Below are 144,179 nucleotides of genomic sequence, written 5' to 3'. Positions count from 1 at the left end.
AACAACAACAAATTAAGTGGGATAAAGAAATTGAATTAATTTTGTTGTTTACATAACACACACAACAAAATTGAAATATATAGTCAAAGACAGTGACTATTTCTACATCATTATTAATATTATTATTGTTTTCATTATCATCATCATCATCATTATTATTATTGCTTTGATGTCACCGTCTTGTGCTCCATTCTATAGGCTCAATATTTTGGCAAAAATAAATTTTAAATACATTTGCCTAATCAAAAATGCATGTTGAAACAGTGGTTATTTATATATGAATAATATTGTTATTGTTATTGTTGTTGTGACGTCACCGTCTTGTGTACCATTTTATAGGCTATAAAAATAAACAATATTTTAACAAAAATACATTTGTCTAACCAAAGATACATATTTAAACAGTGACTATTTACACAGTATTATTATTATTATTATTATTATTATTATTATTATTATTATTATTATTATTATTATTATTATTATTATTATTTTGTTGTTGTGACGTCATCGTCTTGCGTAGCATTTTATAAGCTATAAAAATAAAGAATAATTAAACTAAAATAACTATAATGTTACTGCCATTCATTTACAAACCTTGCTTTAAAGCTCCCATCCACTACGTGCTCTGCTGAGGGTTTTGTGTTGCGTTTCTATGAAAAGTTCCTTCTTCGGTGTTCTTGTGTCTCTCTCTCTGATAGGATCTCTGTTCCTCACACCGTGACCTCTGCGTGACTTTAACATCCAAATAATTCCACCATGTGAGCGGCCCTATCAGTTTCTGCGCCTGCCGCTCATTGCTCTGTGAAACTTAGATAAAACTGCGGCTTTTTACAATTTACAACATTTCATCGTTCAGTCAAAGACATCTCAATTACCCGAGGTATTGGTGTGAAATTGAATTATCGCCCTTTTATTTCTCTCACGCCATTAAACAGGCAGCACACTAAAATCATTTGCAAATCACTGGTCTGGGTAATATGATATCTAAATGGATTGATTAACTAATGGCAAATCAGGGGATTTATTTGGTCAAGTCCATCACTGGGGGTTTTTCAAACGCCGAGTGCTCTTGTTGATTAGGAACTAAATAGAGTCCTAAATGAAATGCTTAATAAGCGCATAACAAGCAATAGTTTCGGCAACAAATCATTTCTATAATCAGGACTTTAAAAGATGCTCGATGATGGAGTAAATGATGTGGAGCATCTAAACGCTGTCAGCCGTATTTCTCTGCTCTGCAAACAAATTGCAGGAATAATAAAAACATGTTCAGGCTTACTTTAGGATGGAAATACTGCTTCAAACACCACCATGGTCAAACTATTACACATTGTGTCTATTATTGTTATTATTATTATTATTATTATTATTATTATTATTATTATTATTATTATTATTATTAATAATAATAATAATAATTTATTTTATTATTATCATCATAGAATAGTTATATAATAGCAACAGTTTTATTTATTTACTATTCCTACCTATGATTTTAAAATTTTGTTTTATCATTTTTGCTGCATGCACAATTTTTTTTGCTGTTTTTTGCCCCCTATTCTTTTAATAAATTGCCTCACTCTCCAAAAAATATTCCTTTACTCATATTTGCTTGCACTTAATGTAATTACAAATTAATGCATAATAGTTAGCTTTTTAAATTATTTTTGAACAGATATGATCTCACCAGCAATATTTTCTATCTCAAATAAATCAATTTTCCCTCTTTAAAACTAGAATCATTTTACATTTTCATCACGATAAGCAAGAATAACAGTTGTAGGTTTTGGAAATTAATTCTGTGGGAACTGACATTAGATACAAATGGGTTTTTGAAATGCAATCACAAGGATTTATACAGTGGTGTGTGGTTCAACCATTTCAAAATATCACTGCAAAATCTCTGCCTTTGCCCTTCCAGTGACACCATGTACATAAACCATCCCTCACAAAAACCGTAAGCCCATCATTTCAGACCGTTCCCCTCCTGCTTTATAGATCTGGCCAAAGAAAAGCAAACCAAAACACAAAAGAGGGGCAGAATCGGGGAAGCTCGTCTGGGAAGTTGCAGTGTGGATGTCGAGCCGCTGCGTGTCCTGTCCTTCAGATCACAGCACAGCAGACTTGGCTCCATCCTAATCTCACAAGTCTCAACAGTCTGCAACTCAAGTTTATCCAGAGGGGGTTGAGCCTCTCGCACTGCCCCCCCGATCGCCGTCCCATCTAACCCACCCCTTGTCTTCCGCCTGCCTCCACCCCGAGGAACACACTGTCAGTGACCCTTTGCTGACTCGGCCGGCCTAATCCTTTAAATGTGGGCAAAGCCTAAAATGATGAGGAGTTGGGCTTTTCTGATACAGGTGATGTCCTTTGCTGCTCCACGTTTCCCTGTGGCCAGCAGGATCAGCCTAAAGACACAAGAGATCCTGTGGTTGTAATGGGCAGCAAACTCCACCTTGAGCAGCTGGAATGCAGGAGGATTTGAGTCAAATTCAGCTATGCGGGACTCTACTGAAGGGTACATCCCTCTTATATGCTGAAAGATTTGACAAATCAGTTTTTAAAGATGGACTTGCGGACACTGAGCAGCTAGTAGAGTCACTGGCAAGAAAACACTCCAAGAAAGAACTAGATAGATAGATAGATAGATAGCCAGGTTACAAAGTGAAGAAACAGACCGTCTGTGGAAAACTTTTCTTGATCACCATTACAATCTACTTTCTGTATTTGCTATTTGAGATGTAGCCAAGTAGAGATAGCATGGTGAATATTGTGTGTAGTGGTGGTTTGTGTGCGACTTGTTAAAGCCAGTAAGACCACAATAACGGTGCCCAGTAAATGTCAGAATGACTGAGTTCATCAATAATACACAATAAACCTCTGAAAAAAAAAAAAACTAATGCATGCACGCTGAATGAGAAAGGAAACTCCTCAAGTTAAAACACTGTTGCATTATTGCAAATATTATGGCACGGTTTATGGGACATACTATTGCAAAGCAAAAAACTTGCAGCACTCACAAAAAGTGTTAATTTTGCATATAGAGATGCAGGGAAAAAAAGGAGTCTTCACCTTTTGCCACTGACTATTCAATGATGTCAAAGCCTGTTAGTTTTCCATTTGAGAGTGCTGTCAGATACCCACAATGCACACACACACCCTCCAAAGATGCCCCTGCAGCCACAGTTCCTCTGACAGTGAGCTCACTCAGGCAGCAGCACTTGCACCCACCTCCCCCCCCCCAGCCCCACCTCCCCCCTATGGGAGACATATTTAATTTAATTAAGCCCTGTCAACGCTATTGATTTTGGCACTTTCAATTACGGCCCATCCGTTTATGGGCTCCATGGGCTGTGGATCTACTGATCTGTGATGAGGGGGCCCATATCAGTGCGGGACCACATGGACGAGGAGCCTCTTTGTCTTCCTTATGGCCCTGCGCTGTCTGCAGGAGACACTGACACATGGCTGCTGCCTCTGTCCCGCTCCCCTCCTGCTACCCATAATTAATCCCTCATTAGACAGGTCTTTATTGTTTAATTTGTGCCGTTCGTAATCAAATTGGGCAGATTAATTGCTACAGAATTTAGAAACCGGGGTGAAAAATAACCACTTTTAATTGCCTTCAGGTTTTATGACGCCCCGGGCCTCTTTAGTGAGCCATCACTGGACACGGGTGAAATATGTCACATCCTAAAGAATTTTCTCTACATCAGTTTTTGAGTGATGAACCATTACTGGGGTGATCTTTTTAGAAAGCGCAGCTACTTAGCTGAAGCTCATTAAAATGTTTCTCTGAGATATATTTTCCCTTGCAGGCCTAATTGCAAAAGTCAACCTTACAAATTCTTGTGTTTATTTATGGTCTTGGCCTTTTGCTTGTGTTCTGTTTGTGTGCTTCATGGTCAGCAATGTGTGTGAGAGATTAAGGAAAGTGCTTCAAGGAGGCGTTTAAGTGTGCACGAGAGAGACAAAGTGTATGTGTTAGAAAATCCTTTTAATAGAACTGTGTGATATCAGTAAAAATGAGATCTTTCTGTTGAGTGTGCAGGAGGCCTGTAGGTTTATTTTATAAAACTGAAGTGCAGAAAAGTGATTTGGATGAATAGCGTTAGGTGTGACAATAAAACTGTAACAACCTATTTGCTTGACACATTTTTACAGCATACATTTAAGTGGTGACTAAAACACCAGTAGCTTCTAACACTTAATAAAGAAATGCTTCTGTACGCTTTGCGCAGGCACCTTGTAAATGCCCTTCTAAGCCATATTTAAGTGAAAGCAGAAATGAATATTACAGTCACTTTGTGTGGGTTAAGGTTCACAGAGCTGGATGGAGAATTAAACCTAGGGCTTTGTTTTATGTGCCAAAAGCAGAAAATGTGTAAACGATCCTGAAAATGATTTCTGACACAAAATACAACAATAAAACTAATTGTGGGCATATTTTTAAAGTACATTTTCCTTCATTAATAATGACCTTTTTACATTAAAATCTAAATATTACTGTTGACAATGAAGTTATCCCAGTGTGATGAGTATAAAAAAATGGGGCTGTCACAATATCAGATTTTTTGCGGTTGAGATAATATCGCAAGGTCTCCTGAAAATTTTGGTAGAAAAAGTCCTACTGCCATCATTTAAATTAATCTTTAACTTAATTTAAGGTGTATTTTGTTTTCTTTGTTGTTAATTTAGTAAATTAATTAGACTCAAAATAGTAACAGATTAATGGTTGGATTATTTGTGATATTGTCAATATCTATTTTTTTTAATGTCAGTTATCTATAACACATCATGTTATTTATAAGCTCTTTTTTATTGCTCTTTTGGACAGATGAGGGCTGCACATTTAATTTTCTTGTATATATACTACTGTTCAAAAGTTTGGGCTCACCCAGAAAATTTCATGTTGTCCAGGAAAACTCACACTTTTATTCATGTGCTAACATAATTGCACAAGGGTTTTCTAATCATCAATGAGCCTTTCAACACCATTAGCTAACACAATGTATGCATTAAAACACAGGAGTGATGGTTGCTGGAAATGTTCCTCTGTACCCCTATGGAGATATTCCATTAAAAATCATCCGTTTCCAGCTAGAATAGTCATTTACCACATTCACAATGTCTAGACTGTATTTCTGATTAATTTAATTTTATCCTCATTGAAAAAAAATGCTTTTCTATAAAAAATGAGGACATTGCTAAGTGACCCCAAACCTTTGAACGGTAGTGTACACACAATGATAGCAAAAATATATTCTATTCTATGACATACCGACTAGAAAACACACAAAAACTCTTTAACGCAGCATTTGTCACACAAGATTAATGACTTATTGTATTCCTCCAAATGCAATTTTTGTAAGTGCATTCATACAAAAATACCTGCAAACCCTCCCGTAGACTGCGGGATTCACGTATATGTGTGCACATGTGTGAACACTGCAAACCTGGCTGGGTGTGTATGTGTATGCACAGCGTCATGTTTCAATGACATCATTTAATGAGAGCATTGATGTCAAAAGTAGGGTAATTGCGTCGGCTGTCGTGTCACCATACACCTTGGCAATTACGGTGTCACTCAACGATTATGGTTCATTATCTCTCTGAGAGGCCGGCAGTCCAAACAATGGACTCGCACAAACCCTAAACACTAATTGCTAGCAGACACAAGTAGACGTGGAGCCAGCTGAAGTGGTATATATTTAGCTTCTGTGGAGTGTATGGGAATTATGAGGGTGAGTTACACAAATATGATTATTAGATTTCACTTGATGGACACATGAGCATAGCGAGAAGTACAAGTGTGCCATTTAGCGATGGATGTAGCTGTTAACTACAGTGCAGAGGGACAGGACTGGAGGGTTTAGTGGAAAAACCTAAGAGCCACTTGAACGGTGGAATTAAGGGTAATTCAGGAAAAGGATATCGACCCTTTTTAACTCAAAAAGTTGGAAAAGTTGAGGAAAACTTGGCTCTACTTTGACTCATTAAATCCAGACAACGGAACACGAGTGATCTGCGCTCAATGGAATCTCTGTTGGACGTGATATTATTTATTAAACTTTGTTCCACATTTGTAGATAAAGATTTTTCCCATGGTTACGTTGGTACTGTCCACCATTTTGTGCCCTCGCTGACCCCGTTGCCCTCTGTGCACCAGTTGAGACCTTATAAGGCAGCGTGGATTCCTCTGGCTTGTATGCTTCATATTATCTTCACATCCCCCTTATTCAATATCGCTGATGATTATCTTTGTTGAAGTTGAGGCCCATGACCAGGAGCCTCCGTCCTTTTATGCACAACTGGATCTCGGTTCATGTTTTTCATGTCATAGTGTAAGAGTTGTGTAATTGGTTTTGTTTCCAACAGATGGTTGTCCGCTGTTGCTGTGAACTATTGCAAACTCTGCAGTGACTGTTTGGAGACGAGCAGATTTAGTTACATTCATTGTGCTTTCTTCAACAGGTACAGATGTTTTACAGGAAGTTTGAGCTGCACCACCCAGGCGATGACAATCAAACTCAGTCGGTTGTTGAATAACTTTTATATAACCACACTTCGTTTAGTCTCACGTCATGCTATTGAGCTCACTTGGCCTGAAATTCTTGTTAGCAGGTGAAAACAGTTTAGTAAATACAACTGCAATGACGCAGAAAATTTCAGGCTTGTTTTCATTTTTGCATGACTTGCTAATCAAATCGTATTTCAACAGTATTTTTTCTCGATGAGTCACGGTGAAATGTCTCCACTTAGCTCCTTGTTAAAATTATAATTCCTCAAATTTCACTCCCTATAAATTGTAGATACTCTACTGTATCATCAAGTGAGTTTTGTTACTAAATAAGACACTAATTAGGCAGCTATTTGTCAGAAGGACAATAAATTAGTACCTGATGCATCTTTATACACAGCAATACACAAACTTAAGTAGCGTCAAAGCAGAAGTTAGTCTGTAGTTTGCCTTTTTTATGTGATTCATTCAAATTTTAATCTGATCTTCCATTAAAACATGCAGAAGAATGACCGTTACCTTCTTTTGCTTTGCCTGTTTGTCAGCAATAGCTGTTAGTTCTGTCCTCGGTGAGAAACACAAAAGTGACCCCTTGTTTTACCAGTTGAACACTTTAAATATGTTGTAGTGAGATTATCCTCAGCTGTAGCATGGGTGCAGTTTATTTCCCCCTTCCAGTCGACAATACTTTTTTTTTTTTTTTTGAGAAACATGATTGCAATCAGTCTCAAACCTATGTCTTTTATTATTGCCACTATAATTACAAAGATCCCCAGGCCTTAACAGAATACAAATTTAACACAAACCTCAATGTTTCTTTAACCCTAACTTTCCACCGAGTGTAAACAAGTAGTTTTTGTGTCTAAATCTAACTATATTTTAACAATAGCTCAGCCAGGGTTATTTCTCAGTGATTTCAAATGAAGCATCAAATCAGAAAACACTGCATGTCCATTGAATGGCACCTCCACTCACTATGAATCATGAATGTAACTACACTACATGACAATCTTTCACCCTCTCTACACAAAATTACATTCCTTTACAACTGAAATGCATTCTCATTTACATTACGTAGTAGTAAAGGCCTCCAGATTCAAAGAGCCACATAGCAACAAGGAGAAGGAGGGAGGATGGAGGCATAAGTCAGCAACAGCACTTTCACCCAGGAGACCAGAGTTTATGTCCTGTGTGAGACCATTATTCTTACACATAGGTTTGGGTTTGACATGTTGCTTTCTTTTGGTTCTCACTCAAGGTTTTGGTACTAAAACTATGTGATTAGATTTAGGACAATATCACGCTTTGATTAATACCTTCGTAATTAACTGCATGTTAGAAGTCTTGTTAAGTTTAGGCACCAAAGCTACATGGCTACGTTTAGGAATTTAGGTTCAAATACGACTTTTCACTACATGTTTGAAGCTTCTCTACCAATTTTCTGGGTCACCAGGGTTACGATTCCCGTCCCATCTAATATCTGACTGGTTGGCTGAAAAGAAGCCCCATGAAAGAAATAAAATAAATGACAACAATATGCGGACAAGAAATGTATTTGTGCTACATGACAAACATAATCAACAAAAATACACTTTCCCATCAAAACATAATAGAGAATGCAGTTTAGTTGTTTAGGCATATAATTTTGCGGAGACAGGGCTGGCAAACCTAATCAAAAATGAGGTTTTATTTCCTGTAAAATCTCAGGAGTTGTAACACGGAGAGACACAGTTGAGTGAATGTCTACATGGAGACTCATTAGGAGCTGGGGTTGCATAGCTAATTATGGTTGTGTCGGGCCGTGATGGTGAGGCGCTCCTTGCTGTGTGGTGGAGCCACAGAGGCTGCACAAACATCTCCTCAGAGGCCCCGGCTCCTTGTTTAATGAAACATCGCAGGGGCCCAGCGAATGCACACAGAGAGGCACAGCACAATCTGATGGACAGTGTCACCGGGGCCATGCCAATTATGTTTTCAGCAAAAAGCCCACTCCCCCCTTCATCTGTACCTCCCGCTCCCCGCTCAGACATAGAATAACAGGGCAGAGATATGATTACTAATCTGACCCCCCAAACGCCAAACACTAAAAATGTCAGGATTTGTTTGTTCAGTCATCAAGAAGTGTTTCAAACTGAAATGGGGGTCTGGAGGGATGATGGTATAATGAGAGTTTGCAGCTTCAGATGTTTGTTTTTGTTCTGATTGGGTTGCGTGAGGCTTGATGTGTCTCTGAGTGCTCACTGGACTCATTATGGTTGTAGCAATCTACTTTTAATAGCTGCAATTTGTTGGGTCTACCAGAACTGGTGCCCTGGACTCCACAGGATCACAAAGACGTGCTTAGCTCCGGCCAAAGTAATGTGATACAGTAAACATGATCTCTGACTGTGGGGCTTGGTGGTGTACTGTATGTCAAGTCTTCTGTCTGAGCCTCTGAGGATCAATTGCTGTTCTCAGCTACAACTTCTTCCTCTCTCCTATTCAGATCGTCTCTGTTAAGGTGCCTCTGCTGCTCTTTTCACATTTATGAGGATGTGATTAAATGTTCTTCTTATTTCATTCATTCAAATTTGCTGGCAAAGGTATTTCACCCGCCTGACAAAGAAGAATGGATGTTTCATTTGTCACTTTCTGTACTTGTGTCGGCGCTAGACATCACATATGTAACTGAACAGAGAACAAGAGGCAGGGGAATAGAAGAGAAATTGGGCACAGGGAGCATTACTTGAAGGTGATTTAGCATCTGGTTTGGATGTGAATGTGATCAGAAGAATAGGTACCAGTGGGTATTGTCTGTGAGAAAAAGATCCGTCTCTTTGTCAGCCGGGGCTCCACTCTTTCTGAAATCATTGGCCCTACATTTATACGCTATTTGCACTTGCACTAAAAATGACTGGAAAGCTTACTCTGTTATTTTATTCTTTTGTTGTATTGATACAGTCCAGATTGTAGGTATTTTACCACCTAAACATTTATTTTCTGGCTTCCTACCTCAGCACATTCAAACTGAAATGCAACAATGGATGCTATAATAAAGTGCTAAATCTGGGGTTAAATTTAAATAGGTTTACATGAATATTCAAAGTCTTATGTGTAAGATATAGCCCGTTTAACATACGGTGTCCAAATTAAAAAAGTAATTGAACACTTGGCTGCTAAATGCTTCTTAGGCCGCTGTGTTTTTTAAATGTTCGCTCATGCACAAAAGAGCTCACAGAGATGAGAATTGTCATTCAGATTGAGTTGAGGTCAATTAAAGAGGTGTCCATGTAGATGAACAAGGAAATAATGAGGCCCAAAAGGATGAACACAGACGTACGCAAGAGTCTTCTGTATGCACAGATTCAGATTCAGCCACATACATTTAAACTCATCGGACTAAATCACATCATCAGCTTGAACGCACTCCTAAAAAAATGTACACACAAAATCTCCCGATCTCAATCAAACTGAGCTGTAGTCAACTTTCAGAAGACTAGACTGAAGGCAGACACACAACAACATCCCAGAACTGAGGGTGGCTGCAGGGAAGGCCTGGCTGTGCATCACCCTTTGAGATGCAAAATCTTGTAGTCACTGACCACTAAGGATTTTCACCAAATCTTAAAGAAGACAACTGTGTTTGACATTGTGGGTATTTTGTTCAGTTACTTTTGGACCCTAAACTTTGGACTTATGTACTGAAACGGCATTTATCTGCCACATTGTGATATCTATTCTGACTTAAACTTTCTCAAATTAAATCCAGTGATTCAATGTTGTAGTCATTGCTTTATTTAAATAAAATGTGTAACTGTCGAGAGATTTGTGGTCTGAACTACACAACTATTAAACAATAAAAAAAATATAAACAAATGGGCAACTTACTAAAATACTATGCTACTCTCTGCAGGAAAATGTACCATATAAAAGCGGACGTGAACTTATACCTTCCTTTTCCTGTCTTTATTCTCATGTAAAGCAGCAGGGGAGCCACTTAGCCAACAATGGCAGATAAACCTAAACACATCCAAAGGCAAAAAAAAAGGCCAGTCAATGAACAGCAGCGGGGCTCGGAGTGAAAGACGTGGTCATGTCTTTATTTTTGTTTAACAGGATTAGCAAGCCCATGAAAGGCCCACAAAGTGACACAATTAGGGGCAGTGTCAGTTTCGCTTTACAGTTTCAAGGGTTCCCACTTCTCCCTTCCGGGCGAGGAAGCTCGGCGGAGCTCTGCCCCAGAGCCAAGATCACCTCAGCGAAGCCTGAAGGCGTGGCTCAGTGTGACATGAGGGCCTCTTCCACTCCTTCACCCCCTGCAGCGCTCAGCTCATTGGACGCCCAAAACACAATTAAATTCATCTAAAGCGGGACCGCTGGCTGCTCGGCTGATCTCTAATATGCGTAAGAAGGGAAAATAAATCTAATTGCGTGTTATTGGTCTCAAGTTAATCCCCCATGCCATGACACTAAAGTGAGTTTTGGCGGGTTCACGCTCCGTGGTCCTGCAGCAGCTCACTGTGGGAGGAGTTTTGGTGGTAACAAAGCCAAAGGGCTGCACTTGACTCCTGACAGGGGCTGAAAACCACTAAGAAGCTTCTTAAGTGGCCGTAAGTCTTATCAAGTGCACACTCTTGTATGTAAAGAGCACCACAAGTGAGTCCACACACAAGTGAAATGATGACGTCAGGACTGCAGCAGCAAGTGATATAAGGTTTCAGTTTCTTGTGCGTTTGCATTAGTGGTGAAAGGATTATGAAACCTTGGCAAGTTTCCACTGACTGCAGACCTGGGAGGTAAGACGCAGTGATGTGAATTAATTGTTTCATTACACAGTTTTGAGACATATTAGATGGGATTAATATGCAATTACCCCGTCTGCCAGAGACACCTGATCTGATTTCTAAGAGCTATGCTAAACGAACCAAAGCAATATAAAACATTTAACTCGCTGTTTGGTTTCTGAAATGGCTTCCAGTCCTGTAGCAATCCTGTGAGCGGATTGCATTTTTCTCCAGTCTCACCATAATTGGAGCCTCACTTTTGCCCTTTTGTACATATTATTAAGTTGTTAAAACTATCAAGCCAGTGGTTGAGCATTTAACCGGATAGCCACACGCATTGTTAATCCTTTCTCTGTTATTCCAACTAGACAAGATTTGGCCTCTCTCAAGGTTTTTCTTTGTCTAAAATACCTTTCATCTGTGCATATGGTCACAAATGTGTTGGTGCAAAAAGGCCAAATAGCTCATGGTGTAAATAGGACCCAGACGATGGAGCTCCAACATGGATGGAAACAGTTTTCTATCTTATTTACTTTGGAACGAACAGGGAAACCACCTATTTACTTCCAAGCCCTTCTTCTTTAGAAGATACAAGTCTGCCTTTAATTTAGTAAGCACTTCAACAACTTAACACAATGAGTACTAATGGTTCTCCCTTGGATTGTGGCCCTGCGGCGTAGGAGATTTGCAGCATTGTAATGGCCTCCTTTTCTGCGCACAAAACACCAAAGAGACAAGTCAACTAACCTCAGATGACACTGGATTCGGCTCAAAGCGTGAGGGTTTTTTACTCGTTACACCCGCTGTTTATGCACCACTGGTGGCCACTAAAACGTCCAACCAGGCCTAAAAGCAAATTCCCAGCTGTAGGACGCCAAGACTGAGTGGCGGTTTGTGGTCTCCTCCAACATGGATCTTGCCTTCAGCGTGGTGTGCAAAGACATGAAACTATCTAATTAGAGTCTTAAATGAAACCTCCAAGGGTTCTGTGATGGGTAAAGAGGGAACAATTGAACAAAGCAGCAAACTAAGGTTAATAAATGTGATTTATTTATTATTATGGCCCACAGGTTGCCATAATGAGATAATATTCATATTTTTAAGGCCAAGAGAACAGAATATTTTATTTTAAACAAACATTATGCTGACATCTGTTTTTCTCTCCATGCATCAATTTCACCTCTCAAAACTGTCTTTGCATCTACTGAACTAGCGTTATGAAGTCAAATTCAGTCAAGCCTCTCTTTGGCACAATTTATAATGGTATCAAATCAGGCAGAAGCAGGTACCAGCTAGTTTATAGTGCAATTATTAGCAATTAAAGATGGTAAATCATCCGATGAAGCTCCAACGCCCATCACAGACATGATAAAACTGGAGTAACAAGTCCCTGTCATGTAGAATGGGAGTAGGCAGTAGCACAATCCATTGTGTTTTCTTAGAGGAAAGAATCGCCTTTCTAGTAATGTTAAGAGTCTTCGATCACTTGTCCACTTATCTGCACTGTCCTGCACACGGAGCCTCTGTTTAGTGTTTAGATAGCATCTTTTGTTAGCCGTGTAGCTTCTTCCTTTGTGTGGTCAAGCATGGAGTGGAGGAGTCTTACAGACAGAGAGAGAAAGGGAGAGAGCAGTGAATGCTGCAAACATCAGTGAAATCCAATGAGCACATCCCTTTTAACGCTGCTAAAACCAAGATTCAGTGCTGTATCTGTCTGCTTCAAAAGTTGTAAAACAGGAATTCAGTGGGTGGGTAGAAGTTTGGAGCTTTGTTATTCCTCCGAAAAGAGCAAACAATGTAGAGTTCCTTTTGAATTTCATTCTAATATATATTTATTTAATCCAGAAAGCAGCATGTAGGCACCCCTATAGCTCAACAGGTTGAGCTGGCGACCCATGTACAGGTACTACAGTCCCCAACACAGCGGTCATGGGTTTGAGTCCGACCCATGGCCATTTACTGCATGCCTTTGCCCCACGTTTTCTGTCTTTCTCTCCACTGTGCGCTTTAATAAAAGGCAAAATGGTCCAAAAATAATAACAATGATCTCCTATCATTTATTCATTTGAATTCACTGATAAGAGTATACTCCTGATGTTGACACAAGCTATGATTATCTGTATTTTAACTGATGATACGCAGGCTTTAATGCACATACATACTTCAAGACCAAAAACCTGCAAGCTAAGGAGTAATAAGTGTTATCATTGGATTAGCTGCTTCATAAGTCTGCTTTCCGCTCCCATAGGTCTGGAAGAAAAGTCCTTTCACACGCAATTGAACCCAAAGTTCATATCCTTATACATCACACCAATTATCTCAATATCCGGTTATACAGAGGCTTTAAACTTGAGGAGTACGGGTAACTCTGGACCCAAACTTACTAAAGAGGTATTAGATGAATGTTGAGGGCTTATTTATGTTCCCCGTACGTTAATTACTGCGGGCAGATTCAAATAAAGGTGCAACAGATTAAGTAAATTTAATAATCAAACGTTTTTCTACTACTATTGCAGTGTCATTATGTAATGTTTAGTTGTGTCAGGATGTAAATGTTTTACATTTTTTGTGAGCTTTCTATTTCAGGTTTTGGAAAATAAAATAATTTACAGGCACCACAACATATTTTTTATTGGCATCTGCTGCCATCATTCGTACGTTAAACACATTCCAACAGTAGCTCAGCAGTGATGATGTGGAAACAAAACAGAATCGGGTCAGAAGAGAAAAGACAGCAGTGCAATTCCATATGCAGCCCCAAACTAACTAAATTAGAATTACAACTTTCACTCTTTCACTTTTACACTGTTTGAATTTCCCTGCTTTGCCTTTCTATCTGAGACCGATTTTCTCCTCAGTCTCCATTTTTTCCTCTCTGGCTCGCAGCCTCTTTCCCTCACTGTGTTCTTTCAAAAGAATAAGGGGAAACAAGAATATTATCATGAGCAGTCAGGCGAGTAACAGCCGCCACGTTTTTCTGAACAATAATGGATACAGTGCTTTGTCCTAACCCTTGAAATGGCCTGTAGGAAAAAGGAGGGAAAAAAGCCAGCAACGAGTTTAACATAAGTGCCATACATATATGTGAATAAATCAGTTTATATTTTAGTTATTCTGCAGTTAAACACCACTGCAGAGGCCTAGAGGAGTAACAGAGCGAAGCTGGGTGAGAGAGAGCAGGAACCTCTTTTGGTATCTAAATGATTACAATGAGTCCCTTTCAAGCCATAGCGGCCATCGCTGTGACTTGATATGATTTTTATCAGATGCTGAAATGCTACATTACCAAGTGGGCAGTAAATTATGTCTAAACCAATTACAGTGGGACTCTGTGCGGCCCAACAGAGGGAGGGCAGGATGGGAGGGAGATAGAGGGGAGGGGAGGGTGGCGGCAGGAATGAGAGGAGGATATGATAGGGTGGGTTTTTGGGGGGTGAGGGGCATGGCTGGAGTTTGTCTTGATTAGTGGAGTCTGGGGGCGCATGAGAGTCTGGCGATAAGGCCTCGTCCAGGGAGAGAGACAGAGTGCGAGTGTGTGTGTGAGAGAGACTGAATTAGAGTAGAAATGCACATAAACAAAGGTAAGTATGAGTGTGTAGCTGTCTCATATGTGTGCGTGTGTGTGTGTGTGCGTGTACTGACGTAGATTCATGTGTGCATTTAGGGAAGGTGTGAGTCTGTGAGAGGTCAGAGAAATCAAAGAGCTGAGGCCTGGGAAAGCGTGTTTCAAAGCTGCCCCCAATAAATGAGAAAGCAATAAATTAGCCCCAGTTGCTTAATGCTTGTCGAAGGAAACCGCTGATCTGGTTTCATGTATCTGACCAGTGAATCGGTGCATGTGCCCTTTTAGTATTGTCAAGAAAATGTGAAATATATCACAAAGAATGGCTACATTATCACAAATTATGATTTAAAAAAAAAAGAATCAATAAACTGTTACTTAATCATGGAATCCTAGTTTGTTTCTTTACATCAACCATGATAATGCCAATTAAACTCAAATCCTCTCACTTTCACATGTGAAAATGTTTAATGTTGTGGACAAATGTGTGAAATTGTACCCATAAACTTGTCCTCCACAAAATCCATCCAAACAGGTTTTAATTGTCTTTTCATGAATAAAAAAGCATGTCAGTTTATATTTCCTTACACAAAAACTGAATTCAGATGTCAGTTTGTCTGAGTATTATTATACTACTAAAGTGCACGTGTGCTTGTGCATGTGCATGTGTGTCTTATCCTGTCCATCTACTCTAATTTGTTTATCCCCATCTTTTTCATAAACACCATTAGAGGGCAAATAGGTGTTCATAAAGTGGAATGGCTCTCCCTCCAATTTACTCCGACAATTAAGATAACGCGAAGAGACTCAGCTGAGCATCTTTATTGGCTTCTCTTTTGAAGACGAATGGACTCGCCTTTCCCTGTCGCTTCTGTGCAGCTGATTCTGCAGACCTGTGCAATGCGGCTCCATGATTTATTTATTCACTGTAGTGAGTCGTCATACTGAACTATCAAAATCTCCTTCATGGGAAAGATAAACGGCAACAAAAACAGCAAGATCAATGGCAACATTTTTATGGAAGTGTAGAAGTACTAATGAGCAATAAATAATCATCAGAAAGCTGAAAATTGACCCCAGCAGCATCCACACTAAAGTGCACATTCCCCCTTCATGCTTTTATCCCTGTTTATAAATTTTGTGTTTGTGCACTTCATTTATTCCAATAAAAGGCTATTGGCCTGTCATGTTTAATCCCATGTTTTGTACATGATAAAATCCAGTTTCCAGTTGACCCCATCACTGGAACAGAATACTAAATATGAACAGAAAAATGAACCACTTTGCTGTATAAAACCACCTGAGCCATAATCGAGAAACAAAATCTTTCATCCCACGGCCAACATTTGCCTTTTTTCTATTTGTGCGTCCATTTTATTGTTAAATCGGGGCTTTATAACTGAAATAAAAATCCCCTTTCTCTGTAATGTTTATTCTGCCTTTTCCCATATCCGCTCCCGCTCTGTCTGTAGCCTCCCACCCCTATTCACCATATTCCCGGATGTGAGCGGCTTGGAGCCAGCGATAGACTGCAGATGAAAGGGGAGAAAGAAGGGGGAAGATGGTAATGAGGCAGAGGGAAGAGACAAGAGGTCCCTGCGGGGACTCCGACGCCTCGCGGGACTTGTTTTGCTGTCAGACCACGCTGGCCCCCACGTCCACAGCTCCCCATGGAGAAGATGTGTCAGAGGATGTTCTGGGTCAGCCATGGGAAGAGACCATGTCTGAGCAGATAACAGCTTTCTGCCAAATTACCACTGATGTGTTTGATGTTGGGAAGAGTAAATAAAAAGAAAAGTGACGTGGACTAAGGAGTAGAAGCTGCTGAGATGAGAATGTGAGATCCTTCTAATGTGTATATAAGTAAGCGAACAAACATGAGTCTTTCCAGTGACAGCACAAAGAGATATAAAGTCCATTACTTTAATGAACAATATCCACAATAATTCAATGCATCCTCCAAAGTCATCAGGCCTTTTTCAACGGTGTTAGCTCGACAGCTTCCGCAAGTGTCAGGCAGCACCACTCTACGTCATCCTGTGAGCAGTTCTGCTTTTGCTCAACAATTTACCACTTTAAAAGGCCCAATGGCCAATCTGCAGACAATCGTCCCCTGTAACACTATCTGGGCCCTGTTGATAAAATGCAGATGTGGCTCCTCTCAATGTGAATTTGTGACCCATTAAGTAGAGCCCCTCCTCTTTCCTCACCACTCCATCCCTCCTCTTGGCAGAGACTCCAGGCTGCCTTTTCACAAGCATTCCCCAAAAGCAGGTATGTGGATAGTATCAGGCTAACGAGTCACAATGGTGAATTTGTTCAACAAGGAACACCGCATTACTTAAATCCAAGTGTGGCTCTCAATCTCTTTGAGATCTGCGGACTAGATTGGCGCGGTCTCCCCAGCGTCTCGTTTAGGGACGAACAAAAGGTGAATTCAAGCGCTCCCTTTGAGGTTCACGAGACCCGACTCTGGTCTATTGATGTCAAGTCTCCCTTCAGTCTCCCAAAATGTCTCCATTGGTCAGCCATCATCGGTGCGTTCAGACAACAACATTTGCAGCAGTCTGGTTGTACCTAAGCTATGAGAACAATAAAAAAAAAAACTCCTGAACAAAGGAATCATATTGACAGGATGACACAGATACACATGTACAAACCAGAGTTACCTTCAACTGACTGCATACACACTAACTTTCCCACCATTACCTGAGTTTGTCACTTTGATCTTAGTCATAACCACAGCTGTGCACTCAGCAGCGTGCGTGCTATGTTTGCTTTGGACAATAGAGTATTTTAATTGTAGGGTAGTTTGAAGCCAACAATACAACAAGTTCTGCAAGGTTATAAAATTGAGCTTTGTAGTGCTTTTCTGTAGAAAGATGCATCATATTATTACTATGAGGTGGCTGATGATGTAGGAAGACAACAAACACAACTGGATAAATAGAATTTTATTAGAATTTAAACCTATAAATACACTTAATAATATTTTGGTGCCTGTTGTGATGGTACCCATGTCAACTTTGACAGGTCACCTGCACTGAATTTAATTTAAATCTTATCAATGTGGAATACTAACAACATAAATGGACTGAAATTCTCCACACTCTTTGCAAGTCAGCTTCTTTCTGATGGTGTTTCAATAGCTGCCATAAACAGCTCTGAGATCTTCTAATCACATTAGTCTCTCAATGTTCGGCTCAGTGTTAAAGCCAAAAGTGTTAAAAGCAGCTATTAGGCAATAAGATAAGGCTGGTTTGAGCAAATCATCCATGAGTTTAAAGATTTATCAGTTATTTCCTCCTTTATTGCAATGTTCTGCAGACAAACAATCGTATCAGTAACATAAGTCCTTTCATGTTACAAACTCATCTGTCTGGAATGTGCCCTTGCATGTTTGATTAGTCATTGTGTTGGACTGATAGTTTCAGTTTCACTGTTTATCTATGCTTAGTGTGTAATTGCATGAAAACAAAATTAGTTCTTTTAAAGTGAAATAAGTAGCAAATAGTCACATGCAGTAAATACACACTGGGTACTAATAAGAGAACAGCCACCATGTTATAGATGGTCAAGTTTCTCTTTATGTCCCTACAGTTGTAAATTTTATTTCATGACTTCCATGTCATTCTAGTAAATTTTGCTTTGACCACTTCAACCACTTCTGATCTGAAAGCAGCCAAATAACAGTGTCCCAAACTGTTTATACTGACCTCATTGTTCAATTTGTAAAGATCCCCCCTCATCTGTGGCTTGGCCCAGTACTGCCTCTGGCTATGCTTTTACATACTCTGTGATCTAGCTCATTGCACCACTTCACTGTGAATGGAGAGAGTTAAAGTCAAAGCCTATGGTAACAGAGGACAGCATTATGGATGAGCAGCTTTGTGAAAAAGGCCCATTGGAAAAAAAGGCCTGTGACAGTTTAATTGGTCAAATTAGTCACGATATTCAAATCGTCTCTGTTGACCAGCCAGTGACTGAAGTGTGTACTACTCCAGGCCGGGCCAACAACAAAGCTCTGTCCAGATTGCAAATGAGACATATTAGGCTTTCCCCTTTCCTGCCAGCAAACCCTAATCCAGTGGCACAGCACTTTTTTGCCAGTGCAGCTCGTTGAAAAAGTTTCATTGCTACTTTCTGGCTACATGGAAACATTGAAAAGTCCTTTATAATATCTGTCAGCTCCTCCAGCCTCCAACATAAACAGGTGTTCCACCCAAGCCAGTGTATTTACTTATGTCAAGACTGTGCTTACATACACAGACACTCAACACACTTTTAACATTCTCTTTACTGCTACAGTCGAGCGCTGTTTGGCATCAGTGTCTGCGGCGGGCTACACTGTTTCTAGAAGACAAATTAAAGCCATCTAATTTGCCTGCTGAAAGACTTGCTCTGTATCGCAGGTGTCAGGGCCCAAAGCAGGCGTTAACTCCCTCCAGACACACACACACACACATAAAGTGCATGCTCACACTAACATGTATGCACGACGGCTACAAAAAATATCTCAAGCTATCACTTAAGTCCCTGCAGCATGGTTAACGTGGTTGTAAAACACGCTGGCCTGCATGCAGCTCCAGCTTGTAATAACTGGTGATGACAGTAATATGAGTTTGTGCGTGTGTGTAGATGATGTGTGTGATTGTGAAAAATGTATATAAACGTGTTGGCGCAAAGAGAACGATTACTTGGGATTAGCTGAAGGAACAGTTAAACATTTTGGGAAACACATTAAGGCTTTTTGTCCTCATTTCAAAAGTGAGATAAGAAGATCAGTATCAGCCTCATGTACGTTAGAAGCAGAGGAAAGCAGCCAGCTTGGCTATGTGCAGAGCTGATAATGTTTCAACTAACACATTCTATTCAGTTACAAGTATTTGCAGAAATCTTCTATTTTTGCATATTTGTCACACTTAGATGTTTCAGATCAAACTTAATTTAATGTAAGACAAAGATAAGCCGAGAAAAAAAACTAAATGCAGTTTTCAGATGAAGGAAAAATGCTGTCCAGGCCATCTCACCCAATGGGAAAAAGTAATTGCCCCTTCCATTACCAATCTACCAAATGACTAAATTCATTTGGCAATCGGGTTTGATTTCACCAGCCATGCTCACATATGATTACTGCCAGGCTTGTTGAACCTAAGCATCACTTAAATAGAACCTGTCTGGTATTGTGAAGTAGCGAAGAGTCTCAAAAAGCAGCACATGATACCACGTGCTAAAGAGATTCAAGAACAGATGCAAAACAACGTGATTGACATTTATCAGTCTAAAAAGGGTTACAAAGCCATTGCTAAGGCTCAAGGACTCCAGCAAACCACAGTGAGAGTCATTATCCTCAAATGGAGGAAACATGGAAGAGTGGTGAACTTTGTCCAGCCGACCAACATTTCTCAAGGACACGTGGACATCTCATGCAGCAGGTCACAAAAGAACCCAGATGAACATCAAAAGATCTGCAGACCTGACTGGCCTCAAGGTCCATCTACATGATTCCACAATAAGGAAGACACTGGGACAAAATGGCATCATGGGAGAGTTGCAAACCAGAACATAAAGCTTCGTCGGGCATTTGCACAAAAAATACCTGGATGAGCCCCAAGACTTTTGGAATAACATCCTGTGGACTGATGAGTCAAAGAAGGAACTTTTTGGAAGACATGGGTCCGTTATATCTGGTGTAAAACCAATAGTGCATTCCACAAGAAGAAGATTATACCAACAGTGAAACATGGTGGTGATGGTGTGATGACTGGGGCCTGCTTTGCTTCCACTGGACCTGGACAATTTGTCATAATTGATGGCGCCACGAATTCTGTTTTCTATCAGAAAATCTGGAAAATATCCACCATCAGTTCATGATCTAAAGCTCAAGTACAAATGGGTTCTACAGCATGACAATGACCCAAAGCAAACAAGCAAATCCCCCTCCGAGTGGCTCAAAAAGTCTGGATTGTAATCCACTTGAGATGCTGAGGCAAGACCTTGAAAGGGCAGTTTATGCTCGAAAATGTGGCCAAATTATACCAATTGTGCAGAATAGACTGGTCACAAGCTATCCCAACCTTTTAACTGAAGTTGTTGCTGCATACGGTGGACCAACCAGTTATTAGGTTCAGGGGGGCAGTTACTTTTTCACAGGGGTGACAAAGTTTTTCAATAATTCTTCAATAAGCCATAATTTAAAAATGGCATTTTGTGTTTTATGAGTTAACTCTGTATAATAGTCAATACATAGAAATATTATTTTGATGAGATGGAACATAAAAGTCTGAGAAATATAAGATTTGCTTTTCAAATACTTTTGCACAGCACTATATGTTAAATGACAAAGGCTGACAAGATTTTTTTGTTGTCTACAATATCTGTACCCACTACACTCAGAAAAAAAAATCCCTTTAAAAACTGTGAAAATTTGGCAGCAAGGATGCCACAAAAAATACCATAAGTATATGGAATATTGTCATATACAAAAAGCTGTAACACTGTCTCTGTGACATTGTGTAAGAATAATGGCATATATCTGTATCAGACATTTTCAGTGCATTTAAATAAGTACCGGTAAAACTGTTTTATGGTCACACATATTGTGAAAGAACAGATGACTGTAAAGATACAGATTTCTTGATGTACAGTTTGGAATTTTTTTTGCAGTCAACTTGCAAATTAATGTATTTTCTTGTGATTTCACCAGATATTATCTGTAATTTAATAAAACAGGAAAAATAACAGTAAAAAAACTTGCCATTTTTCAATCCTTAATATGCATATTGTTTTTTTCATTCAAATAACAACTGTCTGTAGAACCATGATATTTTTTGCTGATGTCAATACAGTAAAAATGATAGAATTTTATCGTCAAACAGTGCTAAAGTATAGTTTAAAAACACAGATTTTTAATGTGGATTTTATTTACAATTTTGGCCTATTTTTCATAGTTGACATGTCAATTATTACTTTCTGTGATTTTTCTTGTTATTGTCTGTAATTTATCAAAAGAGGGAAATTCTGTTGCCGCAAACGGTTTAAAAAAAAAAAAAAAAAAAAAGCTTAATTCTTTACGGTGTATGTTAAAGGTTACCGGTTAGGTTAAAATATTCTTCCACAAAACACTCAAAAATGTGTTGTTTATTATTCCTTAACTTGGAGTTTTGACCTTTCTTGTAAAGAATTATATATGTGCAGAATTTGACACAAGAAGTTTGTTTTCATCTTCATTTGCTGAAGGAGGACAGTTGGTCTGAGCTGAAGTCTTGAAAAGTTGCACATATAATTGTGATTTGTTGCAGGCCGATCACGGTCCAGTATGGACATGGTTACACATGTTAAAGAATAGACTTTTTGTGTTCAGTAGTTAACCTTTTGCACATTCATAAATTCTGGACTTTTAACAGTTCATGTAACTTATAAATTTTAAGAACTAAAGGGTCGATGCAGACGGCTGCCCTCCACTAGCCTCCCGATAAATGAGCTTTATCCTCTCCACTGTCACTGAGTGTTGCTCAAAGGAAGTCGTTTGGTTTCTTTACAGTATTGTAAGTTCTTGACCATAACATCCCCAAAGTCTGAGATGACTTTGTTATTTTCACTTCTTTTAGTCATGCAAATTTATAATATTAAAGTTGTATCTCAATTGAAAAGTCAATTTCTGTTCTAAATGTGCAATATACAGTTAGGGTTTTTATGGGTATGGAAAAGCTCCAGCTTATAGAAAACAAACTAATAGGGGGCAATTAAAATGCTTTGTGAGGGGTAGACCTCCTCTCACATTTACTCTCTAGCTCGCCGTCCTGTACTGGCAATAAACATTACCACTGACTGTAAATTTTCCTCAAATTTGAATGTAATTTCTAAGACGATGCACCTGTATCACCTGCTGTAGCCAGAGATGTTGCATAAAATAACCTATAGTCTGTCTGGAAATTGCTACAGTACACACAGCTGTAAGTTTTAATAATTTTTTAAACAAATAAGAAACTGTTAAGATGAAGGTGTTAAGTTGTTTCACCAAACAAATACAAACACAACTAACTTCTTCCCCCCTGCTTCCTGTCCTAATGCTAAGCTAAGCTAACTGCATTTTGGCCTCTGCAGCATCATTAAAACTTACCCAAGACTCTCAGAGAGTGAAGAGCACATTTTCCAATATGTCAAACTTTTCTAAAGATGTTTTTTGTTGTGTTTTTAAAGAAACCAAAAAAACCCAAAGTGGATCCAGCAATAGAGGGAAGCGTGGAGGTTGAGACAGAGAAGAAGGGACGGAAAAGCGATATTGCATATCGAAATGCCGAAAGTAATCATACTCATGAGGCACAAAGGCGTGCACTCCCCAGTGTTCGTATGTGTGATAATGTAGCTTGGCCTTCAGCCACTTCCAACAGTTAAAGAAAGCACTCGAGAAGAGAACAGAGGCTGTCCCTTCCACTTTACCTCCCCCCACCTCCCTCTCCGAGTCTCTCTATATAAATGCTTGGCAGTTTTACGCATGGCTGGGAGCAATTTCCCACAATGTGTAAATTAGTCAATCTCCCAAGTCAGTAAAGTGGCCTTTGATGGGGAGGACATTAATGAAGTGTACCATTAGGCCTCACATTTGTATTCTTAGGGGCTCTCCAAGCTTTTGATGTTGCGGGGCCCCATGGCTGATTATCCACATGCCAGCGCTGCATGCCTCTGTTACTTAGACAGAAAGGAGGGAGGGAAAGAGGGAGAGAGCAATGATGCTGGACATTTAAAAGTTCTCTCTCTCTCCTCTCGCTGGCCTGCTGGACTGTCCACGCTGTCCTGCTGGCTGTTTGAATTTGGCAGGAGAAAGAAAGAAAACCAGGGGAAGGAGAGGAGAGAGGCTGAGCGGTCCAAGAAGTGCAGTCGAGGAGCTGGACTTCTCCCTGACACTTCAAAGCGCTGTCTGGACTAAATTGCTGTGGACCGCTTCATTCAGAGTGGAAGGGCTTTCCCTTCGCAGATGACAGTTGCATGGTGACAAAGTTCAATTGGCACTGGTAGGACTGGAGAGGGAGGGGGGACAGATCAAAGCAGGACCATTGTAATGGTTTTGTTCCGTGGAAAATCGCTTTTTGTCCCTGGCCTTTTCAAGCCAACTCCTGGCTCCAGTCAGAGTAAATGGGATTTTTAACTCCCTTGTGTGGGTGGAAGGGTGAGGGGAGGTGGAGGAGCAGAGGGAGGGGAGATTCTTAGCCTCGGGGTAAGGAACTCACCCCCACCCCTACTACAGCTCCCCCTCCTCCTCAACCCTCCTCTGACAATGCAAGGCCAACTATGTTGATGTTATTGGGCCTTTCATCTGAACTCTGCATCATAATCTTCACAGGGAGAGTTTAGCAGAGCAATTGCGCAATTACATTTATTGTAATTACCAGAACGTGATGTGGCAATGACTTATGTCCTTAAACTGCTCTCCGTTGTGCTCTCATCTGCACTTGTGCACTCAGACTAATTCTTTTTTATACATAATTTTCCAGCCTCTTTGATTCACTCTAATTCTCAGCTTCACCCAACACTTTATTTCAGACGCTGAGGACATTGATTGCAGCCAGCATAATCAACATCTATGTCCCATCTTCTGTCTTCTTTCTCTCATCTGTAAAGTTTTGAAGCAGGCGAGATGAAGTTTAGGCTCAATGCTGAACAAGAAATGGTTTGTGTCCACATTATATCCATGTGAAAACTGATCTCTGCAAAGGCCCAAAGTGTGAGAAATATTTCTTACACTGACGTTACTGTTCTTGTTGACATATATTTCTCGTAGTATTCATTAATCCCTCTTTTCTCATCTAATTTGGTCGACTTTTTCCTGTGTTTTAAGTGTTGCATGCTGAGGGACAAAAATCATCAATATTGCTTGTGTTGTTTCATTTGATCAAACATTATAAAGTATTAAAAAAAACATCTGTGAAGATGAAATGCAAAAAGAAAGAAAAAAATGAAACTGCCTGTTTTTGCTATCTACCTCAACAAATCAAAACTTTCCACCCTTCAGGAAAATAAAAAATTACAGTATCCTCCCCCGTTTTGGCCCCTGTGATAACTTCACAAAACACTTCACAGTTTTTTAACCAAATGTACATATTCCATTAGTCACAATAAGTTTCTGACTGACTCTAAACTGACCATCAAAAGCATGTGTGTATGCCTCTACTCACACAAGGTATGAGGATATTTTAGTAGCCAAGTGCGTCAGACAGAGCCTGAGTTCGGTCTGTGTGATTGACTGTATGAGCTGCTGGCCAAATGTCTCCATTTTTTCCCTTGAGCTCGGGGAGAAAAGTGTTATTTCTTCAAAAGCCCCATTTGAGAAACCCCGCAAGCCTGTAATTGCTAGGGAAAAGGCCGGACAACCTGCCAAACCAAACACTTGAGAGGGAATTTGAAATATTGTAAACAGTAGAGTAACCCACTCACTGTCGAGACCGAGACTGGGGGGGAGAGAGGGGAGATGTGGGGGTGTTGGAGGGCTGTGGATGAAACATAAAGTGTGTGAAAAAGAAATACTTTCAGATTTATAAGCAGGAGTGATGACAACAGCTCGCCTTCTCTTTTTGAACCTCTCCGTTTAGTCAAAAGGAGCCGGGTAAAGACTTCTTTATTCTTACCTGTGGACACTTCGACTTCAACAGCTTTTTTCTGCTACGTTGAAGTTGTCAGTTCAGCAACACCTCCCACTCAACAGCCTTGAACAGTGAGTGTAGTTTATGATCACCAGTAACCTCTTTTATGTGTCGACACAATATTTTTCTTGTGCTGTCAAATAAAAGCGGGGGATTATTATTCTAGCGCGACCCCATTTTCCCGTCTTAATGACCCGAACTATGCTATCCTGGAGTAGGAACCATTAAAACCCAGTTTGGGTTCAGTGCAACTCTGCAGTTTTGTGGGCTGAAGCACCCACCCACACCCCCACCTCCACTACCTCCACCCCGCCCTGCTCTCCTCACTCGCCGTTTTTTTTTTTCACCTTCCCCCTTTTAAAAACCAAAATCCCCCGACACCAATTAGAAGGCAAAAACGGAAATCTTCGACCAAACATGACATTTACAGGCTGGAGCTCAAGATTTTTAATAGTTCCCCCACCCACCCGACCCCCACCCTCCAACACGTAGAATGCAGGAGCTCATGTGGATGCAAACATGCTCACACTGGATTTGTTGTTATTCTTGAGCTATCAAATGTTTTGTTTTTTTTGTAATTGTTTGATGTTCAGACCAGCAAGGAAAAGTGACACGGCTCCTTTCAATCATTTCATTTCATTTCATGTCAGACCGCCACCCTCAGCGCTGATCGGTGCCAGTCTCCACAAAATTACATCTACATGTGTTTGTATGCCTGCACTTTAACCAGACTTGACCACAGCATTAATTAAGATGGAAACACATCATTAACTCAGACCCCCCCCTGCCATCCCTCCCTGATCTAGGACTACAGAGGGTACACAAAAACACTTGGGTAATTACTGATAATTAAATCAATTACAGGCAGTCTCTGCCTTGCCAGCTCTGGATGGCGGCAGCTGTGTCAGGGCGCTACAAATATTTGAACAACACAATCCAAATATTCTCTGTGAGCCGTTTTCGCTTCGGAGCAAATCATCCGCCAACCTCGCTCTGACAGCAGCAGTCAGCGTGGCCATGTGGGCAGTGCCAGCAGGCGGCAAGGTCCCGATGAGCCTGAGCATTAACGACGAGGTGATTAGTCAGCTTTTCCTTCCTGCGGAAGAGGCTCTGCAATTTCATCCCAATCATAGTTTGCTTTGAAAGGTTTTTGGATGACTGTTTAAAAAAGGGGAGAAATTTGCAGGGGCAATTAAATTGTTTTTACTCTTTTTTTTTTTCTCCAGATTGCCATCTGGTCCTCTTGCAGTCATGGTTGACAGAAAAGAGATAAAATGGACCATTTACTGCCTCCTTAGGGGGTGGGCTCAGGCGGAGAGAGGGAGACACTGCAGGCCTGGGGAGCAGAATGCTTCGCAATATCTAACCTTTCACTCCGTTTCAGTTTTTCTCCTGCATTTTTGTGGCCAAACTGTCTCAGTAATAGCAGGCACCACCTTTCTTTGGTGTTGCCTTTAATTGCTATTTACAATAAAGTTGATTCATATGAGTGTAAAGATGCCGTGATTTATGTTTCAACATGAGTTGCAACAAGTCATGCAATGTCAGATCATTTTCTGTGGACTGTTCCAATATAAGCAGCCTTTTAACCGTCCTACCGGGTTTTTTGTGGCATTATTAACTGTGTGTGATGTGGAGCAGTAGGGTATGGAGGGGGGAGTTTATCAGATGCAGATTTGGTGGGGTAGTCGGCCACAGTGGGGAGTGGCCACCAATGTCTCTGCGTGGTTTTGATAAAGATAGAGATTTATGCTCTTCCACCATTTATGGGTCTGGGTCATTGTGGCGATGCCTACTTAGACCTGCCGCCACCTCTGTCTCGACATGCTGGGAGGGAGGCGGATATCATTAACCGCTCCTTACCCTTTTACCCCACCTCTTCCACTGTATCACCCCCCTGTCATGCCAACCGGGGAACAAACACTGATAGACTGGTGCCTCGATGAATTGCCACATGCATACAGTGACCTGACTGATAACGCATTTACCGTGAAGAGGTATAGATGTGACAGCTGCACAGAGGATTTCCCCACGGTGCCTCTGTTGTACCACTGTCTTTTAATCAGATCAAACACAGACATTAATATCAGGCCTGATTCACATTCATAGGTGATGATGTGAGGAGATTGTTGAAAGGGAAAATGAAACCTCAGCTCATACACATTCATTTTTTCTCCTGTGGATGAATGGAAGTAAAAAGGAACATAATTTCCAAAGTTACTGGTCATATCAATAAAAGCCTATTAGAACTTCATTACACTGATCAGGATTAAGATACTTCTGGCCGTCAATATAAACACGCTTTAATGTGAACATATACAATATGTTAGCAGTAAAAATATCAACATGAAGCAATTCTTAACACTGGATCCTCCCTTAGCGGAAGCTCCCTCAGCCACAGACTGACATGTGTTGCAGATAGTCCACAGAGGCTTCATTCGGAAGAGCGAGGGCGCAGAGGGCAGGAGGGGGAAGCAGTGCGCCGCTGCGCTTGTCCCCCCTGGCTTATTGAATTACCTAAATGAGCAGAGGAGACCAGGCTGGGGCTCTTAGTCGTTTGAAGTTTACAAATCATCCTGACTGCTCTGGGGCTTGGGGGGACGTCGCGAGGGAGGGAGCGGGTGGGGGGTGTCTTTTGATGCCTTAAATAAAAACATCAGGGAAACAAACAAACAAGGGAGAAACGGGGGATAAAGATGAACATGGTGAAGAGGTGGTAAGGGAACGCCATGCTACCCATAGCACCCTGGGAGTGGTGATGGCTGAGAAACCACTTCCTGTAAATGATGGGAAAATTGCATAAGTCCACTGTTGTTGTCTGGTTACATTCTTGTGTGTGAGTATGTGTGTGTTTTTTTGTTTTTTACATCCCGGTGGAGACTTCAAAGTAACTGCACACCAATGGAGGGAGACCTCCTGTCACTGCGGGGACTAAATTGAGATCCCCACAGGTCCAGACTGGTTTCTGAGGGTTAGGACGTGGTTTCAGAGCTAGAATTAGTTTAGGGTTGGCGTTAGACGTTCACTTGTGATGGTTAAGGTCAGAGTAAGGGGCCAAGGAATGGATATATCAATGGCGTGTCCTCACTTGGATGACACGTCTGTGTATGTGCATGTGCTTTTCTAATGTACAGTAAGGCTACATGCTGCAGTCAGTTAGCTTAGCACAGCACAAGGGCTACACACCAGACATATATCACACCAGATGTATTGTAGCTGTAAGACTGCCAGTAGCTACACATTTCACATGCCTTTCTCCTCCCCTTCTGTTATCTATCGTTACTGTTTTCAACATCCCCTTCACTAATGGAAACGCAAGCTACCACACTGAAAATTTACACTTTCGCAGAAGATTTGGATTGAGCTGTAACTCAGCCCTGGTAGTTTTTTGTGTGTTTGTTTTAAATTAGCAATTTCAATGACAGTACTTGCCTAATAGCATACATACGCGACAATCTGTCAAAAAAATCCCCTGAAACTATTTTTAAAAGAATGCTTCAGCTACATTGTTCACTTAGCACTGCCCAGTACAATTATGATAAGTTCAAACAAATACAAACCAATCAGAGTTTTTTTCTAGTCTTAGAGCAGAATGATAATGAGGTGCAGTCAGACCATTCTTTACTGCCGTACTGAATTCTGTACTGCAGAACTGTCTAGCCATGCGAGACTACTCCACACTGACACTTTTTTCATTTTAAAACTGCGTTCAGATGAGTGCGTCAGCTCCATTTCAGAAATAATCCACTTGCATAATAGCATGCATATGAAGGCACATCAACACTAACATTCTACACTGAACATCCTGGTAGAAGCATAAAGCACAGTGTAGGTTGCATAGTTGTAATACTACAGAGGAAGAACGGCAATGATGAGAAGTAAGACTAGCAATGTCCTCCGCTGCACAACAACAGCTACCAAAGACAAACAGGCCAAAAGGGCTTTCAGTTTCAAATGGGACACATTGTCAGATTAAACCATTTATTTCTGAATGACATGCATTTGTGCTTGGGTTTACAAACTTGCACACCTGCACTACTGAAGGGAGCAGATGAGCAGAGTCACCATGTAATGAAATGGAATTATTTGAAATTAGCTTATGTTTAGCGACAAGCGTGTTGCATTTTCTTTGATTCCATGCAAGCATGCATTATCTTCTCATCCAAATGAACAGCAGTATGCTGAATGCACACAGATGAACAAAAACAAAGTGTTTTGTAGTTTAGGTAACAGATCTCAGCATTGACATGGGATGTGGAGGCAAGCAAACCAAAGCCTGGATGGGGCTTTACCAGAGTCCATGCTAAACAGAGGCTCATCTCCTCCCTTTTAACGCAGATGTTAAGGGTTAATCATTCCAGGTACCAAATCATGGAAGAGAACGGACAGAAAGGATATGCACAATGATGATCAGGGCACCTTTATAATTGTTACGACTGCGGTCTTATGAGATTGTTTTTTTCCTGCGCTCTGTGTGTCTGTATTTAGCTAATCCAATATGTAAATACGGCTGCGCCGCACCACTGTTCGGATTGGACGTAACGTTGATGGTCGGCGCCGGATTGGCTCGGTCTACCACGAGGACGGACATAAAAAGCGGAAAGATGACGTCGCTTCCGGGGGTCAGAGAGCGAGGGAACCAGATGGGCGAGTCATCCTGCGCGGAGTCCCAACCAGCACACAGCAGCACAGTCCATCCACTCCTTAGCTCTTTGTTTAACAACCCAAGTTTATTTGTAAGAGAAGGGATCGAGCTGCTATCTTTTGTTTCTTTCGTTCTCTTGTTTTCGGGAAGTTTAGCGTAGTTTTGTTTGTTTTGACTTCAGCTCATCCATACTTTTAGTTTGTTTAATACAACCTTTGTTTATATTGGCTTTTGGAAAATAAATTATTGATTTCGTTGGAAAAATCTGTGGTGTGTGCTGCTTGAGGCCCTAACAGGATGACATTTTCATGTTACATTCAGTGACCCCTAGGCTGGGTGTAACAATAATAATATTATTCAGCATTGAAAGCCTATGAGTAAGATGTTGTAAGAGTAAGAGTAGATGAGAAACAGGTTTATCGTTAGCTTCTGGGTGAATTTCTTTAGCCCACCGAGGAGGAGGCAGATGCAGAACCCTGCAATATTATCCATTACCAAGTAAGCTAGAAAATGAATGGTTTAAATGTCTTAAATAAAACTGGACATCAGAAATTAAGTTTAAAGACTGAAAAACTGAAGGATGTGAACAAGTAGAAAACTGGATTTTGTTTGAATTCAGTTGGTTTAGTCAATTGCTGGCAAGGCAGGCTGCAGGAAGGAAAATAGATTCTAACGGAGTGGTAGGCTGGAAGCTAGTGGGCATGGATGAGATCTCCTTTGGCCACACGTTTTCACAACATTAGCTATTAAAGAAGTCAGCTGAGGGAGATGCATGGGATAAGAACCTTGAGGCAACTAATGATTCTAGTCATTATAAAAGATTCAGTCATTTCAGCACCTGTACAATGGCGACCCATTACAAATCGGATATTGAGTCATCATGTCAAGATACAATAACGAGCAACTTATTCACAATTTAGAAAGGCTGAGAAGTCTGGACACAGTTAAGGTGGCCTAACAAAGACTATATACTCATACATATATTATAGTGGGGCAGTCACTCATATCTGCTGGAATCTAGAGATATCAAGTTAAGTCGCCGATAATAATAGCGCACATTTGAAACGACAGCTGTTGCACCAAAGTGATCCCAGGTAAAAGTAATATGACTGGCAATACAACTGACTTAACACATGTAAGTATTGGGATTAAGTCTCTACAAAGCTATTATGATGTGATTTTACCTGAGTAATAGTGATGATTTAAACATAGTAAACATGTAGTAAACATGGAAATTAACCCCATGAAAACATTTTTTTTTTGTTTGTCTCTCTTACTACAAGCGAAAGGTTTCTCTTTTCACTGAACTCAAAGCTGATGACACTGGGAGGGTGCGGAAGCATTATTTTAAAGCATCTGTGGAGTTGGCTTTCCCTAACGGAACATCTGCACCTGCTATTTTAATGAGTACAAAGATCAGTGGTGGTGTAGGTGAAAGAAAGAGGGCATCGGGGAGTGAGCTATTAAGCCAATCATCCCACACACCTTAAACACATACAGTCATTGCAATTTTCTATGACGGCTTTGAATCATGATCTTGACAGTAACTGAAACGACAACACAGCAAACGAAACTTTCCCCCCCCCCCCAGCCTGATTCAGATAAAATAAACAATAATTAATTAGGTTGATATAATTACCTGTTAGTATCTCCTTCAGAGGTGAGGGCACAAAGCTGCGGCTGTAGGAAAAGGGGCCACACCGGCAGGAAGGCGCTGGAGCTGCAGGAGTTCGGTGGCTCGGCTCTGACGTCACAGTGGTGGGCGGAGACAGCGGACTTGAACCCGGAAGTTGTACGGCAGGTAGCGGGAGTTGAGAAAACTTGGATTTCAGGGCTTGAAATTAAGAGACTGACGGATTTTAAAATCGGCCAGACCAGGATGGAAGAGATTTTTTTTTCCGACAAAACTGGGATTCTGCCGACACTTGAGATGCAGGAGTCGGCTTCTGTGAGTACTGTCCCGCAACGATGCAGCTCAGCTTTGAAGACAGATCAGGCGGCTGGGACATGATCAGAGTAGGAAGGTGAGGACAAATCGCTCAAATACTGAGTTTCACAGAGAGAGATCTGAAGAGGAGATGAACAGCAGCGGATTTGTAGAGGCTGGTGTAGCAGCGGTGCGATGTAGGTGGAGCAGCCTGAGTGAATGAACGCTGCCGCGGTTATAAAGCGCGCTAAGTGGGTGGGCTGGACTTAAGTGGATTGGACAGGAGGGGGCCTTTTGAGTAGCCGTTTTTGTGCCTGCCTGAACGATCGCGAAACTCAATAATGCCTGTCGAATTAACAACTAGTCACGACCGATGTGTTTCTTTGCTTCTGGAAAAGACAGGAAATGATAAAGTGACAACTGAGGTCTAATCTGAAAATAAGATGTGGCTATGTAATGCTAGATGACGTATAATTAGTACAGAATTCTTTCAACAGTGCTCATTTGGTTTATCTTCCATAATCTTGACCAAACCCTACATGCTTGAAATTCATTAATTATCAGCCTCTCCTACCTACAGTATAAAAACAAATTAGAAAAACCAGCTACAAAGATTCTTTCATGAAAAACAGCATTCTCAAATCAACTTGGAACATAAATGGTAAGTCACAGTAGTATAAAAACACAAACACATTTAACACAGTGTAGGGTTAAGGTAAATAGGGGAAGTGAATTGACTAGTGTGACAGCGAGCTGCGCTCATCAGAGTATCCACAGGTACGATTGTTCACAGTTATGCAGAGGATGTATGGGAGTTCTCAGTTTCACAGTAAGAGTGCAGAGGAGTAGGTGAGAGTAGTCAGTCAGCCAGCTGGAATGGACAGAGGATGTATGTGAGGGGTATTATTATTACTAGGAATGACTGTTTCCCTTCAAAATTTTAACTACTGCAGTCCATAGAGGCGCACCGGGTTCTGTATAACTGTGTGTCTGTATAACTGTATCCGAAAGTCTCTGTTTCTGCAGAAGCTGGGCTGACAAATGAAGTCAACACAGAAGTAGCAAATACTGCAGTTCTTTAAATGGCAACTTGAGGCTGGTTCTGAAAGCAAGCCAATCCCCATAGACCCCCCCATGTTAAGATGCCCAACTTGACAGGTGAAGCAAACATCTATATAGCCTGGTACAGCATCAACACAAGGCATGACCTAGAGATATTTTCAGCTCCATTCAGGCTCCACCTGTCGCTCATTATTTGGAGTTAGGTGCAGTCTGACACTACCAAGTTGGCAACAGCCACCACACTTATCTTAAAAACCGTACTTCATGAAACCTATGGGTGACGTCACAGAGGATTTGTGCATCTTGATACACAGTTAAAAGATTTCTGCCCGTCCGGTCTAAAATGCACAAAAACGGGGTCCAAAATTTTGTGTCAGGGGTCCTAAAATGCCAGAGCAGTGTGGATGCTGGGTGTAAATGAAAAGGTATTGCCAAAGATTGGAAACAAGGGAAGACAATTAACCTTTCTCTGTCCAGAGTTAGCAAACACCACCTATCAGCACCATTGAAATGAACTAATTAGACAATGTCTAATTTGTTCAGTCCATTTAGAAAAGTAACACATGATAATTTTGCAAGGTGCACAGATTATTTCCTGGTGGGGTGCAGTGACTTTTAAGGGTCTCTTCTGGTTGCTTGGTAGCTTCGTTGATATTACTGAGACCACTGGCAGATTTTGTTACCTATGAAAGAACCACTTTTAAGCAACACAATATGGCACTGTTTAAAATATAAACAAGAAGCATTTCTGAATATAGAGTCCTTCCTAAGCAGAAGCTTCCTGCACTCCAGACTGATATTAGTTGCAAATGGGTAGCTGTTTCCCCCTGTTTGCAGTATTTATTCTGAGCCAAGGTGACAGAAACTTCACATTCCCACTACAGAACAGAGTGGTATCAATTTTCTCATCTAACTCTCAACAGGAATGCAAATAAGGATTTTTCTCAAAGTGTTGTTAACACTTCAATGCAAATAGGAAGCAGGCGTCGATAGATGTTTTTTGTCTCAGCACATTTGCAACTTCACCATAGTAACTGATGAAGAATTGCTTTGTTCTCAGCATCTTAAGCCTTCTCTAGAGACCTTTGCTCTGGGATCTATTTTCAAACACTGTTTATTTGTTCTCCACAGATGGGGAAAAATTCTGTGTTCGATTGCATTCCTGTAAGCATTCAGAAAAATCAGTTTCAAGACAGAATGCCATAAGCCGACATAAAACATTTTTTTTTGTTTAAATTCTGGTATCAGTTCAGAATTAAATTGAGAAAATATCTATAAAATCATTTGTCTCTCCTGTCACAGTCTCACTGTTTTATAAAAATGTAATTTCTAAGGGGATTTGCCCCTAACAATGCAGACCACTGATTCTTTTGTAGAGACCAGTCAGTAATTGATTGTGTCTGGATATGATGGGGAAAAGATAGCATGTTGTTTGTACAATCAGGGGCCTTTTCCAAGCTATTAAGTGGAACTAATTAATTATGGCATGGAAATGCGTTAAAATGTCTCTCTCCCACTGAAGACAACATCCAATGGAAAAGCAAGAAATGTAATTAGTTACATAATGGTAAAATAAGGTTGACTTGATTCAAACCATATTGTTCACATTGAATGTCCCCATTTCTCATTTCCATTCCTCAAAACACCCGTAATACAGTATTTTGTTTTCAAAAGATATTTACCGTTCTCTCTGGCCATCCCATTTGCAGTTGATTGTTCAGATTCAAGAGGCCGGCTCATTTATGTGAAACACATGCATGTACACTCACGACTAAAAAAATGACAATGGGGAAAGAGTGATTTCAGCATACAGATTACCAGGAACTCCATCAACAACCGTCTGGGGAGGGCAGGAATCCGTTTCAACTTTGTGACCCACTGGCTCCACGTCTCTCTAACCACGCGACTCTGCTCTAATTGGACGACACAATGTCTGGGAGTTCTGAAGCTGGACAGAGCTCACGGCAAATTACCGCTCACTTCCTGCTCAATCTGAGCGGGCACTCGAGCCGTTAAGGGAGCTGTTGGACTTTGAAAAGTGTTTGCTTTGCTTGGCATCTCCGGTAACCATGATCCCAGTGTTATGAGGAATAATTTACCATTTTGAAAAGTTCATTTTTGTCCATGCCTTATTTAGCTTACAGCAGCAACATCCCAGCGGTGCATGGAACACATCCAGTGATGCAAATGGGTGAACTGAAATGGCACTTGAGATTTGGTAGGGAAAATGATTTTGCATAACTTGACAGAAAAGAAAAGCTCCTGTCTTCTCTCAAAATATATACATTGACCTCACAGGAATGTGCAATGCAGTAAAAAATTTTAGGCTGTACAGTTTTTGCAGTGCATTTTGCTGATTTATTTGCTTGATAAAAATAAACTTTGTTGTGTAGGAAAAAGAAATGCAACATCTGTATTTTATGTCACTGAAGCTTATTTGCTGCCTTCAGTTGGGCTTTATTTAGGATAAATCAAATAAATCAAATTTATCAAATAAATGCAATTTAATTAATAAAACTGTGCAGATGTATATTTGCATTATTCATTGTCAATATGTGTTGTGATGGCTGTGTATGAATCAAGTGTAGGTGCAGAATACTGTGCAAGTGTTTCAAAGTGATTCGAACTGAACCATTTTCCAGATATCTGACCCAGTTTGGAAAATATTCTTTGTTGTGTAATGATGTATAAGTGCATAAGTTGAAGGTACAGGTAATGACCATGTCAAAAATGCACAGTATGTCTTTATCTCTTAGTATTTTTGCTCTGTGTCCTTGTCACCATGTCGGCTCCAGCAGGCACCATGTCTCCGAGCTGCTGCCTGGTGAAAGCAGCGTCCAGTGGAAGAGGATTGGTAGTGACATCTGGCAGTTTGATAAAGTGGATTTGGTTTCTTAGGGGCAATTCCAAGCTGCTCTCCCCGGGCACCAGGCCTACTCTGGTTAGTATATGACTTACATGTGTAGGCTGCTGTGAGGGAGGAGCGGTGTGTGCGTTTGTGTGTGTGTATGTGGGAGAGAGTGTCAGTATGTACAGTATACATCTAAGCAGGTATATGTGTGTTTGTGTGTTTGTGGTCGAGTGTATTGAGCGGAGGGGAAGCGGTTAGTTCAAATGGAAACCAGCAGTCCATCCACCATGTACATTAATGCAAGCCTTTCATCACCAGCTCCCCTAAAGCATGGCCTCTCCCCTTCTAATTTACTTTAAACACACACATTAGTCTCATCAATAAACACTAATGGCTCTTCATGAGAAAGAGGACTATTTCCCATTTTTCTAATGAAGGCTCTATTTCCTTGCAGAGCCTCCGAGTCCCATCTAATCCGTCGCTGAGAAGGCTGATCCGTCCTTCCATAACATCGTCTGCCACCACAGCAAAGGGAAGACAACAAACAAAAAGCAGGCATGTCCAAATACAGAGACCATTGCTGCTAACATGTAGCCACTTTCCCCTTCACGACACATGGTACCTATAGACAGCACAGTTTCATTTAAAATTCCTCTCAAGGCCAGCTAATCTTGTTAATTTAGGATGCAAATAATTTGGCTTTTTTTCTTAGAAATAGGCGTTTTAAAGAAGTCATTTCAAATTCTCCCCAACAATCACATTGTACTAATGTTCTGGTATTAATTTGACAGTTAAACAAAAAGCCCAAATGGCCTTCATGTCATTCATAGATCATTTAATTCACATCTGCTGACATGAAACTGCCCTGTAGACTTTTGAGACTGCATTAGTCTAAATGGATAAGAGGGCTTTTGAGACAGAGCCATAAGAGATAGGCGGGTAACTTGGAAGATGAAAGTACTTCTGAAAATGATATTTCCCTGCAGCATTCAACAAAACAATATTAACAGAGAAAGGAGGGCATAGGGTAGAGAAAATAGTGGCAGCAAAATAACAGTTTATAGTGCAACTGATGATTACAAATCATTCGTAGGAGAGTCATTTTTGCCGTAATTTGTTGTCTGTGTCGCTTCAAAACAGAAAGATAATTGCTGCGTCTGTCCTGAGCGACTGATTTAAGAACATGTTGTGGGTTTTGAGGTGTGCCTTCAGATTGCACCACATGAAAGCCGAGGTGAGGGTCAATAGCGTGGGCTCACTGTGGCTATGAAAACATCATGGGTGTTTTCTCGCCACGGCTCACACGAACACGCTGGGCTCAAGGACAGACGGCGCATTCTGCAGTGCCACCATCAAAAGGAGAATTTGCCCGAAAATGTAAATAGGATTTTTCATCACCAGGCAATTTCACGTGCAGCTTAAAACAGAAATACTAGCCGTGAGATGACTGTGTGTCTTTTCATAGAGTGCACATGCTGAAGAGGCAGATTTTAAAATATCCCATCAGTGCAGAGCTGCTTCAACGTTGCATCTTTTTCTGAATGGTTGTTTCTATATCTGCGAATCAAATGATTACTGGAGTTCAAAAGAAAAATTTTCAACATGATTGTACAAATATAGATTAAAAGCTTTATTGCCCCATAAGGCAACTTATCTTGGGCTCGAAGCCACTACATCACATAACATCCTTGACAGCAACATAATTATGCATGTTCAGACAAGCATTTAAAAAAAAAAAAAAAAGCGTAATTTCACAGGGACAGTGGTTGCAATTAATTAAAAAACAGATGTAATCGACCAGTGGTTTTTCAGGTAATATAAAATTTGGAAAAAGACAGTAGCTTGAAATGTTAAACTAATACTCTAAAATAAGAGGTACTAAAAATAAACTAGACAAAAATCTATATTTTAAAAAAAGGATTCTAAAAACTGTATGAAACCCAGTGAGTTTATATACTTCTCTTACTTGTTGCGATTTAATGCCTTGATAGCAGAAAGGACAAATGTTCTTGTATTGGTTCAGTTTCCACTTTGGCATCCTGAACATCAGCCTGATGGCAACACTTCAAATTCAGGATTCAGGATGTGTATTGTATTATTCAGGATCTTTTATGTCTCCCTAAGCACAGATTTTCATATAGTGACTGACGATATGTTCCTTTTTTTTGCCACAAAACACGGGTTTACTCAACTGACTCCTTTGCAAACAGGGCATATTCTGTTGTAGCCCAGAACAGCAGTCTTCAGCATGAGCGTGGCATGTGAGCGAGCAGTTTAGACACCAAGGCACTGATATGAAGGAGACTGATTCACAGGTACATTGTGAATCTTCACAGCAATAATAAGTTGGTGAGCATCACACCAGTGTTCAAGCAATTTGATTTTGGAGTCGGAAAATGATGTATTGTGATGTGCACAATGTAAATATGTAAAAATATGTAAACACCCTCCATTACAAGTAAAAGTCCCCAATTTAATGTTTAACTTCAGTAAAAACTGGAAATATTGAGGCTAGAGAAAAGAGTAAAATGATGCATTTTCTGGAGTATTATATACATAATGGTTTTGGAACATTAATTAAGCATTAATATACATTTTTATACAGCTTTTTAATATTGTTGAAGTGCCACTAATTTAAAAATGACAGTTTATTTTTTCAGAGCATTACATTCGCAATTATTCAGTACCGTTCATTAGCTTTGTCGTGTTTTGGATGTACAATCTTAATCTTTAAAGGAGCCAGTAACTATAGCTGTCAGATACATGTACTGGAGGAATAACTAATATTTTTCTCCACTACTTTGACATGTGATAACTTACAAAGTGGTATTAACTGTTGTGCAAGTAAAGAACAAGTACATCAAAATCCTACTTAAGTAAAATACTTGGCCATGTGTGGAAAATAGATGTTCACCATGTGGCAGAAACATGAACCTCACATCAGATAGTATTGGTGAAAAAACATAAAAAGTAGAACTTATTGACCTCAAACTAGAACGATATGATCACATCACCAACTGCAGGATTTTTTAGAATCACAATAACCTATGAGAAACAGCAATGACATTATTAATATCACGTTTCTATTTTCTGTATCCAATCTTGAATATGGGTTCATAAGCCTTCTTAATTGTTTTCTTGCCTAATGACAATAATATGTTACATTTTCAACCCTTTTTGGAAAGTTTTAAGTAAAACAAAAAAACACATAATAGACTGATATGATATAATAGCTATTGTGGAATGTGCAGAGTTTACGTACTAGACAGGCTTTTGATCAATAAAACCTAAAAATTGCCGTCTTTATGAATAACTTTATGTAATGTCTTCTGTCCTCCAAATCTTAAATCATAGTTTTATAACATACTCATCCAGTGCTGTTTGAGGGACTTAGGTAAAGGATCTCCACTCAGGCCTTACCTCACCCGTGGCATTGGAGGGGGAATTACGGGGCTTAGTTCTCTCAACTTGACCCCGCTCCTAATTACTTGTCGGATAAGTCTTTTGGCTCCTAGTGGAGTGTTGTCCTAACCTCCACTTGTCTGCTGTGTGTCCAAACATAGAGAAAGGAAAACACGTTCCAGTGGAACAGGGGGCTTAGCCTCCATGCCACATTCTCACAGAGTTAAACGCCCCACCACAGGCTCCCAGGGACTCACACAGGTTAGACTGCCGACTTCTCCTTACCTCTGCTCTTCCTTTTTGTAGATGAATGACAGGCGCACTGTGACCTGTAATTAAGATTTCAGTTTGTAGTGGGTGAAAAGCTCTTTGAATTTTTCTAAACTCATAAATGTAGGAATTCATGTTTCCAGGGTTTCTCTTCAGTTTTTCTCTCCCAAAGATAAAAAAAAAAAAAAATCAACAGTATGTTGAGCAGAGGAGGTGACTGGAGGCAACCTGTAACAAATTTGTCTTCATCAGATCATATTGTCTCAGACACTTCAAAACTTTTTTTTGGCAACTTCCCCTATAATTATGGTCTCTTCAAAGACAATGATCTGTGCAATAAGTTAGTGTTTAACAGACGCTAATGATGGATAATGACGCTGTTATACAGAAACAGAAGACTCATCATAATCGAGTCTTTTAAGAATTTATGACTTTACACCCAGCAGGAATGTGTTGCATTTTTGCTCTTTTAATGACTCATATATTACAGCAATGGTGTGTTCTTGTTGCGGTGAGTCACACACCACTTGAATTAACACACAAACATGCAGCAAATGTAATTATATAAACCAGAGAAAAGTAATCATTTTTACCAAAAGAGAAAATTAACAAGTTAATGTTCAAACCCTCTTAGTTTGGTTATGATCATATCTCCTCCCCTCATCCCTCCCCCCTGTCCTAACCCTGGGAAAGGGCCCTCTGAGATTACCTAAATTTAAATCATAACTCATAACGGGGATTATCATGCTCAGAGATTAGCTTCAAAATGAGAGCTGTGCAAACTTTTTAAGGTACGTCTAAATACTGAGCGATAAGGAGCCTCGGTGGAAAAGGACAATCCTCCAGGGACCAAATAAGTTAAAGGGGAGGAAGTTTATTCCATTATTGTCTAATAGCTTCCATAACCATCACCCTTTACCCCCAATAAAGTCTCATTGGCCTGAGGATTGAGTCTGGATTACATGGTAGCTCTGCTAATAATGTCAAACACATGAAGAGACCTGACCCCGAAACTCACCCATCACAGTAGCGAGCAGTAGGTTACCTTTTAACCAGAGTGTTAAGTGCATCACACTGTGGTAACGGGGAGGAAACAAAGAATACAAATGCAGCTTTTTTACAGGTTTTTTAAAAAGTCCGTAGTGTGTTAGGTGCAGTACGTGAAGCCTGTATTTACGGCATGTAAATACAGTGTTCAGTGTAATTGCCATGTGCTGCTTCGAAAGGAGACAAGATAAAAAGAAAGGGGAACACAACCAGAAGAGACTTTGCTTTTTCTTAAGTGTGTGCGTGTGCGTGCGTGTGTGCGTGTGTGTGTGTGTGTGTGTGTGTGTGTGTGTGTGTGTGCATACCTCAGTTTGTAGGCTGCAGCACTGTACTGCTCCCCCCCGGGCCGGCATTGAGAGGCTGGTGCCAGAGAGTCTCACCTAGTCAGGTTAGCCTGGGAACGTACTCATACGACAGGCATTTCTTCTACGCTTTCCCTCGCTCTCACACACACACACACACATACACACACACACGCTCACACTTTCACATGCATGCATACAATGCTGCCCACATCATAAGCTAATGAGCCATTATATTGTCATTAGTGTTTTATTTGCACCACCCTGTCTCTCAAGAATCTGCCATGCTGTTCACATGCTGATGACTCAGACACTGAACAGTTGTTGCACATTTCACCATTTCCATACTTGTGTGCACGTGCTGATGCCTTTTGTGCAGGTTCAACATTCTGCATGTGTATTGTCCTGCTGCGGTGTGACTGAGTGCCTCTGTCTTTCCTGTCTGATTTTGACATGCAATCCATTTCCACTTGTCAAAAACAGACAAACTCTGAATCCATCTTGACGTCCGCAGTGAATCCGCCTTGTGATGATGATTCCCCGCAGGGCCTCGGAGACCGTGCGTGATTTAAATAGACCTGAAATTTGTTTGGGGAATGTCTGCTATATAAAGCATGTGTTTATGTACATAGTAAGTCATTATCTTTGCATCTTGATTAGATTTTCCAACTTCTCTCATGTTTGTACACCTATATAAGAGAGTATGATGAGAGGACCACCCAAAGTCAGAGTCGTCACACATGTAAAATAAGAAAATGGATGCTCATTATGTGGCAGACAGTTTGACGCTCTTTCTTTGCATTGGTCTTCATTTGCAGTTGTTTTCTAGAAATGTCTGCACAGAGAGAAAGTGAATGACTTTGAATATACGAAGAAATTAGCAACTTGAGGCATCATATTTCTCTCATTAGTCGCTTAAAGTAATTTACTTTCACACATACAAGAGCTTGAACATCTGTCAGCATCATCTCCTGCCTGCTACTGTTGCATTAATTTTTCATGTTGCCGCCTGTGTTTATTTCCAAATGATCCCACACTTATAAGGTGTGATTTTGGAAGTTAATACTCTTGTCAAAACAAACAAATGAAACCGCAGCGTTGAGCAGAGTGATTGCTGTTGCCTCTAGAGGGAAGAGCGCCGGGCGCCGGGCTGGCCTTGAGCAGACGGGCTCTCCCCAGTGTTCACTCTGAGGAATGCAGCTCTCTCTGTACTCTGCTGGCAACTGCACAGAGTGGAACCTTGATTTCCCCCCACACGCCAAAACACACATCCGCATGCTGCCACACATTCATCAGCGTTAATCACTTAGACTGCTTTAATCAGAGTGCAAACTTTACATGCATGTCTAGCTATTAGCCGTTAAACTGCAAGATAATATGATGAGAGCAGCCCCACCAACGCGCAGTGGTTTATAGGCAACATTAAGCCAGAACTTGGAGGAAAAGTTGCTCGGAAGTTTGATGCACGAAGCAAAAACTACAGCATGTATGAAAACAGCTTTTCTCTTTCTGCAGGGAGCTTGTTTCCACATTCACACGCAGCTGATTTTAGCAGGATATATTTATTTTCTACAAATTAGGTCCCAAAATAGATAATATTTAGATCTTTGTGTGTTGTTTTTCATGTCCAATAAAAACCAGATGGGATTTTGTTTTTCGGCATAACTCATTTCAACTGACAAAACATTAGTCAAGGAAAAAAAATGAATGGTTTTTCAAATTAAAAAATGACATTTGTGTTTGTAATTACTGTCACGGGAGTTGAGATAAATCCAGCAGTGATTATGTTTTTTGTGTGGTTATACATGTGGATAACAATTCTGAGTTGTCAGGGAGGGACTAAGCATTGAGCAACAAGGTAATAGCGCTCCTTTCGTGCCAGTGAGCCACTTTCTCTGCTCGTGAGGCATTTTTTACTAAACCTTTGTCCGTCCCTCTGCCGCAGAGGCTGATTTTCCCCTTTAGTTAGAATCCACAGAAGATATTTCTCAGTGCTGCTTTTGTGACAATAGTAAAGCAATAATTATGAGACCGGCATCGTATTTTCATCATTGAAGTGCAGCTGTGACGGATGTGGATCCTGAGTGTTTCAGGATTCGAGTTTAGCCTTTAATTACATTTGAGTGATTGCCTTCCTTACACAAAGTACAATGATGCTGGTGTAATTAAAAAGCAATTCTAATTTCTAACAGCAAAAAAAACTGCACTTGTGATTCTGTGCCTTCTTTTAAAGGTGCATTGGGTAGAGTCGGCTTGTAGAAAGAAAATCCCAGGAAGCATTTATGATTACAGTATATATTTAGCTCCATTCAAAACTGGCCTGGCTCTCATAGCCTGCACCCCTGTGAGTCAGAGTTTCAGCATTACCTGAAGAAAACTTGGCACGGCTACTGAGTGAGTGATGGAAAATTAAAAAGCCCAGTTAGTGCCTATGGGTGAGAAACAATTATGGGTTTGTGTTCATTACAATGGTGTACAAAGGGAATGAAAATTCCTTAGCTAAGTGTTTTACCATTAAAATGCCAAGAGTGAAATTAATGTAATTAAGCCCACAAATACCTCAGGGTTTTGTAACAAAGCTGTTTTACAGCCTTTAGCAGCAGGCTAGTACTTTGCTTAACGCTAAGTAGTCAGTACACAAGCTTTGACTGGGAATAACCCTTGAATCCCTCATGCACAATGCAACATGTCATTATAACTTGTTGCATATTTGTTTTCCAGTTCTGAGATATTGCTAATTTAGATACTGTAATGAATTTAAGTCTCCATAAACAGAAGACTTGTGCTTACACAGCTCTTCCATTACATAGCAAATTTGGGTCCCGCTGTAAGACTCAAAGTTTCCTGCAACATCCCTCACCATGTCTTTGTGTCTTTGAGCAGAATATTGGTGGAAATATCGTCATACTAATTGACTAAATGTAATGTAGAATGCTCAGGGACAGGAGGTCATCACAATATTCTGGGTGTTGAACATCATAAAAGCAGTAATGGAGTTAAATCAGTGAAACCTTTCATTCTAGAATATGAACTGTACTTGCAAATCAGGTAGACCAAGATTTAAGTACATGACACAAACAGGTAGTTGAGACCAATGCTGAATACTTAAATGCCTACAGAATGTATGTCAGCAGCAAAATGTTTCTCAATAAATAGTTTAATTCATTTTTTGAAAAAGCGTCAAAGGGTGCTCTGTTTTGAAAAAACAAAACAAAAAAACTGGTGAAAATAAACTAAATATATTCAGTTTTTTCAGGCCTGTTGAATTGCTATTTACAAGAGGAAGACGCAGCTGAATCTGAGATGTCATTTACACGGAAGACATCACTTTTTAAAAGCATAGTTTTAAAACAATAATAATGTATATATAAAAACAATAATAGTTTGCACCCTGAAATGTTACCTACCAAGCAAGAAACGTTTGAGAAGGGTTTGGTGAGAAATTCAAGTTGTACACAAAAAGTCGTGTAAATTAAAAATAAATTAATAAAAAAAATCTGAAATGACCTAAAGCCACTCTTGCCTGAGTCAGTAACTTTAACAAATTGTACGGGGAACTTTTTGGACTCACTCTTCTGCGCTCCATCAGCACCTGCCGTTGAAACTGGTGCTGCTGATTCTGGTACAAAAGGAAGACAGAAGTTTATTCCAAGATCTCATGTGTACAGAAGGCTTTATACTAAAACTATACAGCATCCAACTTGTTCATTAGGTGATATATAATGAGCACATTTTGTAAAATCAGAATCGCATACCTTAGATGGACTATTTAACTAGTTAGCTCATTAGAATAGCTCATCCAGCTGGAATAGCCACAGGGTTGCAAACATATCACGATCGCTGCGTCTTATTGGTCACATTTTGCATAGCACATAATAACATAGTGACTTACACTACAGTGCTGCTTGCTAAAATGGTTTTAGTGTCTCTTCCATTTTTCCTCTTGGGCATCATGCAGCTTGAATCAGCTAATTCACATTTAACTTTTTAAAAAAACATTTTAAAAAGTTGAGAATGTTGAAGGCTGCTTAAAAAACTAATTTTCATCTAAACCCTTTATGTTTCCACCACTTTTCAGCACAAGCTGAGGCTCTGACCTGAATAAACCACAGCATGATGAGCCTTTATTATCTACAAATTACAATTAATTATGTGAAGAATAAAATGAATTAGATAAAAAAAAAATGACAAAGAACACAAACACAAAAAGGCATGAATATAATTGCATCAACAACATGAAGGAAATTAAATGAAAAGAATATCAGTAATACCATCATTTTCTGTAATATGAATCAATGAATCTCAATCTGAACAATCAAAAAATGGCAAAAACTAAAATAACCAACTCTAACCTGGTTTAAGTAATAGAAAGAATACAAACCCAGACATAAAAGACAACTAGTTAAAATGTGTTATAAATATATATTATAGTGGCCGCGACGTAGAACCAGAGAAATCATCTTTATTCCATCTTTTTTTTCTTCTTTATCAAAACCTGTTGCCTGCATAACACACAACTCACCTGCAAACAGTTTGAACATTTACTTAAAATGATTTATTGACATCAAACAGCTGCCTCTGAGGCCTCAGAAAGATTCACAAAGTGTTTTTTTTTTCATGCATAGGCAGCATTCCTCCACAGGAACTGTCAAATGCTGTATACATTCAGATCATGTTGAACACAAAATGCACTAATTCTTGCATTACTGTCTTTTAATAAGCTGAAAAACACTCAATAATGATTGACTTCAGGAGTCTAAGATAGCAGATGACAAGTAAAAATTCACTTCATCAAAGGGCTTCACCTTCCAAAATGCTAACTTTTTTTATGTTCTGAGGAGCAGTTGTGGTACAAACAGCATATGCTTGCGCTAATGGCAAACACACAGTTTGTTTTGTCTGGCGTATATCAGGAGGTTACAGTGAAAATAAGGTGCTACCGTAGCATCCATATCAGCCTCCGGATATTTACACCCAGTTTAAACTTTTCTGTTTACGCCTCAGCATTCGTGTGAAAACAGCAACTCAACTGAATTCATGACGCTGTGAATGAGCATCTTAAGTGTGAGTTTGGGTGTGTGTGTGTGTGTGAACTTTTGCTTGGTGTGGGTGTGTGCTTGTGAACATTTTGTATTTCTCTGACATGGAGTATTAATAAGCAGATGTCATCGCCGAGGAAAACCGCTTGTGAGTTTAAGAGGAACAACAGAAATCTCTAAAGCTGCGATGGTTACACGCAGCATGTTTTATTTCATGTGGAATTTGTTATTCTATCAAACCCACACTGAAGCAGACCCTTTATAACTGAGATCTACATTTCCGCCAATTGAAAACATCTTCATTGAGATACATAAACAGATTTTAAAAGTCCCATTTTGCTGTACATTTGGGCCCTGCCTGAGATCTGATTTTCCCCCCTTTGATGTTGCATTCATATTCTTCCCTTTCCCCGGCAAACATGTGTCCCTCGTTACATCACGTCATGCCAACGAACAATCAGTTTGTCAAAACACATCTTGGGGCTCAGAGAGAAAGAAGGGATGAGAAAAAGCCAGTGAGGGGGAGAATGGCTGAAAACAGAAGGGACTGTCAGAAGTATTATTTAAGCAGTAACAGATAGCAGCTCTTAGCATCCAGCGGCCAGCAGCCCCAGGGCCTTTTGCCCTCTAGCACCTTCTCCTTGATGTTCGCACCGGGCCGCCCTGGGACCGGATCGGGCCGGCTCATTGACTGACAGCTTCAATAAGGCTAATTACAGTGGGCTGCAGGGCCCAGTTATGCTGTCTGGCGACTCCACCCACTGTGGAGCCAGAGTGACTGTGTTAACTATGGTGTTATACTAAGGTAGGCATCAGTCAGCCATCGCTGGACCTCACAGCAGTAAACAAACACACACACACACACACACACACACTCATTCAGACGCAGAGGAATACACACAGGCTCACAGCAGCATGAACACACTTTTATTAAAGCATAACTGAGACAAAGTGTGATCGCCATTCATGAACAAGGTGTTTCTTTTAAAGATATGTCCATTTGTGAACGTTTGAAGTAACTCATGATATGAATAATAACAGTCTGGGTTATGATAGCAGCAGGAACAACTAAGAACACTTTTACACTTTACTTGAGTATTTCAGCGTCACACTACTTTACACTTCCACTCAAATGCAAATGAGAGAAAAAAGTACTTTAACACCACCTACTAGTTACACATGTTACACACAAACCATATGATGTATGATTTCACTGTTATACATTAAATTACCCACAAATGAATATAAATTAAACTATTCAACTAGAAGGTACTAGAAATTATTAAAATGAAAATAATCCTAATTATTGCCTCAAGCAATTACAAAAGTGCCAAGAAAAATGTAAATTTTATTATTTATTATAGAATTTTTTTTAACATTATCCCTACTTTTATTTTTGATGTTTTAACTACATTTTGCCAATAATATACTGAACAAAAACACAGCATGTGATATTTTATTAAATTCTATTCATTCTTTTTCACTGAGGGAAATAAATATTTGCAGTTCCAGCTTGTGGCATCTCTACAACAGAACAACCAAATAAGCGCAATAGTGGAAATAACAGAAACCAGAAATCACAAGTCAGTCAAGAGTCATACATTTTTGATGGATAATGTTAAGGAGGTTCCTGATTTGCTGCTTGTTGAACGTCTTCCCAGTCTTTCCTGAATGACATGGAGAAGTTGGCGGGCATTTTTGGTAACAGGATCATGTTGTTGGACACGTTCATCCAGAGCTGTCTGAGGTTATCTCTTAGACAACAAATGATGAGGTTGCAGACATTGAAGGTTCTAGCTACAACTCTACTGACATACCAGCATCCTACAACCACCAGCATGTTGTCATCTTTCACTCGTCATCTGTGCCATTGTGTCATTTGAATAAAGCTGCATTTTAAGGAGGTATTTTACAGTCATTGGTCAAAGGAGTGTCTGTGTGCTGGTCACACCGTTCAGTCGTACGAAGCCACATCTTTAAAACTGCACCTTATTTGTTCTTGAAGTTAGAAAAGAACACCATTGGCATGCTGTTTCTCATATTTTTGTTCAGCGTACTTAAGTGTGAGGTTCTGTGCAGGACTTTTACTTGTGATGGAGTGTGTTTATATTGCAGTGTTGCTACTTTTACTTAAGTAAATGATCTGTATACTTTTTCCACAAATGGATAACAGAGTTTCCCCAGGAAATTGTCAAGCAAAGTGGGCCAGGTTGTGAAATATTTCATTCTGTGATCAGTTTAGTTAGTAGATGGTGACTTTAGCTGTGTGAAATGGCTCCAGTTGTCTTTGTAAATTTTTATTTTCTTTCTTAGGACAGGTGGCCTTTGTTTCATGCTTGATGGCTCGCCTCTGCAATTAAACACGGTGGGAATTCTGGATAGAATTTGTCAGCATTGCCTGATCTTGTCTTGAAGGAGAGTCAAGCAGTTTAAATGTTTGGCACAGCAGTCATTTTGAAGGATCAGTGTGTACACATGTGTTAGACATGCCAAGCTAAACACCGAGGAACACCAAGATGTTTATATATTGTGTCTGAATGTCTCAGGTTTGGCATGTGGGCATGCTCACCTCAGTTCCTACAGGGTTTCTGCTGCAGTGTTATTTGACTTCCTTGAATGTTGGCAAATTCACTGATATGAAAAGTTATGTCTTAAATGTAAGATTTTGCCATTTTTGGAAGAAGAAAAGCTCCTTTGGCTGTCCTTGTTATAGCCAGCAGCCAAACTGCTTTGCTTCCCATTAATTACAAATCAGGTACAGTCTTGCCTGTTTATGGAAAAACTGGAAATTATGCTTAATTAGAATTCAGTGTAATGAGTGTCATTATGGGATATTGTAATTCATTATGGTCTGTTGTAATTATTGTTTGCTTATCACAATGACTGTACCTTCATTTATCATTATATAGAGTTTAACTAAAAACCTGATGTTTTTCTGGTGCCGCTGTTGGACCACCTGACTCCTTAAAGATCTTTTGCAAGATTTTAAAAAAACGACATTCAGAATGACAACCTGCCGTTCACGAAAGGCATTTGTACATTAGCATAAAGCTAATCTGAGATGCCATAGAAGTTGGTCAGTCAACCTGGCAGCCCATCCTGCATATTGGTGGTGTTTTGTATAGGTTGGTGTGGGAGGCTCATTCCACAGTGGAGCCAGGACTGTTTAGAGACCTGTTGTGTCTGGGGTCTCATAGGTCACTTTAATATCAGCCCCAGGCCTTGGATCAGCCCCCATGTCGTTGCAGCAATTACAGGAGGATCCCTCTCATCCTTTTTCCTCCTGCCTTCTACCAGTCTTCCCCATCATGTTGCTCCTGTCTGCCACTGTGTTGTGTCTACCAAAACTGTGGCCTCTCACATTCCTCTGCTCTCACTTAGTCCTTTATTCCTTCATCCATCCATCCATTATCTATACACCGCTTAATCCTTACTAGGGTCGTGGGGGGGCTGGAGTCTATCCCTGCTGACTCGGGTGAAGGCAGGGGACACCCTGGACAGGTCGCCAGTCTGTCACAGGGCTACATATAGAGACAAAGAATCACTCTCACATGCACACCTACGGGCAATTTAGAGTAATCAATTAACCTCAGCATATTTTTTGGACTGTGGGAGGAAGCCGGAGTACCCGGAGAAAACCCACGCATGCACAGGGAGAACATGCAAACTCCATGCAGAAAGATCCCGGGAAAGCCGGGACGCGAACCAGGGATCTTCTTGCTGCAAGGCGAAAGTGCTAACCACTACAGCAATGTGCAGCCCACTTTATTCCTCCACTATATTTTATTTAACATTAGCTGATGGTGAACACAAAGTGTGGCCACTCTGCACCAAATCCCTGTTTACCGCAGCTTCAGGGAGCTATGGTAACCCATCATCCTGCTTTTTCAACAACCTCTGTCCCCAACTCAGTGTTTACTCTATCATTGATCTGGCAGTAAAGCGAGTTCCTGTCTGTGTATTTGCATTTAAGCGTACACAAGCCATCCCCGTGAGGGTGCGTGTATACAATAATGCTTTTAGGGGATTGGTTCCTGTGTTGGGCCTTTTAACTTCAGTCAGCGCCGCATCCTGATATCCTGGTGTGACTGGTTTGAGGGGGTAATTCACTCCACCAGAAACACAGGCTTTTAGAGGTTCCACATGTGCCTTGGCACCAGACAGAAGAGAGGCTGGTAGGTTTCATTAATTGAGGCAACATTCCTGTAGCGTTGTCAGGCGGTTTTATTAGCTTTGCCCGCAGGCTGTCATTATGCCTCATTTAGAGCCTGAGCCCTTCCCATGGCTGTCAGGTCATAACTGTTTCAGAATATTGTTAACCACGAACAACTTAACCATCAAATCAATAAAGCCGGTTTAATGTTATGAGCTAATTGATCCAATCAGCTGAACTTGAAACAAACGACTAAATATGTTACACTGACATCCATTTTAAAAATATATGTTTCTCATTCCGGATTAATTGTTAATTTCAAGTCGTCTCACAGTCTGAAGGTAAAGTAAATTGCAAATGAGGATACAGAACCAAACTGTGTGTTTCTTATATGCTCTTTCAGAGATGGAGTGAGAAAAATATTTGCAGGTTTCCTGTCAAACGTCCTAGAAAAAAATGTAAAATGCTTCTCTAATCCCAGCGGCTCACCAGGTGAATTCATTGGAGCAAACTCCCTAATAACAGTAAATCCACAATAATTGACATGTCAAAATTACTTGCAACAACTGACTTTTCATCCTTGACAGAGACCTTTAACTGCACTGAGATGATTCAGCAAGTTGAAAATGAAAAGCAGATTGATTGTTCCAGCAGGCATTGACCCAACCTCTGGTTTGATCTCTTCAGGTCATATGACGCGGTCTCTGGTTTGATCCGAGCCTGTTGACAAGGTCAGCTGTAACTCGCTGAGAGGTTGTCATGACTGACTGCAAAAGTGCTCCTGACTCATCTGTGCAATCATTTGTCAGCATGTCATATTACTCGAATGTGAGGTTTGGTTGAGGCATGGCCAGAGATCATCATGAGCTCAATCCGAGAATGTCTTTTGTTGGCAAACAAAGGAACACTTTTATAATCCACCTCTTATTTCCTGTCAATTGATTTTTGGATGGACTGGTACAAGTAATGTTTCTTTAGCATTTAAATGTGTTGCTTGATAAAAAGATGGAAAAATAAATGACCATAATGTTGTGTTCAGTTTACAAATATTCAATCTGATCTTTTACATTTTTATTTTCTATTTTCTTGCCTTTTAACCAGCCCCATCTGACCGGCTAAGGGTGCTTATTGCAGTCGTCTGGACATGATTTGTTTGCACCCATAAAAGTGCACAGGAATTGCTTGTTTTTAATGACCATGTTATCCACCATGGAAGCATGAAATTTAATGTCTTTTTTCCATTCAAACCTCCAAAATCACCACAGGATGAGATAATGAAACTGAATTACACTTTATTAGAAATATATATTGTTGTTTCAGTTTTATGAGCAAATGTTTGACTTCGATCAAATGGCCTGATATGAGCACGGCATGCGAGCGCACGCAAGATATGTTGGTTTGTTTATTGGTGCAAGATTTTTAGCCACTTTTCAGAAGAAACTCATGAAATCCTGACATCATTATGACTTGGTCAGAGAACGACCACAGCAAACAGCATGCACACATCATGCTGTAAGTGGCTGCTAATTCGCATTTTTACCAGCCCAGGCTCCCTGCTCGCCTGGCGGTTGGCCGTCTCTCTGCATAGAGCTGAGACGTGAGGAGTGAACGAAGAGCTCTGCTGCCATCCGACTGCAGATCAAATGCACGTCAGGCGGCGTGGGGGCCACAAACAGTCAAAACAGAACCTGATCTCAGGGGCAATTACCAGTGTTTGCTTAATCTTTGGAACGTGCTGTCGAAAACCAGGGTCAATGACGCCGCTTGACTCTCCCTTTTTAGCAGCGGTGGGAGTAGGGATTATTACTCATTAGGAGTTCACAGTTTGGTGTTTGGAGATCTGGGGGAGGAGGGGGAGTGTGTGGGGGAGGCTAAAGGTTTGTCCTCTTCAAGAAGCAGAGAACTCACTGAGTGAACTGTGAAGAACAGCAAAGGAAAGGGGGTTAAAAACAGGACCATATATTCATAATATGCAAGTAAATATTAAAACTATTAATTTACATGCACAGTTTGCTTTCTAAGTTTCCTTAAGCTTGAGCTGGGCCTGTTTTGGTTTTCTGCCACCTACACTCTTATACTGTTTTTCATCGTTGACCCGCTGGCAGTACTTTCCCAACGATTCTGTTACCTGTTTGTTACCTCAGCATCAATTAAAGCTATTTGAAACCTCAACCACCCACAGGCTCCCTCCACCGTACAATTAAGGTGGCGTGAGACCTGGATTTTCTTCACACTAATTCCATACCGCATTTAAATGACAGTGTCGAGGGCCCTTGAGGGTTATGCGAAAGGCTTTATTAGACACATGATGATTCATAATTACCTGAAAAAGTAATTGCAACTAATTCCACCCAGCCCTCAGGGTATTGCATTATATTCAGCTGAGAGCTCATGAGTTCAGTCTCTGATTACCCATAAAAAGTGGTGAATACCCAAAGTTTGGAATGAGGCATCTTTAAATTCATGCTTCAAATGTGAAATAATGAGTCATGTTGCTGTGACCTCTGGTGAACAGATTTACAGCATCATGAACAGATGTCTCTTCAGGACATCCTGCGCTTTTTTTCTCCATCAGTCCATTCATCAGGTTATTAAATCTCCCGAAATAACCCCTTGTTCCGGGAAAGCAATGTTAGCTCACAGTGATAAAATAACCAAAGATCCGTCTGTTTACTGTGATGAATGGGGTTTTTTTTGCAATAAATTTTACCTTCCCCTTGTTACAAAACCTGCAACTTCATTTTCAATAATCTTGCTTAATTTGGCATATTTTAAGGATGTTACTGCATTTCTAAACTTTAGCAATTGACTTATCAGTGCAGATTTCTAACCAGAATGATGACCAAAATTACAAAAATAAGAAAAATAGTCAATAAAAGACATCATCTCCTGTTAGTCCAGTAGCTTCTGAATGTTACGTCTGGAGGTTTACTATGCATGTTCAAAACTAAATGAGTAACAACAACACTTGGAAGTTGAAACATTTCTTAGGTAAGTAACATCTAAATTGTCACAAAAGTCTACTAGACAAATTAGCAGCCTTCATGAAAGCTTAAAAAAGGCAAGTGTAGGACCAAATTAAATAATATTACCTCACTTGGTGACCCACAATTCATTTCAGTTCATCCAAATCAAGTTGACAATTAAGATTAATGCCAGTAGTGTAAGCTAGATGTACTTAAGTCATCGGATTCCTCTCAAATGAGCATTGCTGCAATGTAATTTTAAGGAAAGTCAACTTTAAGTTTCCAATTTTTCTAACTTATCTTTATCCGAATGTAAAATGTAAAACATGGTTTTGTCATTAGACTTACCGTTGTTTTCTTTTCTTTACTTCTTTCCCTCTTGAAAAAAACAGCCGTTAAGCTGCAGCAGAAAAATCTGAAGAAACATCAGACACACAACGTTAAACGAGTAGTAATCCTGCTTTTCACATTTTCTTGGAAATTTGAGTTGAGAGGCAAAAGTTGGCAAGGTTGATTGAATTTACAAAAGGAAACCAACTAAAAGCAGAAAGAGGAATGAGCGTTTCCTCCATGTCTTTAATATCCACCAATGCTCAACAACATATCAAAAAATATGAAGCTGTAGTGTCTAAATCTGCTAAAAAATATATATACACCTTTCATTCTGTAGTTTTTGGACTTGCCTTGTTTATCAAACTAAAGTTTAAATGGTGTTAGAAAAATTCGTCCGCAGGCAATAATATTCAATTTACCACAATATGTGTTTTTTTAATTACTATCCTCAACCGATCTATAAAGAGTGAGCCACTGTTGTGTATGTTTATGTCCCACAGCTGGAATCTCGGTCATTTGAATTATTACAACTGTAAATGTAATTTTGAATAAGGTCTTCTTGTTTTGGAACAGAGCATGTAAGTTCGGTTTGGCTTTGGTTTTCTATAAATTGAAGTTATTTATACTTCAGGAAAGCTTCAGTCTGTTTTGACAATCCTTTCTATCTTGTGTATGAAAGGTCTCACACACACACAGACACACACACACACACACACACACACACACACAGAGACACACACAAACATCTTGTGGTCATGTAGTGACTAACCCGGGGGATGAGAAGAGCTTTCATGCTGACAGGATGTCACTGCTCAGTGGGAGACGGCTAACTAGAGGGAGCATCAAAGAACGGCTAAACCAGCTCCCTTCCACCACAGTCACCACATTCCTCCAAGGTGCATATATGGAAGGAAGTATGCGCTTTGTAGATTTGATGGCAAAAAACTTTTAAAAATTTAAAAAGTTACACCTAATATGAGTGTCTTTGACTATGAAGGTAGTAGAAGACATGTTTATATTCTGCGATTACTCAGTTTTTTGTACAGTTATTATCAGTCTCTGAGACATTTTGTAAAACATATATGTCTGTTTGCCTGTGCTCTGTGCACATATAGCTACAGCTGTCTTCACTTTGTACTTTACTGTTGGCTCTTTTCATTACTTTGGCAGCAGCAATGCAGTAACCACCATCCTTAAAAAAAGAAAGAAAAAACTCATACATACATACATACATACATACATATATATATATATATATATATATACACATATATATATATATATATATATATATATATATATATATTTACCAGTGAACACACACACTAAGGGGCCCTGTGCGTGTCTACTTCCACCAGCGTGCAGCATTAAAAGTTGTTGCGGAGAGCAAAGGGAATGTAATGAGACATTTATTTGGTGACAGCTTCACTCACTGCGCCTCTGTTTCACACTCACATAAAGAGATGCCATAAATGACAAAATGGAAGCCATAAACATGGACAGTACTTTCATTTTAGAGGCAATAACTCTCGGAAATGGGCCTTCTGCAGGGCGGATATGGTTAAAGATTGGCTGAATTTGTGATTCGTGTTTGTTTGCACAAGTCGGCGTTCATACATACAAGCAATGGGTCATTTTTACAACTTTCCCACCCCTTTGTCACGCAGTCAGAAAACCAGATTAACTGTAGGTGAGTAAACACCGACTTTATTTCATCCCAAGTGGGTTTTTCCCTTTCTTCACTCCATAGCCTCACTATAGTGTTACCTCTATTCTCATTCATCTCAGGCTTGCCCTCCCCTTATTGCCCCACAGGCCTTGTGACTCTCTACACCCCACTCCTCTCCAGACTCAACCCCAACTCTCCCCTGCCAAGCCTGTCACACACCCAAACAGGACCTGCTTTGACTGCCACTTAATTACACACTATTTTACTCCACAGTTTACCAGTCAAAAGGAGGGGGCCATTCAGGGGTGTGTAGAGGGGGTGGTGGTGATGGTAACCGGGGCCCCAGTATCCTCTCCATCAATGTCGGCAGCCCCCACAAAGGCCCTCATGACAGGGGATGAGTAGTTATAATGCAGTGGCCGTGCCTGCCGCACAAAGTCACCCCATTCCTAATTGCCCTCAGAGATGGCAGATAATGGAGAGGCTTTGAAGTGAAAATGGGCCATAATGAGTGAGAGAGAGGGAGAGAAAGCAGGGAGAGAGGTAAAGGGACAGAAAGGGTGAATATGTGAGAGGGCTGGATGTCAGGTTTTTCATGAAAGGGAGAAAAGAGGAGAGAAAATAGGTGAAATGTTTAAGAGAGGATGTGAAATGGGGAGTTACTGTCCTCTTCTTTCTCTCCTACTGTGCTCACAGGAGCAAAGAGGAGACGGGAGTCTGAGACGAACCCTCAGCAGGGATCTGCTTCATCCATCTTCCTGCCTCGCCTCCCGCCCCTCACCCCTCTGTCTCCACAACACAACCTCCAGGCACCTGTCTCCCCCTGATGGTGTGTTTCGCAGCTCCACTCTCAGTCCTTACACCACACTCCCCTCCTTTCATCCTTAAAAAAAAAAAAATTCACTCCTGTCTGTCTACCCATCCCTACTTTTTGTTCCCATCCCTCCCTCTTTCTCTGTATTTCTTGATGGACAAATTGACAAAAGCACCGCCGCTCGGTCTGGCGTCAGGGTCTTCCCATACCAGCAACATGCTTGGGATTCTTTGCACTGTCTCGCATACTTTCACATGACGCCAAGGAAACTGGAATGATTTACATACAAAACATTTCTCCTTTTACTGCATGCCCCTTTTGTCATGCTGGTTGGTACTGTCTCTGGATTACCTTTCTTTGTTATTGTGGTAACATTCTCTACTTTACCTCTGGCTTTAAAGTCTGTGCTCTTGTACTTTTGAATACACAGACAGGCTGGGAGTAAATCAGCCTTATTAAATTATTAAATTATAATTCTAATTTAATAATTGCACAAGAATAAATAAAATAGTTGTAACTAATAATAAATATCTGAACTAAAAATACATAGGCGAAAACACCAAAAACAAAAGTCACGAGTCAATCTAAAATATGCGTATTTACATAAAAGATTCCTGAGAAAATCATTTTTGTTATTAGGTATGCACATAGATTTGCACAATTTGTGAATGTGTGGCCCAATATTGAGTAGCCTTTCATGTACGAACATTACATTCAAGTCACGGAGCTCAGCATTTTTCCCAAATATATGTATATACTGTTTTTTTTAAATGTAATTTTATTATTATTATGCTCTTCTGAAAGTATTTCCCAGAATTCTTATCTAACTGTCTGGATAAAAGAAAAATACATCTTTTGTTGTGCAGTTTGCACAATCAGATCATAAATTTAAAAAAATATATATCAATTGTTTTACCCAGCACCAAGGAAATATGTTTTTTTCAGCTACCTGTATTAATATGTACAGCTGTAACTCAATAAACCTGCTAAAAAGTCTTTTCTTGCCACTTTCCACACCTATAAAATCAGTTGTTTTCATCCCTTTGTTCCTCAAGTTTAGACTCTAGTGCTACTTGTTACAGAAGAAAACCAACATCCACCACTGGGACTGACCAACTTCATCTATACCTGTATTGATTTAAGCATACACTTTTGCAATTAAAAGGTTGCATCCCTTTCTTTAAACTCATATCATTGGCACCAGACAGATCCAGCAGCCTGTGACACAAACTGTCTTTGGTACACAATAAAACAGAAACCACTCGACTGATGAAACGGCCAGTTAACTGTAATCTGCCTTTATCAGGCCCCATCAGCCATTGTGATACTCCCTTTAGCCTTTGTCTCCCTCTCAAACACGTTATGTTTCTGGTATGGCATGCCATTTCAAAGGGGCGCTCTCTTCTTGACAAAGACCAGAGCCAGCAGGGCCTTCTGAATGACAATACTTTGAAGAATCAGTCGGTATTTACTGCTGGAGAGGTGGAGTGCATTAAGCCAAGAGGCTGCTTGTTGTTGTGTTTGCCTTTACTAATTGGCTGGAAGGCAGCACGCTGTTGATACAATTCAGAGGAAAAACAGTGATCAGAGGAGGGAAAAATGAGAGAACGAGTGGAAACTGCAGATTAAAAAAATCCACGGTTGGTTGACTTTCTGAGGGCTGATGAGCACATTAAGATTATGATGACATGTGGCTGAACCTTGTTTATCCAAAGCTAAATTATACTGTGTGTATTCCCACATGCTGAATCGGGTCATGACCCGCTTTATCGATGACTCTGTGTACAGTTATGATATGCACATAACATATTGAGCACCACAGTGGAGAATGATTAAAAGCGAGCTTATTTTAGGATCCTCCTCAAGCCGTCGGGGTCCTTGTCTTTCATGGAAACCTCAGTCACTAAAGTATGAAGGAGGGGAACCGAGGACCAGAGAGACCTGGTTCTGTCTAACCAGGGGTACTTGTCTACTTAGTAATCAAGACAAGATGTGGGGAGACTTGGCCTAAACTCTCAACCACAATTTTTTCCTCCACAGTGGAAGAAGACGGAGAGGAATAACAGAGGTGGAAATGGTGAGAAAACGTTTTTGCTGGACGAGCAGAAAAGTAGCCTGCCCTAAGATGTGTTGTGAAGAGCGGAGGCAAGCCGCTGGTATAAAGAGAGACGGACTGTGAATCTGTGTGTGTGTGTGTGTGTGCGTGAGCGTGCACGGTTGTGTGTGTGTGTCGTAAGTGTACCCACAGCATGCACCAGTTCATTTTTTTTGCTGACAAGAGCTGCCCCGAAAACAGAGACGGTACTCATCAACTTTTAGGTCAGAGGGAGCCCAAATTGAGTGTGTGACATGCAGCCGAGGAAGGAACTGGAGGGGGGTGGACTCCAAATCAATGCAAAAGCCAAAAAGCTGGGTTCTCAAATGGTCATGGTTGAAACCAGTATTCATAGTGAATTTCCGGCCGCAGTGCCATGCCTAAGTCCCCTTGATTATTTTCTGGTTCAGAGGTTGCCGCATTTCAAAGGCTCGTCTCTGCCCACGTCTGTGCTTCAGTCTTGTTAAGGGGCCTATATTTCAGCGGAGAAACGCACCAAAAACCTTAAGCAAAATTAAAAGTGACCATCAATCACACAGAGTTCCCAGTCTTCCATTTCGGGTGTGGTGGTGCAGACCTGGTTGTTGAAGCAGTCTAACGCTGCGACACTGAGTGGGCTCAGATTTGACTGTGTTTTTGTAGTAGAGGGTAAATTTACAGTGAGACAGGAAAATTCTGACCTCCTAAACTTGCTTGCTCCAGCAGTGAGTAGGTCTTTGTACTCCGCGAAGATGCTTCAGTTGAAATGCACAATTGCCAACTGTTGAATGAACAAGTCAGAGCTTTTGCACTGAAGAAGATGCTTTTGGGGGGTAAATCCAAAAGTATTAAGAATCAGAATATTGACATTAAGTAACAGGCCCACATGAGTCTTCTCTAAAATTTTATAAATAAGGAAAAAGTTTAAAATAATTTTGAGGTGTTCTGGAGAGTTTTATCTATCCAGTTTCTGCACATTGCCATTGTTAGCATATACCAAAAAGAGTCAATGTTGGATTTAAAAAATGTTGGATTTTCTTAGGTTAGATTTACATATAAAGCTAATTTTTGTCATCACAAAGAGTCTGCTTAGAGCTAGCTTTCCAAAGATTTCTTAAAATTATTCTGATGTTGTCATCAGGGCTGCATAGTGGCTCAGTGGTTAGCACTGTCACCTTGCAGCTAGAAGATTCCCGGTTTGTGTCCCGGTCTGGGCCTGGGATCTTTCTGCATGGAGTCTGGATATTCTCCCTGTTTTCCTCCAGGTTCTCTGGCTTCCTCCCACCGTCCACAAACATGCTGAGGTTAATTGGTGATTCTAAATTGTCCTTTAGGAGTGAATGTGAGGGTGCTTGTTTGTTGCTATATGTAGCCCTGTGATAGACTGGCAACCTGTCCAGAGTGTCCCCTGCCTTCACACTAATTAAGCTGGGATAGACTCCAGCCCACTTACAGGGAAGTGGTGTAAAGATAATGGGTGGATGGATGTTATCATCAGGGGTCTCTCAGCCATTTCTGTGTTACAAACTTAAGGTGTTGGGGAAAAAAGCAGGCTTTTAGCAGGCAAGGAGGATCTAATGAAAGACAGTATTGCACTGCATTATGGGAAATGTAGGAGCCAGTGTTTTTGGACTCAAATCCAAATTCAACTTCATGTAATCTTTTATCCCGCTGTTTCATGTATTTTTTTAAAAATCTTTCTCTTGTGAGTCCATCAAGAAACATTTAACGATTTACATTCACACCTACTGCTGTCTTTGCACTAAATAGTGATATTATTCCACAGTGCTATTTGAAATGTTCAGGATACACATCGGAGACCTTTACCTTTGCAGCAGGTCTGGCCGGTGGAGCGCAGTGTCTGTGCAGAGTGACCTTATATCCTAATATAATCTTGAGAAAAAAATAATTGGCCCTGGGCTCAACTCCTGCAGGACATAAAAGGAAAGAATGAACGCATTCAGATGAGGGACCAAGTATCTGTTTCACATAGTCCCTGTCGTTCCTCAGGACGCTCCCCTCCGCCTCCACCTCCTCCCTCTTATGAGACATGAAAGAGCGAACCTCATAATAAAATGGAATAAACCATCCTCCAAGGTTGAATTATTGTAATTACATGTAATTGAGTGTTTGGCGGCAAAACCATTTCCTCTTCAGATCCTAAATGTACTTTTTGAAAATCACAATCACTTTGTTCTTGGCCCCAGCCACCGACTGACCTTCTCCAATTGCAGTCTTTCGTGAACGGCTGTGACATGAGACATGAGTGGGACCGGAGGGGGAAACGTGGGAGGCTGGCGAGGTGGGTGCTGCGTGCTACGTTGTCACAAGATGAGTTACTCTCCATCAGTTCCATATGGTTTCAGTCATCTGCTGGGCTCCCTTCTCTCCATCCCTTTTAGTCTTTGCCTATTTATAAATACATGAAGTCTTTCACGATGCCCTGGCCTCGGCCAGAGCCCGGGGTTAAGAATGGGAGAAACCACCAAAACACAAATTAGTTCATGTTTCATTCCAGTGTCTCTGAGGAGGCTGGTTTGTTCTGGGGCAGAAGTACGTGCCTTTACAGTAGACACGCTCGACGATGCATAATAGCTTCCATTGTTTTGGGCTTTCACTGGTCAGCCAACAGTCTCTCAGCATAAGAGCACAAGTTTAATTGACCTCAACTGGCCAACTGTCGTGCTGAAGGACTTTGTCTTTTGCTGTGGGTCAATAAAGCTTATACAAAATGACATGCTCTCATACTGCTGGAGGAGAAAATTGCAGCATATACTGTATATTACCTATACTGCCACAGTCTCACTGTAAAATAGATTTTGTCAGTGAACCCTTTGACCTGTGCTAACACTCATAATTCCCTGTGTCACTTCAAACTCACAGTTTACAGCTGTCCAGCGAGGGCTAGGCAATAGGGCACAGAGTATCCAGCTCTGTAAATGCTTCCATTGAGCTTTTTCGTCCTGCAGGACCATTGTGCCAGTGTGAATGTACTCGTCTGTGTCGGCTGTGTCAGGTCATAATTGGGCGACCGTGCAGAAGTAGCAAGAAAACCATTCGGTGAACTTGAGCTCAGAGGGCAAAGCAATACAGCTGTCCATTACAGCGGTGACAGAGTGACGTGATTAATTCTGACCAGTACAACCAGCTGACTTCATATTTTTTTTGTAAGACTCACAAATAACAGGATGCAACTTCTTCACCCGGCAGATGCATTCATTCCTTGGCAACAGGAAAATAAATACAATGCACTGGTTGTATGAAAGTAAAGTAGAGAAGCTTTATACAAGAAAATACGTGTTTTGTGTTTTTTTTGTTGCTTAAATGACATGTGACCAAGCCCCTAGAAAAACTTGAAGCCATAATGTTGCAGTTAAACATTACAACAAAAGCTCTGAAGGTCAGCGGAGGATGCGGAAGACTGAAAACCTATTTAGAATATCAGTTTTAATGCGCTGCTTGCAGTGACAGTGACTGTTGACATCAGCCAAGACTTGACATTTAAATCAGAATAAGTAGCATTACTCAGGGTTCACTGAAAAGGTGATCATTTGAATCAATAAGAAGTAAAGAGATAATTATATAGATGTGACTTTTGGTAGATGAAGTAAAGGCTTCATTTTGAGCTTTAAAGTAAAACATTACGTGAGTTATAATGAAGAAAATGTAATTCTAGTATTCACAGTCGATTTGTCAGTGGGTATCAGGCACTCCTCCTTGATTACATGGACTCCAACTGAAAAGTAAGTTGTGATTGGGAATGTCAGCTTGCCATTTTCTTATGATTGGCTGATGAAAGGTATAATTTGGGACTGCCAAGACAGCAACTTCAAAAGCTTCCAGTGCCATATTAGGCTGGAATGTGAAAGCTGTCCAGGCAAAAAATGATCCAATTTTCTACTGGCTTTAATTACAAAGAGGATCCCCTTTCATTGGTGGGGCAATTGCTGTCCATTTCTGAAGACCGTTGTGGAAAATCATCAAGTCAAGCATATCCAGAATGCTTGAATCTAGACTGCTATTGTGCGGCCGTGGCGTCATTATGTCATATTTGAATTTCACATATCCACAATTTTTACAAAATTACTTCTAAACTGATGGAAACCAAAAACCAAATGACTTTGTGACAAGAGTAAACAAAACAAGACACAGTGATAGCACTGATGGCCACAGTTCTGCCGATCCGTGTTGAAAAAGTAGTTTCTTGAATAACTTTTTTTCTTTGTTCTTGTGGTGACAGGTAAGACAAAATAAAATAAGTGGGTAAAGGGTAATTTACCTTGTAACCATGGCTCTTATAAAGTTTCCTTTTCTTGGTTGTCACCACGCCAACAAAATAAAAGCAGAAATTGTGGTTAATCCCTGGAGCACAGAATTGTGCCTGAAGCTTCTTGGTAATGGGCAATGGCCTTTTTATTCTAAATAAAGTTAAGCGTTTGTAACAGCGACTGCATTATGGAAAATCCAATTTGTGATTGCAACATCTGTACTTAACCTATGGGTAGCTCTTTGTTGGTCAAAGCAGCTAAGCGGCACGTCTTTTCCATGATTAGTTTTCCAGGAAACGTACATGACCTTGCATGCAAAAACTGTATTCATTATTATTATTACGTTAAAAAAGAATTTACATCTAAATATTCTCAGACATGCAAATCCATGTACAGCGAACAGAACCCAGACACATTGTATATTTGTATTTTCTCACAGTCTAACACACACAGGCACATACAAGCAAGCAGTAATATGTTCATCTGCCTAATCACTGTTTGTTTGAAAACAAATAGACATAATATATCATAAGTTGTTTATTTAATTGACGTGACATCATGAGGCAAAGAAAGAAACAGATGATTATCACCTTAATCAAAGAATCTGTCCTGGCAAAAATGATCTTCTGACCTCTTAAAAGGCTTCTTCCTTTTGTGTTGTTGACACGTAACATAAAAATCCAAACTAAATGAGCTGATTCAACACCTTGGCCAATGTTTCCCTCTCTGCCTCCACCTGTCAGATCCTGTCAGACCGTATGTCAGAGGAGAAGGACACAAAGAAAGGAGACTATCCTCACACATTTTGGGAAGTGTCCAGAGGCTTATTTGTAAGCCTGCAGGGTGTGGCAGGTAAGCTTCCACCTCAAAGGCAGCAGTTCCCTCCCAAGTAATTGCTCTTCATCAGATCAAGCTGCATGACATTCCTGCAAACTGTTTCAAGTGACTACAGCCAAAAGACAGAGTCAGCTGCCATCAAAGGGGACTATCTCCTAACTGGATCAGTGGTGGCTGATGGGATATCGTTGTGTCATTAGCTCAGGTTTCAGACTACACCCTGCTAAAAAACAATGCAAACACACAAAAACAGCACATTGGGAGACTCAACTGAGAAGAAATCCAACAGGGAAAAAAAATCCTCATGATGCGGCGATATGCATTAAAAAAAGCTGCTGCACAAAACAGTGTTATTCGCCCCAATAAATGAACCTCTTATCAGAGCTATGACCATTCTAGCAAGTCAGAGGAAGGATGCATCCTCAGGCAAAGCAGAGATAAGAGCCTTTGATATAATTAAGCCAACGTCAAACAGCCAGTAGATGAGTCTTGTGAAGATAAAGCAGCCAGGACCGACAGCTCTGATAATAGTCCAAACAAAGAGAAAGTGGAGATTAAGGGGTTCCTTTTCAGGGAGTTAAGTGGACTGCCCAGAGGACACTCCAAAACATGGCTCATCTGTCAGGGTCGAGGGGAATGGATACCATCACTGACGCTTCATCCAGGCATAGATAGGATCCAGGAATGTATAGTCTCTTGTACCATAGGTGAGTTTCTTGTCTATCATCAGTTGTCTACTTTATCAGAATGTTTACGTTTTACATTATTTATTTACCATCTAGCTGATATTCTGATTTAGATGAGTATTACAAATACAATAAAAGGAACGTCAGAAAATATCAACAATCTTACTCAGCAGTTGTCAGAGGTTTGGTCGAAAATTAAAAATCAACTAAAAATTGAAGTTGTGATTTCATTGAAAAAGACATGTATTTGTTAGTAACTGAAGAAATTTAATGGTTCAAATAGTCAAAGTGATGAATAAACATTAGTAACTGGCTAAAACGAATGGATTATTTTGGATAGTTTAAATAAAAGTAATGCAAAAACAATTCTAAAAAAGAATAAATAGAAATAGTTGGCTGACACTAATGGATGAAGAAGTGTAGTACTCTCTAATTTCCTATCTATAGTAATATTCAATTTAAAGTGTTTGAATTCATAATACAATAACAAAATGTTGCAGATGAAGGGACACATGGACGCACTTGAAAGCTACATTGATGTTTGGAAACCACTGACTTTTCAGCATATGAACAAACACACTGTAGCTCTATGACACACACTGAGATAAAGTCAGTTGTTGAAGCATCCCTCCATCACACAGCTTTCTATTCTTACTCTGTATTTGCTTGCAGAAAGCTCAATTGGTGAGTTTTACCCTGTGATAAGCTTAAAGTTAGGAACCTTTAATGCCTTGTTAGATTGCTTGTAACACATTTGGTATTATAAAGTCAGTCAGGCTCTAGTTTGTGTCCATAACCTTGGTTCTTAAAAAGCTCCTCTCTTTTCACAGTCAGAGCTAAAATAGTGCATGAAAAAAGATGAGCTGTTAATGCTGAGAGAGCAGAAAAGGAGAGACTGTCACAGCACTCAGCTGTAACACAGTCTGGCACAACACTAACAAAGGAAATGAGCAAACCACACAGCAAATAACAGACTTTTATTCAACACTCTGGGCCCCACTGCTTATATCTGGGTGCCAGCCCCAGTCACTTACAAATAAACAGATTTATGAGAAATATTATGCACAAATTACTACATTTGTCTAGACAGGACATTATTGTAGCTTTACTTACATTGGCATGATCAAGTTTGATTTTTACGAATATGTTTATTGGTACATGTCAAACATTTACAGTTTCCAAATTTGCTCTTAAGAATGAATGGGATGAATCAGCAAATAAACTACATTTCTCGCAGTTTTCAAATATACACATAAAGTGTAGTTTTCTGCAAGAAAAACACAAATTATACTTCCCACAAAGAATGAGTTGACTTCAAAAATTTGAGAACTATGTAGCTGAAATTCTACAGTTATATGGGAACCTGAAAAGATATTTAAAAGTTGCATGAACTTCTGTGGATGTGTCCCTTATTATTGTACTACTATAGTACAACAATTAACTTGTAGGATGTTTAACTATTGTTAAACCACATTGTATACCAGTAATAGTAGTGAAGTGTGACACAAACTGCCTTGAAAATCTAATTACTATTTAGAGTTGTGGACTGCACCATTTGATTTACACAAGACTGAAATTCCATCCTGGATATGTGGATAAAGGGAACTTCACTTTCTTTTTTCAGCAGTTCTTTAATGAATTACAGCACTTTTTTCATGTTTTGTTCAGAGACTGAAACGGCAATAAAAAAGTGTGACGTGACAAATTCATTAACTCAAGATGTATCTCACTCTGCAACATTCACATTGCATTCCACTTAGTCTTACGTTTAGACTGTCGTCTGTTTAGAGTCTAAACAGACGACACAGCACACCACACTGGATTACTTTTTCAACAACTCAAATAACAAATGATAGGCCTGTAGGAAACAGAGTGCTACAAAAAAATTAAGAACGCTTTTGTAATGACTGTAATCAAGTACAACAACAAACAAAAATTCTAGCATAAACTATGTAATTTAACAAGTTTTGGTTAGCTCTGATACACAGTCATCAGCTACCCGACTGTACAGCGGTAATAAAACTGACTGTGGTTTCAGCTATATAGATGCCTGGAACAGACAAAATTGCTGTTTGACCATAACCATTAATGCACACCGGGAATAAAATACTTTCTCACAGAAAAATGACAACTTAAGCTAGACACAAAAAGCATTTTCTCACACACACACAATACTACAAGCCAGAGGTTGTCTTGCAGCATCATGGTCCAGCACAGAAATGGCACAGTCTCTGAATACAAGGCCCTGAAAAAGCATTGGAAACCATCCAACATGTCTCATAGACCATAAATCCTCAGCCCAACATTAGGCATGTTGGTTGCTATCATGGCCAGCAGCGTTCTCCAAAATAAATTCTAATTTGTACATTTGCAGATGCACTAAAAGATGAATGTTACTAGCTGACCAGGTCACAAGATATTTTTTACTGGAAGGATGAGGACAGAAGTGGCACTGCCTTCTCATTAGTGTGACGGAACAAATCTGATGTTTGTTTCTCGGAATATGGAAAGAAGAGTTTATTATGGAAAAGTTTTCAACCACACAATGCTTTTCATTGTTCCATCACACTGTGCTGTACAGAAAACATTACACATTTGAACTGTAAAACAGACGAATCCCACTACTTAAAGTCTCGCTGGTCACATTGTGCGCTTTGGATACAAGCGTCTGCTAAATAAAATTGTAGAATTTCACATTCAGGCACAAATCACACACAGGTGCCTTGCTTTTTCAGTCTTTTTGAGGTGACTCTTCCATTTGCTCTTTCATCAGCTTTATTTTAAGCGTGTAATATTCCTGTTGCAGCTTCAGGACTTCCTCTTGTCTTCTCAGCACAGACATTTCCAAATCCATTCGCTCCTGCAGATTTGTGCAGTGTGCTGATGGTGGACAGGTAGAGCAGGAAGTACCCAGATGTTCTCCAGAGTCTGTCAAGACAACCGCATGAGGAGTGCCAAGCTGCACAGTGAATGATTTTGCAGTGTTGGAAAAAGTAGTTTTTTGTGCTGCTGGACAGATGGATGGATCTGAATATGTAGGGAGCTCATGTTCAGCCAATGGGCACTTGTTTGTGAATCTTTCGTTTACTGTGTCAGCATTTCCGTCTTTATCAGAGCTGGAAAAAAAATTTTGTTCATAAGTAATTGTGTAAAATAATGGCAACACATCTTCTTCCAAACAAGATTACTGTTTCTTTAAATAATCTACTGTTATTTTTATAGTGCAGCTATTCAAGGCAACAAATTAAAAAATGTACTACCTGTTGTGTTCATTTTCCATCAGCTCTGAGACTGAAGAGTCGTCTTTGTCCTGTTGCAGCATGTCTGAGAGGTTCATCACGGAAATAACTATTTGGGTCACGGCACTGAACTGTTCAATGGATAGGACTGCATCTGTGAATGAAAAATTATTTCACACATTAATAATAAATAGAGTAAATGTAATAGAAAACAGAAAGGATGTCAAAAAGCTAATTTATTCCTCTCAGTTAATTCTTTTTTTGGGTAGGGGCTGATGGTAGAGTTTGTGAGAATAGCTTTGTCTTAAACCCCCCACGACCCTGTTTGTCCAACAGAGCCTCCAGCTAAGGGACAAACTCCCAGCGGCCTGTTCAGGAAGTTGACAGACAGACTTGACGTTGGGTGCACACGGTATCCTGTCTGATGACACCCGGTAATAATCAGCCAAAGGATCTTAAACTCAGCACAGTGCAGCAGCTTTTTCAATTTAATGTGCATCAAGATGAGATCATTTCTTTATATTTGTGTGTAGTTTTTTTTCAGTGTTTTTTATTTTTGTTTTATCATTAAAATTATTATCTGCATATTTTCATCAGGTTGAAGTGGTTGCTTTCATATTTATTTTTCCTTTTTTCTGTTGTTTTTTATTAAAAGCAGGCCATCCAACATTGGCATTTTTTTTGATATCGACTAAAAAAAAACTATTTTATTGTGATGAATGTTTCATCTGTATCGATACTAATTGTAAAGATTTTTCTTGCCAACAACCTGCAGATTTGCCTCACCTTTACCCACTTGTCTTTTCTGTCGTTTGATTTCCTCCCTTGCCTTTGCCAGCAGATTTTCCCATTTCTTGTTACAGTCAGAAACTGTGCGCTGAACCTGTGGAAAAGCAGCATTGATGGCTTGAGCCATCTCTTCCCAGGCACGTCTCTTGGCTTTGATTGAAACTCCGGTGCTGTACTTCCCTCTGACAATGTCTTTCCTCTCCTGCATTAAGTGAGCAAGAAGAAGAGACTCCTGGTCTGTCCAGTTGGGTCTTCGCTTCTTGCTGGGTGTTCCTTCAACCACATGTAGAGACATTTCTCTGAAAGAGGAAGAGACACAGCCAAATGGTTTGTATGTACAACTACTCTCCAAACACATGCCTAAAACTGAGCAGAAAATGTGTCATGACTAAATTCAACAATACTACTCAGTATGATGATCAAAACCACAGGTAAAAGCTTCCACTTAAGATTTAAGTTATTATATTTAAGAGATTTTCTCGAATGTTAAGATTTTCGCTACATGAGTTGAATCAAAGTTAATAGTGATTGAATATCAGATCGTACGCTTGCAGCATGTAAATATTAAGATGTACAATATCTGCTACGTCAGATAAATACTAATAAAACCTTTAAGGTGAAACGTAAGGCTTTCTTCTCCGTCTCAGGGAAAATCCTCAGCGTCGCAGGACAGTGACGTCAGCACGTGGTGACGTGTCGGTTTGTTTACAGCGGGTGCTCGCGCTGCAGCGGCTCAGACATGGCTGTGGATATAACTTTACTTTTCAAAGCTAGTGTCAAGACCGTCAAAACCAGGAACAAGGCCATAGGAATCGGCTTTGACTCCACCAAAGATGAAATTTTCAAGAGAAGCAGACCAAAGGGAGGCTTCTCGCCGAAAGCGAAAGAAGTGGTGAGTGTTACTGAAGCTAGCTTTAGCTAACTCTGCTAGCACTGTCACAAACCTGCTGTACACTAAACGGCAGCTGAATAAAGGAGTGATGCTGATGAAGCTGCAACTTTTCTTGCATTTTACAAGCAGCATTTGTGCCTACAAAAGTGTACAGCATAATGGACATGTCTGGCTACCTGAAAGTGCTTACTATTGCTGCTCACATTCAGTAAGGCCTCTTTTAACAGTGCGAATACCACATGAAACTTACATTGAATTTCCGAGAGGGAATAGACATAAAATGTTCCTGTCACGATAGGTAATTAAAAAAAAAAAAAAAAAAAAACATGAACGGTTTTGAGGGTTTTTTGCAAATCGGTTGATAAACGGTGAAGTTATTTTAGGATAATCCAGTAAATAGATAATCATACTATAAATTGATGACCCTGCAAAGATCTTATCCATGTTTAAGACACAATTTCACAACCTTATAGGGAAGTAATATTATCTTCATGTTCTGACTTTATATAAGGGCTGGGAGATACAGCAGAAAAATGTAGTACAATTATACATTTTACAAATTTCAATTAGTATTGACAACTATGTATAGTTTTTATTGGCCTATTTTGTTAAATCGTGAGACAAATGTTTAATTTGAATTCAACCATCCCAATTTAAATTTAGCAGTTTAGCCTATTTATGGCACACAGGAAAGGGCTTTTATTGGTAACACATTATTAAATAACACACAAGTAAATAAATGCACGCACATAAAAAAAATGACCAGAAACTAAGGAATCATCTCACCTTGATATACAATAAATGAAGAAAGCAAATTAAACCTGGAGGTACATGGAGGGAGACCAGGGTGAAGCCGCCACACTGTGTTAAGATTTAGGCTTCTGATGGCTGGTGAAGACTGTGTATCACCAGATGGGGAACCTGCATTGACCTACATGCAGATCTCAACGTCAAGCCTCTGGGAGTGCATCTCTCAGATGGAAGTAGTGGAGGACACTGTGTCATTGTGGTTTTAGACTGGAAAGCCCATCTGGCTAAATCAGAGAGAAGGTCTGTAGGTGTGGACCAGGGTGAGGAAAAACCCAGGTGGCCTCAAACCGATAGAACGACACAGGATGAAGGGCCTCCATTATATGAGAGGCTGTTTATGATCCAGGGAAGAAGCGTGCTTGGGATTTGTTCATGGAACTGAACTATACTCAGCTGTCAGTCAAATACTCATTAGCCAATGGGTACATACCCCAGAGAACAACCATGAGAAGTTGGTGTCAAAACTGCAAACAAGAAGTCGGCCAGTGCAAACAAGTTAGTTGGCAGCAACCGCAAACTCGACAGTGAGGGCAAAAGTCTGATCAGTGAGACAGAAGCAGAGAGAGCAGTAAACAAAAGGACATATTATCAATAAAGTAAAAGAACAATAGTTAACATGATTTCACAAACAGTCGGTTTTCAAGCCACTTCTATTCTTTGTCAGATTCCTATTTTTATGTGATATTCAAAAAGTTTAGTTTAATTGTACTGCCAAAAATCAGATTCCATATCTCTGGACCTACTTGGCTCTGTGGAATTAATGTTGGTACATACATAGTAGACACTAAATTTTAGATTTTCTTGAAGAAAGTGCTCGATTTGAGACAAGGCAATCTCCTTCTCTGCTCTGCTCACCTGCTTGAACATTATATTTCAGAAACGTATTTTCACAAAAGTAGAAATCAATAAATATGGACTAAAGACTTCAAAGAACAATACTGAAATGTAAGTCAATCTACTTCGGAAAATAAATCACTTCCAAAATGCAATCTACATAGCGAGGTAAAGATTAGGGAAAAAACAAAGTGCTCATAAAAATGCCTCTGTTGTGCCCTGAACTAAGGTCAGACAGCAGGAATGTTGATCAGTGTGTGCTTTTCAGAATAAATGGCAGCTCTGCTTGAGATCTAGGTAGAGAAAATTGAAATAGTTTGAAAGAAAAATTCCACTGGGCCAACTGGCCAGACTTAGCAGTTTTGAACCCAAAATACTTTTATGCCAACTGTCGACTTACTGCTCCCCCAGCGCTGACAGGCCTGGGTTCTGGGCTTTGAATTGACCCGGAAAATTGCCCAGTGTGATCAGGACTTGAGGCAGCAGTAAGCTGAAAAATGACTTTGCCAAACCTAAAAGAGCATTTTCCTCCGTCTAACACTGAGAAAGACATGGTAAGCTTTCTTGTAATGAGAGAAACTAGTTAAAACAGAAGTTCAGCCTTTTTAAAATTTTCAGCTGTAGCTTGGAGTTTTGCTGGCCATGAGGAAATTTTGATTTCATTTGCTCTAATATTGTTGTAATCCTGATTTAATTGTAGGATTGAACTGTAATTTCACATAAGCCTGAATATATTGGAGAAAAAACTTGTTCTGAACCTCTTGTTTCTGTCACGGGACACTGACTTTACAAACTTGGCGCAGAAGGTAACATTGGCATTTAATTAGTTCAGGAAACTTCACAAAAAACATCTTAAATTTTTTTCTACCACTGAAGCACAGAGCCATCATCTATGGTTGGCAGCGAGAGATGGATCATTGACAAGTGAAGGGCTTCACTCCATGTCATGAGTATTGCTTATACAGCCAGAAGTCCTTGGCCTGACATGAATATCATGAACACAAACCTCTTCAAAGGCACCTTGAAGAACCACTTTATGTTTCCCTAGGGGAGTCAGGGCTTTAAGTTGTACCTGATGTCTCCAACCATCAGTCTGAGGCAAATATGAGCCCAGTTGCAGCAGCTCTGCACAACCAGGTTTTTGTTATGTTCTGTTACATTGATATTAGAAATGGTGGTTTAATAAAAGCGCTGCTGCTGATTCAAAAGAAACCTGAACCTATCCTGTGGTGCCTGCCCTCTGCTCTCCTTTCCCCCTACTGCTGTCTCGGTGCTGCAGATATCATCTTGGACCATCTCGGTAAAGCAGTTTTTGTAGAAATTGAAATTGCGAGTTTGGAATGTCATGACTGCTTACAGTTATGTCGCGGTTTTCGCCCACATCTCCCCCAACTCAGCTATCCATTCTTCTCTCTATACTGCCCGACATAGGCAGCATTTTTTGCGCAAGTCGCCTCTTCCCATGTATGATTCCATAAACATACTGCAATAACATTTTCTTTCGGCTCTCGAACAATTTCTGGGGAAAGTCGATCCTCCCAAGAGCCAGTGATTAAAGGTGGAAGATCAAAACAGAGAAAATATTAAATTAGGTCCCCAGTAACAATGTTGACGGCCGGCACCTAATGCACAACAGATGTGGGTGCCCTTCAAGACATGCATAACTCTCCCACTAACTCTCCCTCCCAAGTTCCCATTGAAGCTTCACAAAAATAGAAAGAAAACATCAAAGTTGACAAATACGCAGTGGTCCTGTGAGACTTTTTTCCGCTCAAAAATCAGCGCAGTGAGAAAGGAAATGTAGCGTCTTTCAAGGCGATGCAGTAAATATTTGATTGACTAATAAGAGGGTCAGTGTTTGCAGAATGGGGTTTGGTCAGAGGAATCTTTTACCTCATAGGGGTTGGTTCTGGGTGCTGTGATCTCCATTTCACCGCTCACCTCGTCACTCTCCGCAGCATGCTGCCCTTCTCGAGTTTAAATGGTGGAGGTCACTCTAAAATTGTTAAATTGGGTGTAGAAAATAGTGCTTGGCTCCCCACTGTGCCTTTAGTATTGGCATGCCAAAATTGGCTCCTTCTCACAGTGTTTTCTTTGAAACACTGAAAAGTGTGGCCATCAGCCAGCTCTTAAAAGTATGGTGTGTTGTTAGAGGAGCTCTTCCCTGTGAAAACTCCACATTGAAATTGTAAGCTGATGCATTTTCAAAACATTTAGTTTAAATTTCAACAGCTTGGTTTACTTAATATTTTTTAAGATGATCGAGTTTCCAACTCCAAAGCGATTTTTTAACATTTCAAATATCAAAATTATGTTTGAGATATTCTGAACTCAACCAGTCTAAACACAGTCAGACTGTGAACATGAAATTAGAATATTTTCACATTGAATTACATCACATGTTAGTAAAGGTGCAAATTTCAAAGTGGGAGATCAAACTTTGGAATAGCTTATAGCGATATTTTTATTATTCTATAGGTATTCTTTTTAAGATGAAAAATGAAGATGGTACAGTGAAGCCTTTTCTGGCTTGTCTAGGCACTGTTATACTCTAATATGTCAGTAAAAATTATTTTTGAATAAGTACAAGTTAAAACATTTTTGCTAGAGAGACACACAGGATAAGTACTGCAGTTATAATATTCCTCTTTAACTTTTTCTGATATAGATTTGTACAAATTCATTAAATGTTCCCAAATAATGACTATTATATATAGTCAAATAAGTTAATATTGAATATTATTGTAGCCTCATTTTATTGTGAACTGTGTCAGTGTGTAATCTGTAGTTTTTTTGTTTAGTTTCTGCTGTATGGTCACAAAATATGTGGGCATGCAGGTAAAACATGCTCACGTACAGCTGTCAAAGCCAAGTCTGTACTAAGTGATTTGCCGGGATCACCCTGAGATGAACGGTCCCACTAAATGGCCTCTTTACCAGTTGGCCTAATCTCAGCACTGTTTTCTCATGAAAGCCGGGCAAATTGAATTTTAAGACATCTGCTGTCAGGCCTGAGCATAATTTTGATTTCGTTTCACTGCATACAACAATATGTTTTTGAATGATTCGTGAAACAAATGAGGAAAAGCGGTGAAATGCAGATTAACAGATGTGTGTCAAACTCTGAGTCGTGAGATAGACACCAGATACGCTGCAGACTAAATAGTTTTAGCCGAACAAAAGTAGCGTCAAACTCAATCGATGAAGGCTCAATTTAAATATTTAAACATGTACATAAACTAAAACAGCAGCTTTGGACACTTAGTCAAGAATCTTAGAAGGTTTTGTCATTAGGCAAATCCAAGTTACTGTGATTTACAATCACTGAAACACTACCAATACAAATCACAGCAGGCTGCATACTTGACCCTGACACTCCAGAATACACAGTCTGAACCACGAAAGCTACAACAGATGTGTACTCATCTGCTTAAACAGATGACAGGTCTAAAAGTAGCTAATGTGCCTTTTGTTAGAAATTAAGCTGTTGAAATAAGTCATGAGGTATTAATTACAATTCACATTGATACTGAATGTACTAAGTAAAACTTAAGCAGATTTTGTTGTTTAAATAACAGTAAACATGTTGTTTTGGCTTTTCGGTTGTGGTGATTATTCATCTACAGTATATTAAATTCATTTCTGAGTAAAGGTCGAGAGTTTGCTGCCTTGCAGACTGTTCAAGTCATATTTCTCTGCTTTTATTGCGCTTTGATTATTGTAATATGATGAAAATCTGTCATCTGCTCAGCTGAAAAGTCTATATTTTCCAGGTATTCACTTTCCAGACATTCCTCAGATTATATGCCTTTATTCAAATCAATCACGGTTTCCATTTTTTACTCGCACAATGTTTGTGGTTTTTGTCTTTATGTAACTTTTTCCTTGACCTTCACTTTTCAGACATAATTGAGAAGCAAGAGAGTGAGGTTGTTTTTCTTTTTTAAAACACCGTTAAAAATTCACTAATTTATAGTCTATGACATACAGGAGAAAATATGTCTTGTCACCTTCTACTGTTTAGTTCATTTTTGCACGTATTTGGTTTTCCCTTAAATGTCCCTGTTATTGTCAGATCACAAATCTGATCTAATGTGTATTTGTGCATTTTTTTATGTTGCTTTATTAAGCTACTTGATGAAGTGCTTCATGTCTGCATCACTTGTTATTACTTCTTGTTGCTATTATCAGAGTTGTATGTATTCACTGCTCATTGGTTGGATTAGGAAACATTGTAGAAGCCATAGACCCAATAATTTTACAATTTAACTTTTTGTATATTAACATCAATGAAATATTTATTTAGAATATATAAAGCATGCATGTTTTGTTATTTTTTAAAAATTTTACTGTTTTTTAAGCTACTGATAGCACACACAAATTACATAAATTCAAATTACAGACATATTTATAATTATAAATTGGTAAAACTTTGAATAAGAGTTCAAAGTGTCTGGTGAATCAGACTCAGCACCTTCATATTAACACTGAAAAAGTAAGGGAGAAACGAGGTGATGTTCTTGCTCATCAAACTACAAAAAACATAACGGTAAAAGATCTTCTTATTCACTAACAGTACATTGCAATAATAGTACTTACTATACTGGAGCACTTCTGTTTTGTTTCTTAAATACCTGCTCTGGTTATCTTTTTTTTTTTTTTTTCTGCTCTGGTTATCTGATCTTGACTCCTCACTCGATGTCACCTGTCTGCCATGGAGGCAACTTTAGCCATGTTTTTATAATGTGTTTTTATGCTCATTTTAAAGTATTGCATTAGAGGAAGTTAATGAAAATGGCAAAATTGAAAAAGAAAAAAAAATCCCGAGTTTTACCAAGGTGGTTTTAGACTTTATTGCAAAAGTGTTGATGCACATAATGAGTTTTGGAAACACTTTTTAAAAATAAGTTCTGATGTAGCGACTATTTAACACAAAAGACTGGTCAGCTGTTTCTTTTTTATTCATCGTCTTCCTCTCCAGATACCATGAAACATTGCCAACATCAGCTAACATGAAAGAATAATTGTAACTTGCCCAAAATAAAAAACAGTTCCAGAAGATTTCTTTTTCTCTCTTAGATGGCCAGAGTTTTGGTTCTTTTTTCTTTGAGGTTTTTTAGTGGTTAGCAAACAAGTGGTTTTGTTTCTGACTTCTTCTACTCTGTTTTTTAACAGTCATGTGTAACGTAGCCTGTAGTGCCACCTTCTGATGACACTGTGCAGTGTATTCAAACCAAGCTTAATTTGCATTTTCTTGAAAAAAAATTGTGACATTTTAAAAATTTCCTTCAAATTTACTTGACAATTATATGGAACCGCGGCTCTTGCCTTTGGGTTTACTTGGTTATTTTGTCTTCTCTTGTGTTCAGATTTTTTTGGTTAAATGTGACAACCCCTGACTTTACATCTGTTTCATATGAAATTGATTGTTTAAATGTGATTGCTTTAAAATGAAGCAATGACGTTTCCATTCATACTAGTCCAAACCAGACTACAAGACCTTTTTTCGTGGGGATGTCCCCAAATGTGTCCATTTTACTGAGCTCCAACAGCAGCAAAGTTACTAGTTGTTACTGACTAGATGATCTGACTTGTCACAGTCTGTTGTGAAAGGGAGAAATGTTACACTGTCATGCAGCACAGTGGTTGTGTTGTGATTGTTTCAGCTGTGTACTCTTTGCAACATGCAATACATTTACTCATATATGATTCAGACTCTCCATAACTTTAACAATGTGTAGTTGACATTTTGTATCCATGCTTGATTTGACCTCCATGATCAAACAAGAAGACTGCATGCAAACGCTGCTTACCACATCTTTGCATCTAAATAAGTGATGAAGTAAAATCATAACAAATTAATAAAGCTTTAGCACATATCAAAAAAAGGTCAAAGACCCCATTCAAAAATGTTCCTAAAAGCTGTGTTTGATTGCGTTTTGTTTGTTTATAGAGCTGACTAAAGCGTTCTAACTGTGAATAGACAAAACCCGACCCATTAGAGAGTCAGACATAAACATGATAATAAAGTCAACATGTGGCACAGTCTTCTGCACTGAAGCATCCTCTCTGTATCAGGCCCACATACCTAAACACAACATGGCATGGCGTCAGTGTGGATAGCCCACGGTCAGGACACACAGGGACTTAAACCAAAGCAGGGCAGTCATCATCAAATTCTGTCAGTTACCTGGATTTAACAAAACAAAGAGCCATCCAGGCTCTTTAGAAATCTGCTAGCTAAGCCTTTTCTCTTTTCTTCCTCATAATAATCCCCCCTGATGGTTTGTTTGGGCTCAGTCAGTGCTGGAGGGAAGCAGGGGGAAGGAGAAAGTGAGGAGGTAAAGTGGGGGTCTTTGATGATGACGAGATTAGATATAGCCCGGCAGACTGTCTCCTCCTGACTTCACTGCGAGCTCTGCCTCACACACACCTATGGCTGCCGTATGCGCACACACACACACACACACACACACACACACACACACACACACACGCTCAGATATACCTGCGTACACATATATATGGTGAGCCGCATGCACAAGGCCACCCCCTTCCTCATTGTTGAGGAATTACTTGCTCTTTAAGGTCTTAAGTTACAAGAGCAATTGATCTCTCTGACCCCCTGCAAACCCTTGAGGTTGTGCTGGGAATCTGAGCTCCAATGTATACACACATGAGACAGCTCAACCCCCAGAGCAGCAGTCCTGACACACACTCCTCTACCGCTTGTTTGTTTTCTGATTCAGCATGTTTCAACGCTGTGGTTTTAGCACTGCCTGCTGGTCAAAAACGTGTAGTGCCGTGAGCAGAGTTTTTTAGTCAAGTATACATTTGTACATAAATTCCAAGCTGCAGCCAAGTGCTAACTGCAACCAGAAAACATAGTTTATAGTAAAAGATAAATTAGTCATGTCATGTTTAAGAGTTTGCATTTTACACCTTGTGGCAGGCCAAGGAGAATTTTATTGAAACTCAGAAATGTGCTTCCATTGTGGCTTTCCTGGCTTATAAATAACTGTTTTACCACCAGAGCTGGTTCTGCTTAAGTAAATCAAGAGTCAAAAATAGGGCTGAACAATTTGAAACAATACAATTAGGAAATTGCAAAAGCTGCAATTTAGGATATAGGAGATATGGCTATTAAATAATGAGACTAGTGTTTTAATCAGATGTATTCAGTTCAAGCAGGCTTAAACTTCAAGTTTGCATGTTGTGGTTTGAATGACTTAAGGTCAGTCTCACTGTTTAATAGCTACACTTCATACATGTTGTGTCTGACCTGGGGTTTAAACTGTTGTGTCACTGGTTTCTCAAATTAATGCCGTCGTCCTTATTTGACAGTCACACTTTCAATGGTGTCTCATGTGTAGTACTCATCCACATTTTTTTAAACCTAATACAAAGTTAATATTGACCTTAAACTTGAATTCAAATAAATATATTGGTAATTAAATTGTAATCACAGTATCTGCTAGAAAAATTGCAGTTACGTATTTTCCCCAAATTGTTCAGGCAAATATCATGCCATGGCATTGTCCTAATAATGCTACTTCCATAGCATTGGAATAATCTAAATTAATCTCAAGACATGTTTCAAAAATACAATAATCAAGTATATTATCAGAAACCTTAAACCCCAAGGTCATGCTATAAAGTGTTAGGTATGATGAACACTCCTGAAAATATTCAGTTTTCTATTATTAAATACTCAGAAAATGTGAAAATACAGACATTATTTAAAGAATTCATTCAGTCATTTATCACAATGGATTTAATTTACAAATCGTTTCAGCCCTAGATTACTTTAGATAGTTGGGTGAGTCATCCAGAAGATGAGGCAGAACATCTCGCCATACTTCTCCAATCACGATGATCCTTAAAAGACACAAGCACAAAGCACAATGTAAAATACCCAAAGCTCACACTGTAGAGCAATTTTCAATAAAAACCAAAAAGTAAAATTGTGTGAAATTTGCTTAGTGCACTTCAATAAGTTTGCTAAAAAGATCACCAAGTGTTGCTTTCTCATTCACTGATACGCTACGTAACTGACAATGTTTTAAACAATTTTGATCCATAAGAAAGGTTCTGTTCTCCCTAAACCCATTTTCTTAGCTCAAATGCACTGAACAATTAACTCTTGACCTCAAATAATCGTATTATTACAGGGGTCTGCCTGCCTTCACAGCCCTTGCCTGCACTAGCATGTCCCCCACAGCAGTGTCATACGTCACTGAGTTACCTTCTAAACCAAATAAGGAGTTCTGGGTTTCTAACAAATTGCTCAGCTCTATTTACCTTGACACCTTTGAAGGTGAAAAACTTGTCATTTCTCAAACGCTAGCTCAAATGAGACACTGCTTCAGGTCCCCGTGACATGAGGAATGAATGTTTAGAGACATTATTAGACGTCTGGTGCCAGGATACGCTCTACAGCCAAGGCAATTTGATAATTGAGGTTGTTAGAGTGAAAAGGCTGAAGGCTGAAGACAGCGCCGTTATGCTATGAAAATAATCCCCCACGCTCTGTGGTCGCTGTCACAGTCAAACTCATTGTGTCATTTTTCAATCCTGGGCTTGTCAGAGTTCTGTCTTGTTGTGGATCCAACAGAGCCCGCTGTGTGTGCATTCACACCCACTTGTACACTGCCAGCAGAGCTCTGTGGACGGGGAAGCAATTTGGTCTTTTTTAATATTTGACCGAATTACAGGAGCAAATATTGGATTGAACCAAGTTTCCTCTGGTTTCCCTGCACACACACACACACACACACACACACACACACACACACACACACACACACACACACACACACACACACACGGACATTTTCTTGGTGATAAATAGTAACAGATTATGAATTTAAAACTTATTACAGCTCGCTCTGTCAGTGCTCTGTGTGCTACAGTTTATGGTTTATATTTATGAGAGCTGTTTGACGAGGAAATTGCAGGTTTGATTTTTGTATGTCCTGGCATTGATGAGTTGTCATAAGTAAATATTGAAAATTCACAGAGATAGACAGACATTGGTCGCCTGTCACAACCAATAAATATTAAATTATACATTTACTCTGGCTCTGTCTGAATGTAGTTGGGAGAAAATAGTTTACTGATTCATGCCAAAGACTCTTCTTAAACTGTGTTGACAGTGTTAACATATTTGAAGGAGGAATTGAGGGATAGCATTAAAAGAGACTCGTTGACATGAAGGCAATGAAGTCGAGTAACGCTGCTTCTCACTTTATCTTGGCAGATCACGAACATCACCAAGCTCAAAGAGTTTCTGCTACAACACAGAAAAGATTATGTGAGCGCCGGAAGGTAAGCCTCTCCAAGTAGTCACAGTAATCCACCACAATCAACAACAGCAGCGGCAAAACCCCTCAAGGCTGCAGGGAACGCCGATGACAGGGGAAAACACTTTGATTCTGACAAAATTCAGAAAAGGTCAGGAGTCAGGGTTATTAGATGGGACTTTTTAAATATGTCTTCAGTGTGTATGTGCTGCAGGGGCTGGCTGCTGGCACAAGGTCAGCAGCCAGTAGGGTGGTCTATAGCGGCAGGCTCCAGTCTAATTGTCTGGAATAATTGAGCTGCAACCAAGTGGAGAACAAATCACGCCCAGGGACTAATCCAGGCCTTCCTCTCTCCAAGGCCCCTCTGTGTTTCCTAGGTGTAGGTGTGTGGAGTAGCTGGTGTTTTATAAGATTTGTTGATAAAGCCTCAACAGAACACATTAGCTAAACATTAGGGATGTCAGTGGGTGGAGTGCAGTAGCATTTAGTGGTGGGAAAATCCACTGACGTGAAAGTCTTAAACCTTCCGGCTTTAGCTCTTCCTGTCCTCCAATTTTCCAATTTACTTCTTTTCCTGATAGAATAATTCTGAACTATGGATTATAACAGAATTAATTTAGCTGGTCATCATTGTAGGTTAAAGAAAAAACTGGATCGATGGGCCCTAAGAATAGAATACAGAGTCATGCAATTCAGTTTTAATAACATTATACAATGGTAACCTGATCAAACCTTAAATCCTTCAGTTGTTCTCCATTAATATGATACAGGATGGCTTCTTCAGCTTCAGGCTTTCAGACTTAGTATTGCACATTTTCTTTATTCAGAAGAGAATTACTTTCACTCTCAACTAGTCTGTTAGTTACTTATAATGTCTCCAGATGGATGTTTTTTGTTCAATCAACAGCCCAGGACCTAACAGTGTAAAGAAAATGTCTTAAATGTCTAGTCATGTATGAAAATACTTGCTGATTTTACAAGGTTACTCACAAGCACTGACTTTTTGCATAAATTTACTTTCCTAAACTAACTGAAGTAATCCAAAATTCATTCCAATCTACCTTTGCAACAGAACGAATAGAGTCACTGCTTTCTGTGTGCTGTTTGCAGCAGCTCTGTGGGAGTTTAGCTTAGTAGAAAAACTGTATTTTAAGCCTTGAGTGTACTCCCTGTGCACACAGACAGCTGTGGACACCACAGACATACAGCTGTTGTTATTATACTACTTTCTAGTCCACCTGGAGGACTTGTGAGTTCAGTACATCAGTAGTAGTAGATCAGTAGATTAATATAAGTATATTACACACATCCCACCACTGCACTTGTGGCGTATATTTTGGGCTACACCTGGATGTCTGCTAAGGTTTCTGCTGGGACTCTTTCAGGCTTGGGGAGATGGCAAAATTTACGTCACATGTACCCTTGCAGAAACTGCATGGCCTGTATTATACTTTCCTCATCTGTACTTAAGGTTCCGCTAAAGTGATGTAAATTTTGTCATCTACTGAGAGCTTTGAGAGTCCTTGTGGACCGCTCAGCAGACATCAGTGGGCAGCCCCGAATTCTTGTCCATGTGCCTACTACGCTACAAGGGCAACAGTGTGCATGCTTGGCAGTAGTGCGCACATGTGGAATACGTAGATACAACCTACTGTGCATGTATGGAACAAAGTCTTCTGAGCAGATTAGAATACTCGTATAATAATAACCACATCTACATGTCCATAGTGGTCACAGCTGTGCCTGTGCTCCTATGTAAGGAGTAAAATCAAGGCTTCATTCTGGCATTAGAAGTGAATCAGATTGTAGCATTATTTCTCACTTGCACTTGATGATAAGTCTTTCCTACTGCAGGTGAAATGTGCCTTTTTTCCTTGTTTGCGTTTCATCAAAGCATTTCAGTTTCCACTCAGTGCAAAACATATAGCTCAGATGGATTAGAAAGTCTTAACGTGCTTATTTGCATGGGCGTGAGTGTATGGCTTTGGCATTTAACGGTCTGGAAAATTCTTCAGGATTTTCTCTGCCATCCACTTAGTGCATGGTGGGATGTGCCTCTGCTCAAACTGACTGTGACTGGGGGTATTTGAAGTAGAGAATGGTTAAAGCTACGCTAAAAATGAAGGATGAGGAAGAAGTCTTTCATTAACAGTAATTACACCAGAACTTCACCAAGTCTTTAACTTGACAAGATAACATTGAAGTTTCTATGTATATAAACTTGCTCTGACTGATCTTGTGTGTTTTATTAGTCTGATTTCATCAGATCTTACCCGTATGACGGACAGTGAACGAGATCAGATCGACCAAGATGCTCAGATCTTCATGAGGACCTGCTCTGAAGCCATCAAGCAGCTGCGCAATGAAGGTGTGTGGTTTTTTTTTGTTTTTTGTTTTTTTACAGTACAGCAGATGAACACAAATAATATGGGAAATAAAAAACATACTGTCAGGAGACGCTGATACTGCCTTTTATACACAGCATGCTTCACAACTTATAGCACATAGTTTTTTAAAACGCTGAATAAATACCAAAATCAGTGAGTTTATCAGTAGTAAGGGAACAGTTTGTTGTTGCCACCACAGCGGAGAAGCAGGTGATGTCAGCTCAGATAAAGGAGCACAGGGGGGCAGTGCTGGACCTCGTTGAAATGTATCTAAAAGGTGAGTTTGTGCAACTATTTGCACTTCAGACTAAACTTGTCATGACTGACTCCTCCATGGACTTAACTGCAACTCATATCTTGTCTGTCTTTGTGATTGTCCTTAAGGAGTGTGTAAAATCTATTCTGAGCAGAGAGCAATTAGAGTCAAGAGAATGGTTGACAAGAAGAGGCTGTGAGTACTTGCAAACCTCATTCTCATAATATCTGTCATCCTCAAGTGTAAGGCTGCTGAGGCTGTTGAAACTGCTTGTGATTCACAGAACCTCATGCTCTGTGGTTTCAGATCAAGACTGGCACCGGAGCATCATAGACGAGTGGAGAAAACTGCAGAAGTGGAGCCCACACAGGAGAAGATTGTCAAGGAGGAAAGTTCTGGTGAGTTAGTGAGTCTCCAGAGACACTGAGCTCTACTGCTTTGAAGGCTAAGAGGCTGCACAAACAACCCCTCTGCTATGTATGGGTACTTTACTAAGAGCGAAAAAAAGTCAAAAAGGTGTATATAAATCAGTTTTAGTTAAGTAAAAGCAAGAAGACAATACAACATTACTTACAAAGAAAAATATGTATATCAGAATGGATAGATGGTTTATGTCATTGTCTCACAGTACTTTGCTATCTGATCTTGTGTGTTACACAAGATCGCAAAAGTACTACAACGTATTACACATGACGATCCCTTGTGAGTGCTTCAATAAAATCATGACGAATAACTTGTAATTATGCAAGTTTATGTGATCAAAATCAAAACGTTTTGGGCAATCTTTAGCATGCAAGGATACACTTGACATTTCACAAAATCCACAATAATAAAAATCAAATCAAAGGATAAATAGATGTTCAGAGTGGTCTCAATTAACATTTTTAAGACCATCATCATTCATATCTATGTCCCAAGCAAACAGTGGCTCACAAGATGCAGTGTCTTCAGGTTAATTCCACTGACAACAGTAACATTACATGTATTATCCTAAAATCAATTTTCTTGGCATTTTGATGTACTGCAGTTTAATTAAAACAATAAAAAAATGGCTTAGTAGTTCAAAAGTAGTTAGACAAGAAGATAATTTATTGTCATTATGTCAACTGCACTTTTATGTCACCATGAACTGCTTGAAGACACTATTTCCTGGGACTTATTAAACAAAATTAGGGTAATTTAAAACTTAACTTCTGTTCAACTAATTTTCCTTTAGTAACTGCACATAATTGCATCCATCCTCGTTAAAGCTAAAACTGGCTGTACTTAGTTCTTAAGTCCAGTGTGGTGACATGTAAAGTAGATAACCCAATTAAATGAATCCATGTAAGTAACTACTCAGGCTTATAGTTTCCTCTTTAACTAGTAAAAGTGTTGACAGTTCTGTTGTAACATAAAGATTTATAAGCTGGACATTTGTCATTTCCTTTCCCTTGCTGTAGAGAAGAGTGTGTCTGAGGTCCTGGATGATCCTGTGAACCCCTGGGAGGAGAGCCGAGTGGAGGATGAGCTGTCTCCCGAAGAGATCCAGATGGTGTGACACCACAGAAATACTTAGTAAAATTATACACTACGCACAATGTAGTACTGGACTCTCTATATTAGTTATGTGCCTCATGAAGGTACATCTGTACTTAAATGGCATCTAAACGCACAAGGAATTTAGTCATTGCTTTCCTGAGGAGGTTTGTAGGAATGAAGTATGTAGAGAACAAATATAACTTGTCTTGACAAAATGAGCTTTTAGACATTACTTGATAAATCCATGAAAGGGTTTGCAGCTCAGATAATGCAACATATCCAGAAGACACGTTAATGTCCGACATCTACATGATGCCTCACTAATGAAGGTGTTTATTTGTGCTTTTGTCTAGTTTGAGCAGGAAAACCAGAGGCTGATCAGTGAGATGAACAGCCTGGTAGATGAAGTGAAGTAAGTCTCCATCAGCTCACATCTCTTTTTCCTAAGTCTGTTCTGAACAACATCTGTTACCTGTGTTTTCATTCTGTTCACACAAGTACAGTGAATAATGATGTGAATAGTAAACAATTTATTGGGGGCCTGTAATGAAGCAGAGACGCTTTTTTGTATATGTTACACAGCATCACAAAATTACATGGTCTTAGTGATTGAAATGCCAGGTGAGCAAGACAGTAATTAAATGAAAAGCCAGATGTCAGTCCTGACAGGATTAAAATGACTTGCAGACATGGGTGTTTTCAGATGACATTATTGCTGTGGTAGCCAGACAAAATCACGGACATGTTTGTTCCAGATGGAACAAAACTCCTGAGGTCCTAAAGTGAAAATCACCAAGCACCAGACCTACTCTGGGAACACTAATGCCATCTGGAAAGGCTTATATATGCTAGACACACTGTGTTCATGGGATATTTCATGCTTACATTTTGTGCCCACCAGGCAAATCGAGGGGAAAGTGGTGGAAATATCGAGACTTCAGGAGATCTTTGCTGAGAAAGTCTTGCAACAAGTGAGTGGAGTTGTTTCTATTTCATTCACTCAGTCACTTAAATGCGCAGTGGTTTGACAGGAGGTTGTACATAAACCGATCATCCCTCTCACAATCTGTGACAGGAAACTGAGATAGACAGTATTCATCAACTAGTTGTGGGTGCAACAGAGAACGTCAAAGAAGGCAATGAGGATATACGAGAGGTACGTACTAGATGAAAAAGCAAACGCGCAAGTTTGCTTTTGGTCAGTATTAATAAATCCAACTGGTAAAATGTCATTCTTTTTTTTTGTCTATCGCAAGGCAATCAAAAACAACGCTGGCTTCAGAGTATGGATCCTCTTTTTCCTTGTTATGTGCTCGTTCTCTCTGCTCTTCCTGGACTGGTATGACAGTTAACACAACTGCCACAATGGACTGTGCGACAGGACACCGCCTGAAGCCAGTGATGACAACACTGAGACTGAATGTACAGTTTATTTTGCTGGATCTGGTGGACAGCTTGTTCATTATGAAGATTGTGTCTTCAAGCAGAGACAGCAGTTTGTTGGTCCCTATTCATCTTTGTCTGTGCTTCCAGGGTGGCTTTGATGTATTAATGCACTTCTGTAGAGGCAAAGTCTGTATGGAGCACCATGCCCACTTTAACAATTTGTCCTGTGTAGAACAGTTGGCCTTTCTCTACCACTAAAACAATGATAATGGTTATTTTGGTAGCACAAATTTTTGTGAAACTGAAATAACAAAGCCTCATTTCTGCTGCTCCTCTTTGAAGCAGAATTCAATGCACTAGAGGACACTTGACTCTTGCCTTCTCATGTATGTGAGTAGATTATGGATTTCTCCCACAATGCTATACTGTAACTTATTACAGTTATTACAGATTACTGTAACTTAACACTCTCAAATGCTGAAAATGTTTTGCTTTCCAGGCAGCTGTCAGCAGCAGAGAATTTTATTTAGCATCTATGACAGCATAACTGTACCAACACACCACTTACATTCTAGTAAAGCTAAGCAATATGCCTGATTGAATTTTGTATGTTCTTTCCTTACTTCAAGGTATCGTTTTAGAACAGCTGATACATTTCATATTGATGTCATTTCAGATACCATCAAGAGCAGCAGAAAGCCACAGCCTGTCTTGGTTTATGTCAGCTGAGGAAAAGAGCCTATTGGCCCCTGATGTTTCTGCTAATCTGTTTATTAGGATTAACCTAGATTCTAGTGACAGCATTAAAGCACTTTGAAATTTTTTCTTTGATCTGAACTCAAGGGAACAAGAACTGTTAACTATATTTATTCTCTGCACTGAGGGAGTTTCAGCAGCATTGACAAGATTTACTTTGAAAATAATTAATGTAAATGTTCTTTTACATATATGGATCCCACAGAGACGGCGGTGTGAAATGTGGGCACTTTATTTCAGTTTTTCATTTAACATTTTTATGTAGCAAATGCACTTCAATGGTAACCATTACATTGTTTGAAAAAGGTACATATTTTGTGACAGTTTAAGTTAAATGACAATACAGAAAAAGCAACAGGACAAGCAACTACTGTCAGATTGTTCTACTACATTAACCTAACTCTAGTATCTGTGACGGCTTCCAACAGCCATCTATGGTGATGTTAATCAATGCAAAGCATTGCACAATACAGTGTCTTCACTAGCAATGCAAAAACATTCAATACAGTAGCATAAAAGTTATGCTATCAAAAGGAACTATTAAATAACTCTCATGGAGCCTGCAAAGAAAAAGCACATGGTGTTCACAAAAAGTTCAGATGAATGGAAACAATCATTAATGTCTGTTAAAAAGACTTGATGGATCAAATACTGAAAACTGTTTAACAGCACTATATGCAGAGAGCAGTATGGGCTAACTCAACACAATTAAAATATTCTTTTTCCGCTGGTACGTTTTCTCCAGGTCAAGCCTCAACTTTTCACAATATCATGACAGTAAAATATTTTCACACAGATGACCTCAGTGGCAAATATGCTGCAAACTTTGTCGGTTTAAGAGAAGTTTACCATTTGCCATACCTCAAGAGGTCTGACATGCTCTGCCAGATTTGGAAAAAAAGAGATTCAAAGCAAAGTGTTGTTAATAGTCGTGCGTGCATGTGCGTTAAAAACAAGCGACGCAGACACGAAATGATTCACAGTCATCTCACAATCGGAGTACTAAAGTGAGTTGTGTTACATATGTGTATGTACAAAGACAGTGAGTGTGTGTCAGTGTTTGTGTTTCTGGGGCTTTTTCTACACATTTGCCACTCTGTTTTAAAATGTAAATAAATAACAACATATGCTATTCAAACAAACCATGAATCCACCCCACTGTAAGCCTCGCTTTGCTTAAAACATGTTCAAAATTTCCACAGATTTCCAGCTACAGTACACATCAGCTGATCAAACTACATCAAGGCAGCAGAGCACCTCAGGCAAGAGAAGCTGATATCTGAGGTTTGCTTGAATGGCACAACCATATTATTTATTTTTCTGCAGCAGGGGGAGGCCACCTCCTGACCCTAGGTTTAAGCCAGTTTCTGGGCAGTCTCCGTCTCCTGCTGAGTGACCTTCTCCTCAGACATGATGGTCATCCATGGGGATACTGACCGAGTGATGGTCTGCTTGGCTATGTTGTAGCGGTTGATGAGGGTAAAGAGACGTCCGCGGCCCCCAGGGCCCTGAGTGGGGTAGTTTCCGTACGGCCCAATCGGCATGCAGCGGCCTTGCTGCTTCAGGAAGAAAGAATTAAACATACCAGAAGATGATAAATCATCCAGTCAGCACAATGAGTAAGTACAAAAGAAACTACAAAACAAATTGTTTTACAGTTGGATGAAACACAGGACTGAATGACAGAAACAAAATGGAGCTGTGCTGTTTTGCACTAGAGCAAAATACCACAATTTACATCAAAGACAGACCAGAAAAATAAAACGGAGAGCTAAATCTAATTAACTAATTCATACAGGCATCTATGCAAATACCTTGGGGTGACTAATACAAAAAAGGCAGCACCAAATAACCTTAACCAGAGCACCCAGGTTTAGTAAGACAGCAGCTGCTGCAGCTGCAAGTGACAACTACAGGATAATGCAAAATGCTACACTAATGAACAGTGAAACCAGTCAAAGTCAGCACACTAAATATCGCCTATTACATTAAGTTAATTAGCCGCTATAAGCTAGTGGTCATTTCAGACCAGTAAGGCTGAATCAGCAAAACTCCTTGGTATATTGAATTGGGCAGTGGTGTGTTTCATTACTTATTAATTCAACTTTTCTTCTGTAATAGGAAGTTTTTTCTCTCTCAAAAGTTGCAGATTGTCACTACATAGAAACACTGCTAAATTCGCAGGAGTAGAGATATAATTAAAAAGACACCTTCAAAATAGAAAATCATTCTACTAAAGGTCAGGTCTACAAAGAACAATCATCTGAATGTCATAATTAATAGGCAGATCTGAGGGAAAATAAATCTCACTCAAATTTCTTTTGATTGTGAAAAAGAGTCTTAGTAAAATCCAAAAAATAGCAGTCCTGTAAATTTTTTGCTTCATTGCAGCACATTGTAATAGGAACACCATTATAACAGGTTACAGTGTCGGCACACCTATTGTATAATTAGCCCTGCTTAAACTGCACTTCTTAAAGCAATGCTGGAATAAATGCTTTACGACCGGATAAAATTTGTAATTTTAACATGAAATAACAAAATAGTGACACTGTAATGTTGTTCATGTGTTACCATCAGGTGGAGTCACACACATAGGATGCTCGTAAGTGTTTACCGTGTAAACAAAGCTGTCAGGACACGGCTGCTCATACTGGTAGACCTTGTAGACGACCAGGAACACCACACACATCAGGAAAGCCAGGGCACAGATCACCAGCAAGGTCACCTAAAGGAGACACGTAACAACGTTATCATCGGCACAAGACGTACGAGACAGCTCAGTTGAAGGACTCTGCAAAGAGACTGTAGCTGTCTTAATGAAAGGAAAGGATTAGGGTGCAACAGCAGGTTTTTATTTGTTTATTATCTCTTAAAGGTTAAACGGCATGAAATATGTGCAAATACATGCATGTGCATATAGCAGTAACAAAGAGCCAGGGCTTCAGGATTTTCTGCACAATAGTAACTCGACAAGCAATCGGCTTGTGTGACCATCTGTACAGCCCAGCTCCCACCCCTCAGGGGAGTTATGTAACAGCTACTGGTGTTTCTGGATAGTGGGAGAGGGAAAAGACGAGGTGTGGGAGAAATCGCCTCATTATTTCCTGAGATGTTAAGCCCCAAAGGTGTGCTTGAGCTGTTTTTAGAGTCGCTGTAGATGATTATGCCGTTGTGTTGTGCGCTAGAAATATGAAGAAATGTCAGAGAAATAGTTCTAAACTGTGTGATTATAATGGAGCAACAGTCAGAATATATAAAGATCTTGAGGATTTCTTGGATAGGGAGCGGGGTGCCATGGAACCAAGTACTGTGTGGATTAACTTGAATTAAGTTCTACTCTTTTATCTATCTGGTTGAATCCTGTAGTTACACAGCAGAGCAAACAGTACACCGTGTACAAGGCAAAGCAACAGGAGCTTATGAAAGCGACTATCTGCGATGAAAGGCCTGCCTGCAGCATTTCAAAGCACCGATGTGACGATACAAGCTGTGTTCCCTGAGACAGCCTCTGCCTTTCAGATGTCTGAGGTTTAAAGCTCTATAAAGGAAGCTTGACACACCTCGCAGAGACAATTTCATCTGTTGATTGTGCCTGAGCAGTGAAGTGTGCAGGCAGAATGCTTAAGAGTTTTATGAATCTTAAAAGAAAGTCTTTCACATATGCAGTTCAGTCACTCAACTGTGATTGTGTTTTTCTTTATTTTAACCATTCTATAGGTGTGAACAGAGAAACACATCTGCCCAACAGGGTGGCGTTGAGGGAGGTGGAAGAGATGCTGTCATTTGGAGGCCATCGCCATGGCAGCAGCTGAATTAATGAGAGTTTCAGGGCGGGGTTAAGTGAATCATTGTGCATTATGTCTTCCTGTGTAGCCTGACAAGATGACAGGCAACACCAGACATGATGGAGGCCTGAGCGAAGAAGACACAACTTGGAAATGGAGAGGTAACATTGTGACGGGTGTGACAAATGTCCTGAGCTGCAGGGAGACGTCTGCCTGCTCTCTGCATGTGTGGGAGATACTGGAAATGGGGTGATGTATGAAACAGACGGTGGCAGCTGCATTATTCTTACTTTGAGTCGCTCAGATACGCCTTCAATGATGCTTATTGAGAACTCTGCAATTTTAGGAGACCGTAGCTTCCCCTTCTTGCTCTCCCCATCATAATCTGCCTTTGTCTTCACCACCACCTGGTAGAAAGACACACACATACACACAAGATCCAATCAGCTTTCAGTTACAGCCTCATGACAAAATGAGAATTCACACATCCCTGATTTGTATTTTTCTAAATGTAGAAGTATGTGGTTGTAATCATGGACACTGGTTGCCCAAAAAATAATACAGCCTAGTTTTCTTAATTGGACTAATTAAAATGATGGAAATCCATTATTAAACATATTGGGGCGCCTCACTTTAAAAGGGAAATATCAAATGGAAAATCTTACCTTATCTGGTGGAGGAAACTGCAGCTGACTTGCATCTAATGGTGTGATGAGAGGGATGGTGTCAAATCCGTCTTCAGAAACCACCTTCCCGTTGTTTTTCTCGGTGAAATTATTCCCCAGTTTAACCATTTTCCCCAACCTGAGGGGGGTAAACAAGCGCTTCTTACTGCTAAATGAAACACATTATCGATAATCATTCAAGGAATCAGAAGGGTTTGGGAGGTTTTTTTGTTGTTGTTGTTTTTGTTTTTTTTACCCATAAAAACAACAGAAATAATTTTTTTTAAATGACGTGGGGCGCTATTGTGGGCCACGAGAAAAGCCCACAAAAGCGCAGGAGAGGACAGGCTTCGACATAAAGGGATTGATGCATCACCGTGAAGACAGAAAGAGAGAGAGAGAGAAAAAAAAAGATTTACCGCATCCAAACACTTACCAGCTGAGCCGAGTCGCCTTTTAAATCAGCGTGCTTGTCCTGATGTGTTGGTTTTTATTGTTGCAGAGCTGCTGTGTGGTTTTATAGGTGTGACGCAGCCGATTTGCGAGGAGCTGCTGCACAATATGGCCAGCTGGGTCTGTGCGTTACCTCCGAGCTGGATGCTGCTGCTGGCGTCTGGCTGCACTGCAAGTGATGTAACGTCCTCATCACATCCATCCTCACACACACTCCGATCAGTGGCAGCAGCCCGACACCAGCTGAGATTTACAGGAGCAATCAGAATGAACTAAATGCTGTTATTGTAGCCCAAGATGAGAGAATCCAGGTTGGGGGGTTAAAAAAAAAAGAAGAAGAAAAAAGAGAAGGTTTATGCTAATGCGTAATTGTACGAAAAATATTGGTAAATGTATATCTGGCATTTTAGGTTGCTGCCAGTAATGATAGTGTCTCCAGCAAAATACACAGCTCCAAGTTATCTTTGCATTTATTACCTTTGCCAGAAAAGATTTACAGCAAAATAACTGACATATTTGTTGAAAAAATATGGAGATTATTGGAACATGGTGTCTGAAAACTGTTATGTTAATGTGCATTGATGGGTATTTCTATTTTATGAGAGAAAAAATCAATATGAAAACAAGATGACAGTTTAGTCACATTGTGTTTCTGTGACTGTATCAGAGAATTGTCACATAAATCCCCAGTCACTCTGGTTTTACAGAGGTATAGCAAGTTTCAGCTGTTTGTCTTGTAGCACACAGTTTTAATTTTTTCTCTGCAGCAGGCAGTTTTCTCCTTATATCAACTTAAAGGACCATATTATGCAAAATCATTGTTTGTTTTTTTTAACGGAAATATATATCCCCCGTGTGTCTAGAAAACCACCAAATATAAGAAAAGACGATCCTTTCGTTTCTCTCCTTTCTCCATAGACCAGAAAATGTGTCTCTGAATGAGCCCCTCAGGTTTGCAGCCTGTTGTGATGTCAGAACGGGATAACCACCGCCAGCAACTGGCTCCTCCTCCTCTGGGATCCCCTTTGCTACCTACTGTACATCTAGATGCATAAAGAGGAGGTTCTGCAGTCCTCTTCCTTAAAGGCCACAGTGGCTCATTCAGATTTAAAGCTACAGACAATGAAACAGCCTGAATGGAAGCATGGTGAAAACCAGAAGTATTATAAATTTGGTACATTGAACAGTCTGTGCTCTGTTTTGAGATTAATCTTCACATAACCACTCTGGGGACATGCAAGACCTACTTTAACTTGTGAAAAGGGGGTATAATGTGGAACCTTTAAATGATAATATGTGAATGCTGGGAGCATATTTAGTTATTGCAGGTTTGTAAGTATTTCTTTCATGCTCTAGATCAGGGGTAGCCAACACGGTGCCCGCGGGCGCCCGGTTGCCCGCAGGGACCATGTGACTTGCCCCCCCCCCCCCCCCCCCCCCCACATGTTCTAAAAATAACACTAGTCACCATAAAATTCCTCATAAAAATTATAGTTGCTGTTCTTTTTAAATCAAAATACTTACATTAATGCAGATTTTAAATTACAATATTTGTTATAATTAGGGTCCGAGCACCACGAAGTGGTGCGAGGAACCTATTGAAACCCTAGGAATTATTAGGGTCCGAGCACCACGAAGTGGTGCGAGGAACCTATTGAAACCCTAAGAATTATTATTATTAGGGTCCGAGTACCACGAAGTGGTGCGAGGAACCTATTGAAACCCTAGGAATTATTATTATTATTATTATTATTATTATTATTATTATTATTATTATTATTATACTTTTTTCTACGGACGGGGAAAACGCATTTTTGACGCCCTAAACATACACGAAAACGCATGAAAATCGCCACACACATCAGGACTGGCGAAAAATTTGATATTTTAGGGGAATGGCACGCGTGCGTGCCAAAATGGCTCAATAGCGCCCCCTAGAAAATTACGAAAATTCAGCCCCCGGACAGCGTTCGACCTAGACTTCTGAAATTCGGCACACATATGTAACTCATCAAGACGCACAAAAAAGCCTCTTGCATCATTACCCATAATGCAACAGGAAGTCGGCCATTTTGAATTATGAGTCATGTTTTGGACAATTTTGTGTCATTTTTGGACATTTTTTAAAATCTATAAACTCAAACAGCGTAACTCCAAGAGAGCTGAAATTTGGCCAGGATGTACTCCAATCACGGGTGATCAAAAGTTATCAAAACGCTCCGCAAAAGTCTGAAGGCGTGGAAATGGCGAGCCACGGAATGCGGCCATTTTGAAATATGATTCATATTTTGGACATTTTGTCATTTTTGGACATTTTAAAAAGCTATTAACTCAAACACCGTAACCACGAGAGAGCTCAAATTTGGTCAGGATGGACACCAGTCATGGTTGATCAAAGGTTATCAAAATACTCTGACGGTGTGGCCATGGTGACCAGCAGAATGCAGCCATTTTGGATGTCTCGCCATGAAACAGGAAGTGCTGTCTAACTAGCCTGGACATGCATCAATCTGCCTCAAACTTTACATGTGTGATCAGAGTCCAGCCCTAATCACATCCATAGGTCGATATAGCCTCACTGTCATAGCACCACCTGGCGGCCATTTTGAATTTTTCGCCATGAAACAGGAAGTCATGTCTAACTAGCCTGTACATGCTCCAATTTGTCTGAAATTTTACATGTATGATCAGAGTCCGGCCCTAATCACATCTTTGTGGCACTTGGTGGCCATTTTGGATTCCTCGCCATTAAACAGGAAGTGCTGTCTTACTAGCCTGTACATGCTCCAATTTGTCTGAAATTTTACATGTATGATCAGAGTCCAGCCCTAATCACATCTTTGTGCCACTTGGCGGCCATTTTGGATTTCTCGCCATGAAACAGGAAGTGCTGTGTAACCAGCCTGTACATGCTCCAATCTGCCTGAAACTTTACTCTCTCAGTTGCAGCGCCTCCTGGTGGATATGCGTGGGCCAGTCGGGCCGCTCGGATGCGAGGACCCGTCCAACGCTGCTTGCAGCTTTTATTGGTTTAGTGGTTGGAAGTCAATAAAACATTAGCGTCAGTCAAATTGAATGCGTCAGTGGATGGAAGTGGTGGTTGCCTTGTGCTGCTCTTCACTTCACTGCAGCTTCATGGCTCCATCTGCTGGACGGACAGAAGTGCAGCAGCTGATGGCAGCTTCTTTGACCTCACGCTGCTGTCAGACCCCAGATTAGGGTTTATTTCAGATATATATAATAGAAAATAGTAATTAAAAAATAAGCTGATGTTGTATTTTTGCAGCAGTGAGTTTTACAGGGTTAAGAGCAACCAGTCAAAGGTTATTACTGAGGATTTTAAACAAAAACATTCAGGCAAACAGTTAACATCATAGGGTGCCTGACATGTTTGTTTTTTTTCTGGGTCGATACAGATTTTTTTTGTAATCAAGGAGATCAATAACCAAGATTTGGAATCACTACACATTTGCAGAAAAAATAAAGTTTTTGAACAGCACATAAAGTTAAGTTAAAATTAAAATAATCACGAGTTGCAGCCTTTGCTTATTTATGTTTTACATGCTGAAGTTGTCCTTCAGTGTTTCACTGATCAGATTGTGCTGTGGGCAGGAACAAGATCAGAGGGAGGCAGCTGCAGCAGACCCAAAGTAGTTTCACATTCATTTATCTGATCAGATTTCAGGGGGCTTTTTTTTTTTTTTTTTTTTTTTTTTTTTTAAGAAATGGGACCAATAATTGAAAACATGCTAAATATCAGATGGGATCATTGGTGTCACAGGACATCTGCAGACACAGGTCAAAGATTACAAGGAGTTTATTTAACGAATGAAACTAAAACCAACACAGAAAGGATAACTGAACCAAGGTGAAAACAAAAAGGGGAAACCAGACTAATTGTAGGAGAAAGGTTCTGGTTTCAAAGTCTCTGGTCTGGCAGAGAGCGGAAGAATGAAGAACCGGGCCTTTGTGGATTAAGGTGATTGAGAACAGGTGAATCAACCCCCACACCTGTGAGAGAGATGGATGGATGGATGGATGGATGGATGGATAGATAGGTAGGGAGGTAGATGGACCATAGATAGATGGATGGATAGGTAGATTCTGCAGTGGGGAAATTTTCAGTGTGGCAGTAGCAGATAGGAAAAAAAGTAAAAAGAAAAGCAGCACTCAGTGCACAGATATAAATAGATGCTTTCTCCTTAGAGAATAAATAGAAATGCTTGTAAAAAAAAAAAAAAACCTTGTGAAATTGCACATATTGACTTATTTACATTTTATTGCAGTTACTTCATGGGTGATCTGAACTACTGGGAGCAGGTTTGATTGAACACAGTCTGACTGCTGCAGGAAGGAAGGACCTCCTTCAAACATCGTGGGTGAAGCAGTCTGTCCCTGAAGGAGCTGCCGGTGATGGTCCTGTTTCCTGCAGGGGGTGGGAGATGTCCTCCATGATAGACAACAGCTTTGTCATCATCCTCCTGTCTAACACCAGCCCAGGACAGAGCTTGCTTTTTTAACCGGTTTCTTTAGTCTCTTCCTGTCTGCAGCTGTGATGCTGCTGCTCCAGCAGATCACTCCATACAGGATGGCTGATACCACCACACAACCATAAAAGGTCCTCAGAATTGCTCCCTGCACCCCGAAGGACCTCAGTTTCATGAGCAGGTGAAGTCTGTTCTGACTTTTCTTACACCGTGCGTTGGTGTTCTATCTCTAGACATGTTTGAATGTCTTTATCAATAAATGGTCAAACACATGTTGAGTGTCAGTTCAGCTCTTTGTTCCACACATGTATATGTTCCTATGTGATTGGTGTCTTGCAGTCAGAGTGTAAAGAATTGAAGCTGTCAGAGGCTTTCTGTGGTGAAGAGGCTGCAGGACATCAGCTGCTCCAACAGGTGACGTCTTTGTTCTTTGGCTCCAACCAGAACCAGCAATAAATCAGCATGAGCTGCAGCTTATCCACCTCATAGAGTGTATAATAAAGAAACCAAGAGGTTTTAGTTGATAGCTGTCTCTAGTGAATGACCAGCAGTGTCTTGTTCAGGTTGTGATGAGAAGTAAAAAGCTTACAGCAGCTGGTATTCCCAGGTAGTCTCACATCCAAATACTAACCAGGCCCAACCCTGCTTAGCTTGGCAGATCAGATGAGATTGGGTGTATTCAGTCTCAGAAACAAACCTGCAATGTAAGTTCTGTAACTCACATGATTCAAATCTCCACTCACACCTTTTATTTGTCCTTTGATTGCTCCAGTACTGATTGATGCCATCATTTAAGCCAATTTACAACAACACCTTGTAGGAAATGTGGTGCAGAGGTAAGTTCTGTGCCTCACATGTTGAAGGTCCATGGTTCAAATCCCCACTCACACTTTTTATGTGTCCTTTGGATGCTCCAGTACTAATTGCTAGCATCATTTAAGCAAAGTTAGAGCAACATCTTGTAGGACAGGTGGTGTAGAGGTAAGTTTTTTGCCTGGCATGTTGAAGGTGCCCGGTTGAAATCAACCTTAGTACCTTTATTATCTTCACCTCCTTAATAGTTTTGTGTACCATCATTTATGAAAACTAACAGTTGCACCTAGTAGGAAGGATAGCGCAGTGGTAAGTTATCTGCCTCTCATCCAGGAGGTTTTTGGTTCGAATCCAGCCCAGGGCTCTTTTGACACTTTATAAGATAAGATAAAGATAAGATAAAGTTCTTTATTTCTCCCCACTCCAGGGGAAATTTACATTGTTACAGCAGCTTTATTTACAATATATACATACTTTGGCTGTATGACAACCTCTTTCAACCATCATTACAACAAAGTCCATGAAGGAGCTTGTGTGAAAGATAGCTCACACATAGGTTGTGTGTCTGTCATGTGGAGGGTCACGGTTCGAATCCCCACTGGGAACCTTGCGGAGGATGATAGCGGAGTGGAAAGGTTGTGGTCTGTGGTGTGGAGTGTCAGTGGATTGGAGTTGAAGGGTGGTTCCTGCAGAACCAAGAAGTTGCCCGAAAAAGGTAAAGAGCGTAAAGAGCGTAAAGAGCGTAAAGAGCGTAAAGAGCGTAAAGAGCGTAAAGAGCGTAAAGAGCGTAAAGAGCGTAAAGAGCGTAAAGAGCGTAAAGAGCGTAAAGAGCGTAAAGAGCGTAAAGAGCGTAAAGAGCGTAAAGAGCGTAAAGAGCGTAAAGAGCGTAAAGAGCGTAAAGAGCGTAAAGAGCGTAAAGAGCGTAAAGAGCGTAAAGTTTTTATTCTTAATTCTTATTCTTAACTGTCTTTCAAGAAGATTTTTGGCGAATTTTGCCCAAATGTGAAAAAAAAGCTTGAGCAGAGTGGGGGATTGAACCTGCACTCTCCAGGTTCCAAACCACCATCACTACCTCTGGACTACCGGTCCTACATACCCAAATACAGGCTTTTCTTCTATTCGTCAAGGCGGTGACATCAACACTGAAAGAAAAAAAAAACAATCCACAAAATCAAAAAAAGAACATAATCTACCTACAACTTTTAAAGAACACGCTAAAAAACAATACTAAAAAGTCACACTTCTCCTCATCACTCATTTTTACATTTTAACACAATTTCAAAGCCACACAAATCACATTCTTCATGTCAAATCACTTCTCTTCACTACAAATGGGAGAGAACAGCAAACAAATAAAATACAACTTATGGCTTAAATATCTTCAAAATCTCTTTGCTATTCCTCTACATTCAAATTCCTCAACACCACTCAACAATCACCTGCAGGATCTCTTACTTCTTTCTTAGCTCTGACAAAACATCTTCAAGACTCTGAGAAGACAACTCATTTTCAACACATTTGCTGCTTCGTCTAAGTGTCCACACACATCTCCAGTCATCCACAGGCCTCACCACTGATCAGCTGCACAAACTTACATGTTAAACTTCTCCAAAGACAAAATACAGGCCCTTCTGTCTGATCACAACTTTTACTGGTGGCTCATATTTCAAGTTCATTTCCTTGCAAAGTCTTTATTTTGGATTAAAGTGGGATCTGTGACCAGGCAGATCACTTGTTTATTCTTAGCATTTGGATTTCACTGACATTCCTGTCATGTAGAAAAATAGAAATATCTTTGCATTGATTCAGCTAAACTAACTGCAGACACTGAGAGGCGTAAAGTTCAACAAATGCTGTTTTTATTTACTTCACTGGTGACATCAGTAGATGCTTGCAGTGAAACCACCACTGCAAATATTTATGCATTAAAGTATCACAACTGAAAACTCCCTACAAACGTCCACTTCTAACACCACAAACATTGTCCAGAGGAAATGATATTAGCTGAACATAAAAACATGTAAAACAGCTCTGATGCTTTCATCCTGAGCTCCACTCAAACATTTCACTGTGCAGCAGCTCAGCAGTTTGTTTAAGAAAAGCATTTAGGTTCAATCTGTGAAGCCCAAAACCCACCAGCTTTGAAAAATGACACCATTTACCAGAGTCACAAACTGTAAAAACAGAAGGAATTGTTGGATTTTCTATGTGAATGTGTCGCCTCTCTAGTTAACTCACCCGGTTACGTCTCCATCCTGACGCTGCTCTGCTGGACCGGAGCTTCTGGACCAGCCGGGTGGACCTTCCTTCACAGATCTTCCCGGTGGGAGTGATTCTGAGTCGGCCTTGGTTGACTGCAAACTCCTTAAAATGGACACATGAGAGGAAATCGTGGACAAATCGATACAACAGCTTGTTCGGTTTGTCCTGTTCTTAAATGGGTAGAAAACTGCTGAGAGCTCTCAGTTCAATTCAATTTTCAATTCAATTTTATTTATATAGCGCCAATTACAGTCAAATTGTCTCGAGACGCTTTACAGAACCCATATGCCTGACCCCCAGAGCAAGCCAAAAGGTGACAGTGGCAAGGAAAACACCCTTTTAACAGGGAAAAAAAACCTCGAGCAGAACCCGGCTCTAATGTGGGGGGACCCATCTGCCTGCTGGCCGGGCGGGTTGAGAGGGACAGAAGAGGTAGAAAGGTAGAGATAGAGGGGTAGAGGTAGAGATAGAGGGGTAGAGATAGAGAGGTGGGGGGTGGGACACAAGGACCATAAAACACAGCCACACATCTGAAGCATCCAGCATCCAGCTCTGGGACCAGGGACACTCGGAGAAAGGACACAGAAAGAAACAGAGTGAATGTAATGCAATAATGGTATATGTAGTAAATACATAGGTAGTTAGAGAAGGGCTCAGTGCATCAAGAGAGGTTCCCCAGCAGTCTAGGCCTATAGCAGCATAACTAGGGGCAAACTAAAGGGACGTCAAGAGGGGAAGTCAGTTGTGCAAATGAAAACACCAGCATACCCCGTCAGGGTCCCCCAGTCAGCCCTAACTATAAGCTTTGTCGAAAAGGAAGGTTTAAGCCTGGTCTTAAAAATAGAGAGGGTGTCCGCCTCCCGAACCCAAACTGGGAGCTGGTTCCACAGGAGAGGCACCTGATAACTGAAGGCTCTGCCTCCCATTCTACTTTTAGAGATTCTAGGAACAACAAGTAAGCCTGCAGTCTGAGAGCGAAGAGTTCTGCTAGGATAATATGGTACTATCAGGTCTTTAAGATATGATGGAGATTGGTTGTTAAGAGCTTTATATGTCAGAAGAAGGATTTTGAATTCTATTCTAGATTTAACAGGAAGCCAATGAAGAGAAACCAATATAGGAGAAATATGATCTCTCTTGCTAACTCCCGTCAGTACTCTGGCTGCAGCATTTTGGATCAGCTGTAGATATTTCAGAGAGCTATTGGGACAACCTGATAATAAGGAATTACAGTAGTCAAGCCTAGAAGTAACAAATGCATGGACTAGTTTTTCTGCATCACTCTGAGACAGGATGTTCCTGATTTTCACAATATTTCTCAGGTGGAAAAAGGAAGTCCTACAGATTTGTTTTATGTGCGAGTTAAAGGACATGTCCTGGTCAAAGATAACACCGAGGTTCCTCACAGTAGTACTGGAGGCCAATGTAATGCCATCCAGAGTAACTATATGCTTTGAAAGCAATTCTCTAAGATGTTTGGGGCCAAATACAATGACTTCAGTCTTGTCTGAATTTAGTAGTAAGAAATTATAGGTCATCCAGGTCTTTATGTCCTTAAGACAATCTTGCAGTCTAGCTAGCTGATTAGTTTCATTTGGCTTCATAGATAAATACAATTGAGTGTCGTCAGCATAACAATGGAAATTAATACAGTGCTTCCTAATAATGTTGCCTAAGGGAAGCATGTATAATGTGAACAGTATTGGTCCTAAGACAGAACCCTGAGGAACTCCATGATTAACCCTAGTATGCTCAGAAGAGTCATTGTTGACATGCACAAACTGGAACCTGTCTGATAAGTAGGATTTAAACCAGTCCAGTGCTGTCCCTTTAATGCCAATAGAATGTTCTAGTCGCTGTAATAAAAGTTTGTGGTCGATTGTATCGAATGCTTCACTAAGGTCCAATAAAATAAGTATAGAGACCAGTCCATTATCTGACGCTATGAGAAGGTCATTAGTAACTTTCACCAGAGCTGTTTCTGTGCTATGATGCACTCTGAAACCTGACTGAAACTCTTCAAACAAGCTATTCCTTTGTAAATGTTCACATAATTGATTTGCAACTGTTCTTTCCAGAATTTTGGAGAGAAATGGGAGGTTGGAAACTGGTCTATAGTTGGCTAAAACATCTGGATCTAGAGTGGGCTTTTTAAGTAAAGGTTTGATTACAGCAACCTTAAAAGCCTGTGGTACATAACCTGTTACTAGAGAGAGATTAATCAGATCTAACATTGAGGAATCAGCTCTGACAGAGTGTTGCTCTGACTCCATGTGTGACTGAGGCTGGAGTGAACAGAGCTGCTGCTGCTCAGCTGCAGCTTCTTATTAGCACAACAACAGACGCTGCGTTCACTACGTCTGTGGGTGTGGAGCTGATAAAGAGGATCTTCACCACTGACCTGAGCTGCTGCCACACGGTGAGACGTCCAACAGAGTCACTGAGCAGCTGATGATGAAGAAGATGAAGGCTTCAGGAGGAGGTGGAGGAGGAGAAGCTGCAGGGCCACATGAGACACTGAAGAGACAAACCAGAAATGATTCACACACTAGACATGAAGAAAAGAAAACATCAGAGAGTGTAAAATACAAGAATGAGTCCTGAACATCACTGGTGATGAAGCTCGAGGCAGAAAAACTCAAACACAAACTGCCTCAACAACAAGTTCATTTCTATGGTCAAACTGAGAGCAAGAATTCCTGGAATATTTAGTAAATCTAAACTGTATTTCTGAAATTTAATCCAGACAGGAGAAATATTGTGCATTTTAATATTCGTGTGTGCTGTCCCGATAAGCGGCTGGTGAAGGACTTTCTAAGTCTTATTGCCTCTTTTAATGTGGTTCAGTGTGTGTCGGGTCCCACACATGAACACGGACACACGTTAGACCTGGTTCTGTCTTATGGATTGTCTGTGTCGAATATTGAGATCGGTGATAACGTATTCTCTGATCATAAGCCTGTGATTTTTAATGTCAGCTTTCCGTGTGCTGGTCTTAAATCCAGCGCTCCTGCTCGGTACTGTCGGGTTTTTGAACTCTCTCTGCCGGTCGCTTCTCCGCTGCTTTTAATCAGCTCTGCGTCCCCTCTAGTTTATCCTCTATGGATACAGAGGAACTCAGCTCATGGTTCCATTCGATTCTGTCAAGGTGTTCTGAACTCCGTGGCTCCTTTAAAGACTGCACATCGTAGAGCAAAACTGGAGCCCTGGTTCAACGACGCAACTGGAGCAGTGAGGAGGGAGTGTGGTAGAGCTGAGCGCAGCTGGAAGAAGGACAAGCTGCAAGTGTCGTTTTTAATTTTAAAAGACCGCTGGAGAGACTATCAGACTGTGGTTAAGGAAGCCAAAAGGGCTCACTTAGCTGGAGTCATTGAGTCAAACCGCCACAACCCTCGAGTTTTATTTAATACCACTGACTCAGTTTTAAATGCTCCCAAGCCGGTTTGCCAGGAAGCATCCATCGAACTGTGCGTCAACTTTCAGGAGTTTTTTATTGATAAAGTTGTTAGTACAAGGGCTCTGATCTCAGCTCCTGCCGTCGACCCCTCTGCCTCTGTCTGCTGCCGGGCTGGGCTCCATAAATTTCAGCCCGTTACTCTGTCGTTTTTCATAGACACTGTCGGCCACATAAAGGGTCCCTCACGACTCCATCCCGCCTCGCTTTTTAAAAGAGGTTTTTCCATGTATTGGGCAGTCAGTTTTAACCGTCATTAACAGCTGTCTGTCCACTGGCCTGGTCCCCCACTAGTTTTAAACACGCTGCAGTCCAAACACTGCTGAAGAAACCTGGCCTCGACACCACAGTTTTATCTAACTTCAGAACAATCTCCAAGCTGCCCTTTCTTTCCAGAATTTTAGAGACAGTTGTTCATGCCCAGCTGAAGTCCTCTTTAGATGAGCACAACGTACTGGAGGTTTTTCAGTCTGGTTTTCAGACTCTGCATAGCACGGAGTCAGCACTGCTACGGGTTTTTAATGATGTTCTCCTGGCAAACGACTCTGGGGATGATGCGGTTCTTGTTCTTAGCCAGTCTGCTCTAGCGCGTCTCCAGTTGGCTCAGAATGCTGCTGCTGCCCTCCAAAATATGAGCACATTACGCCTGTTTTAGCCTCCCTCCATTGGCTCCCCGTGCGCTTTAGGGTTGCTTTGAAGGTTCTTTTATTTGTTCTTAAAGCCTTAAATGGTCTGGCCCCTCCCTACCTCTCTGAGCTGCTCCATCCTCATCCATCCTCATCCATCCTCATCCCTCCTCACCAACCCTCAGATCAGCTGTTCAGCTGCTTCTGGAGGTTCCGAGGTCTAGGAGGAAGCTCAGAGGAGATAGAGCCTTCTCTGTTGCTGCTCCCAGATTGTGGAATAATCTCCCTATGCACATCAGAGAGGCTCCCTCACTGGCGGTTTTGAAAACCAAACTTAAAACCTATTTTTAATCACTGGCTTTTAACACAGCATGAGACTCTGCTTCTGTTTTATTGTGCTGCTGTCTTAATATGTGTATGTTTTATTTATTGTTTTAATGTTTTATTTCGTTGTTTATTGTACAGCACTCTGTTTCAGCGGCTGCTGTTTTAAAGCGCTTTAGAAATAAAGTTGAGTTGATTTGAGTTGACTTGCATTTAACTGTTAAAGTCAGTGTTTCTAGTTAGGGTCCGAGCACCGACTGGTGCGAAGACCCTATTGGAATGCAAGGAATTATTTATTATTATTCTTTGGCGAACTTTTGAATTGCATTTTTGGCGGCCTTATCATACCCCAAAACACGTGAGACTTGGCATGCACATTAGGACCGGCGAAAAATTTGATTTTTTGTGGGAGTTGCACATGTGTCTGGCAAAATCGCTCCATAGCGCCCCCTACAAAGTTGCAAAAAGTTGTCATTAGGCCAACTGGCAGCGTGTTTCATCCACAGCTACAAAAATGTGTATGCATATGCAGCACATCAGGACCCACGAAAAAGTCAATCATGACCACGCCCTAAACCCAACAGGAAGTCGGCCATCTTGAATTAGCTGTGAAGTATGATGAGATTAATAATTCAGCGGGGTAAGTCCGAGAGACGTCAAATTGGGCCAGCATATGCAAGACTGCCTCCTGATGAAAAGTTATCAAAATGCTCTGCAAAAGTCAAAGGGCGTGGCCATGGCGACCCCCAGAAATATTGATCCTTCGCCATGAAACAGGAAGTGGTGTCTAACTCAGCTGTACATGCTCCAATCTGCCTGAAATTTTACATGTGTGATCTGGGTCCAGCCCTGACGACATCCATGTGGTCATGTACATTGACAGTCATAGCGCCACCTTGTGGTAGCAGGAAATTGACATTTTTTACACTTTGATGTACTATTCTTAGCACGTTGATCAGATTCACCTCAAATGTGGTGACATATGCCAGAACACATTGATGATGATTCCCAGAGAAAATGGTGACTCGTCGTCAAGGGGCGTGTCTGTGGCGGCGCGGCGAAATTCGATTTCTCGCCATGAAAGAGGAAGTGCTGTGGAAGTAGCCTCTACATGGTCCAATCTGCCTGAAACTTTACTCTCTCAGTTACAGCGCCTCCTGGTGGATATGCGCGGGCAAGCCGGGCCACTCGGATGCGAGGACCCGTCCAACGCTGCTTGCAGCTTTAATTTTATTTTTATTTTTTTTAAAACAAAAATGTCTTCGGAGTAAATGAACTAAAGTTGTCCGAGTCAAAGTTCACTGCGCATGTCCAACCACCAGGTCACTCTGCTGAAGCTTCCGGGCGCAAACATTTTAGGAAGTAAGATGTGGTTTTTACCCCCAAAACATGACAGAGAAGTGAAAGAGAAAACACTATTTTCACGATGACTGGGAGGAAGAGTTCTTTTTCACGACAGTGAAATATAAATGTATGTGTCCTATTTGCGGGGCGACTATTGCGTCGGCAAAGCGGCTCAATGTGGAAGCTTCCATGCTAACTAGCCACCTGCTAGCGCACGTAGACTGGATGCGCACTACGGACAGGAAAAGCCTGGCGGACGGGTTTCGGACGCACTACGGTGGACGGAAAGCCTGAAGGCAGCTTTGGCATCTGCTACGCGGCGAAAAGTTTCTTCGTGGAGAAAAATGTACCATTAGAAAAGCTTGTTTTAGTGACGACAGATGTGGCTCCTCCATGACGGGTCGCCGTGCAGGCTTCATTGTACGATGCAGAGGTGATCCAGACTTCCCAACATTCCTACATTACCACTGCATCATTCACCAGCAGGACATATGTATGTACAAAAGTGGCCGGATTTGATCATGTGATGACTCGTGTTGTGAAGATCATAAATGGCTCCAAAGCCAAACAACCAGGACATTGAAGGTGCTGCTGGAGGAGCTGTCAGCTGATCATGGTGACCTGTTACTACACACAGAAACCCCATGGATCAGCAGGGGACCAGTTTTGCAGCGTTTTTGTCACTGTTGGCCGAAATCAAAGAGTTGATGCAATCCAAAGGGGAAGACACCTTGCTGCATGAGGACACTGAGTGGATTCTTGCACTTGCATTTTTAACGGACATCACTGGGAAACTGAACCATCTGAACTGTGAGCTGCAAGGTAAAGGTAAGACATGATAAGCTCTGCAATGCCAGGCTTCCCACTAACACACATTTACAGACAAAGAAAGCGGTAACATTCTGTCATTCAAAACACCGTGCCATTACACAAAAATGTGCAAAATAATAAGTCGAAAACATGTAATGATTTGTTGTTATGATCTGCTAAAAATGTTGCAATGCTGGTGAAAAATGCTGGTGATTAGTACTAATGTGACAGGATTCATTTTAAAATGTGAAAGAGTTGATTTTTTTTTCTTAACTGATAATTTGTACAAACATGGCAGAGTTCATGAATTGTTCAAAAATGTTACAAAGGTAGGAGTTTGCACAAATGAAGCATGATTTGATGACAGTTAATGATTTCCTAAAAATGTTAGAAGTGTCAATTTGCACAGAAATGTAACTGGTGTGATTTTGAACAAAATGCTGCAAATATGCTGATTCATACAAAACTGCCAAGAAAGATATTTACAAAAGTTTCAGAGATGGGATACCTCTGACTTTTAAATATTGGAACAGATTTCTGTGTGTGTGTTTCCTACCGTCATTGTTGTGGAAATCGTTAATAATTATTGTAAGGACTAATTAACATAAATGTGATCAGACAGTCTTTTTACATATTATTTTCATTATTATTATTATTATTGTTTAAAGATGATGGCGCAAGTTTGCTATTGAGGAAGTTTGTATCAAACAAGGTGCCCTTCAGACTACTCAGTACCCTTGAAGTTGCTCTCAGGTTAAAAAAGGTTGGTGATCCCTGCTCTAGATGTATTGACTTCCATTGTAGTTTGAGATTTGGTCTACAACATATAAAACAATGGGGAAAAATAATACACCTCATTCACTTTATACAACTCTCATCATAAAGCCTAGACCTCCAAAGATATATGATCCATTTAGCAAACACATAATCCAGCTAGACTCAAACGATCACCTTTTCTGTTAAAAAGCACAAGGCATGATCACTGCTAAAATGCATAATACTTTGAATAGATTTCCTCAACTAGATCTCTTCATTATGTACCAAGAAATGGTGAAATAAAGCTAGTATGTGCCTGCATAATTTCCAGTAGCTTGTTGCCAGGCTGCAGTGTGAATAAAAGGGGGTTAGGGGAGGATGCATAAATGATCTAGTCCAGCCTGTTAATCCATAGTGAAAAATAAGCAGCAGAAAAGAAAATGACAATGATCTCATGGCAAATTCAGATAGAAACTGTATCTCTTTAGAAAACTTGGCCTTGTGGCTACGACAGCTGCAGAGGCTCCTTGCGGCGCTGCTTGTATCTGAGGATTTGATGAGTCTGTGGTACGAAGTCATCAGCTATCATGTTTCCCCTCCGGGACCTGAGAGGTGAAGTCATGTGTTTCCTGAAAGCAAATACAGTGTGGAGAGCAAGTAAATGTACAGTGACACAGCATGATAGAAAGTAGTGCATACCTTGTTCCTTTAGATGTGAAAGAGTACCTGAATTGTAGGGAAATGAGGATTACACTGATTGCGGATAAACCCTTTAATTTCAGTGTTATCACTAGCAATGTGATAGTCAAAATTAAATTCCAAAATTCATGAATGCTGGTCATCCACTTAATTCTCATTTGGTTTCCATTACAACAATTTAAATCATCATCAGAACGAGTTTTATTCTGGTGTCGTTTAGATTTCATTATTTTACATGGCGATGTCATTATACTTTAAAAAGCAATTACAGGTCCATTGCAGTGCAGCTGTACTGTACATGTTTTTAATACTCCAGCAGCTGAGTAACTTCAGCCTCTGCAGGAAGATTCTCCACAGATATTGGCCCTAATATCTACATTGTTTAAGTTGAAATCTCATCAGCTAGTTCTTATATAAAGCTTTGACTGGCAGAAACACATACATACAAGGCATAAAGTTATATAAAACGTGACGATCGTATGTGCTAGAGGCAGCTGTTATTTATTTATTTATTTATTTATTCAGTTGTTGGTAGCAGCTCCGCTAATGAGAGGTGAACCAGGGCTTTCTGCTGCGTTTGCCTTCTCATGAACAAACACTAGAGGGAGACACCAGCTCACTGATTTTACAGCTACACTGTGATGACCACAGTGAGGTGATTTTTACTGAGAATAGTGTGATCATAATAATCACAATTGTCAACTAGATGGTAAAATTGTATGATGCCATTTTATGTGTTTTTTTCAAAAGGAGAAAAAGTGTTTCATTTTATTACACACTGTTCCTTCAACTTTTTTTTCTGTGAAAATTTTATTATATCAAAATCTCAACTTTTTGATTGACTGTGCTCTTTCAAAAAAAGCAATGATCAGATAAGATATTACTGAAGAGGTCAGTGGGGAAAATCATCAATTCAAATCATATTCTCAATCTCTTACTTAAAGTAGCCAGACTACAGTGTAGAAATACTATACTATACTATACTATACTATACTATACTATACTATACTATACTATACTATACTATACTATACTGTAAGTCATGCATTCTTATAGTCATGCTATACTATAAGTCATCTGCCTTTGATAAAAATGTATTTCACCACAAGTACATACACAGTTATGTTTGAATACACCAAAACTGAAACTAGTCATTAAAGTACCAAAGTCAGGGATTTGTAGATTTCACAAACTTATCATAATGAATTTGTTGATTATAATTTGTGTTATTACTTTTAACACATTAAAATATCCAGTAACTAAAGTTACTAAATAGACCTGGTGAATTGAAAGTGGAGTGTAAAGTGTGGCTGACCCTCATACAGAAGTGGAACTGCTGTGTCTTTAAAACCCACTCTGCTCTTGGCTCATTGCCCAGAAAGTTTATTTCCCATTTCCCATCCAGCCACATGGACTGAGCTCCGGCATGCAGAGAGAACAAGAATTTTCACTCAGAGAGCGACAACTCCAACAGCAGCCTGAACACAGGACCTCTCTCTCTTTAACCGAGGAGTTTTATATCCACTGAGCCTCCCAGCTGATCTGTCACAGCCTGTCAGTCCTCGGAAAAGTGAGGTAAGTTTCACACTCTGAAGCTCAAAGTGTGGCAGCTTTCTGCCAGCCAAGTGAACCGTTATTCATGTTATATAGAGTATGTGTTTGCTTTTGTTAACTGTATGTTTTCTGCTATTGATCTGTTGACATTTGGACTGTATGTCAGGTGACTCATTGAATGTGCTGCGTCTAGTTTAAAGGTCCTGCTGCCGTGCGGGAGCTATTGTCTTTTGCGTGAACACAAAGCCTCTTTTCACTAATCTATAATTCCCTTCACTTTCAGCCCAGCAGTTTGCGGTGGGTGTGATGTACGGTGCTGTAAAGTAGCTCTGCTCATTAAAGCATCTCTTGTAAGGACTTACTGTAACAGAGAGGCTGCTGAAAGCTCGCACACATGAGGTCTTGTTTTGCCCTTGGGGAAGAATTAGTCGCAAAGATTTGAATGGAAAAAGTTTAAGCCAGAACAAAGCTGAAAGTTTGGTTTGTTCAAGCTGTCACAGAAGAACAGATTATATAAATGCTCACACATTTCCACACACAGACTGATGCTGCGGTTGAATGAACAGGTCAGAGCACCACCATCTGATACTGGTGGAGTTTGCCAAGTGAGATGTTTCTCTGTAAACTGACTGGTTTGTTATTGTGGACAACATGCACCGAGGCGGCATCATGGGAGTAATTGTGCTTCTGAAATTTCTGGAGGATTTTCTGGGAAGATGAGGTCACAGGGAGACACACCCAGCGGCTCAGACTGTGAGCAGGAAAGGCCAAGGGGTGGAAGACATTCAGCAGCGGCTTTCAGTGAGTCATTTGGCGGGGAGGAAGCTGTAGTTTAGTTGTAATTTCCATTCAGTTTGGGGTAAAAGAATTCTGGTCTGGAAGGGGTACTTAAACTGCATAGGGTCAGCTCCCATTCAACGACGCAAACAGAAGCCCCATGACTGGTTTAAGAAGATTACATAATGGGCTTAAATTTACTCCAAATCATTGTTTTGCAAGAAATTTGCTTTTCAAAATAGTGTACAGAAATCGAATCTCTTTGACGTGAAATGGACAATATTGTAAGAGCTTGCTTCATTAAGTCAACAACATATTGTCTCTGGAATGTGGCTGGAATGAGGCCTATTTCCTCTTGGTCAAAAAGAAAAAAGCCGGATGACCTGGGAACATTTAAACCTCCACTCCCTGACCTCTCCTCACGTGAGCATTCACATTCAACAAGTGGAATTTCTTTAGAGCCACAAAGGGGTTTTTAAAAAGAGTACAGTCTTGGTGTTTTCAGCCACAGAGCTCTGTTGAGATTTGGAGAGGCTGCAGATTTAGCGGCGTAGACGGACGTGGCTGAGAAGGCTGACTGAGGCGGAAGTCGGGGGGGTGGGGGTGTTGAGTCAACACAGGACTGTTTATCTCAGACTTGTCACTTCTGGTCTCCTGCCTTTCAATGGACTCACAGACGCAGACTGAGATTGCGATAACGGAGTCGCAGATCAGGCCAGACAGTCATGATGCAGCTAAAATCAAATGAAAGTGAGTTGAGTCTGGCTCTTCCTCTGTATCAAAGAGAGAGGAATCCAGTGTGAGGGATTGTGATTTCACAAAGATTATTAATACTCTTCATAAAGAGTGGAATATGCGCAGCAATGCATCTAGAGTGGCATATAAAAGAAAAGAAATGCATCAAAGTTATTAAAAACAACTGGGTATGTGGAATAAAAAACACGCTTGCATGATGATTCATAGGATCTGTTCAGATTCTTTACATGCTGTGCTCTTTGTTCCTTTTCATCTCCTATCTGTAAATCACATTTCTGCAAATTCCCGTTTGTAGAGATGTTACGTACTGTTGTGGAGAGAGGACTCCCATCTGTCTGTGGAGCTATTGTCTTCACTTTCTAGCTGTGATCACTCATTCTGCTCACTGCTGTCTATGTCCATACATCATAATGGACTTTTATTGCTACACTGAAACATCAAACTTTAAAGTCTCCCACCAGTCACTGATTGATCCCTAAACTCTTCTCTCTGTGTATCAGTTACATTTTTTCCCCATAAAAATTAATCTCACAATTAAAATTTCTTAGATATAACTTTACATAGTTGCTCTCTCTTGAATGTGATGATCTATGATGTGCATCTCCATTTACTCACTGCAGCTCAAGCACACCAGCTCACCTCTTCTCAAACACTGTGAAACTACTCTGCACTACACAATAACAAGTTGTAATTTCCTAGTTATTTAGCCATACATGTTCAAATCTGAACAGATTGTGAAGGGGGAAAAAGGAATACAGAAAACTCCACCCTGCAAGCAGACAGGACTCGTTCCTTAAGTTTTTTTAATGTCTGTCATCGGTATGCTGCAGGTGTAGATGGTGAGCCATGATGTTGACCACTTATTTTGCTCTTTTTGTGTCTTCCAGCATATAAAAACACCAAATGAACATGAAACCATTGTAACATGTTACCTATTGAAACAAATTTCTGAGCTCTTCGAATGACTATGATGAGGTTCTGGCAGTGGGCCAGTATACCAGCCTACTAGTTGATGTTCACTTCATGACAAATAATGATAACCTGTCTGGACAACTTTTTATTTTTATTACTTGGGTGTGAGAGATTAATGACACTGTAGTTTCACCAACTGAATTTGACTCTAACATTTAATGTGTCACCAGCAAATGCAGCAAATACAATAGCAAAAATATTTACAGACGGTGTTATAAATATTAGCCTGAACATCAATGTGTTTGTGTTTTCAGAGAAGAATTTTTTTCCAATAACAATTTTTGGAAAATGTCACTCATAAAGTTTTACTTGGATAAACAGACACAAGCCATAGTACCACTACTCTAATGGTTTCCAGTATGTTTGGCATGAACCTCACCTGGACTACCACAGTGAATGCATAGTCCTGGCAGTGAAGCACGGAGGTTGGAGTGTGATGATATGGGGCCCCATGAGTGCAAAAGGTGTTGTGGAGACATTATTTATAGACTGCATGACGAATGTTGGTGGATATGACAAACTACTGGCTGACATGATAATTCCTAGTCTGCAGATGCCAGGCAGAAGAACAATACTCCACCATGGTAACGATCCAAAACACACTGCCAAAAATCAGAAAGAGTTTCAGAAGAAGAAAGAAGTAAAAAATCTGGTTAAGTCAGTTGCCTGATTTGAATCTAGCACATCACTGTTTAAAGAAAAAGGCAGAGCAACACAACCCCACCAAAAAAGGGGAAAAAAATGGCAGAGCAACTTTCCAGAAATTTGGTATTTTCCACACCAAGAAGCACTGAGACTGACAAAAAATGGGGAAAAATGTGATACAACAGTGAATGATTAGACATGTGATACCAAACAGGAGGATGTACTCACTTTTGTTGTATACTGTTTCTGTCAGAAATGAATCAACCAGCCATAGTCACAATATGCTACCAACACTTTTTTTTTTTTTTTTGCAAGGCTATGTGGCTGAGTGTATGCACATGGTGCAATGTGTGGTATGAAAGAGGGGTTGACCTTTTCTTGCTCCTTGACCCTTGAACTGTGTACAGCTCAAAGTCAGAATGGGTGGAAGACAAGGCGTCTTTATTCGAGTTGGGCATCGCAATGGCCAGTTTAAGTGAAAGTGGAAAAATGTTCCAGCTTCTAACTTTCAAAACTCTCGTGACAACTGAGGCTTCTCTTATTCCATGTTGTTCCTATTACTATACCAAACTATTCTTGAAAACACATCTCAAAAATATACACATGGTGAAATAAGTGTCGCTATCTACCTTCGTAAGTCTTAAAGTGTGTTTAAATGTATTTGTTTTGTTGCTATCTGAGACAATGTTATTCTGAATAAGTCTTCCGTAGACAATTACTTGTCTGTCCTATAACCCAGATAATATTTCAGCTCCAACCTATGACTTAAAGAGAACTTGTTTGCACTTGCTTGTGACAGTTCAGTCCAAGAGAAAACTGTTGCCTCAGGAACTATCACATTTTCTCACCGTGAGGCGTGACAGGTGGAAGTATATTGTCATTCCAAGATTGATTTGCACTGGCACTGCTTATGTTGTGCAGAATACTGAAGCTCTCTATTCAGTTGGAAAACTCACTCCATCCTTGCCAACAAAATAGAACAGATTTTACTCCTGCTATTATCAGTCACGCAACAGGCCATTAATAGAACTAAAATCAGCTGAATTTTTCCAGTAGCACTTTGAATCATGTTTTGCATAATACCTTCTGTAAAAATATATTCTGAATAGCCTGTACTTGAGAGAACAGTAGCTCTGTGTTCCTCAGTGTCAGGAACTAGTCAAGCCAGATCTTTTACCAGCCCTGAGCCACATCCCACTTTATCTCATGACTTGCGACGTTTTTTTTTTTTTTTTTTTTTTTTTTACGGTTGAGATTTTCTACCCCCAACAACCGGGCAACACAGGACACAAGGCGATCCCTCCCAATTATATGACAATGCAGTATTACAGATCAAATGTTTACTCTCCAGTAAGTGCAGTTAGGCGTGAGGGAGGAGACTTGAGCAGAGGAGGGAGGTCCTCGAGGACACACCTGTCAAGGAGGGAAGAAATCTGACAGCAGAGCACCACTGTTACCTACTGAGCTGTTGCAGAGGACGGCTGTAGAGTATGTCAACTAGCTAAGGGAATTCCACAGTAGCCGAGGTGTCTGTCCGTCGATTGGAGAGAATAACGAAATGGGTGGCAATATAAGTCAGAAGAAGGGCAGCAGGCGAGCCAGCTCAAGGAGTTACACCAACAGCATCACGTGAGTCCAATCACTCACCAGCTTGATGGCGATTTTGTAGCACATTAGAATAACTTAATGCCTTGAGACTTTTTTTTCTTGTGAACTAGTGACGAAGGCTTTCACCCCTCATGCTACTAGTATGCAGTTATAATAAGGCTGTCCCAGTAAGAATATTAAAATATTATAATACATTTTCATATTTGATACCATATCAACAACAGTACTTACTTTGTAGCTACATTTTCATTCTCTTTGCATTTGGGCAGGCTGGCCTCTGTTCAAGCGTACACTTGCAGACACATGCAAATATTCACACACCCTCAAAATGAATGCATAGATAAGGCTGCATACAGATGGACAGTTAAATATGTTTGCTCACTGAAGCTCCAAGTATGTGCATGTGGCTGTCTGTGTACTTTAAAGCAAATGCACTAAAGGCAATCAAAAAGGAAGTGACATGATACAATGTAATAGAAAACAAATCAAACAATGCCAGCAAGTTGTGCAAGTTCAAAATTTGTTGTGCCACATTTGCACATTGTTCCAGGCCGCTGTGACTAGTTTAATGTGATCAGTTAGGGTGCTGTCTGAACAGATCTACAGTTGTCTCTTCACAGCGTGATCTCATTGTGAGAAATACAGCTTCACTGTGTCAATATTTGCTTGAGGTGATTCTCGTCCTTGTTTTACTGGGAGGCCCAGTGGCAGCTCTGCAGTCTGCAGGTCGAACTGCTGACACACTTGACCGTGAAACGCTGCAGTTCAATCTGTCAGCTGCTACTCTTGTGAGTTTTTCTGAATAAACATTTTAAACATGGGGGGAAAAAAGACACTTTACAGAGCCACTGCTAGTGACTTTTACAAGTTCTGTTAATGTACAGCACCTAACACAATGTTGATAGTGTTTTACAGCTCAAAAAAAAAAAAAATCATGATGACGGCTGTGCTTTGTTCTCTTAAGTGGTACAAAGAGGTACAAGAGAAAATCAGTTCAGATTCAGCTGGTTGCTGGAGTCTTCAGCAGCGTTTGCTCATGCTGAACACTGGGTAAACATATGAAATATCACAGTTCTTCAAGGACTAGAGAGACTGCTTTTAAATCCACAATACGTACATTAGGCTGTGACTCCGTCCTAACTTTGGCCACTTGTTTCAAAGCTTGTTTGTGTGGCCTCTGTCTCTTCTGATTTGACAAAGGCTTTGGGGGACATGTTCTTCTGTGCTTTAGGTGGCTGCATGTCAGGCTGGCACGAGTCAGCGAACCTCTCACGTGCTTTCTCCCAGTTCTTCTGGGACTTCGATCTGGGCATAGACATGTCATCTAGAGACATGGCAGCACCTGCCCCTAAACCGGACTGAGACTTTCTGATTTTCAGTTCAATCTGTGTAGAAAGGAATAACAGTGAAAGAAAATTAAATCATTTTGTTGCTTCAGAACTAAGCCACCAGCAACAGAATCAGTAGATCATCTTACCGGAGCTTTCATTCCTGTTCCCTCTTTACCCAGTCCCTCTCCCTTCTTCCAGCCCATTTTTTCCAACATCTTCCGTCCTTTATTGACTTCACTGATCTCCCTTTAGGAAAACGAGACACAAGAAATGTTCAGTACTTAAATCTATTTTTTGCTTTCTGTAGCAATTACAGTCAGTGTCCACATACTTACTCATGAACAGAAGCGGGAGCATCATCTCTTTGGAAAACACCCTCACTGCCCACAGTCTGTCGTCGAGACTCCGCTCTGTCCTTATATTTGGGGTTCCTCAGGGCTTTGGTCTCCTCGTACTCACCGGTCTGCATACAGAAAAGCCCAGAGATAAGTAACTGCAAAAAAAAACAGATGGCTAAACTTGTCACAACAAGCTGAAGCCAGTTTAACACTCACTTGCAAGCCATACTTGGCCTTCATCTGCTTCAGCTCTTTCTGTCTCAGTGATTCTTTATCCTCTTTGGTGAGAGAAGGACCTTTGGGAAACAACAGTGATAACTTCAGCTCTGCAGTCGTCATGTCATGTTATGTAATGACAAAATGAGATAAACCACAACCTACTAGTATCTCACGAGAGAATGGATTTTAAAAGTTTGTCAGGACTATTCAAACATTTGCTCACAGGTTTAGGCTCATTGCTGTTTCCATCAGTATAAAGACAATGCATTTTGTTTCTCTGTGGATGTATTTTCTTTCTCACCTGTGTTCTCCTCTCTCCTGTACTTGCTGAGGTGAGCCATCACCTGACCAGGCTCACAGCCATCACAAGTATCTGTCCCTGAATGGATATGGAAGGACAGCACAGTCTCTCCCATTTTCACCTCATCACCATGCATCAGTGCATGTGGCTCGCATTTAGTTTTGGGCTGTGTAAAAAAAGATTAACTGACAACATCCATGCTCTGCTGAGTTGACATTTTTACTATTTAATTTAGCAGACGGAGATAAAATGCTGACCTGTAAGATTCGGTTGCCATTGATGACTGTTCCGTTCTGGCTTCCCTGGTCCACCAGCATGTAGCTCTGATGCTCCTGGTCAAAGTAAACCTCAGCGTGGAACTGGAACCAAACACATTTAACATTTAGAAAGCATCACAAAACCCTGTCTGTCACCAAAGAATTTCAATGACTGGAGAGGAAGTGGGGAGGGGTACCTTGCTGACTCCCATTTCTGCTATTCGGATTGCGTGATCCATATCTTTCTCTCTGCAAAGAGAAACACAGCATGATGTCTTGAAGGAGACCAACAATGATCGACTCCTCCTGTTTGTTCTGACTACTTAAAGTCCCACAAGGATGTGTATTTTTCCATTCTTCTTGCATAAAGCCCTTTGAGCCATTTGGTTCATTGCTGCAGCCACAGCACTGTGGCAGTTCATTCTTAAACAACACAAACTCAGTTTTGCTTGGTAAGAAAGAACCGACTCTTTTGCTGAAATGTAAGTCATGGCAGCACATGACAACAGGAAAAACAGAGCACAAACCTGCCAATGGTGGCTGGAGAGTCGGCTGTGATGATAAACAGAGTGCCCACCTGCAGCACTGGAGACCTGACCACAGTGACTCTCACACAGGGAGGCCAGATGTCTTTGACTGCAATAAAAAACATAATAAACCCACTGTATTGTCATAGAAACATGAGTCTCAGAAAGTTACAGATGACGACGGAACCAGCTTCAAGTTACTAGCAGATTAAACCAATTGGCCTAAAAACAAATTCTGAAGATGTGTGTCCTCCACATGTGCTGAATTTGGCTTGCTTGTTTTTCTCTCACCTTCTTGACTCTGCGTTTCCATATCTGACTCTGGACTTTCCTTTGAGGGTGAGCTTGAGGATGATGACAGTGAAGAAGTAGACTCCCACTCTTCTTTTTCTGACTCTGTGATCTCACCCTCCTCTGGTTCACTGTTCCCCTCTGACTCATCGCTCCGAGCCACATGCTTTTTCTTTTTACGCTTTTCTGACTTAGCTTTCTTCCTTGATTTTCTCTTATCATCATGGTGTGAGCCATTTTTCTGCCTTTTCCTCTTTGATGACGACAATTTGTCCCTCCCTTCCCGGCGTTTCGATGAGTCTTTTCTTCGTGGAGCCACGTCTGGACTATGAGACCTTCGGTTTGCTTTTTGTGATTCTGTGTTCCTCTTAACTGTTTGCCGTTCAACCCATTCAGTTTCTTCTTCTTCCAGCTTAACATCATCACATTTCAGTTCCTGCCATCAGACAGTCAGCAGAGATTAGAATCCCAAGTGACAGCAGGTCAGTTGACTTTGTATTGTAGATCCCAATATTTCTGGCACTAAATTCTAACAGATGGTCTCAGTCTTCAAAGACGATTTTTGAACTTCACCTAATTAGTTCAGGCTTCACAGGAAAGTCCTCATTGATACAAATGTTGGTTTGCACTCAGATTTTTACACACCGGTGACCAAATCTACAAGCCCTTTGAGATTTATGACACTACACTGCAACTTACAGGGGCTCTAAGCGCGTAGAGTTGTTTGACTACACTAACTGTAGGAGTTATCCCATATAACAGAACTGAATGCTGGGAACCCGGAAATGGACAAACAAAACTTTTTGCCTTCAACTGATCTTTATAAGTGCTTTGATTCATCCTATTGTAAGGGCAGAATCATTAAACTAAGACTCAGATTGAAAATAGGCAACAAAAAAAACTTTATATATTTATAGTATACCTCTGTAGGGAGCAGTTTTCCAGTAAGAGGAAATCTTCATTTTAGCCATAGAGTTAGTCACTTCTTGCACCTAGGTCAAAGGAATATTTTTTTTTAGTCAACTACCCTCAAATTAATACAAAAAGAAACAAAAATAGAGTATTTGAAGACTGAGACCAAAAAAGTCATGAGGACTTTAAGTTAGCCTACAAAGTCAAACGCCAGCTAGCAGCCACCAAATATAACATTTCAAAACCACAAATCAATAAAATATCTAGTTGCCACATACCCATTCATCCTGATGTGGTGTTTTCTTGACCCCTTTCTTGAATTTCTTGCCTTTCTTTTCAGCAGCATTCTTTTCTTGGCAAGGCTCCACACTTGTCTGTGCAGCAGGAACCTCAATCCTGGAATGAAACTGGTACCGTCCACTCTCTGCATCGTAGTAGTAGTATATGCCCGTATTGGCATCGTAGTACAACTGACTGGCCTGAGGAAGAGAAAAACAGTTAAGCTCACAAATATGTATTAAAAGAACTTATACTGTCTCTAAAATGAATTCTGCTACAAACTTCAGAAAAACTGTTGACAAACCGAGTCATAGTAGAAGCCTGTGCTGTGGTCATAATACATTCCAGTCGTCTCATCAAAGACAAACCCAGTCTGTGTCATTGCCTCCTCAGCAGTGGCTCTCAACATATCAGCAATGGATCCTCCATCACCTTCCTGAAACAGACAATGTCACTTAGTAGTACAAGAATGTATATTTTGGTTAATAAAATTAATTTAAACATTCATATCAGCATACATCAATAAGGGAGTTCAACAAGTGAATAATAACTACGGCTAATTAATGAGTTTTTAATAAAACATACCTCTGTTGTTACTGGAACACTGCTGTCTGTTTGAGCGGACACATCTTCAGCTGCTGCTTCATTTAGTGCTGAAACCTCTGCTGTCTGGCTGCAGTCTGCTGCATCCACCTCTTCTGCTGGTGCTGCTTCTGTCTTCTGGCTTTCCTGAGTGTCTGCCACCTCTGGGTTCTGACTGTATCCACCATAGTAGTAATTGTAGTAATCTGGAAAGGATTATTGAAAAATGTGTAAAACTTTCTGATAAGTGGAACGAACTACCTGCTTAACTAATGTGCATATGAAAGTAACGCACCGGTTTCTGTCCATACATATTCTTCTGTCTGAGTTTCACTGTGGACTCTGTCTTTATCTTTCTTCTTCCGTTTGTGGATCTCTGCACTCAGCTGATCAACCTGAAGCAAGATGTCATCAGATATAAGTGAATGGCTACAAAATTAATAAAGATCTGAACAGTTTGTAGGTATGTGAGCATTCACAAATTAAAATTTATTGAATTAAGAGTTTTCATTAGTATTTAGTAACAGTTAACTGCCAAGCTGCTCAACAGCAAATAACACACACCATTTACATAACAAAATCAGCACTTTCATTAAATAAATTTGACAATCTTAAGAGAAAAGTGCGGGGGGAGGTCCTATTTAATGAGACAAGATAATCAGTTTTCAGGAAGGAACACTGCAACATATGATCGTAATGTTATAGAACATAGTTTTAAAACAGGAAAAATATGAAGTACATGCCTGCTACTTTACTCTGTATCACATATATATATTCTGAAATAAACATTTTCAATCACCTTTTGTTCCCAAATCTGATACCATCTTGGCTCTAATCACTGATTGCTCAACAGCTGTGACAAAACTGAACTAGTGACATGTTTAACATACAGTGTGTGGTGTGTAAAGTTAATGCAGGTTATTTTTGTCAGTATTAGTGTGCACTGACCTGTTTCCTCAGGTCTTCGTTGTAGCTCTCGGTGCTCTTCTGCAGCCTCTCGGACTGATTTAGCTGCTTCTGTAACTTGGACAGCTCGGCTCGGCACTCTTTCAGCTCCTGCTTCAACGACTCTACTTTCAGGCGGAGCTCGGCCACTTCACACTCCGCGTCCTTTTCTTCGTGGCCGTCCTCGCTCTCCATAAGTTAAACTAAAAACAGCAGCATTTAGAGGTCAGCTAGTTTCACAACTTGGCGGTAGACAGAAGAAGCACTGGAATAGCACCGTTATAGGAAGCTAGCGCATGTGTGCTAACCATTCCTCACGGGAGGTAAACTTTTTTTTTTTTAACACAACAGTAGTTTATAGCTAGCAAAGAGGCTGAAATACGAAATATTCGGCGTTTACACCTTCTATACGTTGATTATACGTGTGTATTTGTGAAGTAATGTCTCTTCTTACCTTTTGGCTTCGTTTTCGTCGCCTCCTCAGTGAACCTGCTGTCAGCGCGGCACTAGAACCGACCTGAAAGTTGAACATAGACATCTTGTAACTGCGCTGCATGTTGGACACAGCCGAGTACATGTTTTGATGATAATTAGACAGTTACAGTTAGAACCGTGGAAATGTTTACAGTCCACCCTGTTCGAGACCGCCATTTACTACTACCCCTAAACGTCACGGCGGTAGTGTTTCTTCTTCGGGCTTGGAGGACCTCGGCGCCCCCGGTCAGTCAGTTACTATGGTTACCTCCCGAAGAACTTTACCGCCACCCAGCGACCACCAATCTTCACAGTTGCTCATATACGGTAGATGAAATATATTACATTCATATTCCACATTTCTTCTTAACCATTACATTTTGGGGGCAGACTTTTTAAAAAATGTTCTTAATGAACAAAAGTGTGTTTTTGTAAAACCTTTCTTGTAACTAAAGAAATGTAGGTAAATAAATGGCGGTTTATGGCGTAGCCAGCCATGACATTTACATTGCAGCGAAAAGTATAATATTTTTCTCAAAGTTTAAGCTATACCATGGGTTTTGGATGTCGAATATCCTTGTTTAGACTATAGTTAAAATTATTTAAGAGAGTATTTATGTAAAAAAATCAAGAAATTACTTCTTTTTCAACTGTCTTTAACTGCAAAAAAAAATTAAGGGAACATTTAGTTGTCACAGTATAACCAGTTCAAATAAACGTTCAGGATATTGATCTGTCCAGTTAGGAAGAGTAAGTGATGGTAACCCCCTTCAGTTGGTAATTAATTTTGGTTTCCACTGTCTGTTACGTCATTTTGTTCTCAAAAAATAACACAGTGTATATAAATGACTTAAATGTTCCCTTAATTATTTTAGCAGTATGTTTAAAATGAAACCCTCATGAATGAAATCAAGTCTTTCTGATGCATTAAATAACATTTCAGTGACAGTGTGGGGGCTTCAATCACCTTTTGGCAGATGGAAAGCTGCATTATATTAATTTAATTGGTCCTTTAAAGTTATTACAACTTGTTGGTTATAGTCTAAGGAGCAGAGCAGGTAAAATAATGCAGGAACATAAGAACAACCGGATCATTTTTTGGCACTCAGTTTGTTTTTGGCTGGTATGGAAGGAGAGAAACACTGATTTGACTCTATATATATCAAATATAATTGACATCAGTGTTTTATTTCTTAGACTACACTGCAAGTGTTCTATGAAGTTGCTCTAGTGTCTTAAAATTTTCAGGGATGTAGTAATGACAACGTTGTGAAAAGTAGTGAAGTTGTGTTTACATCCACACAAAGCATGGCACTGTCTATGACACCAGGACTTCAATAATACTAATTTTATCAGGTCTTACTGTGGGTTTTGATCCCTTGACCTTGTGCTGAAACATTTTTTTTCAAAAATTATTTTGCAGCTTGCGTATGCTGCTGTCTGCTGTCTACATATAGCAGAACTGGGCACAATAGGGACACTACCGGTATTTTTTTCCCTCTGTTACACAGGAGGTCATGGAAATGATCTCAGCTGTTTTCAGCGATGATACAAACATTATTGTTAAAAATGTATTCATTGGAACAATAAGCTTGTATATGGCTGATCAATGTGAAATACGAGGTATGTTCAAATTTAGTTAGAGTTTGTGTTGTATGTAATAGATGAGCTTTTTCCTAGATGCAGTGGAAGTGAATTCAAAGGCTTTAAAAACAACATTTAACTTATACGTACATGACAACATCATGGAATCATGTGCAGCTGATGCTGTGGTGGATGTTATGGTAGGAGTCTGTATGCTGTGTTAAATCTTCTAAGCAATGATGGGGCAATAGCTACATTTTTCAGGGTTCTTTGTGTGGGTGTTATTATGCTCTTTCACCACTAGATGCCAATACAGTACATAAATTATCATATTTGGCAGGACAGAGCAGCAAACTACTGAAAGAAACAGTTAATGTCACATTATTTAGTTTCTCTTACAGCTTCTCCATATTTAGTGTTTGAAGGCTGACATGTTAGTTTCCATCACAATACAGAAGTGTACTAACATAGACTAATCTTTGCACAAATCATCTGTCAGTTGCCTTTACTCCACTTGTCCTTCCTCTCCCTCCTCTGTTCCTCAATCACACAACTATTCTTCTGGCCACATTTTGACTCACTTCCTTATTTCTCCTCCTCTTGTCAGCTCTTCTCCCTCTCCCCTTTCCACCCCATTCTTCTTACATTCATTAATTTCCGGGAACGTCTGATGCATTCAGTTAGTTTGGGACTTGCCAAGACCAGGCCACACTTATTTTAGGCTCCACAGGAAGGGCTGTTATATAATCACATGGCTACTCTATTGTCTCCTACTCTATTTATGGTGAGAGTGTATTTAAAGTGTTATACTGCAGGCACAGTGTAAACATAATTTGTACATTTTTATCTCTGCATTCTTTCAGACACTTGTTAGTGCATTTTAGGTCATAAGCAACACAGACACTAAATAAAAACTTGTCATTAGTCACCTTTGTACTGAGACAGAAAGACTTTGAGTTGCTGTGTCAACTGAGAAAATCCTCACAATAGAAAAGGGGACCAGATTGTTTTTCCTTCTAGTTTTAGTGACTTTCTGTTTTCTTAAAAATGGCCTTTCAGGTTCCTCCCACTGTGTATGAAATCTGAGCTCTTGACTTGTGTTTGCATTTTGGTGGAGTTCCTTGGCAGGAGTTCTGGGGTCTGTGGTGGTGGTGGCAGAGCAGCCTCTAAGAATGAGGTGGTCTTTTATCAGCTGCTTCATGCTGCTTACTGATGTTTATTGAAGCCATTTTTAGACAAGAAAAGCACCAGTCCTTAAGATCTCCTCTCTGAGTTCAACCTGTAGTTTGGAAAAGGGAAACAGAAGACAGTGGTATTCAGCTCAGTGTTCTTACTTTGTTTTTGGAAAACTGGCAACAATTGGTTCAGATTTTTTTCATAGGAAAGTAATAGGAACCCTTCTTAATATAATCGGCTTATCCCTGCCTACTGAGACTCCTCTGCATTGTTGGAAAGAGCCAGTTGTAATAACACTGAATCTATGTAAGACCTGAATGCCATTGCCACTCTTGGTCACCAATTTACTCTTAAAAAACTCCTGATACAGCAAACACAGCATGATCTCCTTCTTTTAAAGAACTCTACAGTTTCTTAACTTTGTCTGTTAATCAAAATTGTTGTAAGCCTTGATCAATAGTGATTTGATCAATGATTACTATTTGCATAGTGTTGAAAGACACTAATCTGAGGGGCTTTACTGTTACTTTTTGACTTTAAAATTTGTCAAATTTTCCATTTCACCAACCAAAAATTGTACTAATTCCAAAATTAAGGCACAAATTAAAGATCTCTTTGTATGATCCCCAAACTACTACATGTGTACAGTTAATGCATGCAGTAATAGTCCTCGTCCCTAACTCCATGCAACCACAAGCTCCTCGACATCCAGACAGTAAATAAATGGGCAGAGAACAAATTCCACCCTTTCTGGTCAAATGTGGAAACTCTGAGTCCGACTGAGGCACGTGTGTCTCCATTCCTTGATGGGAATTTGGGAGGAGTTTAGCTGCAGCCAAACCCTTGGGTTTCTAGCACTGGTAGCAGAACACAATGCACACAGGATGCTTTATATTGTTGTTTAACAAGGCTCCCAACAACAAAGGGCAGTGGTTTTGTAGCAGGTGTTAGAAACGGTACAGTGAAAAGGAGAAAACTTCAAATGCTGCTGGTGACATGGGTCCTATTAGCTATTTATAAAGAGATCTGTGATTAAAAATGTAAAATAATTTACAGGTTTCTTTTGACAGAACCATCTGCAAGTGATCCAGTTAAGTTCTAATCACTGTGGGAGTGTGTCACCTTTGCTTTCATATCTCATCCATTTTTAGGTTTATTTTATACTTAATTATGGCTGAAAAAATCAGTCAGGTTGTTGACAACTGGTTAACTACTTTGAAAATCAAACAGTTCTTCAGGCAAAAATGCAAAATATTCTCTAGTTCAAATTAAACTCCGTATTTTCAAGTTCTTCTTATCTTGTAGTAAACAGGATGTCTTGGATTTTTGAACCAGGAAACTGACAAATTTTGTGGACTATTTTGTCAGTCTTGTGGTTCTGTGTAATTGTTAACAAATGTGATTCTTCATCATTATGTTGACATTTTATGGACTACACAATAAATTGATTCATCGAGGATATCATCTGCAGATTAACTAATCATGAAAACGCTTTAGGTCGGCTTTTGTTGTTATAAATGTGCCACCTAAATAACTGTGACCTGATATAACTTGAAAACGGGCTAATCATTATTTGTCGTCATACAGTTAATCAATGCCTGATATTTAAATAAGAACATTGTGATTATTCTGAGTTCTTTTTCAGTAAGACATTCATAATATCTAGCATAGTTTCGTTGGGGAGGTTTAGTGAACACCTTTGGCCTTTTTGCTGCTGAGGTATTTCAGGCACACAGATGGAGCAATGTCCCCTCTTTCCTAACTTTCAGTAGACAACATACACTGTGTACCTGTGCAAGATGCTACTGTGGGTTTTTGACTGTGTCGCAAGCACTGCTCCCTCTCAGTTCAGTGGTCTGAACTGCTACTTCAGATAAATTAAATCCAGCCAGGTGACTCTCCTGGGGCCATCCAACAGAACTGGTTCCCCTGGTCATGCATGCCTGCCTGCCACTGGATGAGAGAAGCAGTTAACTGTTAAACACCCCCAGGGGGGGGCAAATAAGGCTTTAAGATCCAGCCCCAACATTCCTAACCTCTCTCTGGACTATAAAATGTGGAGCCCCAACAGTTGGGCTCCTCCTCTACCTCCACCTCCCCCTCTTCTTCCTCCTCCTCCTCCCTCAGTGTTTGTTTTGTGACTCCCTCCCTTTGCTTCAGAGTAGAGGAGCAGTGTGACAGGGACGTACCATTCATCAACCGCGGGGGAAGTCATCTGGCCGAGTGACGGGGAACCTACATTCATTTTTAGAGCTTCAAGTTTCCTGCCTCCCCTGCTGCATTTACCAGCGGTGGTTTGCTCTGAGGTGGAGGGGAGAGGGTGGAGGGGGTTCGGAGGAGGGGAGAGAGTGAGCACAGCATTTGAGAAACCAGCTGATCAGAGCTGAGGTCTTCTGCCACAGAGGCAGAGGGAGAGAGAGAACGTGACTGGAAAAAAGAAAAGGGGAGGCAGAGAAAGCAGCACAAGTCTGTTTGATTTATAGATCAGTGATATACAGATAGGAGAAGAAAGAAGAAATGTCTGCTGCCTTTCATGGGAAACTGGGAATGAAGGGAGAAGCTCAGTGGAAAGATGTGAGAGCTGCTGGCAGGGTGGAAATCTGAAGAAGAATCACACACAAGAGGATCAGTCAAGTGTTGGAAACCAATCCTGTCAGAGCGCTGAAGAACCCAGAGGAATAAGAAGGGATGTCTTGGCTGTCACCGGTGTCATGGGCCAAATGGACGTGGACGGCGGTGAGAGGGGGAGAAGGAGAGGAGGATGGAGAGGAGCAGGAGGCCAACGAGGAGAGGGAGCAGTGTGGAGGGAGAGAAGAGGAAGAGGAGGAGGAGGAGGAGAGGTCTCAAAGCTGCAGGCAAGTGTTGAGCTGGAGCCCAGAAACTACTGACAGGCTGATTCACACTGTCTGGACTGGAGGAGGAGGCATTTTTACAACCTGTCAGGTTTAGGAATTTTTAATCTGATGGAGGTCAGAGGAAAAGAAAAGAAAGCCATATCTGCTGTGCATCGACATTTTGTTTTTTTTACATGCTGTGGCTTCGTGCAGCGCTGACACATTTCTGGTGTGGCTGTGGTTAAGACTGTGACAGCGTTGGAACTGAATGTTTTTCTCAGACTCATTATTGTACAGAAATGACAAACACTCTGACACTGCAGTCAGACAGCTTTTAGTTTTTAATGAAGTAATCATGGTCAACAAACAGACATGACACATGCTAAAGCCATCAGGACATCATTGTCTTGTTATCTTGGCAATTGCTGAAGTACACAATGATTCGCTTCATTGTGCTTCCTTTCACCCTTAAACACTCAGACAGATAATGCATCAGTACTCAGTAGTATTAAGTATTTAAAGTACAAAATGCATGTTTGCTATCTCTGCTAATCAGTAGCCTGTGATATGTCTTCCTGAAGTTATTAGATCAAGTCAAAATCACAAGTCACACTTGAAAAGAGTGCTTTTGTGTTTCAAATTGAATTAAGTTGCAGTGTTCACAACTTGACTGAAATTGAAAACATTATTTACAGCTCGTACAGCACGGTTGCAACAGGAACAGGAAATAGTAGGCTGCCCTACATGTGTTTTCTCTTCCTCTATATATCTTTTACTTTATCTGTACTTCACTGTCTCTCCCTTGCTGCTTCAGATAGTGTCGAAAAGGCACACACACAATAGAACAGAAGATAAAGTAGACTACAAATGTATTTGGGGACTCAAAATGGAACATCCCATTGCTTATTGTTCATGCTAATAATTTAAAACATTAATGTATGGATTTAGTTATACACTATCTGTCATATTCATATCCAAAATGTCACTGGTGATGTTTTGGTGTCTTGTAGATCAATGATGCAAACACCAAGGGCAAAATGATATGTTTTTTATAAACAAACAAACAAAAAAACATATCTCTGATTTCTTCATGTTGACATAAAATACTGGACAATTTTAGATCTCTGGGCTTCCAAAAATCATTCAAAATGGTCACAGGGCAAAATGCCTAGCATAAGACTATAATGCAATGAATTTTATAGTATCTATAATCAAATAACATGATTAACTGCACTTGGGTGGGGCACTTAATGAGAATTGCAATTGTTTTTTTTTACATGTTGCAGTATGATTCCAGTAACATCTGTTGCTATGTACAGTGCTAATTCCCACTTTTCTATCTCCTGCTCTTAGTATATGTAATATGATCACCTCTTCTCAGTTATGCAAGGATTTTCTGTCCTCTTGACTCATGTTTTGAATGTTTGAAAAGTTCATGCTCTCTCTCTCTCTCTTTCTCGCTGACTCCCACAGCTCTGACTCAGAGGGCCACTTTGATACTCCTGAAGCAGCGACTCCTGTCCACAACCCTCCGACCATCCCAGGAGAGCTGGAGAACAACAACACCCATGCAGTCAAAACAGGTGAGCAAAACACCGCTGAGCAACAGCAGACAGATGGAGAGAATTGTAAAATAGAAGCAGCTGACACACCGCCCAGGACGTAAACATTGTAACACCTCAGAGTAGCTGAAGGTTCTCATTAACTGCAGAACTGCCTGTTCAAGTACACAGCACATCGACAGTATCCCTCCCTGAAGTTGCCACGGAAACAGGAGTCTTTTGATGTTGCACTAAATGCTCAGAGATTACCTGCAGCTTTATCCTCACTGTCAACAAAGAAAGAAAATGTGGAAACTAAGTGATCTGTTGATATTAAATTGCCCATTTTAAATAGCACATTTGGGCTTATATGAATCACTCTGTCTGAACTGAGTGCACGGTGTATCAAGTTCACCGTGTCGGAGTAATTGGAGACATATGCTGTCTGACAGTTTCAAGAATGCTCAAGAATGTACCTACCCTCTACATTACAGCTTTTAGTTTCAACTGAGCACTATGACAGGTTGTTAAATTATTTAAGAGTCTTATGTTTTATACAAGCACGCTATAAAATACACAACGCTGTCTTGTTACAGGTAATACTTGTGCAGGTATTGAAACATGTCCTGGTATGCAAGCTGGTATGCACACTCAGTTTTGGGAGGGTTTTGGGCGTGATGATGGCGGAAGCAGTGTCATTGTCATTTGAATCACTAAGAGGAGGAGCCTGCGGCAGAGTGTGGGAATGGCCTTTGCTCTGGAATTCGACAGGTTCAACAAAAGCTTTGGTTTGCCGTGTTTTGTGCTGGTCACTGACAGAGGTCACAGTGAGGGGAGTGACTGAACAAAGCATGTTATCAGGCTGAAAACATCATGCTGCTCGCTTTTTTAAGATGTTTTTTTATGAGTCTGCATTGATATGAGGACAGTTGCTGTTTTGTTAGGAATAAATTCTTCCTGTGGAACAGCTCCAGCAACATTTTCAAAGAGTGTAATTTGTGCACGTCTGTCCAGTTGTGGAGTGAAGAGGGAGTTTACTTTTGCTTTTAGCTGCAATCATCCCTTCCTGCAGGTGGTGGAGAAGTCTGAGTCTTGGCAGACTGGTGCTAAAATGATTCTAGAAACATCTCTGAATGTGTCCATGCCCATCCAAAGTATTATGAGTTTTACGTATTTAATAATCTAGCTATTTGACGATTGAGTTAATAAATGTGCAGTTCATTGCCAATGCTATTTCACAGAGGGATGGTTTTAGAAAAACTGGAAAATATTTTGAAATTCAAGATAATCAATAATATGATACAGATCTGTTTTGATTACAGCTTTGGTCATAATTGTTAGACCTCTGTGGCCACAGTTTGCTGCCTCTTCCTTTGCAGTTGTTGGTGGAGCTATACTGAGTTTCCTTCTTAAGGTTGTAATGGAACACAGTTTTGCTGACTACAGTCTGGTTAGCGATAGCTGGGTCATTGTCATGTCTTCTTTGAAGTATTGTTGAGTGATTATTTGGTTTTGGATTATTTGCTGACTTCACAAATAAAACTTGTTCACAAAAAAATTGTATTCAAAAAGTGTTTTTTCACATCTAGAGTTTTGAAACTTACAATACATCATATTTTTAAACAGAATTTATTGCATGTGTTGAAACATTATGAGACTTTCTCATGTCTTTTAGAACATGCTGTAATTATTTAACCACTATAGTCAAATTCCTGTTGTATAGACTTTGCAAAAGAAATCAGCAGGTGCTCTAATTCCCAAAGCTGTTTGTATAGGTACCAAGTAGTTGTTACTCACACTGAAATCATCAAAAGCAAAACGCAAATAAATGCAAAAAGGCTCATTTGATTAATCCCATTAGACGACAGGATTTGTTTATTATTGCCAACAGGCGCTGCAGCTGAGTGAGATCTGTCTTCACTGTGACAGTCGCAAGACTGAGAATACTAGAGGAGTGTATTAACATGTGGATGAGGATGTGTTTGTATGGGCATGTTGAAGTGAAGCAATATTTAAAAATGATGCTTTGGCGACAGTGCAATGTGAATGGAAGTAGGTAGAAACACAGCAGGCCGTGTTTGTCTCCTAGCAACATGAAATGACATGAACACGACTGATATGACACTCACACTGAAATATGCAGTGATGTCAAAATGTTCCCTGGAGGTAACATTGACACCATAGCGGCCGCCATCCCTGTTGTCCTCAGCACACAACACAAGATAAATCACAGCTCTCTTTATTTCTATCTTCAGATGCACTACTTGGTTTAAGTGTGGTTGCCATCATAGTAAGACATCACCATGGTAACAGCAGCAATTGGAACAGTTGACTGGTTACCAACCTGCTTTCTGAAAGCCAATCAGATGTCAGCTGCATCTGAGAATCGATATGATTGGAGGGATTACCAGTGGCTACAGGAGTCTGTGTTAAGTTTTAGATTTTCGATTAGATTTTATGGTTACTTCAGGTGTTTTTTCTTTTATTTGTTTTTCAGCCTTGGAGCAGGAGGAGAACCTCATAGTGAGTGCTCCTGTAGCGGATCAGGATATTTTCCTCAATCACACCATGGGTCAGGATGAGCCTGCAGTCCCCATGGGTGGTCCGCTCGAAATAAACATCCAGACGCTTGAAGAACAAACAGAGCACCTTCCTGAAGACTTGGGCTCTGTGCCTGCTCCTGATTCACCCTCACTGAAGGAAGAGGCTAAATTTGCAACTCCATTCTCTGGCCCATCCCAAGACCAAACCCCCCTCCTAGCTGCAGATCCCATCCCAGATCTGGCTCCAGGTCCTGCTCCCACCCCAGAACCAGATTCAGTTCTTAACAGTGAACCTGCAACCTCCTCAGCTCCAGAGGTACCTGAGGAGAAACCTCTTGCTGAACCAGAGATACAGTGCAATGGCCTCTCCAGCCAGGCAGAATCCACTCGAAAGACTAAAACCAATAAATCCAAACCTCCGTCTCTAAAAATGAAGGCTTCACTGAATGAGCTTGCTGAAACAAATGAGGAACAAGAACTTCCTCTTCCCAAGGCCACCTATAACTTTGACCCGGACAAGCTGGACGACAGCTTTAACCCCTTCATCAGCGGCGGATCCAAAATCCAGAACTCTCCCCCACCATGCGGCCCAGGATCTCTCCCCAGACTGGAGCCTCTCGGTAGCTCAGTTCCCACGTCTGAGGACAGCTCAGCAGCACAAGCAGACTTGGGAATGATGGATTCAGCAACAGAAGTGAAGCCTGTGTTGTTGGAGTTTGGTCTGGATGAGGGAACAGTCAGCAAACCTCCTCCAAGGAAATTAGGGGGGAAAAAGACAATCAGTAAACTTTCTGCAAAGAAGCAGAAGCCCAAAGCATCTGAGACTTCTAGCAAACCTGCGTCAGAACCCACAGTGTCAGAAACAGATCCTCAACCAGTGTTAGAACAACTTTCTCAACCAGAACCAGTTCCTCAGTCTATATCAGAACCAGTTTCAGCTCCTGTTGCAGAAACGTCTCTACCAGTTTCAGACTCTTCAGCACCTCTGAACCTGGACGACGTTCCCATTCCTAAGACTGGATCCTATAACTTTGATCCCAGTCAGTGGGACGACCCAAACTTCAATCCATTTGGTGGCAGCAGCAAGATGAGCAGCTCTCCGGTGCTCCCTAAGGGTTCCTACAGCTTCGACCCGGACAATTTTGATGATTCTGTGGACTCTTTCAAACCTTCTAAAAGCCTGAACACAGAGGACTCGTCCAGTAGCGCCCCACAGCCAGAGAAAAAAGTCAAAGATGGAGGCAAACCGAAAGCAGGGCAGCCGCCTGGGGACAAGAAAGTGAGGCAGATTCCCAAGAAAAGCAAAGAGAGAACAATCACGTAAGTCTACAGCAAAATGAAAACTTTCTTTCTTGATCCAGGAGTTTGCAGTTTGGAGGCTGTAACAATATCAGCAATAAAAAAAATCTGATTCCAGTTCTTATATTTTATATTCTCTCATGTAAGGTTTAGAATCTCTTCAGCTTCAAGGCATGATTATTTACATCTCTGAGTGGGCGGATTCATAGCAACAAATAGTTTGAACGCAAACACTTAACACTGCATACTGACCATTAATGCAATTCTCAGACAGGTTATATATAGGCTGTTTTATGTGCTTTTAGCTGCAGGACTAATTTCAGCTCGTGTTTATGTTCAACCTTTAAACTATCTGCTCTAACATGCTGAGCGGAACACCTTCAGTCACTCACTCGCTCTCCTTTGTCTCCTGTCCTTTGTTCCCTTATCAAAACCTCTCTGTTCCTTGCTTTATCCCCTCCATCCTCCATCTCTCCTCCACTTGTCTGTTAATCAATCCCCAAACCTCTGCTTTCGTCCACTTCTATTGGCCTCAGGAAATCTGAACAAGTCAAGTTTCTCTGTTTTCTGTTGTAAGTACTCTCACTATCGATGCTCTTTTTCTTTCACGCATGCTCGCTGCCCATTTTTACTCTCATTACGGCATGTGCTGTCTCAGAATTGACTTACGAAAGAGCATGTGAGGGAAAGAAATGTCTTCCTCGCTTTCACGTGAGCTAACAAGGCCATCCCCTCGTACATCAGCAGTTTAATTTGTTCCATCTTGTGATCCCTCTTAGAAGTTGTGTTGCACCAGTATGGTTATACATGTATATTGCTGCACCATATCTGATATCTATATATCTATACAAGAAGGCGCAGAAATGCTCACAGCTTTAGGTTTATAGAAGGAGAGAAGTTTGACGGATCACACATTTCTCAATGCATAGATTCTAACTTGTATTATCATTCTGTGCTTGTTTTGCAGGAATTCCTGTAAACTACAAAAATACGATGAAAGCCAGTCCTTGGTTCTTGACGTGTGTAATCAGGTAATGTGCGTGTCCGTGTGTGTGAGTTGTGTTAGTGTTGCAAAATGTTTCACCTTACTGCAGTGTCACCGCAATGTTCATTATTCAGCAGCTGTGCAACCACTTGGCCTCTCACACACACACACACACACACACACACACACACACACACACACACACACACACACACACACACACACACACACACACACACGGCAGCATCAGCAGTGTCTCTGCAGTGCTGGTTTGGCAAAGTGACAGATTTGTTACCCTGCAGTCAAATACTAGTCTGCTGCCCCGATGTGCCCTCAACAAAATCACTCCCTTCATCCTCGGGAGGTACTTAAGACACTTCATCTTCAGTGTTATCTTTCTGTAATTTCTTCTGCATTATGCATTAATTGAACACTGTGTTGGATACCTCAAACTCTGATAAAGTTCTAAAATAATGTACTGTATCCACATTTATTTATAACAGTACATGCCTGATAACTGTTTTTTCTTTTTGCTCAGAATACATCTACTTTACAAAGCCATATATATATATAACAAAAGCAAAATCCCAATGTAATATTGCTCATATCTCACTCTTATGTCCAGGATGAGGATGAAGTGGTGGTTCAAACCCCACAGATCACTCAGCGAGTTCATCACGCCACCGATGAGGAGAAGCTGGCTTCAACTTGTATGATGGGTCAGACAACAGACAGCCGGGAGGACAGAGGAGAGCCTGAATGCAACAAAGCACCAGCGAAAAAACAGCCAATCAAAGATATATCTGCCATGGACGGTAAGTTCAACAGTGATGTTTGTCCAGACTTGATTTTCAGAGTTGAAAATCGCAACAGCACATACCTAAAGGACACTTTTGCAGAATCAACTGTGAGTTAAGGTCATTATTTAGTAATGAGAATGTATTGAAACAGCAGGTATCCAATCAACTCTTAAATTCAAGAGTTGTTTGGAATGACTGATGGACAACACTTTGGTACATTTTAAATCACAGTATGCTTTTAGACAAGCAGATGTGACCAGAGAGGTGCTAATTTTGTCCATAGGATGATTTTGAAAACAGAAAAGATGGTAGATTATGTAATTGCATCATTTTCTACACATGGGACATGAAAGGTTGCAAGAATGTGCCAGAGTCTATGAAAAAGAAAAATGGAACATGCATGCTCAACAAATCTCTTACCTAGATATAAGAAAGTTACAAATACTGTACTGTCAACTCTGTCAGTGGAGAAATTATCAGCTTTTCACATCAGTAACAAGGCAATCTAATATAGAGAAATATCTGAAGTTCACTTAAGTTTATAGCTTAAAGCACAGATAGGTCTCTGTGTTGACAATTAGTACCATCTACAGTTGCTACTTGCTGTTACATTTTTTGTGTTTTATCCTCTCAAAGGTCCTGAGAGCAAAATTACAGATGACCTGGAGGAGAAGGACTGCTTCAGCCTGAAAGATGATACAGTAAGTCCTGTACAGAAACCACAGGGAGGGAGAATGAATATTTTAACATGGCCGCATTGTTTTGCATGAGCTGTTTTTCATCTCAGTTTGGCAGAAAATAGATAAACAATAATGTGCCCTTCTTCTTTAATTTTCTCATACTGCAACAACATTTAGCTTGTTTTGCAGTCTCAGCCCCCTCTAGCTATTTTTACCAGAAGAATCAATTACTTTTAATTCACACACTATTTGTGTAAGATAACCACACTAGCACCTTTGGGCTGAACAAATATCTGATTAATAAAATCAACACGTGTATGTTCTCTCAGAGCTCTCTGCTCAAAGACATGATGAGTGCAAATGTCTGAAATGAATCATTAGAACAGCAGAAATACTGATCTGTGGCATAGTATTAGTGATCTGCGTGCAAATTATTAGGACCAGGGGTGTTTTAAGTCTCAGCACAGAATACATTGTCTACCACAGAGTGAGATATCCATGAACCAAACAACAAAAATGATGTGCAGTGAGGCTCCTGACGCAGTGGCCCTGTCCCAGGACGGCCTTCCTCTGAGTGAGATGGACAAGGCTGCAGTGCTGACGCTGATCAGAGAAGAGGTTTGTTACTCTCATATACTCACACAGAGAGAGATGATTGCACGAAATTAAACTTAAACAATAGTGTGGTTGTTTGGATTTATTCATCATTTTTTTGTTTTACTGCACCTTTTTCTTAACAGATTATCACAAAAGAGATCGAGGTCAACGAGTGGAAGAGAAAATATGAGGAGAGCAGAGCAGAAGTCATGGAGATGAGGTATGAAATGCAGTTTACATTCTATTAAAGTTCACTTGTAGAAAAATGTAAATGATCTAGCTAAACAAAGTTGACAGTGGACTGCTTTCTGTTCTTATCTTAACAGGAAAATAGTTGCAGAATATGAGAAAACAGTTGCACAGATGATTGGTAAGTTGCTGCCATCTGGTGGAGGTTTGTTCCTCATGGTTTTGCTTGTTTTGAAAATCTCAGCCCTTTTTTGGCTCCAGAATGTTGTTATAAGAATTGTGTGTTATTCATGACTGCTCCCACAACTCTGTGACTCTCTCAAGATACATTAATTTCAAGGATACAATACATAAGCACACTTTGCACTTACAGTGGGGGTTGTTCAGAAGGTTGTTGTTGAAGTTAAACAATGCCTCAGTGTCAATTTGTAGCATCATTTTGAAATTTACTCTCAGGGAATAGTTACTGATACACCCCAAACTTTTACCAAAGCAAATAAAGTAACTGGAAAAAGTTTTTTACATCAGCTTAAATGTAATTTTTTTTTTTTGTAGTCACTGACCACATAAGCAACACAAAACTAGGAATATTTGACTCTAACGCATCAGAGGACTCTATCTTTCCTTGTGATGCTTACAGTTTGACCTTTTCCTTGTTTTTGTGGCCTTTTGTCTTCACTCTCATCTTCAGGGAATAAAACACATGATTAGTTCGACTAAGGTCAAGCTATTGACTTCAGTCAGAGGAGACCATTACAAACTGTTATTTGTTTTTTTTTTATATATATATATATAAACAGCTGAGAGTCTTAGGCTGGACTGGAACTAATCTTACAGTTACTGGTTCATTTTAAGCTCAGTTTGCTTGAAAGAGTCTTTAGAGCTATTGCAATGGAAAATTGTCCATACAAGATCAGAAAAGTTTTGGATCTGCTCTCGGAAATGTCTTACTACATCTTGTGATGTATGCGCCTACATCTCAAGGCTGTATTTGGCAGTTTTCTCACACAGCAGTCTTTTGGGTATAATATACATGTAGCTCTTCACTTACATTCTGACTCATTTGTCTCCAGAGGATGATCAGCAGCAGAAGACTCTGACCAGCAGTAAGTCAGTCAGGCAGTTGACCTTGGAGAGGGATCAGGCCCTGGCTGACCTCAACTCAGTGGAGCGATCCTTCGCTGACCTCTTCAGGAGGTACGAGAACATGAAGGGAGTCTTGGAGGGATTCAAGAAGGTCAGTAGAGCATCAGTGTGAATCTTATGAAATGCTGTCTAGACTGCCTCATGTAAAAGCCGGCTCACTAGATATGTTTTACATGAATCTCTGCAGAATGAGGAGGTGCTGAAGAAGTGCGCCCAGGACTACCTGATGCGTATCAAGCAGGAGGAGCAGCGATATCAAACCCTCAAAGTCCACGCTGAGGAGAAACTAGACAAGTAAGTGTCATTTTTCAGGATTCTGTTATTACACTGATTTCTAAAAGTGAAAAGCCATTTACATTTCAAGGCCAGACAAAATCTTGTATTTTGTCAAAATGACAGAGGGAAGGTTTTTATGTAACTAACAAGAACAACGAAGATCAGTGTAGGGTTTGCAATGGAATAGTGATCTGTGTCATTATGAAAGGTCAGTTTTTAAAAACAACAGTAACAACGTATCTCAGTTACTTTTTTTCTTAAAGCAGAGCTTATTATCTCTTTTCTGATATGATTTTTGCATCTGATGGTTTGTTATTGCTGCACTTCATATGGAGAAACTATCTCATGTATTCAAGATTTCAAATAATGCCTCTGCAATGATAATAACAAAATAGTGTCCAGGTTCTAATCTGCTTCATTTAAGTAATGTAAAAAATAACACATATCATCTGATAAAACTTTTACACTAGACTTTTACAGAGAACTTTGTCACTGACAAATTTTACATGTAAAGATTGTCTCCATCACTTTGTTTCTAACAGAGCTAATGAGGAGATCGCTCAGGTACGTGGCAAGGCCAACGCTGAGGGTGTCGCTCTGAACGCCAGCCTGAGAAAGGAGCAGATGAAAGTGGAGTCATTAGAAAGAGCTGTCCTTCAAAAGGTAGGATGTCTGCAAATATGATTAAAATTGATCCCCTGTGTTGAACTGTGCGAGTATGAGGGAGATTGTGGTAAATAAAAAATCTACTCAGGATAATTGAGGTTGAAACCTTTTCACAGGTGTGGTTGGAATTTTTTTTTTTTTTTTGGGGTGGAGGTCTGAAAAGATACTAAACAAGGCACTTTTCAGCATCAATGTGTTATTGTTTAATGGAAGGATTGAATAGAATTGTCACTAGAAATAAATAAAATTGTTAAAATATTTTTTCATTCAGTTGATCTGTCAATGTGTGAATTGCTGCCACAGTTATCCACACTTTAAACTAACAGTTTCTACTCTTAGCCATACTTTCAGAAAGTTATTTCAAATGTTTATTCACTTTTTCATTATTATTTACCTTTGGCTGTCGATTTCTACTATCCACTGCTAACTATTCTGCTCAAACCAGTTTAGGTACACTCAATTCTGTAATTAAATTATATGTTCAGTTTATCAGATGAGTTGGGCTAATCTTTCCATGTCCCCCCTGCATACTGCAGAAGTACCAGCTGGGGTACTTGTAGTTCTGGTTTGCAGTGATCTCACAGCCTCTATTAGGTTGTGCAGGCTTGAATGCATACTAGCAGTTTAAATGCACATCTTCCAATACACTAGGACGTAACTAAACAGTAGAGGGCAGTGTTTCATTGAGCAAAACCAGAATCTGCTTGAAAAGAATAAAAAACTAGAAGCCCATTTCCAATATCCACCTGAAACTCTGAACAGTAAACCTTCACAGAGTTAACTAGCATCACCTGGGAAGTGACTGAGTGAAGATTTAATGCAAATGTATGTTTCAGACATGTTTTATGCTATTTTGGGTTTCCTGCTTTCTTCACAGTGAATTTAAGGGAAAGTTTATTTGTAATTTATCATCATGCCATCAAGGACAAACAACGACACACAGTTCAGACTATAAATTATCAGCGAGTTTTGTGTTTGTACTAACATGTACATCTTTTTTCTTATAAGGTTAGGTTTGGTTGCTCCCTACATGCTTGTTTGTTTACCGTTTTTTATTTTAATTTCCGGGCCTCCCTGGTTTAATGTTACAAGGCTATGAACTGGGAGTAATTGCTTCTTTAGAAATGTCTTTGTGTGCTTAGCTGGAATGCCCCTCAAAGTCAATCCATGAGTGTGGATGTTGGAATTGGGCCACGGACGCTCATTAATAACCCCAGAAACTTTGAAGTAGACATTAGATTGTATCTTTGCATACTTGTGTTTCTGCACAGACATGTCAGCCTCACTTCTCTTTTTCTCTCCGTCTCTCACAGAATCAAGAGATCGAGGAGCTTACCAAGATCTGCGACGAACTGATCGCCAAACTGGGAACAGAATAAGAGGCCTTTAATCAAACTCTGTGGCACTTGACTAAACTTTAACACGTGTGCTCCCTGCAGCGTGAGCCTCAGACTTTTCTCACAGCAGCACGCAATTGAAATCCTATACATGATCAGACTTCAGCACATTGGAACATATGTTTTACAAAAATATATATTAATGACATGCAGAATGGTTGCACTTGCTCATGTTCTCCTTTCAGACTGAAATATGAAACCAGAACAGTAATTGTTCTATATAATAATCTTGTCATGGCAATTGAAGAAGCACAAAATCAGTACAAGGTGTATTTTTTTATTATTTTGAAGAACATTTATCCATCTTTGGTTGAGGTTTCAAAGTAAAAGATCATCTTACGTTTTAAAGACTCATTCACGTTTAATGTCAGTTGTCTTACAAAGAATTTCCATCACCGTTTTATGCTGCATGCGTGCAGGAACTAAGGGAAAGAAGAGGTGGGCAGACAGCACAGACTGGATTCAACACATCACATTTACACTGTAATTAAGTGTGATAATGATCCAGCCTGCAGAAAACACAAATCTCTCTATTGAGTACCTACACTGATCACAGTGTATTCATTTTCTGGCCTTTAACATAATTGCAAAGGCATTTCTTTTGTGATGCAGACAGTTTAGATCAGAATTCTTAAGTTGCCTTTCAGTTTGTCTCATACAGTGTGTCCTCATTTATGCAGAGTTTGAAGTTAAACCACAGAGTTTTGACATACCGCCACTATAAGTTGAGGGGATTAATTATGAAAAGCGCTTAAGAGAACCATGTTTTACATTCAGTTAAGTAATAGCTTCTTCTTTTGATGAATACTTTGACATTGATGTGTGACGCAGTGAAAATATTACTCTCATACACTGTAATATTAAACCATGTGCCATATTTCACTTTCTATCACTCTGCGTTTGAGTTTGAAAAAGTTGCCATGTAAATATATTTGGACTGTATTCATATTTTATCTGTGAATGCAAATGTTGCTGGTGTGCCTTTATTTGGTATATTTTGTTTAAAAAAAAAAAAAGAAGTTAACGTTTCCTGCACTCTGTTGCCAAAGTGTACTGTACATCGTCTATTTCATGTATGATCAAAATATTCTGAGGAGCTTGCAGTTTTAATGCTTTACCTGCGGTGATCGATCAACAAGGCCCATGTTTTAGGGAGCAGAGATTCATCCTGTAATCATATCTCCTTTGCTAACATCAATATTTTCGGGTCTGGTTTAACTTGAAGGAGCACATCAGTGCATTTTTGGTCAGATATATATAATAAGGTGAGATTTTTGTATGGAAACCTGCTTTTACTTCAGCACAATCGATTGCCAAATGAGTAAAGTGAGAAGGGTGTCAGTGTGACCCCGTGTCCTGTTGTCGATGTGTTTTATCAGTGAGAACGTGCTTTTCAATGCAAATCCATTGTTATAGTACGACATGCCTACATTTTATACTTTATGAAAAGAACTTTCAGAATTTTGTCGCTAATATTTGTATAATTGAAGAATTAAGTATACTTAGATTGTATGTTAACTGTTATATTTTGTGCATTCCTGAATAAATGGTTAAGATTTAGTTTGCTGCTTTCCTCCCAATTATTTAAGCTGCACACAAAACAAACCAGAAACTTACAACATCTGTGGTGAAGTGGTCTCATTGCAGTGATGAATTCATACCGTTGGTCATTGTTCAGACCTACAGAGAAGCCATAAGCCAAGCTTCAGCACTACTTTCTTGCACCCAATGTACCGTTTCTTTTTACAAGCACATAGATTCTAATAGATTTTCTTTGTGAGTCAAAAAATGCTGAAAAATGACATTTTTCGACATAGTATACTATGGTATTTTTTTTGCGCCAAAATTCACAATGATTTTTTTTCCAAAGAAAACCTTTCTGGAGTGTTTTTCACGGCCTCCTTTACATTATTTCATCATATGGCATGTTTTTACACCATGTTTAAAAAATCACATTTTTTTTGACATAGTATAGTAAGGCGTTTTTTTGCGCCAAAATTCATGATGATTTTTTTTTTTTCAAAGAAAACCTTTCTGGAGTGTTTTTCACGGCCTCCTTTACTTTATTTCATCATATGGCACGTTTTCACAACATGCTGAAAAATGACATTTTTCGACATAGTATACTATGGCGTTTTTTTTTGCGCCAAAATTCATGATGATTTTTTTTTCCAAAGAAAACCTTACCATAGTGTTTTTCACGGCCTCCTTTACATTATTTCATCGTATGGCATGTTTTCACAACATGCTGAAAAATGACATTTTTCGACATAGTATACTATGGCGTTTTTTTGCGCCAAAATTCATGATGATTTCTTTTTCAAAGAAAACCTTTCTGGAGTGTTTTTCACAGCCTGCTTTACATTATTTCATCATATGGCACGTTTTTACAACATGTTGAAAAATCGCATTTTTTTTTCGACATAGTATAGTAAGGCGTTTTTTTGCGCCAAAATTCATGATGATTTCTTTTTCAAAGAAAACCTTTCTGGAATGTTTTTCACGGCCTCCTTTACATTATTTCATCATATGGCAGGTTTTTACAACATGCTGAAAAATGACATTTTTCGACATAGTAAAGTAAGGCGTTTTTTTTTGCGCCAAAATTCATGATGATTTCTTTTTCAAAGAAAACCTTTCTAGAGTGTTTTTCACAGCCTCCTTTACATTATTTCATCATGTGGCACATTTTTACACCATGTTTAAAAAATCACATTTTTTTTCGACATAGTATAGTAAGGCGTTTTTTTGCGCCAAAATTCATGATGATTTTTTTTTCAAAGAAAACCTTTCTAGAGTGTTTTTCACGGCCTCCTTTACATTATTTCATCATATGGCACATTTTTACACCATGTTTAAAAAATCACATTTTTTTTTGACATAGTATAGTAAGGCGTTTTTTTTGCGCCAAAATTCATGATGATTTTTTTTTCAAAGAAAACCTTTCTGGAGTGTTTTTCACGGCCTCCTTTACATTATTTCATCATATGGCAGGTTTTTACAACATGCTGAAAAATGACATTTTTCGACATAGTAAAGTAAGGCGTTTTTTTTTTTGCGCCAAAATTCATGATGATTTCTTTTTCAAAGAAAACCTTTCTAGAGTGTTTTTCACAGCCTCCTTTACATTATTTCATCATATGGCACATTTTTACACTATGTTTAAAAAATCACATTTTTTTTTGACATAGTATAGTAAGGCGTTTTTTTGCGCCAAAATTCATGATGATTTCTTTTTCAAAGAAAACCTTTCTGGAATGTTTCTCACGGCCTCCTTTACATTATTTCATCATATGGCACATTTTTACACCATGTTTAAAAAATCACATTTTTTTTCGACATAGTATAGTAAGGCGTTTTTTTGCGCCAAAATTCATGATGATTTTTTTTTCAAAGAAAACCTTTCTAGAGTGTTTTTCACGGCCTCCTTTACATTATTTCATCATATGGCACATTTTTACACCATGTTTAAAAAATCACATTTTTTTTTGACATAGTATAGTAAGGCGTTTTTTTTGCGCCAAAATTCATGATGATTTTTTTTTCAAAGAAAACCTTTCTGGAGTGTTTTTCACGGCCTCCTTTACATTGTTTCATCATATGGCAGGTTTTTACAACATGCTGAAAAATGACATTTTTCGACATAGTAAAGTAAGGCGTTTTTTTTTGCGCCAAAATTCATGATGATTTCTTTTTCAAAGAAAACCTTTCTAGAGTGTTTTTCACGGCCTCCTTTACATTATTTCATCATATGGCACATTTTTACACCATGTTTAAAAAATCACATTTTTTTTTGACATAGTATAGTAAGGCGTTTTTTTGCGCCAAAATTCATGATGTTTTTTTTTCAAAGAAAACCTTTCTGGAGTGTTTTTCATGGCCTCCTTTACATTATTTCATCATATGGCAGGTTTTTACAACATGCTGAAAAATGACATTTTTCGACATAGTAAAGTAAGGCGTTTTTTTTTGCGCCAAAATTCATGATGATTTCTTTTTCAAAGAAAACCTTTCTAGAGTGTTTTTCACAGCCTCCTTTACATTATTTCATCATATAGCACATTTTTACACCATGTTTAAAAAATCACATTTTTTTTTGACATAGTATAGTAAGGCGTTTTTTTGCGCAAAAATTCATGATGATTTCTTTTTCAAAGAAAACCTTTCTGGAATGTTTTTCACGGCCTCCTTTACATTATTTCATCATATGGCACATTTTTACACCATGTTTAAAAAATTCCCTTTTTTTTCGACATAGTATAGTAAGGCGTTTTTTTGCGCCAAAATTCATGATGTTTTTTTTTCAAAGAAAACCTTTCTAGAGTGTTTTTCACGGCCTCCTTTACATTATTTCATCATATGGCACATTTTTACACCATGTTTAAAAAATCACATTTTTTTTTGACATAGTATAGTAAGGCGTTTTTTTTGCGCCAAAATTCATGATGATTTTTTTTTCAAAGAAAACCTTTCTGGAGTGTTTTTCACGGCCTCCTTTACATTATTTCATCATATGGCAGGTTTTTACAACATGCTGAAAAATGACATTTTTCGACATAGTAAAGTAAGGCGTTTTTTTTTGCGCCAAAATTCATGATGATTTCTTTTTCAAAGAAAACCTTTCTAGAGTGTTTTTCACGGCCTCCTTTACATTATTTCATCATATGGCACATTTTTACACCATGTTTAAAAAATCACATTTTTTTTTGACATAGTATAGTAAGGCGTTTTTTTGCGCCAAAATTCATGATGATTTTTTTTTCAAAGAAAACCTTTCTGGAGTGTTTTTCACGGCCTCCTTTACATTATTTCATCATATGGCAGGTTTTTACAACATGCTGAAAAATGACATTTTTCGACATAGTAAAGTAAGGCGTTTTTTTTTGCGCCAAAATTCATGATGATTTCTTTTTCAAAGAAAACCTTTCTAGAGTGTTTTTCACAGCCTCCTTTACATTATTTCATCATATGGCACATTTTTACACCATGTTTAAAAAATCACATTTTTTTTTGACATAGTATAGTAAGGCGTTTTTTTGCGCCAAAATTCATGATGATTTCTTTTTCAAAGAAAACCTTTCTGGAATGTTTTTCACGGCCTCCTTTACATTATTTCATCATATGGCACATTTTTACACCATGTTTAAAAAATCGCATTTTTTTTCGACATAGTATAGTAAGGCGTTTTTTTGCGCCAAAATTCATGATGATTTTTTTTTCAAAGAAAACCTTTCTAGAGTGTTTTTCACGGCCTCCTTTACATTATTTCATCATATGGCACATTTTTACACCATATTTAAAAAATCACATTTTTTTTTGACATAGTATAGTAAGGCGTTTTTTTGCGCCAAAATTCATGATGATTTTTTTTTCAAAGAAAACCTTTCTGGAGTGTTTTTCACAGCCTCCTTTACATTATTTCATCATATGGCAGGTTTTTACAACATGCTGAAAAATGACATTTTTCGACATAGTATAGTAAGGCGTTTTTTTTTGCGCCAAAATTCATGATGATTTCTTTTTCAAAGAAAACCTTTCTAGAGTGTTTTTCACGGCCTCCTTTACATTATTTCATCATATGGCACATTTTTACACCATGTTTAAAAAATCACATTTTTTTTTGACATAGTATAGTAAGGCGTTTTTTTTGCGCCAAAATTCATGATGATTTTTTTTTCAAAGAAAACCTTTCTGGAGTGTTTTTCACGGCCTCCTTTACATTATTTCATCATATGGCACGTTTTTACAACATGTTGAAAAATTGCATTTTTTTTCGACATAGTATAGTAAGGCGTTTTTTTTGCGCCAAAATTCATGATGATTTTTTTTTCCAAAGAAAACCTTACCATAGTGTTTTTCACGGCCTCCTTTACATTATTTCATCATATGGCATGTTTTCACAACATGCTGAAAAATGAAATTTTTCGACATAGTATAGTAAGGCGTTTTTTTGCGCCAAAATTCATGATGATTTCTTTTTCAAAGAAAACCTTTCTGGAGTGTTTTTCACAGCCTGCTTTACATTATTTCATCATATGGCACATTTTTACAACATGTTGAAAAATCGCATTTTTTTTTCGACATAGTATACTATGGCGTTTTTTTGCGCCAAAATTCATGATGATTTTTTTTTCAAAGAAAACCTTTCTGGAGTGTTTTTCACAGCCTCCTTTACATTATTTCATCATATGGCACATTTTTACACCATGTTTAAAAAATCACATTTTTTTTCGACATAGTATAGTAAGGCGTTTTTTTGCGCCAAAATTCATGATGATTTTTTTTTTCAAAGAAAACCTTTCTAGAGTGTTTTTCACGGCCTCCTTTACATTATTTCATCATATGGCACGTTTTTACAACATGTTGAAAAATTGCATTTTTTTTTGACATAGTATAGTAAGGCGTTTTTTTTGCGCCAAAATTCATGATGATTTTTTTTTCAAAGAAAACCTTTCTGGAGTGTTTTTCACGGCCTCCTTTACATTATTTCATCATATGGCACGTTTTTACAACATGTTGAAAAATTGCATTTTTTTTTGACATAGTATAGTAAGGCGTTTTTTTGCGCCAAAATTCATGATGATTTTTTTTTCAAAGAAAACCTTTGTGGAGTGTTTTTCACGGCCTCCTTTACATTATTTCATCATATGGCACGTTTTTACAACATGTTGAAAAATTGCATTTTTTTTCGACATAGTATAGTAAGGCGTTTTTTTTGCGCCAAAATTCATGATGATTTTTTTTTCAAAGAAAACCTTTCTGGAGTGTTTTTCACGGCCTCCTTTACATTATTTCATCATATGGCATGTTTTCACAACATGCTGAAAAATCGCATTTTTTTTCGACATAGTATACTATGGCGTTTTTTTTGCGCCAAAATTCATGATGATTTTTTTTTCAAAGAAAACCTTTCTGGAATGTTTTTCACGGCCTCCTTTACATTATTTCATCACATGGCACGTTTTTACAACATGTTGAAAAATCGCATTTTTTTTTCGACATAGTATACTATGGCGTTTTTTTTGCGCCAAAATTCATGATGATTTTTTTTTCAAAGAAAACCTTTCTGGAGTGTTTTTCACAGCCTCCTTTACATTATTTCATCATATGGCACGTTTTTACACCATGTTTAAAAAATCACATTTTTTTTCGACATAGTATAGTAAGGCGTTTTTTTGCGCCAAAATTCATGATGATTTTTTTTTCAAAGAA

General features: G+C 39.9%; 5 protein-coding genes and 1 long non-coding RNA gene across 11 annotated transcripts; 2 read left to right on the top strand and 4 right to left on the bottom strand.

The window, feature by feature from the left end:
- Nucleotides 1-65,460: 65,460 nt before the first annotated feature.
- LOC111583170 (myb-related transcription factor, partner of profilin-like) lies at nucleotides 65,461-68,538 on the bottom strand. Its single transcript, XM_023292129.3, has 4 exons — nucleotides 68,471-68,538; nucleotides 67,859-68,160; nucleotides 67,094-67,226; nucleotides 65,461-66,949 (listed from the first exon to the last, which is right to left on the bottom strand). The coding sequence occupies exons 2-4, from the start codon at nucleotides 68,154-68,156 to the stop codon at nucleotides 66,565-66,567; spliced, it is 816 nt and encodes a 271-aa protein (XP_023147897.1). The 5' UTR covers nucleotides 68,157-68,160; nucleotides 68,471-68,538; the 3' UTR covers nucleotides 65,461-66,564.
- Nucleotides 68,539-68,547: 9 nt separating this feature from the next.
- Nucleotides 68,548-85,846, top strand: stx18 (syntaxin 18). Its single transcript, XM_023292125.3, has 11 exons — nucleotides 68,548-68,753; nucleotides 79,657-79,724; nucleotides 81,952-82,067; nucleotides 82,286-82,363; nucleotides 82,471-82,537; nucleotides 82,649-82,740; nucleotides 83,785-83,876; nucleotides 84,217-84,275; nucleotides 84,765-84,834; nucleotides 84,939-85,019; nucleotides 85,120-85,846. The coding sequence occupies exons 1-11, from the start codon at nucleotides 68,601-68,603 to the stop codon at nucleotides 85,213-85,215; spliced, it is 972 nt and encodes a 323-aa protein (XP_023147893.1). The 5' UTR covers nucleotides 68,548-68,600; the 3' UTR covers nucleotides 85,216-85,846.
- Nucleotides 85,847-86,221: 375 nt separating this feature from the next.
- On the bottom strand, nucleotides 86,222-91,101 carry LOC111583169 (neuronal vesicle trafficking-associated protein 1). 2 transcript variants are annotated; one of them, XM_023292126.3, is made up of 5 exons: nucleotides 90,895-91,101; nucleotides 90,459-90,597; nucleotides 90,084-90,200; nucleotides 88,623-88,733; nucleotides 86,222-87,564 (listed from the first exon to the last, which is right to left on the bottom strand). In XM_023292126.3, the coding sequence occupies exons 2-5, from the start codon at nucleotides 90,585-90,587 to the stop codon at nucleotides 87,361-87,363; spliced, it is 561 nt and encodes a 186-aa protein (XP_023147894.1). In that variant the 5' UTR covers nucleotides 90,588-90,597; nucleotides 90,895-91,101; the 3' UTR covers nucleotides 86,222-87,360. The 2 variants fall into 2 exon arrangements, with proteins under 2 accessions (XP_023147894.1, XP_023147895.1); XM_023292127.3 differs by having other exon boundaries at nucleotides 86,222-87,561; nucleotides 90,895-91,093.
- Nucleotides 91,102-98,048: 6,947 nt separating this feature from the next.
- Nucleotides 98,049-101,508, bottom strand: LOC129348916 (uncharacterized). Its single transcript, XR_008601670.1, has 2 exons — nucleotides 100,875-101,508; nucleotides 98,049-98,575 (listed from the first exon to the last, which is right to left on the bottom strand). It is a non-coding gene; the product is annotated as an uncharacterized LOC129348916 (long non-coding RNA).
- A 3,055-nt stretch (nucleotides 101,509-104,563) lies between these two features.
- On the top strand, nucleotides 104,564-138,527 carry tacc1 (transforming, acidic coiled-coil containing protein 1). 4 transcript variants are annotated; one of them, XM_023284321.3, is made up of 15 exons: nucleotides 104,564-105,049; nucleotides 107,892-108,061; nucleotides 126,322-126,431; nucleotides 128,887-130,252; nucleotides 130,768-130,803; nucleotides 131,199-131,262; nucleotides 131,842-132,031; nucleotides 132,653-132,717; nucleotides 133,183-133,314; nucleotides 133,437-133,513; nucleotides 133,620-133,663; nucleotides 134,556-134,719; nucleotides 134,816-134,922; nucleotides 135,447-135,567; nucleotides 136,884-138,527. In XM_023284321.3, the coding sequence occupies exons 4-15, from the start codon at nucleotides 128,958-128,960 to the stop codon at nucleotides 136,947-136,949; spliced, it is 2,361 nt and encodes a 786-aa protein (XP_023140089.2). In that variant the 5' UTR covers nucleotides 104,564-105,049; nucleotides 107,892-108,061; nucleotides 126,322-126,431; nucleotides 128,887-128,957; the 3' UTR covers nucleotides 136,950-138,527. The 4 variants fall into 4 exon arrangements, with proteins under 4 accessions (XP_023140089.2, XP_023140087.2, XP_023140085.2 ...); XM_023284319.3 differs by lacking the exons at nucleotides 104,564-105,049; nucleotides 107,892-108,061 and adding an exon at nucleotides 112,636-112,819; XM_023284317.3 differs by lacking the exons at nucleotides 104,564-105,049; nucleotides 107,892-108,061 and adding an exon at nucleotides 124,368-124,869.
- aggf1 (angiogenic factor with G patch and FHA domains 1) lies at nucleotides 113,298-119,478 on the bottom strand. 2 transcript variants are annotated; one of them, XM_023284323.3, is made up of 16 exons: nucleotides 119,383-119,478; nucleotides 119,235-119,297; nucleotides 118,784-118,983; nucleotides 118,131-118,230; nucleotides 117,839-118,041; nucleotides 117,558-117,689; nucleotides 117,253-117,453; nucleotides 116,985-117,054; nucleotides 115,772-115,880; nucleotides 115,442-115,493; nucleotides 115,245-115,346; nucleotides 114,988-115,153; nucleotides 114,684-114,763; nucleotides 114,465-114,592; nucleotides 114,276-114,375; nucleotides 113,298-114,183 (listed from the first exon to the last, which is right to left on the bottom strand). In XM_023284323.3, exons 3-16 carry the CDS (start codon nucleotides 118,973-118,975, stop codon nucleotides 113,935-113,937), a joined length of 1,884 nt encoding a protein of 627 aa, XP_023140091.1. In that variant the 5' UTR covers nucleotides 118,976-118,983; nucleotides 119,235-119,297; nucleotides 119,383-119,478; the 3' UTR covers nucleotides 113,298-113,934. The 2 variants fall into 2 exon arrangements, with proteins under 2 accessions (XP_023140091.1, XP_023140090.1); XM_023284322.3 differs by lacking the exon at nucleotides 116,985-117,054 and adding an exon at nucleotides 116,063-116,498.
- Nucleotides 138,528-144,179: the final 5,652 nt, after the last annotated feature.

Source organism: Amphiprion ocellaris, chromosome 5 (genome assembly GCF_022539595.1).
Source record: "Amphiprion ocellaris isolate individual 3 ecotype Okinawa chromosome 5, ASM2253959v1, whole genome shotgun sequence".
Classification (NCBI taxonomy): Eukaryota; Metazoa; Chordata; class Actinopteri; family Pomacentridae; genus Amphiprion; species Amphiprion ocellaris.
Note: the sequence above shows the minus strand (reverse complement) of the source record. Positions and strands in the feature narration are given on the sequence as shown.

Coding starts and splice junctions, on each gene's coding strand:
- LOC111583170 (XM_023292129.3), bottom strand. CDS start 68,156: ATGTCTCTACATGTGGTTGAAGGAACACCCAGCAAGAAGCGAAGACCC. Junction 67,227..67,858: donor GAAAAGACAAGTGGGTAAAG/GTGAGGCAAATC, acceptor TTTCATTCACAG/ATGCAGTCCTATCCATTGAA. Junction 66,950..67,093: donor ATGGAAAATGAACACAACAG/GTAGTACATTTT, acceptor TTTTTTTTCCAG/CTCTGATAAAGACGGAAATG.
- stx18 (XM_023292125.3), top strand. CDS start 68,601: ATGGCTGTGGATATAACTTTACTTTTCAAAGCTAGTGTCAAGACCGTC. Junction 82,364..82,470: donor CGTTGAAATGTATCTAAAAG/GTGAGTTTGTGC, acceptor ATTGTCCTTAAG/GAGTGTGTAAAATCTATTCT. Junction 84,835..84,938: donor CTGAGAAAGTCTTGCAACAA/GTGAGTGGAGTT, acceptor AATCTGTGACAG/GAAACTGAGATAGACAGTAT.
- LOC111583169 (XM_023292126.3), bottom strand. CDS start 90,587: ATGGTTAAACTGGGGAATAATTTCACCGAGAAAAACAACGGGAAGGTG. Junction 88,734..90,083: donor GCGTATCTGAGCGACTCAAA/GTAAGAATAATG, acceptor TGTCTCCTTTAG/GTGACCTTGCTGGTGATCTG. Junction 87,565..88,622: donor CTGACAGCTTTGTTTACACG/GTAAACACTTAC, acceptor TTCTTCCTGAAG/CAGCAAGGCCGCTGCATGCC.
- aggf1 (XM_023284322.3), bottom strand. CDS start 118,975: ATGGAGAGCGAGGACGGCCACGAAGAAAAGGACGCGGAGTGTGAAGTG. Junction 118,231..118,783: donor ACGAAGACCTGAGGAAACAG/GTCAGTGCACAC, acceptor ATCTTGCTTCAG/GTTGATCAGCTGAGTGCAGA. Junction 116,499..117,252: donor CACCACATCAGGATGAATGG/GTATGTGGCAAC, acceptor GTCTGATGGCAG/GAACTGAAATGTGATGATGT.
- tacc1 (XM_023284317.3), top strand. CDS start 124,703: ATGTCTTGGCTGTCACCGGTGTCATGGGCCAAATGGACGTGGACGGCG. Junction 132,032..132,652: donor AGATATATCTGCCATGGACG/GTAAGTTCAACA, acceptor ATCCTCTCAAAG/GTCCTGAGAGCAAAATTACA. Junction 134,720..134,815: donor TCTTGGAGGGATTCAAGAAG/GTCAGTAGAGCA, acceptor GAATCTCTGCAG/AATGAGGAGGTGCTGAAGAA.